Source organism: Carassius auratus, chromosome 34 (assembly GCF_003368295.1).
Source record: "Carassius auratus strain Wakin chromosome 34, ASM336829v1, whole genome shotgun sequence".
In the NCBI taxonomy this organism is placed as follows: Eukaryota; Metazoa; Chordata; class Actinopteri; order Cypriniformes; family Cyprinidae; genus Carassius; species Carassius auratus.
In genome coordinates this window covers 23,983,399-24,127,577 of record NC_039276.1, presented here as the reverse complement: position 1 = coordinate 24,127,577, position 144,179 = coordinate 23,983,399, and the positions used below count along the sequence as shown (strand labels likewise).

The 144,179-nt window shown below is 36.4% G+C and overlaps 5 protein-coding genes and 3 long non-coding RNA genes across 9 annotated transcripts; 7 read left to right on the top strand and 1 right to left on the bottom strand.

The window, feature by feature from the left end:
* The first annotated feature begins 40,068 nt into the window (after nucleotides 1-40,068).
* On the top strand, nucleotides 40,069-44,857 carry LOC113053590 (uncharacterized). The gene is made up of 3 exons (XR_003277251.1): nucleotides 40,069-40,560; nucleotides 41,576-41,750; nucleotides 44,609-44,857. It is a non-coding gene; the product is annotated as an uncharacterized LOC113053590 (long non-coding RNA).
* Nucleotides 44,858-63,219: 18,362 nt separating this feature from the next.
* Nucleotides 63,220-69,458, top strand: LOC113053589 (uncharacterized). The gene is made up of 3 exons (XR_003277250.1): nucleotides 63,220-63,397; nucleotides 68,282-68,329; nucleotides 69,322-69,458. It is a non-coding gene; the product is annotated as an uncharacterized LOC113053589 (long non-coding RNA).
* Nucleotides 69,459-72,952: 3,494 nt separating this feature from the next.
* Nucleotides 72,953-97,893, top strand: LOC113053588 (integrin alpha-V-like). Of its 2 annotated transcripts, none has more exons than XM_026218723.1 (30): nucleotides 72,953-73,417; nucleotides 74,255-74,391; nucleotides 76,463-76,554; nucleotides 76,983-77,097; nucleotides 77,367-77,428; nucleotides 78,380-78,422; nucleotides 79,974-80,096; nucleotides 81,896-81,940; nucleotides 83,234-83,277; nucleotides 83,388-83,444; nucleotides 83,968-84,020; nucleotides 87,285-87,490; nucleotides 87,762-87,953; nucleotides 88,095-88,140; nucleotides 88,781-88,888; nucleotides 89,360-89,415; nucleotides 91,034-91,188; nucleotides 91,718-91,855; nucleotides 92,210-92,277; nucleotides 92,375-92,522; nucleotides 93,064-93,156; nucleotides 93,310-93,389; nucleotides 93,839-93,919; nucleotides 94,165-94,270; nucleotides 94,361-94,519; nucleotides 94,751-94,876; nucleotides 95,699-95,812; nucleotides 95,904-96,011; nucleotides 96,197-96,316; nucleotides 96,608-97,893. In XM_026218723.1, the coding sequence occupies exons 1-30, from the start codon at nucleotides 73,251-73,253 to the stop codon at nucleotides 96,704-96,706; spliced, it is 3,141 nt and encodes a 1,046-aa protein (XP_026074508.1). In that variant the 5' UTR covers nucleotides 72,953-73,250; the 3' UTR covers nucleotides 96,707-97,893. The 2 variants fall into 2 exon arrangements, with proteins under 2 accessions (XP_026074508.1, XP_026074506.1); XM_026218721.1 differs by having other exon boundaries at nucleotides 78,377-78,422.
* A 3,305-nt stretch (nucleotides 97,894-101,198) lies between these two features.
* On the top strand, nucleotides 101,199-104,934 carry LOC113053587 (uridine 5'-monophosphate synthase-like). Its single transcript, XM_026218720.1, has 6 exons — nucleotides 101,199-101,430; nucleotides 101,596-101,749; nucleotides 102,167-102,838; nucleotides 103,405-103,580; nucleotides 103,944-104,058; nucleotides 104,292-104,934. Exons 1-6 carry the CDS (start codon nucleotides 101,281-101,283, stop codon nucleotides 104,465-104,467), a joined length of 1,443 nt encoding a protein of 480 aa, XP_026074505.1. The 5' UTR covers nucleotides 101,199-101,280; the 3' UTR covers nucleotides 104,468-104,934.
* A 1,752-nt stretch (nucleotides 104,935-106,686) lies between these two features.
* Nucleotides 106,687-107,806, top strand: LOC113053586 (uncharacterized). The gene is made up of 2 exons (XR_003277249.1): nucleotides 106,687-107,374; nucleotides 107,566-107,806. It is a non-coding gene; the product is annotated as an uncharacterized LOC113053586 (long non-coding RNA).
* A 2,391-nt stretch (nucleotides 107,807-110,197) lies between these two features.
* LOC113053585 (beta-crystallin A2-like) lies at nucleotides 110,198-113,191 on the top strand. Its single transcript, XM_026218719.1, has 5 exons — nucleotides 110,198-110,389; nucleotides 110,633-110,817; nucleotides 111,747-111,888; nucleotides 112,074-112,216; nucleotides 112,613-113,191. Exons 2-5 carry the CDS (start codon nucleotides 110,657-110,659, stop codon nucleotides 112,758-112,760), a joined length of 594 nt encoding a protein of 197 aa, XP_026074504.1. The 5' UTR covers nucleotides 110,198-110,389; nucleotides 110,633-110,656; the 3' UTR covers nucleotides 112,761-113,191.
* Nucleotides 113,192-117,115: 3,924 nt separating this feature from the next.
* Nucleotides 117,116-119,563, top strand: LOC113053784 (protein FEV-like). Its single transcript, XM_026219047.1, has 3 exons — nucleotides 117,116-117,693; nucleotides 118,150-118,221; nucleotides 118,724-119,563. Exons 1-3 carry the CDS (start codon nucleotides 117,612-117,614, stop codon nucleotides 119,275-119,277), a joined length of 708 nt encoding a protein of 235 aa, XP_026074832.1. The 5' UTR covers nucleotides 117,116-117,611; the 3' UTR covers nucleotides 119,278-119,563.
* A 4,723-nt stretch (nucleotides 119,564-124,286) lies between these two features.
* LOC113053584 (cyclin-dependent kinase 5 activator 1-like) lies at nucleotides 124,287-126,715 on the bottom strand. The gene has a single exon (XM_026218718.1). It carries the CDS (start codon nucleotides 126,253-126,255, stop codon nucleotides 125,350-125,352), a length of 906 nt encoding a protein of 301 aa, XP_026074503.1. The 5' UTR covers nucleotides 126,256-126,715; the 3' UTR covers nucleotides 124,287-125,349.
* Nucleotides 126,716-144,179: the final 17,464 nt, after the last annotated feature.

Here is a 144,179-nt window from a genome sequence, read left to right as displayed (position 1 = left end):
ACTCTTTCATGCTGTCTTTTGTTGTGTTAAATGACACTTCTCTCATGCTTTCATGTCCTCCAGGTCAGTGGAAGGGAAGTGTTTGAGTTCAGAGCTTTGCTTGTTGGCGATGACGATGAGGAGGCTGATGATACTAAATATTCTGATGATGATGACACAGACACACAGAGCCGTTTGTTAACTGAGAAGATGCGCCAATAAACGCTGAAAATTAACGTGATTTGTGCATCTTCTCTATTAACAATGACTCTGTGTAGTAACAGCTACTCTATGTGAAATCACACACCTGATGGAATTAACCGCTGATTAGAAAACCGGCTTTACTGACGAGATGCGCATAACGATCGGCCGATCGTGATCGGAGCACCCCTAATATCCTGTTAATCTTGAGTACCTATAGAGTAGTACTGCATCCTTCATAACTCCAAAAATGCTTTAGTTTTATTATATTCATAAGAGAAAGATAGTCTGTACTGATTTTTCCCGGAAAAACACGACCGGCTGGAAGCGTGACGTGTGGGCGGAGCTAAAGAATCACGAGCGCGAGTAGGCTTTTGCGTTGAGAGCGTTTGGAAGCTGTGACTTTATGTGAGGAAAAAAACCAACCAAAACAAACCATGGCTAACAGTCAGATTCGGCGTATATTTATGATCCAGAATCAGATCCAGAGGCTGAAATTTAACAAGAGCAGCATCAGCAATGACATATCTATGTGGGATGTACTGAAACTGTATATATTTGCTTAGCGGTTTTGGAAAATGACTAAGTTCCACTTTGTCGTCTTTTTTTTTTTTTTTTTAAGCTGTACATGTGGAAAGTGCAGTTTGATGACAACATCGCATGTTGTTTACTTGATGTGCTTACGCGCCAATAGCTAAGTTAACAACACAGAGATATTTGAAGATATTACTCACCGCATGCGGTTCCAACACACGATCGTGACCCTTTTTCGTTGGGACTGCATTATCCTTAAGAAATAAACGATGTGCAAATCCGACGTCAAACTGGTTGTGCTCTCAGTGCTCTGCTATATGGGAGCGCGCACTCTTCCGGCAGAAGTGCCCTTAGCAGCCATATAAAGAGATTCCGCTCCATCTAACGTCACACAGAGCCATACTCGAAAAAAACTTTCCGAAACTTGTGACAAACCGGAAGGAGTATTTTTGGAACAGAAATACTCCTTCAAACGTACAACTTAATTTTTGAAACTTTGTCCATGTTTAGCATGGGAATCCAACTCTTTAACAGTGTAAAAAACTCAGTATGCATGAAATAGCATTTCACCCCCCCCCTTTAATTTAACTATTAAAAAGGAATGGAGTAAAAATTTTATGGAAAAAAATGAATCCAGTAAATTTAAATAATAGAATTTGGCAATAAGTAAAATGGAATATTATTATATTCCATTATAAACCGATTTCATAGGGCCCTAATATAGTGTGGTAATTTCAACATTTACTATTATTATTACTATTACTACTACTAATAGTATGGTTCAGTACTGGTTGTTTTTTTTCTTTTTTTTTTGTAAATAAAGCACTTTTTTTTATCCATTTTAAAAACTATCGGTTAATTAATCATTATCGGCCAGTGTGGTCTAACCTTGCTATCGGTATCGCAAAATCCAATATTGGTTGACCTCTAGTTGAAAACAGGTAAGTTCATATATTTTGAGTAAAGTTGAATTGGACTTATACATCAGTCATGCAGCGATCCGGACCGTGCGTCCCATGACGAGACAGACGCGTCGACAAAGAAACAAGAATGAAATTAATTCTAACATAACTGTGGCATTAAACTCAGTGAGGGCTCTTTAAAATAGTGCACATATATAGGCCGTTCAGATTACTTGTTAAAGTGCAATGAAATACCTTATATTTGCAGACGATGTACGTCTGTTGGTGGATGGAGACTTCTTCACCGGCTACAGGCTCTAATCCTGCTGATCTGAAGTGAAATAGCTGGGCAGTCAGCGTAATTATAATAGGCCGCCTCATAACCTGCAGGGCGGGTAAAAAAAAAATGTTACTTTATTTGCGGGGCAGGCTGGGGCTGGCCAAATAATTTTAAAAAAGTGGGACTCGGGACTCGCATCGCTAATCAGTGTCGATATAGTTTTGCATTTCAATAGGCAAGCAGTGAGGTATAGAATGACAAAACATGACATATCGTCTAACTAGTTGTATTTAGGTTCAAAAGTTAAACATCTTTTTGTTGTTAATTCAATATTAGCATTTACCATTCAACTGTTACTATTTATTTACTTATAAATAAATTCATTTGCCTTAAATGAGTGTAATAACTCTCAATCAGGCAACAGTCATCCATAAATCTCGTTCTGATACTTCCTGGTTTCTTCTGACATCACTGACCTCGGTTTTGTCTCTGCAGACAATAAATTGAGCGAGGCGTCAGGCGGAGCTGTAGAGAATGGAGAGCTTGGGCAGGACCAGACGCTGGAGGATGGAGAAACTAATGAGGAGGAGTCAGAGGCGGTGCCAGTAGATGAGAACCTCTTCACCGGGGAGGATCTAGACGAACTTGAGGAGGAGCTCAACACACTGGACCTGGATGAGTGAAGACTGGGACTCTGCATTATTCATGAACTACACATGGCTTGATGTGAAAGACAATATTTTCACAAATAACTACCACCAGAATTGCCATGTCAGGAACCGCTCTGCCTGCAACATGCACCCTCATCACTTGATGCTACAGGAGAGAGTGGATGTGGCTCTTGATCTCTCTCTGATGTATTATTATAATTTGTTTGCCCTTTTTCCATTTTTTTTAAATTGCAGTCTACCCCAAAAGCACAGTCAGGTGAGGGTTTGGTTCTTCAGCAGGAACATACTCCAATATTTATGAGGTTGTTGATGATTTGATATTTCTGCATTCTCATTTGAAATATTTGATTAAATAATTTTTGTAAGGACGTGCGTATGAATTAATCCAACATAAAATTTTGCAACTTTACAGATCTTCTTCATGCACCAAAGAGCTTGTAACACTCCAAAGAGAAAGGAAAAAATGAAATCGCATATGACCCCTTTAAGCTTGAGTAGAAATCTGCCATCTGAAGAATGTTCAGATGAAAGTGCACACGCTTAGTCTTGTCTAGATGTGGACTTCAGTGTCCTATATCAGATTATGATTTCAGGGCTATAGCTGGGGTTTGCAGGGTGTATCTGTGGGCCCTGTTTGAAATGGTGTTAATTGTACAAGTAAATAGAGCAAAGATAAAAATTAAATGATGATTTAGGTGTTGATGATTAAATGATAAGTTTGTAGGTGTTCATGTACAGAGACTGAACCAGTGTTAATTTCGTTGACGAAGACTATGACGAAAAATATTCGTCAACTAACCTTTTTCACGGACGAAAACTAAATAAAAACTAAATAAAAAGTCAGATGTGGTGACGAAAAACGTGACGAAATATAACTGACACTTTAGTCAACGAATAAAAATGAGACGAAAATATATGGGAGGAACGAATGGAGAAGAGATCCAATCAGAGCGAATCTTTGAGGGTAGGTTGATCTATGCAGAAGCAGCCGAGCCATTTTAAAAAGCCGCGACAAATGCAAGCGCAACAGCTAAACAAACGCAGCAGCAGTTACACAGAAAAGAGAACAAAGATGAGTTTGCAGAAATTCGCACAGTTTCTAGGACGTTTTCATAACAGTTAAGTTGTTTACACAGGGAACTACACTGCGACCAAAATGGTCGCATACGCGACCTTTTGAAATGCCATTGCGACCCAAATTTTTATGGGGTCGTAAATGTATCACAGATTAACTTATGTGTAATGCTATGTTTTAATATGAGCATTTATTAAAACAGAAATGTGTACTTTAAGAATACGTTTTATAACGTGCTCCGAGCATTCAACACATCAAGTTGGCTTCAGCCCCGCGATGCGGGAAAGTTGAACTGAGCAGAGCAGCTGTTTACTCGTGCAACACTGAACCGAGCTCTCCTTCAGGACGTTTGCGTCCTCCTGCACCTGAACGAACAAATACAAATCGCATTTTAAATAAACATAAGAAAAAGAGCGAAAAGTGAAAGAGCTCAATTCAGCAGCGTGGTGTTCTGGTGTTCAGGGAGCAAGCAGAGACGCGTCTCAAAGTCTTCTTGCTTTTGTACCGACAACAAATACATACTAAATATGTCCAAATACCCGTCTTGTCTTAGAAGTGTGTTCGAAAAAGTCTGTGGTTATGTCTTCAGTGAAAGTAAAGAGTTGTAAAGAAATCGGATGTGTATCTTTATAATGGATGCATTTGTCTCTTAAAGTGACCGCGCCTAATTTACTAGCTCTGCTGTCAGTGTCTTTAATGTATGAAAATGAAAGTAAATCACTCACTGCTCTTGATTGAATTACTTCGTAGTTTTAACAAGAATTTATCCAAAGTCCATCTAAAAATCATATAGAATAGAATATATTGTTTTACTAGTGACTTAAAAAAAAAAAAAAATTATTAGGGACCTGACCATGTTTTGCTTAAAGGCGCAATATTTAATTTTTCTGCTTTAAAAATAGCAGAAATCACTATATGTATGTTATATATTTTTTTTAGTTGTGTACTTACATCATCCCGACAGTTTCCACGAACTTTCAAATTTTCAAAAAGAAAATTATAGTTTAATTAGAAGACACGGCACGTTTCTTCATTTCCGTTTTGTCGCCCGTCTATGGCGTCTTATAAACTTTGACCCCTCTTGTTTTTCTAACTTCCTGGGGAACCGCCAAATACAAAGGCGAACAGAAACAAAGACGAGACGAAGAAGAAAAAGTAGTAGCCTTTATCGAGACTATTATATTTTATATTTATATTGTTTATATTCATATTTAAACCTCAATCAATCACTTAGTTATGGAGCATGATTATGCTTTGCCTGCACGTTCTGTGAAGCGCAAACGCACGGGTGAAATAAATGACCCGAGATGGTTTTGGGACAAGAGAAGCAACAAGACACGGGTAAATATTGGAGTTGCATTTCCAAGATAGAGAGAGCTTCGTGACCAGAGATGTATAGTAACGAAGTAGAACTACTTCACTACTGTACTTAAGTACTAAAAGGCGGTATCTGTACTTTACTAGAGTGTTATTTTTTTTCTCCTACTTCCACTTTTACTTCGGTACATATTTTCGCTGAGTTTAATACATTTACTCCGATATTTTTTTTATGTGCTGCATCGTTACTCGTTTCAATTATAACTAGATAGTAAAGTTTGTTTTCAAACTTTAAGTTGGCTTGAAAAAGCCTGGCCAGAAAGTTAGAAAAATGTAGAAAGTTTGAAAAGCTTAAAAAGTTTTGAAAATGTAAAAGTTTGAAAAGTTAAGAAGTTTAAAAAAGAAAGTGATTAACATATTACTAGCATTATATGCAAGTGACTACCATGTTGTTAGCATGATTAGCAAAGTTGTTAACATGTTTCTAGCATGTTGAGAGCATGATTTTAGCATGATTAGCATTTTGCTAGCATGTTTCTAGCATGTGACTAGCATGTTTCTAGCATGATTAGCATGTGGCTAGCATGTTGTTAGCATGTTTCGAGCATGATTAGCATGTTGCTAGTATGTCGCTAACATTTTGCTAGCATGATTAGCATGTTGCTAGCATGTTTGTAGCATGATTAGCATGTTGCTAACATGTTTCTAGCATGATTAGCATGTGGCTAGCATGTTGTTAGCATGTTTCGAGCATGATTAGCATGTTGCTAGTATGTCGCTAACATTTTGCTAGCATGATTAGCATGTTGCTAACATGTTTGTAGCATGATTAGCATGTTGTTAACATTTTAGTAGCATGATTAGCATGTGGCTAACATGTCTCTAGCATGATTTTCATGTTGCTAGCATTTTATTAACATGATTAACAAGTGACTAGCATGTCGTTAGCATGTTTGTAACATGATTAGCATTTTGCTAGCATTCCACTAGCATGTTTGTAAAATGATTAGCATGTTGTTAACATTTCGCTAGCATTTTGTTAGCATGATTAGCATGTTGCTAATATGTTTGTAGCATGATTAGCATGTTGCTAGCATGTCGCTAGCATGTTTGTAGCATTATTAGCATTTTGCTAACATGTTTCTAGTATGATTAGCATGTTGCTAGCATGTTGCTAGCATTTTTGTAGCATGATTAGCATGTTGTTAGCATGTAACTAACATTTTGCTAGCATGATTAGCATTTTGCTAGCATGTTTCTAGCATGATTAGCACGTTGCTAGCATGTTTCTAGCATGATTAGCATGTGGCTAGCATGTTGTTAGCATGTTTCTAGCATTATTAGCATGTTGCTAGCATGTCGCTAACATTTTGCTAGCATGATTAGCATGTTGCTAGCATGTTTGTAGCATGATTAGCATTTTGCTAACATGTTTCTAGCATGATTAGCATGTTGCTAGCATGTCGCTAACATTTTGCTAGCATGATTAGCATGTTGCTAGCATGTTTCTAGCATGTGGCTAGCATGTTGTTAGCATGTTTCTAGCATGATTAGCATGTTGCTAGCATGTCGCTAACATTTTGCTAGCATGATTAGCATGTTGCTAGCATGTTTGTAGCATGATTAGCATTTTGCTAACATGTTTCTAGCATGATTAGCATGTTGTTAGCATGTAACTAACATTTTGCTAGCATGATTAGCATGTTGCTAGCATGTTTCTAGCATGATTAGCACGTTGCTAGCATGTTTCTAGCATGATTAGCATGTGGCTAGCATGTTGTTAGCATGTTTCTAGCATGATTAGCATGTTGCTAGCATGTCGCTAACATTTTGCTAGCATGATTAGCATGTTGCTAGCATGTTTGTAGCATGATTAGCATGTTGTTAACATTTTAGTAGCATGATTAGCATGTGGCTAGCATGTCTCTAGCATGTTGTTAGCATGTTTCTAGCATGATTAGCATGTTGCTAGCATGTCGCTAACATTTTGCTAGCATGATTAGCATGTTGCTAGCATGTTTGTAGCATGATTAGCATGTTGCTAACATGTTTGTAGCATGATTAGCATGTTGCTAACATGTTTCTGGCATGATTAGCATGTGGCTAGCATGTCTCTAGCATGTTGTTAGCATGTTTCTAGCATGATTAGCATGTTGCTAGCATGTCGCTAACATTTTGCTAGCATGATTAGCATGTTGCTAGCATGTTTGTAGCATGATTAGCATTTTGCTAACATGTTTGTAGCATGATTAGCATGTTGCTAACATGTTTCTAGCATGATTAGCATGTGGCTAGCATGTCTCTAGCATGTTGTTAGCATGTTTCTAGCATGATTAGCATGTTGCTAGCATGTCGCTAACATTTTGCTAGCATGATTAGCATGTTGCTAGCATGTTTGTAGCATGATTAGCATGTTGTTAACATTTTAGTAGCATGATTAGCATGTGGCTAGCATGTCTCTAGCATGATTTTCATGTTGCTAGCATTTTATTAACATGATTAGCAAGTGACTAGCATGTCGTTAGCATGTTTGTAGCATGATTAGCATGTTGCTAGTATGTCTCTAGCATGTTTTTAGAATGATTAGTATACAACTAGCATGTTGCTAGCATGATTAAAATGTGACTAGCATGTGGCTAGCATGGCTAGCAAGTGACTAACATGTTTCTATGCTAATCCAGGTAAAACCAGTTGATTCAGTTAGAAACCAGCTAAGACCAGCGTGACAGTGGCCGAAACTACTTTAAAACCATGTTAAAAGCATGTTTTTGACATGATTATCAAGTTACTAACATGTTGTTAACATGTTTCTATGATAATCGAGCTAAAACCAGTTGATTCAGTTAGAAACCAGCTAAGACCAGCTTGACAGTGGCCAAAACCACTTTAAACCATGTTAGAAGTATGTTTCTAGTCTGATTAGCAAGTTACTAGCATGTTATTAACATGTTTCTATGATAATCTAGTTAAAACCAGTTGATTCAGTAAAGAAAACCACCTAAAACCAGCTAAGACCAGCTAAAGCCAGCTTGACAGTGGCCAAAACCACTTTAAACCATGTTAGAAGTATGTTTCTAGTCTGATTATCAAGTTACTAACATGTTGTTAACATGTTTCTATGATAATCTAGCTAAAACCAGTTGATTCAGTAAAGAAAACCACCTAAAACCAGCTAAGACCAGCTAAAGCCAGCTTGACAGTGGCCAAAACCACTTTAAACCATGTTAGAAGTATGTTTCTAGACTGATTAGCAAATTACTAACATGTTGTTAATATGTTTTTATGATAATCTAGCTAAAACCAGTTGATTCATTAAAGAAAACCACCTTAAACCAGCTAAGACCAGCTAAAGCCAGCTTGACAGTGGCCAAAACCACTTTAAACCATGTTAGAAGTATGTTTCTAGTCTGATTAGCAAGTTACTAACATGGTATTAACATGTTTCTATGATAATCTAGCTAAAACCACTTGATTCAATAAAGAAAACCACCTAAAACCAGCTAAGACCAGCTAAGGCCAGCGTGACAGTGGCCAAAACCACTTTAAAACTTGTTAGAAGTATGTTTCTAGTCTGATTAGTGAGTAACTAGCATGTTGTTAGCATGTTTCTATGAGAATCTGGCAAAAACCAGCTAAAAACAGTGGATTCAGTAAAAACCAGCTAAAACCCAGCTAAGACCAGCGTGAGAGTGGTCAAAACCACTTAAAAACCAGTTTGGGAGACTAGCCAAAACAACTGATCAGCTTAGGCTGGTTTTAGCTGTATTCTCAGTAGAGAGTTTTTAAGGTTTGCCCTGGTAGTAGACAGCTTAAATATATTATAAGCCTTATTTTTCAAAAGTTTGTACCCCCGCAATGAAAGTCTATGGGATTTAAGGTGGTTTTGGTAGTCTGGTTTACGAAAACCATAAGCCGAATCAGTTAGAAAAGATATAGCAACCCGAGTCAGACCAGTCTGAAGGTCTGACCCGAGTTTGGTGGTTCTAGCTTGAAAGCTCTAGGAGGAGATAGTGTTTAAAATTTGGCTCAGAAGAATAATAATAATAACTAGATAAAAAAGTTCGTCAAGACAAACTTTAAGTTGGCTTGAGAAAGCCTGACCAGAAAGTCTGAAAAGTTTGAAAAGTTTGAAAAGTTTAAGAAGTTTAAAAAGTTTTAAGTTTGACGGTTTTCAGTCTGAGATAGATAGATAGATAGAGTTTGAATATAGATAGATAGATAGATAAAGTTTGAAGATAGATAGGTAGATAGATAGAGTTTGAAGATAGTGTTTGAAGATAGATAGATAGATAGATAGATAGATAGATAGATAGATAGATAGATAGATAGATAGATAGATAGATAGATAGATTAGTTTTAATATAGATGGATAGAGAGATAGATTAGTTTTAATATAGATGGATAGATAGATTAGTTTTAATATAGATAGATAGATGGATAGATAGATACAGTCAGAAGATAGATAGATACAACCATAAGATAGATAGAAAGATTAGTTTTAATATAGATAGATAGAAAGATAGATTTAGATAGATAGATTAGGTTTAATATAGCATGTTGCTAGCATGATTTTAGCATGATTAGCATGCGACTAGCATGTTGCTAACATGATTTTAGCATGATTAGCATGCGACTAGCATGATTCTAGCATGATTAGCATGTTGCTAGCATGATTTTAGCATGATTAGCATGCGACTAGCATGTTGCTAGCATGATTAGCATGTTGCTAGCATGATTTTAGCATGATTAGCATGTTGCTAGCATGATTTTAGCATGATTAGCATGCAACAAGCATGTTGCTAGCATGATTTTAGCATGATTAGCATGTTGCTAGCATGATTTTAGCATGATTAGCAGGCGACTAGCATTTTGCTAGCATGATTTTAGCATGATTAGCATGTTGCTAGCATGATTTTAGCATGATTAGCATGCGACTAGCATGTTGCTAGCATGATTTTAGCATGATTAGCATGTTGCTAGCATGATTTTAGCATGATTAGCATGTTGCTAGCATGATTTTAGCATGATTAGCATGCGACTAGCATGTTGCTAGCATGATTTTTAGCATGACTAGCATGTTGTTAGGATAGATAGATAGATAGATAGATAGATAGATAGATAGATAGATAGATAGATAGATAGATAGATAGATAAGTTTGAATAGATAGATAGATAGATAGATAGATAGATAGATAGATAGATAGATAGATAGATAGATAGATAGATAGATAGATGAGTTTGAATATAGATAGATAGATAGATGAGTTTGAATATAGATAGATAGATAGATAGATAGATAGATAGATAGATAGATAGATAGATAGATAGATAGATGAGTTTGATGATAGATAGATAGATAGATAGATAGATAGATAGATAGATAGATAGATAGATAGATTAGTTTTAATATAGATAGATAAGTTTGATAGATAGATAGATAGATAGATAGATAGATAGATAGATAGATAGATAGATAGATAGATAGATAGATGAGTTTGATTATAGATAGATAGATAGATAGATAGATGAGTTTGAAGATAGATAGATAGATAGATAGATGAGTTTGATTATAGATAGATAGATAGATAGATAGATAGATAGATAGATAGATAGAGTTTGAATATAGATAGATAGATGAGTTTGAATGAGTTTGAATGGGTTAGTAATAGTACATAGGTTAGTCTGATTGAGTCTAATGGGCTTCTTCAGTGTGTTTAGATTTGAATTTTTGACAGTTGGAGTTCACGGAATGTTCAGATGAGCAGAGGCTTTTCAATGCAAGTCTATGGGATTTTTATGATTTTTAATCTTCAGTTTTATGAAAAGTATAAGTCCGATCAGTTAGAAAAGATATAGCACACCCGGCGACATCAGTCTGAAGAGCTGGGCTGAGTTTGGAGTCTGTAGAGTTAAAGCTCTAGGAGGAGTTAGAGTTGATAATTTTGTCTCAGAAGAATAATAATAATAATAATAAGTTTAAATAGAATATCAGTAAGTTGGCTTTCTCAAGCCAACTTAACTAGATAAAAAAGTTCGTCAAGACAAACTTTAAGTTGGCTTGAGAAAGCCTGACCAGAAAGTTTGAAAAGTTTATAAAGTTTAGAAAGTTTGAAAAGTTTGAAAAGTTTGAAAATGTGAAAAGTTTAAAAGTTTAAAAAGATTTAAAAGTTTAAGAAGTATAAAAATGACAGTGATTAACATATTGCTAGCATTACAAGCAAGTGACTACCATGTGACAAGCATGTACTTAGCATTATTAGCATGTTGCTAGCATGATTTTAGCATGATTAGCATGCGACTAGCATGTTGCTAACATGATATTAGCATGATTAGCATGTTGCTAGCATGATTTTAGCATGATTAGTATGCGACTAGCATGATGCTAGCATGATTTTAGCATGATTAGCATGTTGCTAGCATGATTTTAGCATGATTAGCATGCGACTAGCATGTTGCTAGCATGATTTTAGCATGATTAGCATGTTGCTAGCATGATTTTAGCATGATTAGCATGCGACTAGCATGTTGCTAGCATGATTTTAGCATGATTAGCATGTTGCTAGCATGATTTTAGCATGATTAGCATGTTGCTAGCATGATTTTAGCATGATTAGCATGCGACTAGCATGTTGCTAGCATGATTTTAGCATGATTAGCATGTTGCTAGCATGATTTTAGCATGATTAGCAGGCGACTAGCATTTTGCTAGCATGATTTTAGCATGATTAGCATGTTGCTAGCATGATTTTAGCATGATTAGCATGCGACTAGCATGTTGCTAGCATGATTTTAGCATGATTAGCATGTTGCTAGCATGATTTTAGCATGATTAGCATGCGACTAGCATGTTGCTAGCATGATTTTAGCATTATTAGCATGTTGCTAGCATGATTTTAGCATGATTAGCATGTTGCTAGCATGATTTTAGCATGATTAGCATGCGACTAGCATGTTGCTAGCATGATTTTAGCATGATTAGCATGTTGCTAGCATGATTTTAGCATGATTAGGAGGCGACTAGCATGTTGTTAGCATGATTTTAGCATGATTAGCATGTTGCTAGCATGATTTTAGCATGATTTTAGCATGATTAGCATGCGACTAGCATGATTTTAGCATGATTAGCATGTTGCTAGCATGATTTTAGCATGATTAGCATGTTGCTAGCATGATTTTAGCATGATTAGCATGTTGCTAGCATGATTTTAGCATGATTAGCATGCGACTAGCATGTTGCTAGCATGATTTTAGCATTATTAGCATGTTGCTAGCATGATTTTAGCATGATTAGCATGTTGCTAGCATGATTTTAGCATGATTAGCATGCGACTAGCATGTTGCTAGCATGATTTTAGCATGATTAGCATGTTGCTAGCATGATTTTAGCATGATTAGGAGGCGACTAGCATGTTGTTAGCATGATTTTAGCATGATTAGCATGTTGCTAGCATGATTTTAGCATGATTTTAGCATGATTAGCATGCGACTAGCATGATTTTAGCATGATTAGCATGTTGCTAGCATGATTTTAGCATGATTAGCATGTTGCTAGCATGATTTTAGCATGATTAGCATGCGACTAGCATGTTGCTAGCATGATTTTTAGCATGACTAGCATGTTGTTAGGATAGATAGATAGATAAGTTTGAAAAGATAGATAGATAGATAGATAGATAGATAGATAGATAGATAGATAGATAGATAGATAGATAGATAGATAGATAGATAGATAGATGAGTTTGATGATAGATAGATAGATAGATTAGTTTTAATATAGATAGATAAGTTTGATAGATAGATAGATAGATAGATAGATAGATAGATAGATAGATAGATAGATAGATAGATTAGTTTTAATATAGATAGATAGATGAGTTTGAATATAGATAGATAGATAGATGAGTTTGATTATAGATAGATGAGTTTGATTATAGATAGATAGATAGATTAGTTTTAATATAGATAGATGAGTTTGATAGATAGATAGATAGATAGATAGATAGATAGATAGATAGATAGATAGATAGAGTTTGAATATAGATAGATAGATGAGTTTGAATGAGTTTGAATGGGTTAGTAATAGTACATAGGTTAGTCTGATTGAGTCTAATGGGCTTCAGTGTGTTTAGATTTGAATTTTTGACAGTTGGAGTTCACGGAATGTTCAGATGAGCAGAGGCTTTTCAATGCAAGTCTATGGGATTTTTATGATTTTTAATCTTCAGTTTTATGAAAAGTATAAGTCCGATCAGTTAGAAAAGATATAGCACACCCGGCGAGATTAGTCTGAAGAGCTGGTCCGAGTTTGGAGTCTGTAGAGTTAAAGCTCTAGGAGGAGTTAGAGTTGATAATTTAGTCTAAGAAGAATAATAATAATAATAATAATAATAATAATAATAAGTTTAAATAGAATATCAGTAAGTTGGCTCTCTCAAGCCAACTTAATAATAAGATTAAATAGTAGATCAGTAAGTTGGCTTTTTCAAGCCAACTTAATAATGTTACGAAGGCGGTGCGAAGATGGCGGGTTGAGCAGACGCGTTTGTCGAAGCTCGTGTCAGTTGTTCCCAAATGTTACTTTAAGGTGAGCAGTTCCTACTGTTTTACATTAAAATGTCCGCACAAAAGTTAGTTAAACCTGCCAAACTAAAACTTGACCCCAAAGGCAAAGATTCCTCATTTAATGTTGAAAAGAAAGATGAGGCGATAGACATGGAGCATGATTATGCAATGGAGATTGTTGTGAATAATAAACGAGAACGTGGAAATGGTTCCCTGCCTTCAACTCCGAGTAAGATATCTGCGGAAAAAAGACCTAAGCCAAATACTGAGGGTGAGAAGTCCGGAATCTCCAATGAAACTATTTTGGAGGCGATTCTAAATCTGGAAAGGAGGGTGGATGAGAAGTTGGCGGATTTAAGCGAACAATCCAAACAGAGCAGCGTTATGATTGCAAGCTTAACGAAGGCGATTCAGTTCAACACGGAAGAGGTGAATGAGTGCAAAAAAAGAGTGAAGGACTTGGAGTTACAAAATGATGATCTTCGTAAGGAGAACCGGGATCTTAAGGTGAGGGTTAGAGAAAATGAAAGATACAGAATGAGATGGTGCCTCCGTATCAAAGGCATAGAAGAGAAAAAAGACGAAGACATCAGATCAGTTGTTATCCAAACCCTTGGTAAGATTGCACCCGATTTGGAGCCAAAGCTGGAAGAAGCTGTTGATGTGGTTCATCGGCTGGGAAGAAAGATGGACAGTAGAAGCAGGAACGTCATCGTGCTATTTGTACAAAGACGGGTGAAGGACGAAATCTGGCGTCTAAGCAAAGATTCTCCAGTCTGCAAAAAGGAAGGGATTCGATTCGCGGAGATGCTTCCTCGTGAGGATTTAGAGGAAAGGCAAAAGCTCTGGCCTCAAATTGATCAAGCTAGACGGGCAGGAAAGAAGGCTTTCTTTCGCGGTCCGTATGGCTTTATTGAAGGGCGGCAGATTAATGTTGATGGATAAGGTGTTAATTTTAGGACAGTGGGTAATTTTGTTTCATTGGGCAACTGGAGCTCTAATTGTAAGTTTACAGGTTAAGCAGATTCTGAGTGTCAAGTAGGTGTTTTATAGTTTAATTTTTGCTTTTATTCTTTTCTTCTTTTTTTGTTGTTGTAGAGTTTTATGGTTAAGACCAAATTTGTTTTTGGTTCTCTCAATGTTAGGGGCTTGAAAGACATTGTAAAGAGAAAGGCAGTGTTTTTGTTTTGTAAAGGGCAAAAAGTTCATTGCCTGTTTTTACAAGAGACTCATTCAACAGACTCGGATACCTCTTTTTGGACTAATCAATGGGGTGATAAGATTTTTTTCAGTCATGGTTCTAACCGTTCTGGAGGTGTGGCAATATGTTTCAACAAATGTCCTGGGGAAGTCATTAGTTATAAAGTTGATGGTAATGGTCATTGGCTAATGGTGGTACTTAAAATTGATGATATTTTTTTCATTTTATTTAATATTTATGGCTTTAACAATGCAGCTCAAAATCAGAAATTAATAGAAGATGTCTCTGAGGTGATTACAGAAACTAAAGTAAAATACCCAACAGATAATATTATAGTAGGAGGGGATTGGAATATGGTTCCAGATGAGTGGAAGGACAGATGGCCTCCCAGACTGAACAAACAGCGGCTTAATGTTTCCATTGAATTTTTGAAATCCGAAAATAATTTGTATGACATTTGGAGAGATTTATATCCTGATGCTGAATGTTTTTCCTGGTTTAAACCCAATGGGGAGAACAAATCCAGAATTGATTATTGGTTGGTAAGTAACAATATTATAAAATTTGTTTCTCAATCTTCAATTTTTAAAGCTCCATTAACCGATCACTGCTTTATTGATCTTGTGCTAGAACCTGTAGGTAAGCAATTTAGAAACAAAGGTTATTGGAAGTTCAATGCCCATCTTTTACAAAATGAAGAATTTTGTAGTAAAATTAAGGAATTGATTAGAAATATAGAGATAAATGATTCTTTTGACTGTAATGTAAGCAAATGGGAATTTTTAAAATTTAAAATTAGAGAATTCTCCATACAATTTTCTAAGAAAATATATAAAGAAAAAAAGATTTTTGAAAATAACCTAATTCGTGAAATAAGTTTGTGCTGTATTAATCCTGTGTTAAATAATGAGGAAAAAAATAGGCTGATGGAGCTGCAAAATAAATTAGATCATCTTTATCTGGAGAGGGCACAAGGGGCCTTTGTAAGGTCACGTGCCAGGTGGATTGAGGATGGAGAAAAGAACTCTTCATATTTTAGTAATTTGGAAAAAAATAGACAACAAAGAAACTCCATTGATAGTTTAATGATCCGAAATGAAGAATGCAAAGATTTAACAAGAATTGAAAAAGAAGTGTTTCTGTTTTATTCTAATTTATATTCTTCTGATTTTTCTTCAGATGACTCGGATCTCTTTTTTGCTAAAATTAGAAACAATATTCCACACATTGATAACTCTTTTAAAAAGTTATGTGATTCGGATCTTAGAGTTGAAGAATTGGATTCAGTTGTTATGAAGTTGCCTTTAAATAAATCTCCAGGGACTGATGGGCTCACTAATAATTTTTTTAAATTTTTTTGGAAGGATTTAAGGATTTTATTATTTAATGCCCTAGCAGAAGCTATTGAAAAGAAAGAGTTGATAGAAAGTATGAAGCAAGGATTAATTACACTTATTCCTAAAGCTGGCAAAGATAAAAGAGTTTTAGATAATTTGAGGCCTATTTCTTTACTCAATACGGATTATAAGATTTTTTCTGGGGCTATTGCTGCTAGACTGAAAAAAGGTATTTCTACCATAATTAGTGAGACACAGTCAGGCTTTTTAGAAGGAAGGTCAATTCATAACAATGTTAGATTGGTTTTAGACTTACTTGACTATAGTGAGGTGGTTCAGGGAAGTGGATTTCTTATTTTTTTAGATTTCTTTAAAGCATTTGATGCGATAGAGCATCCATTTATTTTGAAAACTCTGAAGCACTTTGGTTTTGGAAGAAGATTTATAAATTTAATTGAAATGTTATATAATGATATTAATAGTTCGGTAGCTCTAAGACATAGAACTTGCACACGATTCCCTATTAAAAGGGGAATTCGTCAAGGTTGTAGTAGTTCCCCATTATTGTTTATTATAGTAGCAGAGTTGCTATCGATATTGATTAAAAATAATGGTATTGAAGGGTTATCAGTGTTGGATAGACAAATTATAATAAGCCAATTTGCAGACGACACAACGTTGTTTTTAAAAAATGAACAACAAATTCCTTTAGCTTTACATTTGGTTAATATGTTTTCTAAGGCTTCTGGGCTGTATTTGAATTTAAAGAAATGTGAAATGTTAACTTTACATGAGTTTCCTTTGCAATCATTATTTAATATTCAAATAAAGGAGGAAGTAAAATATTTAGGGATTGTTATCTCTAGAGAGAAAGTAACAATGGAGAATAAAAATGTATGGAATAACATAGAGAAGTGTAAATTGATATTGAATAGATGGCTGCAAAGGGATCTTACAATCTTTGGAAGAGTTCTTTTGTCCAAAATGGATAGTTTGTCTAGACTCATCTACCCTGCCTTTTCCATGCCCATTTCAACAAAAATGATTAAAGCAATAAATAAGATGAATTTTAAATTTATTTGGAGGAATAAATGTCAGTACATAAGAAAGGATGACATGATTAAAAAGTATGAAGATGGTGGAGTAAATGCGATTGATTTTGACGTTATGAATGGTGTATTGAAATTAAAATGGTTAAAATCCTTCATATGTAATCATCAATCCTTTTGGTATATTGTCCCAAGTGCAATTTTTAAAAAATTGGGTGGAATTAATTTCCTTTTACGTTGTGATTTTGAGTGTACCTCTTTACCACTAAAACTTTCCGACTTCCATCAGCAAGTCCTGCTTTATTGGAAATTATTGTTTAAGCATAATTTTACGCCTCATAACACTCCAGTTTGGAATAATAGATACATAAAATTTGGTAGAAAATCCGTTTTTTTTGAGGAATGGAAATCCAAAGGGATTTGGGCTGTTGCCCATTTTTTGGATGATAATGGGAATTTGTTATTACATAGAGAGTTTTGTGAGAAATTCCGACTGCAATGTACCATTAATATTTACAATCGAATTATTAGAGCCATTCCAGTTGCTTTAAGAGTAATTGTTAAAGAAGATATTGTGAACTCCAAAGTTTCCCCAGAATTGAGGCAGCTTTCCTTAGAAGGTCATGATTTCTGTAATAAAAAATGCTCTAATAGAGTTACTAGAAAGTTGATTTCACAGGTTTTATATCCAAACCCAATTAGACGAGAATATGTGCTTAAAGATTTTGATAGGAATGAAGTTAAAAAAATTAGAAAAAACTATTTGTCTTACCCCCTCCCTCCAAAAGTTAAAGAGGTGTGCTTCAAGATTATAAATGAGATTTACCCTACCAAAGAATTTTTAAGGTTAAAATTTAATTTTGATACAAATGATTGTGTTTTTTGTGAAAAAAGTATTGAAACTCTAGAGCATGTTTTTTTTTGGTGTGATTCAGTTCACTTCTTTTGGAGTGAGATGCAAAATTGGTTATGTTCCAAAGATGTTGAATTTTCACCATTCAATGTGAAGGTAGTTAGGTTTGGTATTTTTCATGAAAACAAAGAGTTAGAATTTTTTCTCAATTCTCTTATTTGTTTTGGGAGGTTTTTTATTCACAAATGCAGATGGTTTAAATCTAAACCCAACTTTATTCATTGGTGTAATGAGCTAAAACTTTTATATAAATCCTTAAAATTTGTTAAGAATAAAAAAGCCCTTAAACTGACCTCTATGTTGGAATTATATAATTTAATTTAAAAGCCCATTTTGTATTATTGTTTTTTTTTTTTTTTTTTTTTTTGGTATTTTTCTTTTATTTCTTATTTATTTATTTTTTTGATGTGTTTGTGGTTATAAGTTTGGTTATGCTCAACCAAGGCTGAATAATTGTGGTTATTTTTTTGAAAATATGTTCATGTACCTTGTTTGGTTGTAATGTTGTTGAAATAAAGGCAAAAAAAAAAAAAAAAAATGTTACGAATCATTCCATTACAAACCACTGCCAGAACTGTAGATGGCAGGTTTGATGAAGCTGGCACATCATTGAGCGAATCAAGCGAGACTGCGCGTGCTGACTGAACTGCTGAGAAGAGAGAGATGAACACCGAGCCGAGCCAGATAATGACTCGTTCACGAGTCAAGAACCAGTTGCATCGGTTTTCGGATGACCAGTAACGTTAGTTCTTTCTGACAGTTCGATTCAATAAACCAGTTGAAGAAAAAAGTTCACCGATTCTTTTGCGCTCGATGCAATGGCGTCATTGGCGTTGACTGCACATGGGCTCATAACATTAAGAATCAGTTCAGAATCAATCACCAAAAGAATCAGTTCGGTTCCAGACGCTCTGTTTGTCGGTTTGCTTCACGCTAAATCACACATGCTCAGTATCATCAGCTCCTCGGTTCACGAATCAGACGCGTCTGACAGAAACGGTTCTTGACTCGTGAACGAGTAATTATCTGGCTTGGCTCGGTGTTCATCTTCAGTTCTCTCTTCACATCAGTTCAGTGTACTGTTTGAGTCAATGAATTACTCCGGGATATTGGTTTGTTTTAACTCAGAGGGAGTGTCAGACACATTAAACAAGTTAACAGCCTAATTCATCTGTGGATTAATGCGTATTGGAGACGCGAACTGTTTAAAACGATTCAGTTCGATTTGGTGGACTGTTTCAAAACGATCCGATTAAATCGAATGATTCGTTCGCGAACCAGATATCACAAACTGCTTTGTTTTTAACTGTCTTACAACAGACACGGAAGAGAAGACAATGCTGAATAAAGTCGTAGTTTTTGCTATTTTTGGACCAAAATGTATTTTCGAGGCTTAAAAAAATTCTAAATGACCCTCTGATGTCTTATGGGTTTGAAACAACATGAGGGTAAGTTATTAATGACATAATTTTGCAAATTGGGCTAACTAACCCTAGTAACCGTTTTTTTGTTTGCAAGAAGTTACAGTCAAAGGAATTGTGATTTGTCCTTTAGGTTAATCATTTGAAATAGTAAAAACAATATGTTCAAACTTTTGACTACTTTCTTTATTAGCTACATAACACAATACTTTTACTTTTACTTTCAGTACTTGAGTAGTAAATTTTAAAATAGACTACTTGCAATACTTAAGTACAAAAAATGTCGAATACTTAAGTACTTCTACTTAAGTGTGGTGCTTAAAGAGCACTTCTACTTCTACTCAAGTCACTTTTTTGATAGAGCACTTGTACTTTTACTCAAGTATGGGTCTCTAGTACTTTATACATCTCTGTTCGTGACAAGCTGAAACTACAGAGAGATGCCGAACTCGCTTGCATTCTGATAAACGGGTATGCATCCATTCAGCTAACTTTATCTATCTGTATATTTTGTGAAACGATGATTTCTTGTGTAAAACGCAGACACACTAGCTCTCATGTAAATCTACATCTGTTCTACATCTAGCTGAATAAAGTAGCTTCAAATGCAGTTCTCTAACTTGTTCGATATCATAGTATAACGTAATTATAATTATTAACGAAAGGCGACCGTTTTTTAACATATATTACTACTAGCTAGATGGAATATTGACTTGATAGGGGTCTCATAATTCATATAGACGGTTTCAACGGGCGCACGCGCCTGGACCTAAGTTAACTTCCGGTCTGTGTTGTGTATATCGGTCTGGCTGTGGTGCCTTCTACAAACGCAGTTAAAGGCAAGGTGGTGAGTAGACTGAAGTTGGGCTCGGGTGGTTGTGCTGTGGTATGTGTTTCCCATACATTTATTTATTTTTGGAGACTCGCCACAATTTAAAAACTGATCTTTTTTCAAAAAGGCTTCATTGAGTAACGTTACGTACTGCACGTTAAATAATAATAATTCCTTACATTTATATGTTTAAATATCAAAGCAAGGCACAGGTGTTTTTATATCGCTGTATTTCTGAAGGAAGACTTGCATGTTATATGCCTGATAGCAGCGTATGAGCGTACCAGCTCTGCTTCGTTCACAGCTGTTACTGGGGAAACCTCTATTTCTCGCGCTTTATGTCTATGCTTTAAAACATCTCCTGCTGGCAAAGAATGAATTTGCATTTTCATTAAGTCCGCCTGATCCACGCAGCAAACATTTTGTTTGTTATCAAAAAATATCTACTCTAGAGGGACTTGGCTGTTGTTATTGATTCTATTTGGAAGTCTACTGGAAGTTAAAGTTAGGTCCATAAAAGCGCTCATGCGCAGTAACGTTTGTTTATGTTGTTGCCATTGAAACAGTCTATATATCTCCGTTCGAAAAGACGTGATTGTCAAAATACTAAGTTAGAATGAGTGAGGAATGACAGGGAGCGACAGAGCGCGTGTTCAAATGAACAACAACTCCCATGAGCCTTACGCTCTTTCCCGACGTCATCAAAGTACGTCTTATGTTATTATTTTGATTGAGTGACCCCTGGTGGCCAAAAATTCCATACTATACGTTTAAGTGTTTCTCTCTTTAATTGCTAATGCAACCTTTTCACACCACAGACTGAACCAAATTAAGCATTGCATCCGACATTATCAAGATAAATTTGTTGTTCTGACACAGTTTAACCCTGAGTTATTGTCATATTTTATTACCAATTTCTAAACTACAGCAAATAAACTGTGATATTGTAAGAAACGTTGAAGGTGTCTGAATACATTTTGGTTTGATTGTGTATTTTATTTTACAGTGAAGACTATGCAGTGCTATTTTAAATGAACAAAAACAAACTTAAAAAAAGGTAAACTTTGTGTAAATAGCACAAATAAAGAAATAGAATGAACATACAATACAAATTAAACCCTTTTAAACAGGGCCCACTGTACAACCTGCACCGGGGTCCCTCTATGCCCAGCTACAAGACGGAGCAATGCACTGTGTGTACTGTAAGAAATAGAACAAGGCATGTGGTTTAAAAGATGGCAAGTAAAATAAAAAGCACATTTGTATGCAATACAGTTTCATTATTGTTGATTGTAATCCAGTAATTACTATACTATTAATAATTTGTGTGACCAAATTATGTTTTGCGCCATTAACTGAAAAAGTTAGTAGCGCAAGTGCCACCAATGGAAAAAGTTAGTGTAGTTCCCTGTTACATTATATTTAGTTGTGGTTGCACAGTCTTAGTTACACAGCTTTGGGTGATTTCAGCTGACTTTTTTCGTTAGCAACACGCTAACGTTTTGCCGTGCACCTGGTCCAAGGGCAATGACAGAACAGAAATGTCAGAGCTAACGTTAGGTCTAGGACGAAAACTTTTTATTGTTTTTGAGAATTGCACTTTATTTTTCTTAATGTTTTTGATTTTGCACAGACAGTAGAAGACAGTAAGTTTAGAGTTAGGTGGTTGTCTATTTCAATAATACTGTACTTCATCTTGAAATAATGTCATATGCATTGCATATCATTCAGGACGAATGCATATCTTTTTCAGAGAGCATGTATATTTTTCATTGAGAGCAGGCCTTATGTTTATTAAGTTGGCTTGAAAAAGCCAACTTACTGATCTACTATTTAATCTTATTAAGTTGGCTTGAAAAAGCCAACTTACTGATCTACTATTTAATCTTATTATTATGTTGGCTTGGCAACAAGCCAACATACTGTAATGCTATTTAAACTTCTTCTTTTTCTTATTATTATTTTTCTGACAGAAATTCTGAACGCTACTCCTCCTAGGGCTTTAAAGCCACAAGCCCCAAACTCGGCAGACACCTGTGGGATAGAGCGGTGGTGTGTGCTATATCTTTTCAGACTGATCAGACTTAAAGTTTTTTTTTTATTAATTTTTAAATGTCAAAATTCATTACCCATAGACTTACATTGTCTGAGAAAAATTGCGCCCCTACAGTTGCAATGACATTTAGGGGAGGGGCGCATTCAGACGAGAGAAGAATCACTGCTGCTCAGCTCAGGCTGTCTACACGGAGCCGACAACAAGCGAATTCATTCCTATTTAAGACATTTTAAAAACACTATTGCACGCAATCCACACGTTAGAACACACCAAGAGCTAAATTGAGATGTTTCTGAACTGTTTAAAGTAATAACATGATATATTCGCGGCAGCCAACTGCTCGCGAGCTGGCAATGTATTTCTCTGAACACTTGAAGTCCACAGAGAATTTACAGCCTTTCACATTAAAACACTGCAGCGAAACGGCACAAAACAATTAGAATAATATATTAAATGGTTTTAAAGTAGTTTTGGCCACTGTCACGCTGGTCTTAGCTGGTTTCTAACTGAATCATCAGGCTGAACATCACAGCGAGCTCGCGACGTATTCCTCTGAACACTTGAAGTACACATTTACAGCCTTTCACATTAAAACACTGCAGCGAAACGGCACAAAACAATTAGAATAATATATTAAATGGTTTTAAAGTCGTTTTGGCCACTGTCACGCTGGTCTTAGCTGGTTTCTAACTGAATCATCAGGCTGAACATCACAGCGAGCTCGCGACGTATTCCTCTGAACACTTGAAGTACACATTTACAGCCTTTCACATTTAAAACACTGCAGCGAAACGGCACAAAACAATTTGAATAATATATTAAATGGTTTTAAAGTAGTTTTGTCCACTGTCACGCTGGTCTTAGCTGGTTTCTAACTGAATCATCAGGCGGAACGTCACAGTAAACTCGCGCTTCAGCCCCGCACTGCGGGAAACTGGACTGAGCAGCTGATGGCGCGTGTGCACGAGAGAGAGCCGCGCGTCAACACTGAACCGAGCTCTCGTTCAGGACGTTCACTTCCTCCTGGACCTGAACGAACAAATTCAAATCGCAGTTTAAATAAACAGAAAAAAGAGCGAAAAGCGAAAGAGCTCAATTCAGCAGCGCGGTGTTGTTCAGGGCAAGCAGAGACGCGTCTCAAAGTCTTCTTGCTTTTGTACCGACAACAAATACATACAAAATATGTCGAAATACCCGTGTTGGAAAGTGTGTTCGAATAAGTATGTGGTTATGTCTTAAGTGAAAGTAAAGAGTTGCAAAAAAAAATCGGATGTGTATGATCATAATGGATGCGTTTGTCTCTTAAAGGGACCGCGCCTAATTTACTAGCTCTGCTGTCAGAGTCTTTAATGTATGAAAATGAAAGTAAATCACTCACTGCTCTTGACTGATTTACCTTGTAGTACAAGAATTTATCCAAAGTCAATCCAAAAATCAGATAGAATTGTTTTACTAGTGGGTGCAGGCCACTAGTTCATTTATGTAAGTGAGTATGGCAAAATAGTGATCTGTGAAATATTATACCCACAAATTCTTAATACTGTAGGCTACCAGTGAAATTGATTAAAAAAATAATAATTAAGGACCTGCCCATGTTTTGCTTAAGTGTTTCTTTCTTTAATTGTTAATGCAACCTTTTCACACCACAGACTGAACCAAATTAAGCATTTCTTGCTTGGTAACTGTTCAACAAAGTATTGATAGTTGTGTAAATATTGTCATACTGACAGCTGTCTGAAGTTTTGGTTGATTCCATTACATATCTTTTTATCAAAGTTATCCGAAATTATCAATATGAATTTGTTCTGAGTTATTGTCATATATTATTACCAGTTTCTAAACTACAGCAAATAAACTGTGATTATGTGAGAAATGTTGAAGGTGTCTGAATACATTTTGGTTTGATTGTGTATTTTATCTTACAGTGAAGACTATGCAGTGCTATTTTAAATTAACATAAACAAACTTAAAAAAATGTAAACATTATGTAAATAGCACAAATAAATAAATAGAATGAACATACAGTACAAATTAAACAATTTTAAACAGTGTGTAACTGCATCATCTATACAAACCATTGTGCTTGGACCCCTTATGATCTCCTTGATTTAAAATGCATTGTTTCAGTTATCTTGTGTGTCGTTGCCCACAACGTGACGGTGGCAGGACTGTGAAATACATACACGAGAAAAATAGGCATGACTTATTTCACATCCAGCTAGACAACCCTGTCATAGCTGTTATCATAGCCCAGGCTTTTTATTAAAAAAAGAAAACAGCAAGGGAGCATGGAAAAAGACTGTTGCAGGTGTATTTTTTTTATGGCATTATTATTTGTATTAATTTTGCAGCGGGGCAACTCAATGTTGGGCACACAAGTACTTTGGCTCTTTTGCTCCATGGCCAAGATGGCCAAGCCAACATCAAAGTTAGTTCACTAACTTTTAATTCTAGTTATTATTATTATTCTTCTGAGCCAAATTTTAAACACTATCTCCTCCTAGAGCTTTCAAGCTAGAACCACCAAACTCGGGTCAGACCTTCAGACTGGTCTGACTCGGGTTGCTATATCTTTTCTAACTGATTCTGCTTATGGTTTTCGTAAACCAGACTACCAAAACCACCTTAAATCCCATAGACTTTCATTGCGGGGGTACAAACTTTTGAAAAATAAGGCTTATAATATATTTAAGCTGTCTACTACCAGGGCAAACCTTAAAAACTCTCTACTGAGAATACAGCTAAAACCAGCCTAAGATGATCAGTTGTTTTGGCTAGTCTCCCAAACTGGTTTTTAAGTGGTTTTGACCACTCTCACGCTGGTCTTAGCTGGGTTTTAGCTGGTTTTTACTGAATCCACTGTTTTTAGCTGGTTTTTGCCAGATTTGCATAGAAACATGCTAACAACATGCTAGTTACTCACTAATCAGACTAGAAACATACTTCTAACAAGTTTTAAAGTGGTTTTGGCCACTGTCACGCTGGCCTTAGCTGGTCTTAGCTGGTTTTAGGTGGTTTTCTTTACTGAATCAACTGGTTTTAGCTAGATTATCATAGAAACATGTTAATACCATGTTAGTAACTTGCTAATCAGACTAGAAACATACTTCTAACATGGTTTAAAGTGGTTTTGGCCACTGTCAAGCTGGCTTTAGCTGGTCTTAGCTGGTTTAAGGTGGTTTTCTTTAATGAATCAACTGGTTTTAGCTAGATTATCATAAAAACATATTAACAACATGTTAGTAATTTGCTAATCAGTCTAGAAACATACTTCTAACATGGTTTAAAGTGGTTTTGGCCACTGTCAAGCTGGCTTTAGCTGGTCTTAGCTGGTTTTAGGTGGTTTCCTTTACTGAATCAACTGGTTTTAGCTAGATTATCATAGAAACATGTTAACAACATGTTAGTAACTTGATAATCAGACTAGAAACATACTTCTAACATGGTTTAAAGTAGTTTTGGCCACTGTCAAGCTGGCTTTAGCTGGTCTTAGCTGGTTTTAGGTGGTTTTCTTTACTGAATCAACTGGTTTTAACTAGATTATCATAGAAACATGTTAATAACATGCTAGTAACTTGCTAATCAGACTAGAAACATACTTCTAACATGGTTTAAAGTGGTTTTGGCCACTGTCAAGCTGGTCTTAGCTGGTTTCTAACTGAATCAACTGGTTTTAGCTCGATTATCATAGAAACATGTTAACAACATGTTAGTAACTTGATAATCATGTCAAAAACATGCTTTTAACATGGTTTTAAAGTAGTTTTGGCCACTGTCACGCTGGTCTTAGCTGGTTTCTAACTGAATCAATTGGTTTTACCTGGATTAGCATAGAAACATGTTAGTCACTTGCTAGCCATGCTAGCCACATGCTAGTCACATTTTAATCATGCTAGCAACATGCTAGTTGTATACTAATCATTCTAAAAACATGCTAGAGACATACTAGCAACATGCTAATCATGCTACAAACATGCTAACGACATGCTAGTCACTTGCTAATCATGTTAATAAAATGCTAGCAACATGAAAATCATGCTAGAGACATGCTAGCCACATGCTAATCATGCTACTAAAATGTTAACAACATGCTAATCATGCTACAAACATGCTAGCAACATGCTAATCATGCTAGCAAAATGTTAGCGACATGCTAGCAAAATGCTAATCATGCTAGAAACATGCTAACAACATGCTAGAGACATGCTAGAGACATGCTAGAGACATGCTAGCCACATGCTAATCATGCTAGAAACATGTTAGCAACATGCTAATCATGCTACAAACATGCTAGCAACATGCTAATCATGCTACCAAAATGTTAGCGACATGCTAGCAACATGCTAATCATGCTAGAAACATGCTAACAACATGCTAGAGACATGCTAGCCACATGCTAATCATGCTACTAAAATGTTAACAACATGCTAATCATGCTACAAACATGCTAGCAACATGCTAATCATGCTAGCAAAATGTTAGCGACATGCTAGCAACATGCTATTCATGCTAGAAACATGCTAACAACATGCTAGCCACATGCTAATCATGCTAGAAACATGTTAGCAACATGCTAATCATGCTACAAACATGCTAGCAACATGCTAATCATGCTAGCAAAATGTTAGCGACATGCTAGCAAAATGCTAATCATGCTAGAAACATGCTAACAACATGCTAGCCACATGCTAATCATGCTAGAAACATGCTAGCAACATGCTAATCATGCTAGAAACATGCTAGCAACATGCTAATCATGCTAGCAAAATGTTAGTTACATGCTAACAACATGCTAATCATGCTACAAAAATGCTAGCAACATGCTAGCAACATGCTAATCATACTAGAAACATGATAGCAAAATGCTAATAATGCTACAAACATGCTAGCGACATGCTAGCAACATGCTAATCATGCTACAAACATATTAGCAACATGCTAATCATGCTAACAAAATGCTAGCGAAATGTTAACAACATGCTAATCATTCTACAAACATGCTAGTGGAATGCTAGCAACATGCTAATCATGCTAGCAAAATGCTAGCAAAATGCTAATCATGCTACAAACATGCTAACGACATGCTAGTCACTTTGCTAATCATGTTAATAAAATGCTAGCAACATGAAAATCATGCTAGAGACATGCTAGCCACATGCTAATCATGCTACTAAAATGTTAACAACATGCTAATCATGCTACAAACATGCTAGCAACATGCTAATCATGCTAGCAAAATGTTAGCGACATACTAGCAACATGCTAATCATGCTCGAAACATGCTAACAACATGCTAGCCACATGCTAATCATGCTAGAAACATGTTAGCAACATGCTAATCATGCTACAAACATGCTAGCAACATGCTAATCATGCTAGCAAAATGTTAGCGACATGGTAGCAACATGCTAATCATGCTAGAAACATGCTAACAACATGCTAGAGACATGCTAGCCACATGCTAATCATGCTACTAAAATGTTAACAACATGCTAATCATGCTACAAACATGCTAGCAACATGCTAATCATGCTAGCAAAATGTTAGCGACATGCTAGCAACATGCTATTCATGCTAGAAACATGCTAACAACATGCTAGCCACATGCTAATCATGCTAGAAACATGTTAGCAACATGCTAATCATGCTACAAACATGCTAGCAACATGCTAATCATGCTAGCAAAATGTTAGCGACATGCTAGCAAAATGCTAATCATGCTAGAAACATGCTAACAACATGCTAGCCACATGCTAATCATGCTAGAAACATGCTAGCAACATGCTAATCATGCTAGAAACATGCTAGCAACATGCTAATCATGCTAGCAAAATGTTAGTTACATGCTAACAACATGCTAATCATGCTACAAAAATGCTAGCAACATGCTAGCAACATGCTAATCATACTAGAAACATATTAGCAACATGCTAATCATGCTAACAAAATGCTAGCGAAATGTTAACAACATGCTAATCATTCTACAAACATGCTAGTGGAATGCTAGCAACATGCTAATCATGCTAGCAAAATGCTAGCAAAATGCTAATCATGCTACAAACATGCTAACGACATGCTAGTCACTTGCTAATCATGTTAATAAAATGCTAGCAACATGAAAATCATGTTAGAGACATGCTAGCCACATGCTAATCATGCTACTAAAATGTTGACAACATGCTAATCATGCTACAAACATGCTAGCAACATGCTAATCATGCTAGCAAAATGTTAGCGACATACTAGCAACATGCTAATCATGCTCGAAACATGCTAACAACATGCTAGCCACATGCTAATCATGCTAGAAACATGTTAGCAACATGCTAATCATGCTACAAACATGCTAGCAACATGCTAATCATGCTAGCAAAATGTTAGCGACATGCTAGCAACATGCTGATCATGCTAGAAACATGCTAGTCACATGCTAGAAACATGCTAGCAAAATGCTAATCATGCTAAAATCATGCTCTCAACATGCTAGAAACATGTTAACAACTTTGCTAATCATGCTAACGACATGGTAGTCACTTGCTTATAATGCTAGTAATATGTTAATCACTTTCTTTTTTTTAAACTTCTTAACTTTTCAAACTTTTACATTTTTAAAACTTTTTAAGCTTTTCAAACTTTCTAAATTTTTCTAACTTTCTGGCCAGGCTTTTTCAAGCCAACTTAAAGTTTGAAAACAAACTTTACTATCTAGTTATGTTGGCTTGGCAACAAGCCAACATACTGTTATGCTATTTAAACTTCTTCTTCTTCTTTTTCTTATTATTATTTTTCTGACAGAAATTCTGAACGCTACTCCTCCTAGGGCTTTAAAGCCACAAGCCCCAAACTCGGCAGACACCTGCGGGATAGAGCGGTGCTGGTTGCTATATCTTTTCAGACTGATCAGACTTAAAGTTTTTTTTAAATTAATTTTTAAATGTCAAAAACATTACCCATAGACTTCCATTGTCTGAGAAAAATCGCGCCCCTACTGGTTGCAATACCCGGAGTTTTGTTTACTTTCACTTTTACATTGGTTAAAAATACAAGTAAATAATACAATTTCCCTCAAACTGACAAGCTAAACCAACATATCTGATTACAGGGGTCAGGGCTCATTAATAATTTATTTCTGGGCAGAGACCAGTCAGGCGAGAGAAGAATCACGGCTGGTCAGCTGCTGGAGGCATTGTCTACACGAGCTCACAACGAGCGAATTCATTCTTATTTAAGACCTTTTAAAACGGCGATTGCACGCAATCCACACGTTAGAGCACACCAAGAGCTAAATTCAGATGTTTCTGAACTGTTTAAAGTGATAACATGATATATTCGCGGCAGCCAAATGTCCGCGAGCTCGCGATTTCTCTGAACACTTGAAGTCCACATGACAGCCGCGTTTCGGGGCGAGATCGGACAAATAAATAGGCTACACATTTCATTCACACTGACAAGCTAAACCAACATATGTTATTATTAACGGGTCAGATCTCATTTATAAATTATGTCTCTGACGAGAGAGAAACGAGCGCTTCAATATCACAGCGAATTGCACTAATCCACCCATTAGAACACAACAAGAGCAGAATTCAGGTGTTTTTGAACTGTTTATGTGTGCAAAATGAAATATAATTTGACAGCGTGATACAGCTTATGAATACTGGAAGGAAAAAAAGTCACGATAGCCTTTTAACTCTGGAGTCGTTTTGAGTCATTTTCTCCTGATAACCCCGAAATTTACTTAAATTACACTTTCAGTTTTAATCATACAGATAAGAGCAATACATCAATCGAATCTGTAAAGGGTCTACTTTTTTATTTTTGGATACAAACATAATAACAACAAAACTTTGTGCACTCATAAAATAAATATAACAAACAAGGTGCAGCCTTGGTCTGCGCTGATCTTCATTTACAAACACGTCATCAAAATGAACTGTAACTCCGTGAATACTCAACGAAGAGACATGAGAGATATATCTATAGAAAGCTTGACATGTCTACTTTTAAACCAAACAAGTGCTGACGAACAAATATTCTGTGATAAAGTAATCCATATCAAAACAACGCGATGTCCTTTTTTCACGTCTAATGTGTATGGAAGGCCAAGAGGGTCAAATACACGTGAATCTTAACGTGTCTCTGTAAAGGGTCTACTTTTTTTGGATACAAACATAACAACAACAAAACTTTGGGCACTTATAAAATAAAGATAACAAACAAGGTGTGCTGTCTGCAGCCTTGGTCTGCGCTGATCTTCATTTACAAACATGTCATTAAAATGAACTGTAACTCCATGAATACTCAAGGAAGAGACATGAGTATTATATCTATAGAAAGCTTGACATGTCTACTTTTAAACTAAACAAGTGCTCCTGAACAAATATTCTGTGATAAAGTAATCCATATCAAAACAACGCAATGTCCTTTTTTCACGTCTAATGTGTATGGAAGGCCAAGAGGGTCAAATACATGTGAATTTTAACGCGTCAACAACACGTTAAATACGTGTATTTCATGCGTAGGCAACACGTATTTAATATTATTTATTTATCGGCGCTGCACAACATGGTAAAGTCATTTATATATTTTTTTAATAGCTTCTTAAAATACTATATTACTCCGATATTATATCCAATATTGTTTAACGCGTTAAATACATGTTGTTTACACGTGAAAAATCAGCGGGTATTTAACGTGAATTTCACGTTGAAATACACGTGAAGTACACGTTAAAAATCAGTTTGAAGAGGTCAATTTCATTGGCTGCTGAGGACTTGGGTCAAACCACTTCTGTGAGCTTAGAGGGGTGTACCATTCATAGACAGGCAACCACCATTTAACATGCTATAGATCAGCTTATTCAGCCTTCATATTTAGTCTTTCTTTTCTGTTTTGTATAGCCTATAGAAATAATATATTTAAGTTTCAGTTTTATTAAATATTTATTTTTTAATAAATATTAATTAAAATTTTGTGGTGATAGTATAACGTTTATAAAAGTTACAGTATTTTGTAATGAAACAGGACTTTTTGTTTAGCTCTTGACTCACCGAAGTATACTATATATAGTGTCCCTTCTTTAATTTTTCAGTAATGTGTGATAACTTAAAATATGTTGTCAGTACTATTAAAATAACATCAAATTGAATGGTATTTAGGAGATTATGGTTTTTGCATGTCTTATTTCGCATGCAGCTAGACAACCCTGTCATAGCTGTTATCATAGCCTAGGCTTTTTATTAAAAAAGAAAACAGCAAGGGACCATGGAAAAAGACTGTTGCAGATGTATTTTTTATGGTATTATTGTTTTAAATTTTTTGCAGCGGGGCAACTCAAGAATGTTGGGCACACAAGTACTGTGGCTCTTTTGCCCCATGGCCAAGATGGCCAAGCCAACATCAAAGTTAGTTCACTAACTTTTAATTCTAGTTATGTTGGCTTGGCAACAAGCCAACATACTGTTATGCTATTTAAACTTCTTCTTTTTTTTCTTATTATTATTTTTCTGACAGAAATTCTGAACGCTACTCCTCCTAGGGCTTTAAAGCCACAAGCCCCAAACTCGGCAGACACCTGCGGGATAGAGCGGTGCTGGTTGCTATATCTTTTCAGACTGATCAGACTTAAAGTTTTTTTTTTATTAATTTTTAAATGTCAAAATTCATTACCCATAGACTTACATTGTCTGAGAAAAAATGCGCCCCTACTGGTTGCAATACCCGGAGTTTTGTTTACTTTCACTTTTACATTGGTTAAAAATACAAGTAAATAATACAATTTCCCTCAAACTGACAAGCTAAACCAACATATCTGATTACAGGGGTCAGGGCTCATTAATAATTTATTTCTGGGCAGAGACCAGTCAGGCGAGAGAAGAATCACGGCTGGTCAGCTGCTGGAGGCATTGTCTACACGAGCTCACAACGAGCGAATTCATTCTTATTTAAGACCTTTTAAAACGGCGATTGCACGCAATCCACACGTTAGAGCACACCAAGAGCTAAATTCAGATGTTTCTGAACTGTTTAAAGTAATAACATGATATATTCGCGGCAGCCAAATGTCCGCGAGCTCGCGATTTCTCTGAACACTTGAAGTCCACATGACAGCCGCGTTTCGGGGCGAGATCGGACAAATAAATAGGCTACACATTTCATTCACACTGACAAGCTAAACCAACATATGTTATTATTACCGGGTCAGATCTCATTTATAAAGTCTCTCTCTCTGACGAGAGAGAAACGAGCGCTTCAATATCACAGCGAATTGCACTAATCCACCCATTAGAACACAACAAGAGCAGAATTCAGGTGTTTTTGAACTGTTTATGTGTGCAAAATGAAATATAATTTGACAGCGTGATACAGCTTATGAATACTGGAAGGAAAAAAAGTCACGATAGCCTTTTAACTCTGGAGTCGTTTTGAGTCATTTTCTCCTGATAACCCCGAAATTTACTTAAATTACACTTTCAGTTTTAATCATACAGATAAGAGCAATACATCAATCGAATCTGTAAAGGGTCTACTTTTTTTTGGATACAAACATAATAACAACAAAACTTTGTGCACTCATAAAATAAATATAACAAACAAGGTGCAGCCTTGGTCTGCGCTGATCTTCATTTACAAACACATCATCAAAATGAACTGTAACTCCGTGAATACTCAACGAAGAGACATGAGAGATATATCTATAGAAAGCTTGACATGTCTACTTTTAAACCAAACAAGTGCTGACGAACAAATATTCTGTGATAAAGTAATCCATATCAAAACAACGCGATGTCCTTTTTTCACGTCTAATGTGTATGGAAGGCCAAGAGGGTCAAATACACGTGAATCTTAACGTGTCTCTGTAAAGGGTCTACTTTTTTTGGATACAAACATAACAACAACAAAACTTTGGGCACTTATAAAATAAAGATAACAAACAAGGTGTGCTGTCTGCAGCCTTGGTCTGCGCTGATCTTCATTTACAAACATGTCATTAAAATGAACTGTAACTCCATGAATACTCAAGGAAGAGACATGAGTGATATATCTATAGAAAGCTTGACATGTCTACTTTTAAACTAAACAAGTGCTCCTGAACAAATATTCTGTGATAAAGTAATCCATATCAAAACAACGCAATGTCCTTTTTTCACGTCTAATGTGTATGGAAGGCTAAGAGGGTCAAATACATGTGAATTTTAACGTGTCAACAACACGTTAAATACGTGTATTTCATGCGTAGGCAACACGTATTTAATATTATTTATTTATCGGCGCTGCAAAACATGGTAAAGTCATTTATATATTTTTTTAATAGCTTCTTAAAATACTATATTACTCCGATATTATATCCAATATTGTTTAACGCGTTAAATACATGTTGTTTACACGTGAAAAATCAGCGGGTATTTAACGTGTATTTCACGTTGAAATACACGTGAAGTACACGTTAAAAATCAGTTTGAAGAGGTCAATTTCATTGGCTGCTGAGGACTTGGGTCAAACCACTTCTGTGAGCTTAGAGGGGTGTACCATTCATAGACAGGCAACCACCATTTAAGATGCTATAGATCAGCTTATTCAGCCTTATTATTTAGTCTTTTTTCTTTTCTGTTTTGTATAGCCTATAGAAATAATATATTTAAGTTTCAGTTTTATGAAATATTTATTTTTTAATAAATATTAATTAAAATTTTGTGGTGATAGTATAACGTTTATAAAAGTTACAGTATTTTGTAATGAAACAGGACTTTTTGTTTAGCTCTTGACTCACCGAAGTATACTATATATAGTGTCCCTTCTTTAATTTTTCAGTAGTGTGATAACTTTAAATATGTTGTCAGTACTATTAAAATAACATTAAATTGAATGGTATTTAGGAGATTATGGTTTTTGCATGACTTAATTCACATTCAGCTAGACAACCCTGTCGTAGCTGTTATCATAGCCTAGGCTTTTTATTAAAAAAGAAAACAGCAAGGGACCATGGAAAAAGAATGTTGCAGGTGTATTTTTTATGGTATTATTATTTTTTATTTTTTGCAGCGGGGCAACTCAAGAATGTTTGGCACACAAATACTGTGGCTCTTTTGCCCCATGGCCAAGATGGCCAAGCCAACATCAAAGTTAGTTCACTAACTTTTAATTCTAGTTATTATTATTATTCTTCTGAGCCAAATTTTAAACACTATCTCCTCCTAGAGCTTTCAAGCTAGAACCACCAAACTCGGGTCAGACCTTCAGACTGGTCTGACTCGGGTTGCTATATCTTTTCTAACTGATTCGGCTTATGGTTTTCGTAAACCAGACTACCAAAACCACCTTAAATCCCATAGACTTTCATTGCGGGGGTACAAACTTTTGAAAAATAAGGCTTATAATATATTTAAGCTGTCTACTACCAGGGCAAACCTTAAAAACTCTCTACTGAGAATACAGCTAAAACCAGCCTAAGCTGATCAGTTGTTTTGGCTAGTCTCCCAAACTGGTTTTTAAGTGGTTTTGACCACTCTCACGCTGGTCTTAGCTGGTTTTTAGCTGGTTTTTAGCTGGTTTTTACTGAATCCACTGTTTTTAGCTGGTTTTTGCCAGATTCGCATAGAAACATGCTAACAACATGCTAGTTACTCACTAATCAGACTAGAAACATTCCTATAACATGGTTTTAATGTGGTTTTGGCCACTGTCACGCTGGCCTTAGCTGGTCTTAGCTGGTTTTAGGTGGTTTAGTATAGAAAAATGAAAACAACATCCTAGTTACTTGCTAATCAGACTAGAAACATACTTCTAACAAGTTTTAAAGTGGTTTTGGCCACTGTCACGCTGGCCTTAGCTGGTCTTAGCTGGTTTTAGGTGGTTTTCTTTACTGAATCAACTGGTTTTAGCTAGATTATCATAGAAACATGTTAATACCATGTTAGTAACTTGCTAATCAGACTAGAAACATACTTCTAACATGGTTTAAAGTGGTTTTGGCCACTGTCAAGCTGGCTTTAGCTGGTCTTAGCTGGTTTTAGGTGGTTTTCTTTAATGAATCAACTGGTTTTAGCTAGATTATCATAAAAACATATTAACAACATGTTAGTAATTTGCTAATCAGTCTAGAAACATACTTCTAACATGGTTTAAAGTGGTTTTGGCCACTGTCAAGCTGGCTTTAGCTGGTCTTAGCTGGTTTAAGGTGGTTTTCTTTACTGAATCAAATCAAATCAAATCAAATCAAAGTTTATTTATAGAGCACCTTTTTAAAACAGCAGGTGTTCACCAAAGTGCTGTACATACAATATAAAGTAAACAGTAGAACTAAAAAACATAAAAAGAAATAAAATATAATAAATAAAAACACAATAAAATATGCAATAAATCCAATAATGATTTATACCACACACTTAAAAGAACTCCTAACAGGTAACTCTCATACTGTGTTATATGCTGTACTATACAAATATGTTTTTAAATGTAATTTAAAAACAGCAAGTGAAGATGCCTGCCTAATGTACAAAGGTAAATTATTCCAGAGTTTCGGGGCCGCTACTGCAAAGGCACGGTCACCTCTGCTCTTTAATCTTGCATTGGGGGAAACTAAAAGCAGTTGCCCAGCAGACCTAAGTGCTCTGGATGGAGCATATGGCTGTAATAGATCTGAGAGGTATTTAGGAGCAGTATTATTTAATGATTTAAAGACTAAAAGTAAAATCTTGAAATCAATTCTAAAACGAACTGGCAACCAGTGAAGGGAAGCTAATACAGGTGTAATGTGGTCTCGTTTGCGTGTCCCTGTCAATAAACGTGCAGCCGCGTTTTGTACCCTCTGCAAACGTGTTAGAGATGCCTCACCAATGCCTACATAGAGACTATTACAATAGTCCAGGCGGGATGATATAAAAGCATGGATGACCCTCTCAAAATCAGTAAAAGATACAAATGACTTGACTTTAGATAATTGCCTTAACTGATAAAAACACGATTTAACTACCAAATTAATCTGTTTATCTAGTTTAAAGTCACCATCCATTAAAACACCTAGGTTTTTTACAACGGGCTTCACATATGACTTTAAGTCGCCAAGATCTACATCAGGGGTATTGATGGTACCACCAGGTCGAAACAAAATGATTTCAGTTTTATCTTCATTGAACTTTAAAAAATTAGAGGCCATCCAGGCTTTAATATCCTCAAGACATCTCAACAAAGGTGCTATAGAGTTTGCATTGTTTCGTTTTAAAGGCAGATAGAGTTGCGAGTCATCTGCATAACAGTGAAATGAGATGCCATGTTTCCTAAATATGGACCCTAAAGGTAATATATATAAGGAAAATAAAATGGGTCCAAGAATGGAACCTTGAGGGACTCCACATACAAGAGATGCAGTAGAAGACACAAATTCCCCAAGACGTATCGAGAAAGTTCTTTCACCCAGATAAGATCTAAACCATTGTAACGCGGCACCCTTTATACCAACACAATGCTCAAGACGAGAGATCAGTATATTGTGATCTATAGTGTCAAAAGCAGCAGTAAGATCTAACAGCATAAGAACAGCATAGTTACCTGTGTCAGTGGCCAATAATAAATCATTATAAACTTTTAACAGGGCCGTTTCTGTGCTGTGGAGTGATTTAAAACCAGATTGATACATTTCTTGCAAACCATGTAAGTCTAGAAAGGACATTAATTGTTTAAAAACAACTTTTTCCAATATTTTGGAAAGAAACGGAAGTTTCGAAATCTCTCATCTCTCCTTAGCCACACCAAGCTTTGCAGAAAGAGAAGATGGCGCCAGTGTGTGGGGCAGGCCGTCTGTTGTGTCTAGCCTTAATCGTGTTTGTGTTGTTTTTACTAACTACTTTTAACAATGTGGAATCAACTGGTTTTAGCTAGATTATCATAGAAACATGTTAACAACATGTTAGTAACTTGATAATCAGACTAGAAACATACTTCTAACATGGTTTAAAGTGGTTTTGGCCACTGTCAAGCTGGCTTTAGCTGGTTTTAGGTGGTTTTCTTTACTGAATCAACTGGTTTTAACTAGATTATCATAGAAACATGTTAATAACATGCTAGTAACTTGCTAATCAGACTAGAAACATACTTCTAACATGGTTTAAAGTGGTTTTGGCCACTGTCAAGCTGGTCTTAGCTGGTTTCTAACTGAATCAACTGGTTTTAGCTCGATTATCATAGAAACATGTTAACAACATGTTAGTAACTTGATAATCATGTCAAAAACATGCTTTTAACATGGTTTTAAAGTAGTTTTGGCCACTGTCACGCTGGTCTTAGCTGGTTTCTAACTGAATCAACTGGTTTTACCTGGATTAGCATAGAAACATGTTAGTCACTTGCTAGCCATGCTAGCCACATGCTAGTCACATTTTAATCATGCTAGCAACATGCTAGTTGTATACTAATCATTCTAAAAACATGCTAGCGACATACTAGCAACATGCTAATCATGCTACAAACATGCTAACGACATGCTAGTCACTTGCTAATCATGTTAATAAAATGCTAGCAACATGAAAATCATGCTAGAGACATGCTAGCCACATGCTAATCATGCTACTAAAATGTTAACAACATGCTAATCATGCTACAAACATGCTAGCAACATGCTAATCATGCTAGCAAAATGTTAGCGACATGCTAGCAACATGCTAATAGTGCTAGAAACATGCTAACAACATGCTAGAGACATGCTAGCCACATGCTAATCATGCTAGAAACATGTTAGCAACATGCTAATCATGCTAGCAAAATGTTAGCGACATGCTAGCAACATGCTAATCATGCTAGAAACATGCTAACAACATGCTAGAGACATGCTAGCCACATGCTAATCATGCTAGAAACATGTTAACAACATGCTAATCATGCTACAAACATGCTAGCAACATGCTAATCATGCTAACACAATGTTAGCAACATGCTAATCATGCTAGAAACATGCTAACAACATGCTAGAGACATGCTAGCTACATGCTAATCATGCTAGAAACATGCTAGCAACATGCTAATCATGCTAGAAACATGCTAGCAACATGCTAATCATGCTAGCAAAATGTTAGTTACATGCTAACAAAATGCTAATCATGCTACAAAAATGCTAGCAACATGCTAATCATACTAGAAACATGTTAGCAAAATGCTAATAATGCTACAAACATGCTAGCGACATGCTAGCAACATGCTAATCATGCTACAAACATATTAGCAACATGCTAATCATGCTAACAAAATGCTAGTGAAATGTTAACAACATGCTAATCATTCTACAAACATGCTAGTGGAATGCTAGCAACATGCTAATCATGCTAGCAAAATTCTAGCAAAATGCTAATCATGCTACAAACATGCTAACGACATGCTAGTCACTTGCTAATCATGTTAAAAAATGCTAGTAACATGAAAATCATGCTAGAGACATGCTAGCCACATGCTAATCATGCTACTAAAATGTTAACAACATGCTAATCATGCTACAAACATGCTAGCAACATGCTAATCATGCTAGCAAAATGTTAGCGACATACTAGCAACATGCTAATCATGCTCGAAACATGTTAACAACATGCTAGCCACATGCTAATCATGCTAGAAACATGTTAGCAACATGCTAATCATGCTACAAACATGGTAGCAACATGCTAATCATGCTAGCAAAATGTTAGCGACATGCTAGCAACATGCTAATCATGCTAGAAACATGCTAGTCACATGCTAGAAACATGCTAGCAAAATGCTAATCATGCTAAAATCATGCTCTCAACATGCTAGAAACATGTTAACAACTTTGCTTATCATGCTAACGACATGGTAGTCACTTGTTTATAATGGTAGTAATATGTTAATCACTTTCTTTTTTAAACTTCTTAACTTTTCAAACTTTTGCATTTTTAAAACTTTTTAAGCTTTTCAAACTTTCTACATTTTTCTAACTTTCTGGCCAGGCTTTTTCAAGCCAACTTAAAGTTTGAAAACAAACTTTACTATCTAGTTTTATAAATACCATTCCATAACAGACTGATGGAAACATTTAGTCAAGTCAACTAAGTTGACTTTGTTCTACTAAAAAAAAAAACTAGACTAATACTAAAACTCTTATGATATATAGTCGACTAAAACTAGACTAAGACTAAAACATTTCAGATGACTAAAATGTGACTAAAACTAAATGGTGTGTTATTCAAATGACTAAGACTAAATACGAATTTGCTGTCAAAATTAACACTGGACTGAACAAATGTAAAATATATGTACACATTTAAATATTAATTATTGTTATAACTACAGAAGTTGTTCAGTCAAGAGCAGTGTGAATTTTCCATTTTTGGTTTTTTTTTTTTTTTTTTTTTTGTTGTTGCTTGGATTAACAGCTAGGATACCGACAGCAGCTAGTAATTAGGCACGTTCACTTTAAGACAATGTGTGGATCCAATATAATTACACGCATTCAGGTTCAGGTAGTTTATGAAATAAAATTCATAAGTGTGTCTGTTGGTTTCTATGAGCTACTTTAAATTTGCCTATCCAGCAACTATGTAACCGATAATAACATCAACAATGAATAATGTTTCCAAAATCTTTTATAAATTAAGCAAATGCAAGTATGAACAGAGTAACATGCTGGAACAAAGCCACTGGAAGGCAAGCCTGCAACCGGATTAAGATTTATCTCATGATGACCGGCCTACAGGCTGTATAGTAAATTTCATTTTTTGTAAACGTGTGTGTGTGTGTACACTGGTATTCAAACGTTATGGGGACCAAATATACCTACCAGCATGCTAATACTAGTAAATTAAGTGTTTTGAAAATCTAAAAATGCATGGGCAAGGGGACAGTTTGTACAGTTAAAAAATAAATAAATAAATAAGCCTATGGAATGTTCCCATAATGATTGGAATATCAGCATGTGTGTTCATTAATTCAATCAATTAATGGTCAATTTTAATCTAAGTCCATAAATAGTACTATTTAAAAGTTTGAGGTCAGTAATAGATAGCAGCACAACAGTACTGGAGCAATGGCTGCTGAAAATTTTATTTTTGATCAAATAAATCTCTTCGTAAGCATAAGAGACCTCGGTCAGAAACATAAAAAAATCCTATTGACCTCAAACCTTTAAACGCTATATAAACAGTCTAGTCATGTCTAAAAGTGTCTTTCTCTGTCTCTCATAGATGGCTGCTCACGGGTGTTAGTCCGTAACATCAGTAAGGTTACATTAGGTGAGTTGACAACAGGTATGTAATTAAATTCTGATGATAAATATTTAATTTCAAGGTTTCATTCAAGAGCTGTTAAAGTGAATATATTTTAATGGATCTGAGCTATCATAAACTTTAATTATTAACTTACATCAACAAAAATAATACATACTGCAACAAATGTGTTGCTTATGGTTAGTCAATGCATTCACCAATGTTAACTAATAGGACCTTATTGTAAAATGTTTCATTTGACAGTGTATATTCATAATTGGTAAGTCTTTACCCTGAAAAGGGTGCAGGTTGATATTGTGTTTAAAACTGAGTGTGCCAGTTTTTGAGTTGAAAGCAGATCACTTGTAAAACTGGCCTTCAGAAAATCAAGCTCACAGAAGGGGATACTTCAAAATTACAACTCTAGCATCATTTACTCACCGCCATGTCATTCCAAACCTGTATGACACACTTTCTTCTGCACAACACAAAGAAGATATTTGAGTTATTTTTTCGTTACAGTGACAGTCAGTGGTCAAAAACAAATTAAACCACAAATTAGTCCACTATGGAGGAAACACCCACCCTCCCAACACACACATTTTTAAAGACATCTCCTTTTGTGTTGGGTGAACGATCCCTTTAAGGGCAAACACAATAATATCTTGCCTTTGGTCTTGATGCATACAAATTATTAATCAAAGATAAAAAATAATCAGACTTTAGAAATGAAACATAAAAAAGACAACTTGAGTGAAATTTATATTTTGATTATTTTTTCACTCCATGCTCTGGAAACCCACAACACAGGGTTAGTTTTGACCTTCTGATGTTGTTTAGATATTTTTCATGCTGTGATTTACATACATAAATATACATATATATATATATATATATATATATATATTTAATTCTATAACACATTTAGTTTAACTGCTCTAATCTATTATTTATGTTACCATGTGCCATGTAACAATTTTCTTTTGTGTTGCATGAAGATTCGTGCAGGTAATTCTGATGTTGTTCTGTGATCTTCTGCCAGGAACATCAGGTCAATCTGCTGCTGTCCAGAATCCGGTGGTTTGTCTTCGTCTGGCATCTCAGCTGAGACCTGTCCACTATGGGTGATCCTTCCAGTAGTTGTGAAGTACCAGTGGTGTAGCTCTCAGCATCACTGATGCACACAAGCCCTCACAGCACGTCAAGCTGCAAACCATGTGAGGGACCCTAACCTACCCTACTCAACCGTTTAAGACAACCGCATGTCAACCAGCAACTCAAAACATCCTAACAACCACATTAGTGACGCATGAAAAACCAAACCGAGGAGTCCAGCAACAACAACGCAACACAAACAACCGTTCAGAAAACCTTGGGAAACACAAATCACCAAAAACATCCCCGACAACCACATAGCAAAGCACTAAAAGCCTATTAGAACAACAGAGGACCACAAATCAACTCAATGACAGTCACCAAAACATCTGAACAAACACGCAGAGATGTGTTTAAAACTTACTCTATGACTATGTACAGTATTTACATACGCCGGTCCGGCTGTGTGACGCTCCATGTGACGCTGTGATGACTCAGTGTCTGGGCTTCTTTCTTCGGGGTTCCTCGGGCAGAGGCTCTTCACTGATGTCCACGTGGATTCGTGGAGCGAAGCGTCTGCTGGTGGTGAAGCTCTCAGTGACGAGGACACGTCCATCTGGCTGCTCTGTCTCCAGCAGTGAAGGGCAGTTGAGTGTCTCCCACAGACGCTGCTTGATCTTCAGCCCCAGGTCAAGGCTGTAGCGGCGCCGTCGACCACAGCGTGTCTCCATCATGGGCTCCACAGAGCGGTAAATGTCCTGGTAGCTCTGTACGCTGCAGCCGTGGATGGAGATGGGCTCTTCCTGCTGAGAAACGTCCACTGAAGAGACTGAGGCAGCTGGACGGATGTCAGGAAGGACAGCAGCGTTCTTCAGATAGCGCTCTTCTAACCTGTTGGGTCTGTGAGCTTTGGCAGAGATGCAGCTGTATGTGTGATCTAACCTGATAACAGCTGTCTGTTGTGAAAGCTCACAGGCCTCTTGAATGGAGGAGACGCCCTCCACCGAGAATCCCCTCAGGTGTGTGGGAAGAGCCCTGCTTCTTCTGGGGCGACGCTGCTCCATGAAGATGCCTAGAGAAACACTTTACAGACTTGAAGAATTGATGAAACTCACCAAACTGTAGAGTTGAAGGCTTGTAGCGTGTGATCAGGCTTCAAGGCTTCAGGGACAGTTGTGTTGATTTCAAAAATAAACTCAATTTTAAATATCAACTAAAGCTGCTGTGACTGACATAGAATGTTGAGGCTCATTTAAATGTAAACAACACTTACAAGCAGTAAGTCAATTAGAGCGGCTTGAGGTCTTTTACACTTACTATATGCTGCTCTATTACCATTATCATATTCAATTACAGTTCATTTATAAACACACACACACACACACACAAACATATATATATACAGTGGGGCTCGAAAGTTTGGGCACCCCTTACAGAATCTGTGAAAATATGAGTGATTTTCAAAAAATAAGAGAGATCATACTAAATGCATGTTATATTTTATTTATTACTGTCCTGAGTAAGATATTGTACATAAAAGATATTAACATTTAGTCCACAAGACAAAAAAATTGCTGAAATTATTAAAATAACCCTATTCAAAAGTTTGGGAACCCTTGGTTCTTAATACTGTGTTCTGTTACCTGATGATCCACGACTGTCTTTCTGTTTTGTGATGGTTGTGCATGAGTCCCTTGTTTGTTCTGAACAGTTAAACTGAGCAGCGTTCTTCAGAAAAATCTTTAAGGTCCTGCAGATTCTTCAGTTTTCCAGCATCTTTGCATATTTGAACCCATTCCAGCAGTGACTGTATGATTCTGAGATACACCTTATCACACTGAGGACATTTGAGGGACTCGAACACAACTATTTAAAAAGATTCAAACATTCACTGATGCTCTAGAAGGAAACAAGCTGCATTAAGAGCTGGGGGGTGAAAACTTTTGGAATTTGAAGATCAAGGTAAATTGTAATTAATTTGTATACCGGGAAACATACAAGTATTTTCTGTTGCTTACGAAGGGCAGAAATAAATGGAAAAAAAATATATTTCATCAAAATAAGACAAATTTGGCCATCTTCATCATGTTCAAAAGTTTTCACCCCCCAGCTTTTAATGCATCTTGTTTCCTTCTGGAGCATCAGTGAAATTTTGCTCAGTTTAACTGTTCAGAACAAACAAGGGACTCATGTACAACCATCACAAAACAGAAAGACAGTCGAGGATCATCAGGTAACAGAACACAGTACTAAGAACCAAGGGTTCCCAAACTTTTGAATGGGGTTATTTTAATAATTTCAGCAATTTTTTTGTCTTGTGGACTAAATGTTAATATCTTTTATGTACAATATCTTACTCAGGACAGTACTAAATATAATATAACATGCATTTAGTATGATCTCTCTTATTTTTTGAAAATTACTCATATTTTCACAGATTCTGCAAGGGGTGCCCAAACCTTCGAGCCCCACTGTATAATTCATGTAATTTGGCTATTTTTCATTCATCTTAAAATTAAATCAGCAAATAAGTATTTTCTTAATGCTACTGTAACCAGCAAATACTGACATATTTTATTCCTGTGGGCTTTGTCCTAAAGAAGGAGGAGAAGAATTACAATATCTCACTGAAGGATTTGATAGAAAATTACTCCAAGTACTCTGGAAAAATTCTTGGCCTTGAAGAAAAGGAAAAAAGGCGAGAGAAATTGTCTAGAGCAGGACATGGACAGAAAGAAAGCCGTCTTCAAAAATGACAGAGCAATTGGGGTGAGTGAAAATCATGACACTGATATTCATCCAGTTTCACCTCTGTATTCACTTCTGACGGTGATGCTGTGCTTTGACCAGAGGGTGGCAGTAAAGCTTGTGCTCTTTTATCCTCTGGTTGCTGTTGTTTTACTGTGTCCTGGTCAAGACTCTTTCATGCTGTCTTTTGTTGTGTTAAATGACACTTCTCTCATGCTTTCATGTCCTCCAGGTCAGTGGAAGGGAAGTGTTTGAGTTCAGACCTGAGCTTGTTGACGATGACGATGAGGAGGCTGATGATACTAAATATTCTGATGATGATGACACAGACACACAGAGCCGTTTGTTAACTGAGAAGATGCGCCAATAAACGCTGAAAATTAACGTGATTTGCGCATCTTCTCTATAAACAACGGCTTCTTTGTAGTAACAGCTACTCTATGTGAAATCACACACCTGATGGAATTAACCGCTGATTAGAAAACCGGCTTTAATGACGAGATGCGCATAACGATCGGCCGATCGTGATCGGAGCACCCCTAATATCCTGTTAATCTTGAGTACCTATAGAGTAGTACTGCATCCTTCATAACTCCAAAAATTCTTTAGTTTTATTATATTCATAAGAGAAAGATAGTCTGTACTGATTGTTCCCGGAAAAACACGACCGGCTGGAAGCGTGACGTGTGGGCGGCACCGGCGGCGCCAGGGGGGGTCTTGGGGGGTCTCAAGACCCTGCCAAAAAATGCCTTGACCCCCCATTTGACCCCCCAGCCTCTTCCTGATTAAAAAATATATATATTCGGGATAAAGATCCAAAAATGTTTCTCTTCAAACTACGCAGAACAATAATAAAAAATATTTCGACATTTATTCATACACTGAACCGAGAACCGTTTCTGTCGGACGCGTCCGATTCGAGAACCGATGAGCTGATAACTGCGCATGCGTGATTCAGCGTGAAGCAGACTGACACAGAGCGCATCTGAACCGAACTGATTCTTTTGGTGATTGATTCTGAACTGATTCTTTGCTAATGTTATAAGCGCGGGTAAACCAAAGGCTTGAATGAAGGGCAATCATCGCCAATGACGGCATTACATCGAGCGCAAAAGAACCGGTGAACCATTTTTTTTTTTTTCAGCTGGTTTATTTGATCGAATTGTCCGAAAGAACCGGTTCACTTGAGCACACTGCTCCTTTGCCCCTTAAGTGCCCTTTTGTCAAAGCAAAATTTCCTCAATTTTTTTTTGTAATAACATAAACTTTTGTGAATGCCTGCCCACGCCCAATCATAATATTAGTACAATTTATTAATAATAATTTAGCCGTAAATAAAATGACCAACATGATGACAGTTCACCTGACTACGACCTCATCCAACCGGGAAGATTCCTCATGCTGCACGCGCATTTTTTAATTGCTAGAGGATATTTTCAACATCGTGGCAGCTGGTAAGTGGTGTTTCATTCTCAGCGAAGTGATTTTGGTGTTTATTTACTTATTATTATTTTACAAGAACGATGTGATGTGAGAACATGCAGATACGTTGTTTATATTGCTGTGTGTAGCCTGTAGTGTAGAAGTAACACTAGCGTGCTGTTTGAGGGAGAAAAGTTTCACAGGCATCGAGGGGTCTGGTCTTTTTTATGTTATTTGAATAAACTTTTATTATATTACAGTACTTATTTATTTTTAACACGTAAAAATAATTATCACAACACTGGTAAGGTTTATTCAGATTTTCTCATTCTCTGAATTATCATTATAAAAATAAAAACAATTCAGAAATGAATTAAAATATAATTATATTTTAAATGTGATGCAAATATTTTTTCTACAAAAGCAACAGTGTTTACAACAGCAAGACCACTTTAGCCTGTAAACTCAATAATATCTATCTGGAAATAAATGTAAAAATATCAATGTCAATAAAAATGCATAATATACCTGACATGAAAGTGCAGTGTGAAGGATATGAATAACAAATGTAGCCTGTCATTTGATACATTGCAAAGGTGTTTTTGTTGTTTAGTAGCAGAAATATGCAGTTATTAGCCATGTCCACTGTATTTTTTGTTGGTTTTCATGAGACCCCCCTTGAAAAGACCAGGACCCCCCCATTGCCCCCCCAATCAAAATTGTCTGGAGCCGCCACTGGTGGGCGGAGCTAAAGAATCACGAGCGCGAGTAGGCTTTTGCGTTGAGAGCGTTTGGAAGCTGTGACTTTATGTGAGGAAAAAAACCAACCAAAACAAACTAAGGCTAACAGTCAGATTCGGCGTATATTTATGATCCAGAATCAGATCCAGAGGCTGATATTTAACAAGAGCAGCATCAGCAATGACATATCTATATGGTATGTACTGAAACTGTATATATTTGCTTAGCGGTTTTGGAAAATGACTAAGTTCCACTTTGTCGTCTTTTTTTTTTTTTTTTTTTTTTTAAGCTGTACATGTGGAAAGTGCAGTTTGATGACAACATCGCATGTTGTTTACTTGATGTGCTTACGCGCCAATAGCTAAGTTAACAATATTTGAAGCAGTTTTACCAACACACGATCGTGACCCTTTTTCGTTGGGACTGCATTATCCTTAAGAAATAAACGATGTGCAAATCCGGCGTCAAACTGGTTGTGCTCTCAGTGCTCTGCTATATGGGAGTGTGCGCTCTTCCGGCAGAAGTGCCCTTAGCAGCCATATAAGGAAATTCCGCTCCATCTAACGTCACACAGAGCCATACTCGAAAAAAACTTTCCGAAACTTGTGACAAACCGGAAGGAGTATTTTTGGAACAGAAATACTCCTTCAAACGTACAACTTAATTTTTGAAACTTTGTCCATGTTTAGCATGGGAATCCAACTCTTTAACAGTGTTAAAAACTCAGTATGCATGAAATAGCATTTCACCCCCCCCCCCCCCTTAATTTAACTATTAAAAAGGAATGGAGTAAAATTTTAATGGAAAAAAATGAATCCAGTAAATTTAAATAATAGAATTTGGCAATAAGTAAAATGGAATATTATTATATTCCATAATAAACCGATTTCATAGGGCCCTAATATAGTGTGGTAATTTCAACATTTACTATTATTATTACTATTACTACTACTAATAGTATGGTTCAGTACTGGTTGTTTTTTTTTTTTGTAAATAAAGCACTTTTAGTTATTAGTCAGCTTTTTTGTAAATAAAGCACTTTTTTTATCCATTTTAAAAACTATCGGTTAATTAATCGTTATCGGCCAGTGTGGTCTAACCTTGCTATCGGTATCGCAAAATCCAATATTGGTTGACCTCTAGTTGAAAACCGGTAAGTTCATATATTTTGAGTAAAGTTGAATTGGACTTATACATCAGTCATGCAGCGATCCGGACCGTGCGTCCCATGATGAGACAGACGCATCGACAAAGAAACAAGAATGAAATTAATTCTAACATAACTGTGGCATTAAACTCAGTGAGGGCTCTTTAAAATAGTGCACATATATAGGCCGTTCAGATTACTTGTTAAAGTGCAATGAAATACCTTATATTTGCAGACGATGTACGTCTGTTGGTGGATGGAGACCGGCCTTCACCGGCTACAGGCTCTAATCCTGCTGATCTGAAGTGAAATAGCTGGGCAGTCAGCGTAATTATAATAGGCCGCCTCATAACCTGCAGGGCGGGTAAAAAAAAAATGTTACTTTATTTGCGGGGCGGGCTGGGGCTGGCCAAATAATTTAAAAAAAGTGGGACTCGGGACTCGCATCGCTAATCAGTGTCGATATAGTTTTGCATTTGAATAGGCAAGCAGTGAGGTATAGAATGACAAAACTATACCTCAAAAGTTAAACATCTTTTTGTTGTTAATTCAATATTAGCATTTACCATTCAACTGTTACTATTTATTTACTTATAAATAAATTCATTTGCCTTAAATGAGTGTAATAACTCTCAATCAGGCAACAGTTATCCATAAATCTCGTTCTGATATTTCCTGGTTCCTTCTGACATCACTGACCTCGTTTTTGTCTCTGCAGACAATAAATTGAGCGAGGCGTCAGGCGGAGCTGTAGGGAATGGAGAGCTTGGGCAGGACCAGACGCTGGAGGATGGAGAAACTAATGAGGAGGAGTCAGAGGCGGTGCCAGTAGATGAGAACCTCTTCACCGGGGAGGATCTAGATGAACTTGAGGAGGAGCTCAACACACTGGACCTGGACGAGTGAAGACTGGGACTGTGCATTATTCATGAACTACACATGGCTTAATTTGAAAGACAATATTTTCACAAATAACTACCACCAGAATTGCCATGTCAGAAACCGCTCTGCCTGCAACATGCACCCTCATCACTTGATGTCCTGGGATGCTACAGGAGAGAGTGGATGTGGCTCTTGATCTCTCTCTGATGTATTATTATTATTTTTTTGCCCTTTTTCCATTTTTTTTAAATTGCAGTCTACCCCAAAAGCACAGTCAGGTGAGGGTTTGGTTCTTCAGCAGGAACATACTCGAAAATTTATGAGGTTGTTGATGATTTGATATTTCTGCATTCTCATTTGAAATATTTGATTAAATAATTTTTGTAAGGACGTGCGTATGAATTAATCCAACATAAATCCTCTTAAGACGTTCAAGCACTATTGGAATCTGGTTTCCTCTTCTCTGCTGTTGAAATGTTACTTTAATTAAAACAATGGTTCAGTTCGCACGTCCTGATTTTGCCAAGTCCGATGTGTTCCTAGGTCAACGTATTTTGTTGACCCTGGAACAACATTTTACTCCAAAAATATATTCTTAACCATATCCCTACACCTAAACCTAACCTTAACCATGAGTAATCCCTAAAATCAGAGGAAATTATAGATGAATGACACTGATGTACAAGCACCAAACACTGATTTTAAGCATAAACTTCACAAAATCTATAAACTGGTTCTTCAAATCTGATTGGTTAATCACAATGTTGTTCCAGGGTCAACAACGATGTTGTCCCAGGAACATGTCTCACTTGGTAAAATCAGGTTAGGCGGTTCAGTTCAGTATCATCTCAGTTTTTAACTTGTAACCACCTGCATGCCTGGTTCAGAATCAGAATGTAAAGGTGAGTAAGTGTGATGCTGACATTCAAGTGTTCAATAATCAGTTGATCAGATTGAGGTGTTGAATGTGAAGTCTCTCTGATGCAGATGTGGCATCTAACCCTTACAGAAAGAGATTTGGATGACATCATTACTATTCAGATTTGGTTTTTGAGGTGGTTTCAGGAAGTGTAAGACGGAAAGATGAGCTTGTGAGATGAACTAGTAATGTGTCTGTGCTTTTGTATTCAATTTAAACTGCCCTCCTACCAACACACACACACACACACACACACACACACACACACACACACACACAAGTAATTGTAAATAAAAGCATATCAGATAATGGCTTTGAAGTTTGAATGCTTAATTATAACTCTAAATTGAGTGTAGGTTTATTTATAGGGGTCATATGCTTTTTTGATTAAAAAAAGAAAAAAAAATATTATTTTGTGGATTTGGTGTAACAATATTCATATGCTTTAATGTTCAAAAAACACTATTTTTCAAATACTGTACATTATTGTAGGTCCTCTATGCCCCGCCTCTCTCAAACAGTCTTTTCTACAAAGTCCCTCCCTTCGACAAGCTCAGTATGCTCTGATTGGCCAACTGACCCAGTGCATTGTGATTGGCTGAACACCGCAAGCACTCATCAGAAATGTAATGCCCCTTTCCATAAACACAGCTTCTTCTTTCAAAATAATGTAAAGACAGTTATTAATTTCCTTAATTTTACCATCAGTTCAAGCCCGAAAGAACAGAGTGGTGTGACCGACACTGATGAAGCTCGTATGTGTTTGCAGTACACAAAGTTAGTAATCTTAAAGATTCCTAAATGCATCTACATTCGGAAAGGCCAAATAAAGTGCTTTCACCTAGATGCACACAGCATCTCCCAGACACAGCTGCTTCAACACTAATTGCGGTTACTGAAACCATGCCTTCCTTCTTTGTGTGAACATTTGGGCGGCATTACACAAATATTTTCACGTAATGATGTAGACATGTGGGGGCGTGTTTGAACGAAACGTTTTAGAGGGGTTTGGCAGAGTCTTAACTTTTATAAAGAATATCTCTTTGGATTTGACACTTAAGTTTTTGCAACTTTACAGATCTTCTTCATGCACCAAAGAGCTTGTAACACTCCAAAGAGAAAGGAAAAAATGAAATCGCATATGACCCCTTTAAGCTTGAGTAGAAATCTGCCTTCTGAAGAATGTTCAGATGAAAGTGCACACGCTTAGTCTGGTCTAAATGTGGACTTGATTTCAGGGCTATAGCTGGGGTTTGCAGGGTGTAATCTGTGGGCCCTGTTTGAAATGGTGTTAATTGTACAAGTAAATAGAGCAAAGATAAAAATTAAATGATGATTTAGGTGTTGATGATTAAATGATAAGTTTTTAGGTGTTCATGTACAGAGACTGAACCAGTGTTAATTTCGTTGACGAAGACTATGACGAAAAATATTCGTCAACTAACCTTTTTCACGGACGAAAACTAAATAAAAAGTCAGATGTGGTGACGAAAAACGTGACGAAATATAACTGACACTTTAGTCAACGAATAAAAATGAGACGAAAATATATGGGAGGAACGAATGGAGAAGAGATCCAATCAGAGCGAATCTTTGAGGGTAGGTTGATCTATGCAGAAGCAGCCGAGCCATTTTAAAAAGCCGCGGCAAATGCAAGCGCTAGAGGTGTGCGATACCGCTAGATTTGGTATCGATCCGATACCAAGTAAATACAGGGCCAGTATTGCCGATACCGATACCAATATCGATACTTTTTAATAATTAAGGTGGATGCGTCTTCAACCTAAATCTAAATGAATTTTCATGACTTTTAATTTGTTTTTGTGATTTGCATTTTGGGTTATTAATCAGTACTACGAAAGCTTTTGTTCAGAAACAACTTTTGGTTACTTCTGATTTATTTAAATAAACAAAGTTACAAAATGATTACTTCACAAATATAAAAAATGTAAAAACAAATTCTCTTTTCAAGTAGCATGTTAATAAAAAAATGTTTCTCCTCTTGTGCACTTCTTTTCAGGATTGTTTTCTTAAAGTCACAACGTTTTACTTCACAATTGTAAAACAAATTCTCCTTATACAAAATTCCTGAAGCCGACATCTTCCACTATGGAAAGAGGCTGCAGGTCCTTCACAATCATTTCTGATAGGCGCCTTGTAATATCCACTGCTCTTGGAGAATCAGTTATTGATAAAATAATAAAAAATAATTAATTCTGGTGCACATCTAGGTGAAGTTTAAATATAGAAACTAGTATCCCTTTCACAGCTAACACAAAAAGGGTAGATCGGCCTGAAAATACAGCCATACAACGCTCTTCTTTCTCTCCGCCTCTGACTGACTGCTGCTGTTAGAAATGCGCGGCTGAGCGGTGCGCGCGCCTGACTGCTGGTGGTAGCGCTAGTGGTGAGTCACGTGACGGTACAACACAGGAGAGGGGGCGGAGAGCAGTGTCGAGCACGAGCAGCACTCTTAGAGCTTGCTCTGCTCTGTGACAGCAGCAGCATTTTGACAAACACGGCCAGGTGGCAAAACGAGAGAAACTGAAACTTAAGTATCGATATTTTCCCGTTGGTATCGATCAATACCGATACCAACGTTGGTATCGATATTATCGATATTAGTATCGATCTGCCCACCTCTAGCAAGCGCAACAGCTAAACAAACGCAGCAGCAGTTACACAGAAAAGAGAACAAAGATGAGTTTGCAGAAATTCGCACAGTTTCTAGGACGTTTTCATAACAGTTAAGTTGTTTACACAGGGAACTACACTGCGACCAAAATGGTCGCATATGCGACCTTTTGAAATGCCATTGCGACCCAAATTTTTATGGGGTCTTAAATGTATCACAGATTATTTTTGTACCTACTTATGTGTAATGCTATGTTTTAATATGAGCATTTATTAAAACAGAAATGTGTATTTTAAGAATACGTTTTATAACGTGCTCCGAGCATTCAACACATCAAGTTGGCTTCAGCCCCGCGATGCGGGAAAGTTCTGAACTGAGCAGAGCAGCTGGTTACTCGTGCAACACTGAACCGAGCTCTCCTTCAGGACGTTTGCGTCCTCCTGCACCTGAACGAACAAATACAAATCGCATTTTAAATAAACATAAGAAAAAGAGCGAAAAGTGAAAGAGCTCAATTCAGCAGCGCGGTGTTCTGGTGTTCAGGGAGCAAGCAGAGACGCGTCTCAAAGTCTTCTTGCTTTTGTACCGACAACAAATACATACTAAATATGTCCAAATACCCGTCTTGGAAAGTGTGTTCAGTCTGTGGTTATGTCTTCAGTGAAAGTAAAGAGTTGGAAAGAAATCGGATGTGTATCTTTATAATGGATGCATTTGTCTCTTAAAGTGACCGCGCCTAATTTACTAGCTCTGCTGTCAGTGTCTTTAATGTATGAAAATGAAAGTAAATCACTCACTGCTCTTGATTGAATTACTTTGTAGTTTTAACAAGAATTTATCCAAAGTCAATCTAAAAATCATATAGAATAGAATATATTGTTTTACTAGTGACTTAAAAAAAAAAAAATTATTAGGGACCTGACCATGTTTTGCTTAAAGGCGCAATATGTAATTTTTCTGCTTTAAAAATAGCAGAAATCACTATATGTATGTTATATATATTTTTTAGTTGTGTACTTACATCATCCCGACAGTTTCCACAAACTTTCAAATCCGGAGAAAATTATAGTTTAATTAGAAGACACGGCACGTTTCTTTATTTCCGTTTTGTCGCCCGTCTATGGCGTCTTATAAACTTTGACCCCTCTTGTTTTTCTAACTTCCTGGGGAACCGACAAATACAAAGGCGAACAGAAACAAAGACGAGACGAAGAAGAAAAAGTAGTAGCCTTTATCGAGACTACTATATTTTATATTTATATTGTTTATATTCGTATTTAAACCTCAATCAATCACTTAGTTATGGAGCATGATTACTTTGCCTGGACGTTCTGTGAAGCGCAAATGCACGGGTGAAATAAATGACCCGAGATGGTTTTGGGACAAGAGAAGCAACAAGACACGGGTAAATATTGGAGTTGCATTTCCAAGATAGAGAGAGCTTCGTGACAAGCTGAAACTACAGAGAGATGCCGAACTCGCTTGCATTCTGATAAACAGGTATGCATCTTAGCATCATTTTAGCTAACTTTATCTATCTGTATATTTTGTGAAACGATGATTTCTTGTGTAAAACGCAGACGCACTAGCTCTCATGTAAATCTACATTTGTTCTACATCTAGCTGAATAAAGTAGCTTCAAATGCAGTTCTCTAACTTGTTCGATATCATAGTATAACGTAATTATAATTATTAACGAAAGGCGACCGTGTTTTTTAACATATATTACTACTAGCTAGATGGAATATTGACTTGATAGGGGTCTCATAATTCATATAGACGGTTTCAACGGGCGCACGCGCCTGGACCTAAGTTAACTTCCGGTCTGTGTTGTGTATATATGCCTGATAGCAGCGTATGAGCGTACCAGCTCTGCTTCGTTTACAGCTGTTACTGGGGAAACCTCTATTTCTCGCGCTTTATGTCTATGCTTTAAAACATCTCCTGCTGGCAAAGAATGAATTTGCATTTTCATTAAGTCCGCCTGATCCACGCAGCAAACATTTTGTTTGTTATCAAAAAATATCTACTCTAGAGGGACTTGGCTGTTGTTATTGATTCTATTTGGAAGTCTACTGGAAGTTAAAGTTAGGTCCATAAAAGCGCTCATGCGCAGTAACGTTTGTTTATGTTGTTGCCGTTGAAACAGTCTATATATCTCCGTTCGAAAAGACGTGATTGTCAAAATACTAAGTTAGAATGAGTGAGGAATGACAGGGAGCGACAGAGCACGTGTTCAAATGAACAACAACTCCCATGAGCCTTACGCTCTTTCCCGACGTCATCAAAGTACGTCTTATGTTATTATTTTGATTGATTGACCCCTGGTGGCCAGAAATTCCATACTATACGTTTAAGTGTTTCTTTCTTTAATTGCTAATGCAACCTTTTCACACCACAGACTGAACCAAATTAAGCATTGCATCCGACATTATCAAGATGAATTTGTTGTTCTGACACAGTTTAACCCTGAGTTATTGTCCTATTTTATTACCAATTTCTAAACTACAGCAAATAAACTGTGATATTGTAAGAAACGTTGAAGGTGTCTAAATACATTTTGGTTTGATTGTGTATTTTATTTTACAGTGAAGACTATGCAGTGCTATTTTAAATGAACAAAAACAAACTTAAAAAAATTTAAACTTTGTGTAAATAGCACAAATAAAGAAATAGAATGAACATACAATACAAATTAAACCCTTTTAAACAGGGCCCACTGTACAACCTGCACCGGGGTCCCTCTAACCCCAGCTACAAGACGGAGCAATGCACTGTGTGTACTTTAAGAAATAGAACAAGGCATGTGGTTTAAAAGATGGCAAGTAAAATAAAAAGCACATTTGTATGCAATACAGTTTCATTATTGTTGATTGTAATCCAGTAATTACTATACTATTAATAATTTGTGTGACCAAATTATGTTTTGCGCCATTTACTGAAAAAGTTAGTAGCGCAAGTGCCACCAATGGAAAAAGTTAGTGTAGTTCCCTGTTACATTATATTTAGTTGTGGTTGCACAGTCTTAGTTACACAGCTTTGGGTGATTTCAGCTGACTTTTTTCGTTAGCAACACGCTAACGTTTTGCCGTGCACCTGGTCCAAGGACAATGATAGAACAGAAATGTCAGAGCTAACGTTAGGTCTAGGACGAAAACTTTTTATTGTTTTTGAGAATTGCACTTTATTTTTCTTAATGTTTTTGATTTTGCACAGACAGTAGAAGACAGTAAGTTTAGAGTTAGGTGGTTGTCTATTTCAATAATACTGTACTTCATCTTGAAATAATGTCATATGCATTGCATATCATTCAGGACGAATGCATATCTTTTTCAGAGAGCGTGTATATTTTTCATTGAGAGCAGGCCTTATGTTTATTTTATAAATACCATTCCATAACAGACTGATGGAAACATTTAGTCAAGTCAACTAAGTTGAATTTGTTCTACTAAAAAAAAAAACTAGACTAATACTAAAAGACTTAAGACTAGACTAAGACTAAAACTCTTATGATATTTAGTCGACTAAAACTAGACTAAGACTAAAACATTTCAGATGACTAAAATGTGACTAAAACTAAATGGTGTGTTATTCAAAAGACTAAGACTAAATCCGAATTTGCTGTCAAAATTAACACTGGACTGAACAAATGTAAAATATATGTATACATTTAAATATTAATTATTGTTATAACTACAGAAGTTGTTCAGTCAAGAGCAGTGTGAATTTTCCTTTTTTGTTTTTTTTTGTTGTTGTTGTTGCTTGGATTAACAGCTAAGATACCGACAGCAGCTAGTAAATTAGGCACGTTCACTTTAAGACAATGTGTGGATCCAATATAATTACACACATTCAGGTTCAGGTAGTTTATGAAATAAAATTCATAAGTGTGTCTGTTGGTTTCTATGAGCTACTTTAAATTTGCCTATCCAGCAACTATGTAACCGATAATAACATCAACAATGAATAATGTTTCCAAAATCTTTTATAAATTAAGCAAATGCAAGTATGAACAGAGTTACATGCTGGAACAAAGCCACTGGAAGGCAAGCCTGCAACCGGATTAAGATTTATCTCATGATGACCGGCCTACAGGCTGTATTGTAAATTTCATTTTTTGTAAACGTGTGTGTGTGTGTACACTGGTATTCAAACGTTATGGGGACCAAATATCCCTACCAGCATGGTAATACTAGTAAATTAAGTGTTTTGAAAATCTAAAAATGCATGGGCAAGGGGACAGTTTGTACAGTTAAAAAATAAAAAAATAAACCTATGGAATGTTCCCATAATGATAGGAATATCAGCATGTGTGTTCATTAACTCAATCAATTAATGGTCAATTTTAATCTAAGTCCATAAATAGTACTATTTAAAAGTTTGAGGTCAGTAATAGATAGCAGCACAACAGTACTGGAGCAATGGCTGCTGAAAATTTTATTTTTGATCAAATAAATCTCTTCGTAAGCATAAGAGACCTCGGTCAGAAACATAAAAAAATCCTATTGACCTCAAACCTTTAAAGGCTATATAAACAGTCTAGTCATGTCTAAAAGTGTCTTTCTCTGTCTCTCATAGATGGCTGCTCACGGGTGTTAGTCCGTAACATCAGTAAGGTTACATTAGGTAAGTTGACAACAGGTATGTAATTAAATTCTGATGATAAATATTTAATTTCAAGGTTTCATTCAAGAGCTGTTAAAGTGAATATATTTTAATGGATCTGAGCTATCATAAACTTTAATTATTAACTTACATCAACATATATAATACATACTGCAACAAATGTGTTGCTTATGGTTAGTCAATGCATTCACCAATGTTAACTAATAGGACCTTATTGTAAAATGTTGCATTTGACAGTGTATTCATAACTGGTAAGTCTTTACCCTGAAAAGGGTGCAGGTTGATATTGTGTTTAAAACTGAGTGTGCCAGTTTTTGAGTTGAAAGCAGATCACTTGTAAAACTGGCCTTCAGAAAATCAAGCTCACAGAAGGGGATACTTCAAAATACAACTCTGGCATCATTTACTCACCGCCATGTCATTCCAAACCTGTATGACACACTTTCTTCTGCACAACACAAAGAAGATATTTGAGTTATTTTTTCATTACAGTGACAGTCAGTGGTCAAAAACAAATTAAACCACAAATTAGTCCACTATGGAGCAAACACCCACCCTCCCAACACACACATTTTTAAAGACATCTCCTTTTGTGTTGGGTGAACGATCCCTTTAAGGGCAAACACAATAATATCTTGCCTTTGGTCTTGATGCATAAAAATTATTAATCAAAGATAAAAATAATCAGACTTTAGAAATGAAACTCAGGAAAAAAGACAACTTGAGTGAAATTTATATTTTTTTATTATTTTTTCACTCCATTCTCTGGAAACCCACAACACAGGGTTAGTTTTGACCTTCTGATGTTGTTTAGATCTTTTCATGTTGTGATTTACATATATATATAGATTTAATTCTATAACACATTTAGTTTAACTGCTCTAATCTATTATTTATGTTACCATGTGCCATGCACCAATTTTCTTTTGTGTTGCATGAAGATTCGTGCAGGTAATTCTGATGTTGTTCTGTGATCTTCTGCCAGGAACATCAGGTCAATCTGCTGCTGTCCAGAATCCAGTGGTTTGTCTTCGTCTGGCATCTCAGCTGAGACCTGTCCACTATGGGTGATCCTTCCAGTAGTTGTGAAGTACCAGTGGTGTAGCTCTCAGCATCACTGATGCACACAAGCCCTCACAGCACGTCAAGCTGCAAACCATGTGAAGGACCCTAACCTACCCTACTCAACCGTTTAAGACAACCGCATGTCAACCAGCAACTCAAAATATCCTAACAACCACATTAGCGACGCATGAAAAACCAAACCAAGGAGTCCAGCAACAACAACGCAACACAAACAACCGTTCAGAAAACCTTGGGAAACACAAATCACCAAAAACATCCCCGACAACCACATAGCAAAGCACTAAAAGCCTATTAGAACAACAGAGGACCACAAATCAACTCAATGACAGTCACCAAAACATCTGAACAAACATGCAGAAAAGTGTTTAAAACTTACTCTATAACTATGTACAGTATTTACATACGCCGGTCCGGCTGTGTGACGCTCCATGTGACGCTGTGATGACTCAGTGTCTGGGCTTCTTTCTTCGGGGTTCCTCGGGCAGAGGCTCTTCACTGATGTCCACGTGGATTCGTGGAGCGAAGCGTCTGCTGGTGGTGAAGCTCTCAGTGACGAGGACACGTCCATCTGGCTGCTCTGTCTCCAGCAGTGAAGGGCAGTTGAGTGTCTCCCACAGACGCTGCTTGATCTTCAGCCCCAGCTCAAGGCTGTAGCGGCGCCGTCGACCACAGCGTGTCTCCATCATGGGCTCCACAGAGCGGTAAATGTCCTGGTAGCTCTGTACGCTGCAGCCGTGGATGGAGATGGGCTCTTCCTGCTGAGAAACGTCCACTGAAGAGACTGAGGCTGCTGGACGGATGTCAGGAAGGACAGCAGCGTTCTTCAGATAGCGCTCTTCTAACCTGTTGGGTCTGTGAGCTTTGGCAGAGATGCAGCTGTATGTGTGATCTAACCTGATAACAGCTGTCTGTTGTGAAAGCTCACAGGCCTCTTGAATGGAGGAGACGCCCTCCACCGAGAATCCCCTCAGGTGTGTGGGAAGAGCCCTGCTTCTTCTGGGGCGACGCTGCTCCATGAAGATGCCTAGAGAAACACTTTACAGACTTGACAAATTGATGAAACTCACCAAACTGTAGAGTTGAAGGCTTGTAGCGTGTGATCAGGCTTCAAGACTTCAGGGACAGTTGTGTTGATTTCAAAAATAAACTCAATTTTAAATATCAACTAAAGCTGCTGTGACTGACATAGAATGTTGAGGCTCATTTAAATGTAAACAACACTTACAAGCAGTAAGTCAATTAGAGTGGCTTGAGGTCTTTTACACTTACTATATGCTGCTTTATTACCATTATCATATTCAATTACAGTTCATTTATAAACACACACACACACACAAACATATATATACAGTGGGGCTCGAAAGTTTGGGCACCCCTTGCAGAATCTGTGAAAATATGAGTGATTTTCAAAAAATAAGAGAGATCATACTAAATGCATGTTATATTTTATTTATTACTGTCCTGAGTAAGATATTGTACATAAAAGATATTAACATTTAGTCCACAAGACAAAAAAATTGCTGAAATTATTAAAATAACCCCATTCAAAAGTTTGGGAACCCTTGGTTCTTAATACTGTGTTCTGTTACCTGATGATCCTCGACTGTCTTTCTGTTTTGTGATGGTTGTGCATGAGTCCCTTGTTTGTTCTGAACAGTTAAACTGAGCAGCGTTCTTCAGAAAAATCTTTAAGGTCCTGCAGATTCTTCAGTTTTCCAGCATCTTTGCATATTTGAACCCTTTCCAGCATTGACTGTATGATTCTGAGATACACCTTATCACACTGAGGACATTTGAGGGACTCGAACACAACTATTTAAAAAGATTCAAACATTCACTGATGCTCTAGAAGGAAACAAGCTGCATTAAGAGCTGGGGGGTGAAAACTTTTGGAATTTGAAGATCAAGGTAAATTGTACTTAATTTGTATACCGGGAAACATACAAGTATCTTCTGTTGCTTACGAAGGGCAGAACTAAATGGAAAAAAATTATATTTCAACAAAATAAGACAAATTTGACCATCTTCATCATATTCAAAAGTTTTCACCCCCCAGCTTTTAATGCATCTTGTTTCCTTCTGGAGCATCAGTGAAATTTTGCTCAGTTTAACTGTTCAGAACAAACAAGAGACTCATGCACAACCATCACAAAACAGAAAGACAGTCGTGGATCATCAGGTAACAGAACACAGTACTAAGAACCAAGGGTTCCCAAACTTTTGAATGGGGTTATTTTAATAATTTCAGCAATTTTTTTGTCTTGTGGACTAAATGTTAATATCTTTTATGTACAATATCTTACTCAGGACAGTACTAAATATAATATAACATGCATTTAGTATGATCTCTCTTATTTTTTGAAAATTACTCATATTTTCACAGATTCTGCAAGGGGTGCCCAAACTTTCGAGCCCCACTGTATAATTCATGTAATTTGGCTATTTTTCATTCATCTTAAAATTAAATCAGCAAATAAGTATTTTCTTAATGCTACTGTGACCAGCAAATACTGACATATTTTATTCCTGTGGGCTTTGTCCTAAAGAAGGAGGAGAAGAATTACAATATCTCACTGAAGGATTTGATAGAAAATTACTCCAAGTACTCTGGAAAAATTCTTGGCCTTGAAGAAAAGGAAAAAAGGCGAGAGAAATTGTCTAGAGCAGGACATGGACAGAAAGAAAGCAATCTTCAAAAATGACAGAGCAATTGGGGTGAGTGAAAATCATGACACTGATATTCATCCAGTTTCACCTCTGTATTCACTTCTGACGGTGATGCTGTGCTTTGACCAGAGGGTGGCAGTAAAGCTTGTGCTCTTTTATCCTCTGGTTGCTGTTTTACTGTGTCCTGGTCAAGACTCTTTCATGCTGTCTTCTGTTGTGTTACATGACACTTCTCTCATGCTTTCATGTCCTCCAGGTCAGTGGAAGGGAAGTCTTTGAGTTCAGACCTGAGCTTGTTGACGATGACGATGAGGAGGCTGATGATACTAAATATTCTGATGATGATGACACAGACACACAGAGCCGTTTGTTAACTGAGAAGATGCGCCAATAAACGCTGAAAATTAACGTGATTTGCGCATCTTCTCTATTAACAACGGCTTCTTTGTAGTAACAGCTACTCTATGTGAAATCACACACCTGATGGAATTAACCGCTGATTAGAAAACCGGCTGTACTGACGAGATGCGCATAACGATCGGCCGATCGTGATCGGAGCACCCCTAATATCCTGTTAATCTTGAGTACCTATAGAGTAGTACTGCATCCTTCATAACTCCAAAAATTCTTTAGTTTTATTATATTCATAAGAGAAAGATAGTCTGTACTGATTTTTCCCGGAAAAACACGACCGGCTGGAAGCGTGACGTGTGGGCGGAGCTAAAGAATCACAAGCGCGAGTAGGCTTTTGCGTTGAGAGCGTTTGGAAGCTTTTTGGAAGTTTTGGAAAATGACTAAGTTCCACTTTGTCCTCTTTTTTTTTTTTTTTTTTTAAGCTGTACATGTGGAAAGTGCATTTTGATGACAACATCGCATGTTGTTTACTTGATGTGCTTACGCGCCAATAGCTAAGTTAACAACACAGAGATATTTGAAGCAGTTTTACTCACCTCATGCGGTTCCAACACACGATCGTGACCCTTTTTCGTTGGGACTGCATTATCCTTAAGAAATAAACGATGTGCAAATCCGGCGTCAAACTGGTTGTGCTCTCAGTGCTCTGCTATATGGGAGCACGCACTCTTCCGGCAGAAGTGCCCTTAGCAGCCATATAAGGAAATTCCGCTCCATCTAACGTCACACTGAGCCATACTCGAAAAAAATTATCCGAAACTCGTGACAAACCGGAAGGTGTATTTTTGGAACAGAAATACTCCTTCAAACGTACAACTTAATTTTTGAAACTTTGTCCATGTTTAGCATGGGAATCCAACTCTTTAACAGTGTAAAAAAAAACTCAGTATGCATGAAATAGCATTTCACCCCCCCCCCCTTTAATTTAACTATTAAAAAGGAATGGAGTAAAATTTTAATGGAAAAAAAATGAATCCAGTAAATTTAAATAATAGAATTTGGCAATAAGTAAAATGGAATATTATTATATTCCATAATAAACCGATTTCATAGTGCCCTAATATAGTGTGGTAATTTCAACATTTACTATTATTATTACTATTACTACTACTAATAGTATGGTTCAGTACTGGTTGTTTTTTTTTTTTTTTTGTAAATAAAGCACTTTTAGTTATTAGTCAGCTTTTTTGTAAATAAAGCACTTTTTTTTTAATCCATTTTAAAAACTATCGGTTAATTAATCGTTATCGGCCAGTGTGGTCTAACCTTGCTATCGGTATCGCAAAATCCAATATTGGTTGACCTCTAGTTGAAAACAGGTAAGTTCATATATTTTGAGTAAAGTTGAATTGGACTTATACATCAGTCATGCAGCGATCCGGACCGTGCGTCCCATGACGAGACAGACGCGTCGACAAAGAAACAAGAATGAAATTAATTCTAACATAACTGTGGCATTAAACTCAGTGAGGGCTCTTTAAAATAGTGCACATATATAGGCCGTTCAGATTACTTGTTAAAGTGCAATGAAATACCTTATATTTGCAGACGATATACGTCTGTTGGTGGATGGAGACTTCTTCACCGGCTACAGGCTCTAATCCTGCTGATCTGAAGTGAAATAGCTGGGCAGTCAGCGTAATTATAATAGGCCGCCTCATAACCTGCAGGGCAGGTAAAAAAAAAATGTTACTTTATTTGCGGGGCGGGCTGGGGCTGGCCAAATAATTTTAAAAAAGTGGGACTCGGGACTCGCATCGCTAATCAGTGTCGATATAGTTTTGCATTTGAATAGGCAAGCAGTGAGGTAGAATGACAAAACATGACATATCGTCTAACTAGTTGTATTTAGGTTCAAAAGTTAAACATCTTTTTGTTGTTAATTCAATTTTAGCATTTACCATTCAACTGTTACTATTTATTTACTTATAAATAAATCCATTTGCCTTAAATGAGTGTAATAACTCTCAATCAGGCAACAGTTATCCATAAATCTCGTTCTGATACTTCCTGGTTCCTTCTGACATCACTGACCTCGGTTTTGTCTCTGCAGACAATAAATTGAGCGAGGCGTCAGGCGGAGCTGTAGGGAATGGAGAGCTTGGGCAGGACCAGACGCTGGAGGATGGAGAAACTAATGAGGAGGAGTCAGAGGCGGTGCCAGTAGATGAGAACCTCTTCACCGGGGAGGATCTAGACGAACTTGAGGAGGAGCTCAACACACTGGACCTGGACGAGTGAAGACTGGGACTGTGCATTATTCATGACCTACACATGGCTTGATGTGAAAGACAATATTTTTCACAAATAATTACTACCAGAATTGCCATGTCAGAAACCGCTCTGCCTGCAACATGCACCCTCATCACTTGATGTCCTGGGATGCTACAGGAGAGAGTGGATGTGGCTCTTGTTCTCTCTCTGATGTAGTATTATTTTTCCATTTTTTTTAAATTGCAGTCTACCCCAAAAGCACAGTCAGGTGAGGGTTTGGTTCTTCAGCAGGAACATACTCCAAAATTTATGAGGCTGTTGATGATTTGATATTTCTGCATTCTCATTTGAAATATTTGATTAAATCATTTTTGTAAGGACGTGCGTATGAATTAATTCAACATAAATCCTCTTAAGACGTTCAAGCACTATTGGAATCTGGTTTCCTCTTCTCTGCTGTTGAAATGTTACTTTAATGAAAACAATGGTTCAGTTCAGTATCATCTCAGTTTTTATCTTGTAACCACCTGCATGCCTGGTTCAGGATCAGAATGTAAAGGTGAGTAAGTGTGATGCTGACATTCAAGTGTTCAATAATCAGTTGATCAGATTGAGGTGTTGAATGTGAAGTCTCTCTGATGCAGATGTGGCATCTAACCCTTACAGAAAGAGATTTGGATGACATCATTACTATTCAGATTTGGTTTTTGAGGTGGTTTCAGGAAGTGTAAGACTGAAAGATGAGCTTGTGAGATGAACTAGTAATGTGTCTGTGCTTTTGTATTCAATTGTTTTAATTTAATTGTAACTCTAAATTGAGTGTAGGTTTATTTATAGGGGTCATATGCTTTTTTGATTTAAAAAAAAAAAAAGATTATTTTGTGGATTTGGTGTAACAATATTCATATGCTTTAATGTTCAAAAACACAATTTTTCAAATACTGTACATTATTGTAGGTCCTCTATGCCCCGCCTCTCTCAAACAGTCTTTTCTACAAAGTCCCTCCCTTCGACAAGCGCAGTATGCTCTGATTGGCCAACTGACCCGGTGCATTGTGATTGGCTGAACACCGCAAGCACTCATCAGAAATGTAACGCCCCTTTCCATAAACACAGCTTCTTCTTTCAAAATAATGTAAAGACAGTTATTAATTTCCTTAATTTTACCATCAGTTCAAGCCCGAAAGAACAGAGTGGTGTGACCGACACTGATGAAGCTCGTATGTGTTTGCAGTACACAAAGTTAGTAATCTTAAAGATTCCTAAATGCATCTACATTCGGAAAGGCCAAATAAAGTGCTTTCACCTAGATGCACACAGCATCTCCCAGACACATCTGCTTCAACACTAATTGCGGTTACTGAAACCATGCCTTTCTTCTTTGTGTGAACATTTGGGCGGCATTACACAAATATTTTCACGTAGTGATGTAGACATGTGGGGGCGTGTTTGAACGAAACGTTTTAGAGGGGCTTGGCAGAGTCTTAACTTTTATAAAGAATATCTCTTTGGATTTGACACTTAAGTTTTTGCAACTTTACAGATCTTCTTCATGCACCAAAGAGCTTGTAACACTCCAAAGAGAAAGGAAAAAATGAAATCGCATATGACCCCTTTAAGCTTGAGTAGAAATCTGCCTTCTGAAGAATGTTCAGATGAAAGTGCACACGCTTAGTCTGGTCTAAATGTGGACTTCAGTGTCCTATATCAGATTATGATTTCAGGGCTATAGCTGGGGTTTGCAGGGTGTAATCTGTGGGCCCTGTTTGAAATGGTGTTAATTGTACAAGTAAATAGAGCAAAGATAAAAATTAAATGATGATTTAGGTGTTGATGATTAAATGATAAGTTTGTAGGTGTTCATGTACAGAGACTGAACCAGTGTTAATTTCGTTGACGAAGACTATGACGAAAAATATTCGTCAACTAACCTTTTTCACAGAAGAAAACTAAATAAAAAGTCAGATGTGGTGACGAAAAACGTGACGAAATATAACTGACACTTTAGTCAACGAATAAAAATGAGACGAAAATATATGGGAGGAACGAATGGAGAAGAGATCCAATCAGAGCGAATCTTTGAGGGTAGGTTGATCTATGCAGAAGCAGCCGAGCCATTTTAAAAAGCCGCGGCAAATGCAAGCGCAACAGCTAAACAAACGTAGCAGCAGTTACACAGAAAAGAGAACAAAGATGAGTTTGCAGATATTCGCACAGTTTCTAGGACGTTTTCATAACAGTTAAGTTGTTTACACAGGGAACTACACTGCGACCAAAATGGTCGCATACGCGACCTTTTGAAATGCCATTGCGACCCAAATTTTTATGGGGTCGTAAATGTATCACAGATTAATTTATGTGTAATGCTATGTTTTAATATGAGCATTTATTAAAACAGAAATGTGTACTTTAAGAATACGTTTTATAACGTGCTCCGAGCATTCAACACACCTGAACACCTGAACGAACAAATACAAATCGCATTTTAAATAAAGATAAGAAAAAGAGCGAAAAGTGAAAGAGCTCAATTCAGCAGCGTGGTGTTCTGGTGTTCAGGGAGCAAGCAGAGACGCGTCTCAAAGTCTTCTTGCTTTTGTACCGACAACAAATACATACTAAATATGTCCAAATACCCGTCTTGGAAAGTGTGTTCGAAAAAGTCTGTGGTTATGTCTTCAGTGAAAGTAAAGAGTTGTAAAGAAATCGGATGTGTATCTTTATAATGGATGCATTTGTCTCTTAAAGTGACCGCGCCTAATTTACTAGCTCTGCTGTCAGTGTCTTTAATGTATGAAAATTAAAGTAAATCACTCACTGCTCTTGATTGAATTACTTTGTAGTTTTAACAAGAATTTATCCAAAGTCAATCTAAAAATCATATAGAATAGAATATATTGTTTTACTAGTGACTTAAAAAAAAAAAAAAAATATTAGGGACCTGACCGTTTCTTTCTTTAATTGCTAATGCAACCTTTTCACACCACAGACTGAACCAAATTAAGCATTGCATCCGACATTATCAAGATAAATTTGTTGTTCTGACACAGTTTAACCCTGAGTTATTGTCATATTTTATTACCAATTTCTAAAAAACTGTGATATTGTAAGAAACGTTGAAGGTGTCTGAATACATTTTGGTTTGATTGTGTATTTTATTTTACAGTGAAGACTATGCAGTGCTATTTTAAATGAACAAAAACAAACTTAAAAAAATGTAAACTTTGTGTAAATAGCACAAATAAAGAAATAGAATGAACATACAATACAAATTAAACCCTTTTAAACAGGGCCCACTGTACAACCTGCACCGGGGTCCCTCTAACCCCAGCTACAAGACGGAGCAATGCACTGTGTGTACTGTAAGAAATAGAACAAGGCATGTGGTTTAAAAGATGGCAAGTAAAATAAAAAGCACATTTATATGCAATACAGTTTCATTATTGTTGATTGTAATCCAGTAATTACTATACTATTAATAATTTGTGTGACCAAATTATGTTTTGCGCCATTAACTGAAAAAGTTAGTAGCGCAAGTGCCACCAATGGAAAAAGTTAGTGTAGTTCCCTGTTACATTATATTTAGTTGTGGTTGCACAGTCTTAGTTACACAGCTTTGGGTGATTTCAGCTGACTTTTTTCGTTAGCAACACGCTAACGTTTTGCCGTGCACCTGGTCCAAGGGCAATGACAGAACAGAAATGTCAGAGCTAACATTAGGTCTAGGACGAAAACGTTTTATTGTTTTTGAGAATTGCACTTTATTTTTCTTAATGTTTTTGATTTTGCACAGACAGTAGAAGACAGTAAGTTTAGAGTTAGGTGGTTGTCTATTTCAATAATACTGTACTTCATCTTGAAATAATGTCATATGCATTGCATATCATTCAGGACGAATGCATATCTTTTTCAGAGAGCATGTATATTTTTCATTGAGAGCAGGACTTATGTTTATTTTATAAATACCATTCCATAACAGACTGATGGAAACATTTAGTCAAGTCAACTAAGTTGAATTTGTTCTACTAAAAAAAAAAACTAGACTAATACTAAAAGACTTAAGACTAGACTAAGACTAAAACTCTTATGATATTTAGTCGACTAAAACTAGACTAAGACTAAAACATTTCAGATGACTAAAATGTGACTAAAACTAAATGGTGTGTTATTCAAAAGACTAAGACTAAATCCGAATTTGCTGTCAAAATTAACACTGGACTGAACAAATGTAAAATATATGTATACATTTAAATATTAATTATTGTTATAACTACAGAAGTTGTTCAGTCAAGAGCAGTGTGACTTTTCCTTTTTTCCTTTTTTTTTTTTTTTTGTTGCTTGGATTAACAGCTAGGATACCGACAGCAGCTAGTAAATTAGGCACGTTCACTTTAAGACAATGTGTGGATCCAATATAATTACACACATTCAGGTTCAAGTAGTTTATGAAATAAAATTCATAAGTGTGTCTGTTGGTTTCTATTAGCTACTTTAAATTTGCCTATCCAGCAACTATGTAACCGATAATAACATCAACAATGAATAATGTTTCCAAAATCTTTTATAAATTAAGCAAATGCAAGTATGAACAGAGTTACATGCTGGAACAAAGCCACTGGAAGGCAAGCCTGCAACCAGATTAAGATTTATCTCATGATAACCGGCCTACAGGCTGTATAGTATATTTTCATTTTTTGTAAACGTGTGTGTGTGTGTACACTGGTATTCAAACGTTATGGGGACCAAATATCCCTACCAGCATGGTAATACTAGTAAATGAAGTGTTTTGAAAATCTAAAAATGCATGGGCAAGGGGACAGTTTGTACAGTAAAAAAATAAATAAATAAACCTATGGAATGTTCCCATAATGATTGGAATATCAGCATGTGTGTTCATTAATTCAATCAATTAATGGTCAATTTTAATCGAAGTCCATAAATAGTACTATTTAAAAGTTTGAGGTCAGTAATAGATAGCAGCACAACAGTACTGGAGCAATGGCTGCTGAAAATTTTATTTTTGATCAAATAAATCTCTTAGTAAGCATAAGAGACCTCGGTCAGAAACATAAAAAAATCCTTTTGACCTCAAACCTTTAAACGCTATATAAACAGTCTAGTCATGTCTAAAAGTGTCTTTCTCTGTCTCTCATAGATGGCTGCTCACGGGTGTTAGTCCGTAACATCAGTAAGGTTACATTAGGTAAGTTGACAACAGGTATGTAATTCTCTAAATTCTGATGATAAATATTTAATTTCAAGGTTTCATTCAAGAGCTGTATAAGTGAATATATTTTAATGGATCTGAGCTATCATAAACTTTAATTATTAACTTACATCAACATAAATAATACATACTGCAACAAATGTGTTGCTTATGGTTAGTCAATGCATTCACCAATGTTAACTAATAGGACCTTATTGTAAAATGTTTCATTTGACAGTGTATATTCATAATTGGTAAGTCTTTACCCTGAAAAGGGTGCAGGTTGATATTGTGTTTAAAACTGAGTGTGCCAGTTTTTGAGTTGAAAGCAGATCACTTGTAAAACTGGCCTTCAGAAAATCAAGCTCACAGAAGGGGATACTTCAAAATTACAACTCTAGCATCATTTACTCACCGCCATGTCATTCCAAACCTGTATGAAACACTTTCTTCTGCACAACACAAAGAAGATATTTGAGTTACTTTTTCATTACAGTGACAGTCAGTGGTCAAAAACAAATTAAACCACAAATTAGTCCACTATGGAGGGAACACCCACCCTCCCAACACACACATTTTTAAAGACATCTCCTTTTGTGTTGGGTGAACGATCCCTTTAAGGGCAAACAGAATAATATCTTGCCTTTGGTCTTGATGCATACAAATTATTAATCAAAGATAAAAAATAATCAGACTTTAGAAATGAAACTCAGGAAAAAAGACAACTTAAGTGAAATTTATATTTTGATTATTTTTTCACTCCATGCTCTGGAAACCCACAACACAGGGTTAGTTTTGACCTTCTGATGTTGTTTAGATATTTTTCATGCTGTGATTTACATATATATATAGATTTAATTCTATAACACATTAAGTTTAACTGCTCTAATCTATTATTTATGTTACCATGTGCCATGTACCAATTTTCTTTTGTGTTGCATGCAGATTCGTGCAGGTAATTCTGATGTTGTTCTGTGATCTTCTGCCAGGAACATCAGGTCAATCTGCTGCTGTCCAGAATCCGGTGGTTTGTCTTCGTCTGGCATCTCAGCTGAGACCTGTCCACTATGGGTGACCCTTCCAGTAGTTGTGAAGTACCAGTGGTGTAGCTCTCAGCATCACTGATGCACACAAGCCCTCACAGCACGTCAAGCTGCAAACCATGTGAGGGACCCTAACCTACCCTACTCAACCGTTTAAGACAACCGCATGTCAACCAGCAACTCAAAACATCCTAACAACCACATTAGCGACGCATGAAAAACCAAACCGAGGAGTCCAGCAACAACAACGAAACACAAACAACCGTTCAGAAAACCTTGGGAAACACAAACACCTAAAACATCCCGACAACCACATAGCAAAGCACTAAAAGCCTATTAGAACAACAGAGGACCACAAATCAACTCAATGACAGTCACCAAAACATCTGAACAAACACGCAGAGATGTGTTTAAAACTTACTCTATAACTATGTACAGTATTTACATACGCCGGTCCGGCTGTGTGACGCTCCATGTGACGCTGTGATGACTCAGTGTCTGGGCTTCTTTCTTCGGGGTTCCTCGGGCAGAGGCTCTTCACTGATGTCCACGTGGATTCGTGGAGCGAAGCGTCTGCTGGGGGTGAAGCTCTCAGTGACGAGGACACGTCCATCTGGCTGCTCTGTCTCCAGCAGTGAAGGGCGGTTGAGTGTCTCCCACAGACGCTGCTTGATCTTCAGCCCCAGCTCAAGGCTGTAGCGGCGCCGTCGACCACAGCGTGTCTCCATCATGGGCTCCACAGAGCGGTAAATGTCCTGGTAGCTCTGTACGCTGCAGCCGTGGATGGAGATGGGCTCTTCCTGCTGACACACGTCCACTGAAGAGACTGAGACAGCTGGACGGATGTCAGGAAGGACAGCAGCGTTCTTCAGATAGCGCTCTTCTAACCTGTTGGGTCTGTGAGCTTTGGCAGAGATGCAGCTGTATGTGTGATCTAACCTGATAACAGCTGTCTGTTGTGAAAGCTCACAGGCCTCTTGAATGGAGGAGACACCCTCCACCGAGAATCCCCTCAGGTGTGTGGGAAGAGCCCTGCTTCTTCTGGGGCGACGCTGCTCCATGAAGATGCCTAGAGAAACACTTTACAGACTTGACAAATTGATGAAACTCACCAAACTGTAGAGTTGAAGGCTTGTAGAGTGTGATCAGGCTTCAAGGCTTCAGGGACAGTTGTGTTGATTTCAAAAATCAACTCAATTTTAAATATCAACTAAAGCTGCTGTGACTGACATAGAATGTTGAGGCTCATTTAAATGTAAACAACACTTACAAGCAGTAAGTCAATTAGAAATTAATGTGATTGTACACGAGACAACCTTTTTGAGCAATGTTGAACCTTCCCATTGAGAATGGGCAACACATTTCTATCTAGATACTTTAGATTGGTCATGGGCCATGCTTTCTCACCTGGTTGCCTGTTAACAGCAGCATTTCTCAAACAGTTGCATCGTGTATCATCACCTACAGAGCTGCTTGAGCTCTATGATACACAAACCATATGCATATGTGTGTGTAGTTGTTTCTTTAAAGGCCAGAATCACTATAAGGAACTGTTAGTGGCTCTTGAATGAAGAAGAGCTTATGAATGAATATTTTAAGTGAACAAACCATTCTTGTTCTCTTCCTAGCACTGACTCATACCATTTGCAACTGCTTTGGGGGCTTTTTTCCTGCCTCCAAAGTCTTTAATTGATTGGTCCAACTGTATGAATGTGACTGACTGAATAGGGGTCATGTGATTTATTCAATAAGGGAGTCAATTTTGATAGAAAATTACTCCAAGTACTCTGGAAAGTTATTGGCCTTGAAGAAAAGGAAAAAAGGCGAGAGAAACTGGCTAGAGCAGGATATTCATCCAGTTTCACCTCTGTATTCACTTCTGACGGTGATGCTGTGCTTTGACCAGAGGGTGGCAGTAAAGCTTGTGCTCTTTTATCCTCTGGTTGCTGTTTTACTGTGTCCTGGTTCTTCAAGACTCTTTTCATGCTGTCATCTGTTAAATGACACTCATCTCATGGTTTCCAGTGAGAGTTCCCAAAAGTTCCCTTTTGGACGTGGCTCATGCTTATAACGGTAATCTTGGGGGATAGACTCATTTAAAATAATATATGGGTTTTATACAGGTTTCTGTCAAACAGAGCACATCTAGGTTATGATCTGTGATCATATCATTTACAAAAAGCACTTTTGTAGAAAAGGATTTAATACTCATTAAGCCAAGCTTTATAATTTGTATATCTGTATTATATCTGTTTTTTTATTTGTTGAACATTAATTAAATTGTTACACTCAAAGGTTTGCCCAAACTTGTTCAGTTGTCTATAAAACCTATGCTATTCTGCGGGCAGCACTTCGATATCCAGCCATTGAGTGACGACAGTCTGCCATGTATCTCATCACCACAGTAAGCAGGGAGGGGAACATACAACCTGCTATTGAATAAAAACAGATAATAACACTCATGTGGCTTTCTGGTTTTCAAAATTTCTATTTACAAAACATTTCATTTTCCAATAAATGCTGTTATTTTGAACTTTCTGCTCTTCTGGAAAAAATAAATAATCGAAATCCTCAAAAATATTCATCATTGTAAATGTAAATGTTTATCAAACACCAAATCAGCATATTCAAATGATTTTTCAAGGATCATGTGACACTGAAGATTGGAGTAATGACTGCTAAAATTCAGCTTTCAGTCACCGAAATTAAAACATTAAAAAATATATAATGTATTCTATCAATAACGTTAATTTATACTATTTTAGTATTTCAATAAATTATTGTTTTTTTTACTGTGTGGTTTATTATGGAAGTGTGTTTGTGTTCATGGTCTCAAAACCCCATTTGACCACACACATGACTGGTCAACTCTAAAACAAAGTGACTTAGTTCCCTAGAGAGTGAGAATTTTGTTTATGTTCCAATTTTCAGTTTCCTCAGGCGTTTTACTAACACTGCATAAAACACCAGTTGTTCCATATACATTTGAATTGACAGCATGTTAAGGGTTGAAAGTAAGCCTCTTTACTTTAAGGCAAGCCAGACATAAAAATCACTAAATGTCTTTATGCAGAATCTCTGAGGGATCCCAGGGGGATTTACAGACTGCATTCTTGGAGAAATACTTGACCAGTGTGTTTAACGTCATGAATCAAAGACAAGCCCATACTTGAATAACATTTCCTCCAACTGCCTTCTACCTTGTAGATAACGTGGCTCGGTTATTTTTTAATTTTGTAATATGCAATGGCAGATATATTTTATTTATTTGACTTCAATTATATTCAGTACATTACGTGAAATTTAAGTCTAAATAAACAAATCCACTTTTTTGTTTATTATTGACTGAACTAAATGCAGATTAAATCTTATGTGCCTTTCTTAACACAAGGTGGCGCTGTTTCAATAGTTCTACATAACTCAAAAGGCTTTAATTAAACAACGAATTATTTTTGTCTGGGATCATTTAAAGTGTTCACCAGTTCACTAATGCCCATTTAAGTCATTCAGGGGATGCCCGCTGGTAAAAGCTGCGGAAGTTTCCCGTGACGTCACAGCAGGCTGGGTTATTTTCATTTCCTGTACAGTGGGACAAACCCCCGGCTCCATCCCAGCAGGACTACATCAGTCCTCTGTCCTACTTTTAGATTTTGGCTTCAATTTTACAGGTTGGGCTGGAAACGGATGCGTTTTATTGCAGCGGCCCGCCTGCGGTAATGTAACGGACATCTCGGCTGGATGTTCGTGTGAGTGTCGAGGGGTTTGTGTTGTTATGGAGTGCGGAGTCAGTGGAGATCATACGTGCTGCTGATCCAGACGTCCACCCACTAACACCGCGATCTCCATCTGCTCTCATACCTTCAGAGATACAAAACATGGGTAAACAAATCATCTGCTGCTGGATTTGGGCTCTAGTGGCTCTTTTCTACTTCCAACAAGCACTTTCTTTTAATCTAGATAGTAACAAACCAACAGTTTTTGCTGGACCTCCTGGAAGTTACTTTGGATTTTCTGTGGCTTTCTTCAATCCTGACAACAAACAGTGAGTATAGATGTAGTTGTATTTGTAAACTGTCGGTAAACTTGTTTGGATATCATACGTGCCTGCTGCATTTTTGCTTAAATATGCTTGGCTGTTCTGAAATATACGTTATTAACAAATGTAACACTGTTGAAAAATTTGTTGTGAAATTGTTTTAAACTTTGGGAAGTTGTAGTAAAAGTAGGACTGTTATGTGAAGCAAATAAAATATTTATATTTTTAGTTTCAGTCGTTTTATTTTGAATTGTTTTAAAATGAAATATTCATTTTAATTTTACATTTTTATGATTTAATTAAACACTAGTTTTTCATCAACTCACTAACCCACTGCATTTCTTTCATTACACTAGTTTGGCCTTGACATAATATGTTGTTGATAACACACACACACACACAAATAATAATAATAATTTTATATATATATATTACAATTAGTTATTATTTAATTATTATTAATTATTATTATATTAATTTAATCTAAAAATATAAAAATCTAAATTATGTGAAGTAAAATAGCAATATTTAACTTATTAACCATATGTATAATTACTATAATAATCAACATTATAATAAGTATTATTGTTTAGGTTTATATTTTTATGATAATAACAACTATTATTATCATCAAAATACTAACACAATGCACATGACAATCACATTTGATTAATCGTGCAGCCCTAATTGATAGTATTACATTATAAATGTTCGATTTATCAATTTAAGATGGTATATGCTATATTATTGTGTTTTAGTGTCTTTACAAAAGCATTTTTAAATATCATTGTGTTTTAGTGTGTGTACCAGAGCATTAAAACACATTCAACCCTGTGATTTCAGATTAAACATACTAGTTGGTGCACCCAGGGCAAACACATCTGATCAAACCCCATCAACAGTCACTGAGAGGGGTGCTGTCTTCAGCTGTCCCTGGCACAAAAGTGGCTCATGCACCCAGATTGAGTTTGATAGCACTGGTAAGACGCAGCTCTTTTCATGCATCAGTGTAGTCATTGCTTCACCATGCTATTATTTAAAGCTTTTTCTGTCTGTCTGTTGTTTCTTATTGCATGCCTAGTGGAAGAGGTTGGGTTTGTCAGACTTATTAAAGGACCTTCTGAGTAGCCTGTGACTTTTGAATGATTTACAATTAGTCAAGCGATCAAAATCAACAAGAGTGCAAAGATATGCAAGTGCTATAGATTTAGTGGGTCATATATATCAGCTTTGCTCTAAATATTTTCAGTAGGTGGGCAGTAATTAATAGGAGAGGGAGCTTTGCAATGATCAGCAATTTTTTTTTTTTTTTGGGTCATTCACAAAATTTATGTGCTGGCCTACTAACTAGTTTGCAGATACAAAGTCTTCACAATTATAGCACTTAGTTCAGCCTTACATTGGCACCAGCCAATTTTTTTTTTTTTTTTTTTTTTTGTGCCAGGACTCATTGGCATTCAGTGATGTTTATAGACTAGTCTGGCCTGGATTGCTAGAAGAGGAAGTACCAGACAAAGAAATCTGTTGGATTAACTCAGTAGCTTAGAGTTCTCACCAACAACTGAACTACTCCTCTCTGTGCACTTTTCCGTTTTCCCTTAACCCTTAAACAAATTATTGGAGGAACAATTATTTATTTATTAATTAATTAATTTATTTATTTATTTTTACAAACAAAGAAACGGTATGAAGTTTTGAAGAAGAAAAACTAAAAACTTTTTTTTTTCTTGTAAAACCTACTGCAATAATTTTTGAAAACTTTGAAAAATAACTTTTAAAGTGCAGTTATTTAATAAATACTTTGTCTTTCTTTCTTTCTTTCTTTCTTTCTTTCTTTCTTTCTTTCTTTCTTTCGTTATTTTGAATTGCTGTTAACTAATAATTAGTTGATTGCCAAGCTATAAATATCTATTCTCATTTTTGGGTGAACTGTTCTTTAAGTGTCTGAAAACTTTTTGGAGCCAGCATATTTTCCACGGACTTTCAAGATACTTATATATATATATATATATATATATATATATATATATATATATATATATATATATATATATATATATATATATATATATATATATATATGTATATGTGTTTTTTTTCCCCGTACAATTACTGCAGTGGAGTAGTGTTTATATTTGTTACTTAACAACCACTATTGCATGAAAGAAGCGTAAACCTTCTTCTGTTAAGTAACTGCCAAAACTGTTTCCCCCTGACATGTTTTTACTGTGAATGACGTGACACTCATTTTTCCTGTGCTGACTGTTTGAGGAGCTGGAACGTCTAGATTACAGAATGTCAGAAGGATGAGATGGGGAAACACTGTTTATACAACACTGATGCTGAGCTGTTACAGCATGGTTACACAACTGTATTTCCATGAACCTCTGTACCATCAACTCCACTTTTGTGTTGTTTGGCAATAATTAAGTGCTTAATTCTAGTGAAGCCTGAGTGTTGTTGACCAGCTGTTATGACTGTGTTGACCATGAGAGACACTGGGAAATTCCCAGCTCAGTAGCACAGACAGATAAGCAGCTGGGACGTCCTGAGGCTGAGACTTTGGCTGAGATGAACCAAGGCCGCAGGGAGGGAATATCTGGTTGGCTTGCGTGTGTGTGTGTGTGTGTTATGGATCACCGCAGTACTAGGAAAAACCTTCAACTGCAAAGTATTGTAGGTAATGTTTGCAGATGCATTAATTTTGATTCCTAGAGCAAATATTATAGAACTTAAAAATTATTTGATGATTAGAATGATGTCAGAACAACATTTGAATGAACAAATCACTGACTTTTGTTTTGCAGAAGCTCTGAAAAAAAAACTTTAATTCTCCATATTCTACAAATCATCCATTACTTGTGTGCTCATTTATATTATGTTAATTTGATTATGATTTTTACTATGAGATTTTAGTGATGGGAAGAGCAGTGCAGTCCACTACAAAGGAAACGGCGACTGTCTGATGAATCAAATTAACTGACCTAATGTTTCCTTCCCTTTATATCTCCTCCTTTCCCATTCTCCCTTGACCTGTCGTTCCTATCACAGATGACAGGAAGAATTCCAATGGACAGCAAATGGAGTTTAAGTCAAATCAATGGTTTGGGGCCACTGTGCGTTCCACTGGGGACCATATTCTGGTGAGTCTGTCTGTGGAGGCTGTGGAAGTTGCTCTGAAATGAGATTGTACACAGCTCAAAAACATTCTTCTGCAACAGATCACATTTGTGCTTTAGAGACAGTAAACATATTTTAGTAGCAAAGCAGTCTGAATTCCTAGATTAAAGTCAGCATGTCAAATTAGAATTATTTAGTCTTTATTGTAACATTGTAAGAAACTGTTGCCACTTTTATTTTATAATACTTTAATGTTGTCTTTCAGTGCTGATATGGCACAAAAAATAAATTAGTTTTTAAGTAAGTTGCAAAAATATATGTCAGCAGATATTTTCTGACATGCAGTTTAGAAGAACTGGGTTTGAGACGGTACTCGGCACAACTGATTTACAGAAAGAAGATGATTACTACTTATGTACTGATCTGCACATACTTTTGTTTTTTTCTTCAGGCATGTGCTCCTCTTTACCAGTGGAGCACGTATGGATTCTCAGAGAGAGAGCCTGTCGGGACATGTTTCCTGAAGAAAGGCAATAACATTGTGGAATATTCACCTTGCCGCTCTAGTATGTACACGATCACAGCTCTATACCTCTGGCTGCTCATGCCCTTATTGGGTCATAACTTGTAGACTCTTATAGAAATTCCTAACTAAGATTCATGGGACATCATACTTGTATATCATCTCCATGGTTTTCAAAACATGTCTTTAATAAGTTCTCACCTGACAATGTGCCAGTTATCTGTTTGCCTTCAATTTTCTAACATTTCCTTCAAGTTGAGACTTCTTTAAAATGACTTCTGCTTGTTGTGAATATTTTTTTTTTTCCATCAGGCTCAAACTCACCTGAGGGGCAAGGATTTTGTCAAGCAGGTTTCAGTGCTGACTTTGTGAAGGTATTATACGTTTCACAGAAATCTGATCAAAAACATTAGGACATGTTATGCCTCGTTTTCATTACATCAAAATGTAAAAAAAAAAAAAAATGTTTATGAAATTTTTTACTTATTGAGTGTGCTCTTTCTTTATTGGTTTAGTTATTTAGATACTTATAGATACAATGTCTTTCAGTTTATAACAATAGTTTATCCAAAAATAATCTTGTCAGGGATATTTAGAACAAGGGTCTCTAGATGACATTAAAACACTGGGTTTATGGATTATAATGAAGCCCCCAAAAACAAAATCATTGTAAATTTAAATCTTTACCAATCCTTGCCCCTGTCCTTCATACCAGGTTTTACCCATTTGTCAACACGTTTTTAATCACTTAAAATATAATAAACATTTAGTATGATCACCTTTACTTTTATATATTGTAATAAAAACGGGTTAGAATAAGTATGTCGATTCATTTTTACATAAGTATATCTGTGTGACGAGTGGGGCGGGGCCGAGAGATGTGGGAACGAGCGAGGCCGGTAGAGTGATTGGGAAATCCGCGACACCTGCGCCCCACCGCCGGTCTCGAGTCCCACAGAAGAGATGGAAGGATATAAAACTGGAGTGACGATAGTGGGACTCGAGACCGGCGGTGGGGCGCAGGTGTCGCGGATTTCCCAATCACTCTACCGGCCTCGCTTGTTCCCACATCTCTCGGCCCCGCCCCACTCATCACAATCTGTTATGCTGAAAGATGATGGAACATAATTTCACCCATATTTTGACAATACATTTTTTTACAAAAGTTATTTGATACATTTATGTAGATATTTGTGTTGATATGCTTTTTATGTATATAAATTTGGTGCCGTTTAGTCTTGGACTCATATATAGATGTTATTGCCTATTCTTGCCCAGACTTGTTCTAAATGTACCAAAACGTGGTTTTATGTCTCCTTCAGAAGAATCGGGTTGTTATTGGAGGACCAGGAAGCTTTTACTGGCAAGGTAAACCGATTTATTTTATTATCCCTCTGTGAATTTGACACTGAAAAGCATAATTGGAAAAAGGGACACAAAAATGTGCTCTTTCAGGATTTTTTGTGATTCAGAGAATGTGTGCTGTGTCTTCAGATACAGCCTTCACACAAAACAAGCCAGTGAATGTTTGCACAACATTGGCAGTGTGTTTAAATTTGTGAATGTGTCTTTGCCCCCGCCTGTCAGAGAAGTGTTGCTCGGAGGAGAGGGAGCTATGTTTTTGAGTCAATAAATAATGCAGAATTATATGTTGTCTCCTTCAGTGAAGATGCGCCTGATGTTTGGTTGAATTTCTTTGTGTTGCGTTGCGTGATGTTGAGATGGTTGTTTAATGAAATGCAGCTCTGTTATGACCTCATAGGGCTGGGTCATGGTAGGAACCGTGCCCAGAAAAGGCATTTAATGTCTTAACGCATTCTTCATGAAATTCATGACCTGCAGTGATCAGTTTAAAGTTTCAGTTTAAAAGCTTTCTAATAGCCCTTTTTTTAAACGGTGTTTAGTTTAGTTTTTCTGCGGAGTCTCTCTTTCCTGGTGGTATGATAATTATACACCCTGCTGAGAGAAAAATGCTTTCAGAAAAGTGAATGTGATTGATTGTAACTGAAGGAAACCTTGGTTGGTTTCGAGGTCCTTATTTTGACCCGTTCACAATTTTAAATCAATTTATTTCTCATTAAATTAATTATTTTGCTACAGAAAGGGGACAGATCTGAGGGACGATTGGGAATTGCACTGATTAGTCATTTTTAGCAGCACATTTAAATGAACAGACTGAAGGAATTGATTCATTGAAATGTCAAAGTGGCTTAACCTAACCTTGGATAGACTTGAAATCAGTCTTGATTTTGGGGTGTTTCCATTTGTTAATGAATTCCTACATCATTGTTAAGCCTCATTAACTAAATGATTTTTTTTTATTTACAAAAGTGACGGATGTCTGGGAACTTTACTGATTGCTCAAATTAATTAAATGAACTTATTTGTATTTATTTCTGAAATGTTAACAGCTTGTCTAGTGGTACATTTAAATGAACAGACTGAAGGAGCTGCTGAAATAAATTAGACTTAAGTAAGAGAACATTTGAAGGGAGTGTGTTTGATCACTGCATCAGCTCGCTCTGTTTTGTTAAATCTCTTCCTGTAAAAAAAAATAGCTTTCTGCTGAAAAAGCTACACTGTTTAAAAAAAAAAAAAACTAAGCTCCTGTTACACTATACTGAAAAAGGAAGATGGTAGCATCACAACATTTAATTTACTCCCTAACAGTGATGTCAAGACTAGTCTAGATTAGTCTAGTTAAGATTAAAGACCATAAGAGCAACTAAGGGCCTGACTGTTTAGAATACTTTTTGTTAAGCATGTTTTTACTTGTAACGTGTACATGTCTGCATACATTGACACTGCATCTTTCTGGTTTGTCACTTTACATGCAAGTTGAAGAAATCTCTGTTACCTGCACACTTCATTTCATATGCGTGTTTCATATTTGTTTATAACAGTTTTTTCTCTTTCTAGGTCAGCTGATCTCAGATGACATCACCGAGGTCATCAGCAAATACAATAAGGAGTTTTTTACTCCTTACAGTAACCAGTTATCAACCAAGTCAGCCAGGGCTGAGTATGATGACAGTTATTTGGGTAAGCCTGTTTGCGTATTTTGTTTTGTTGTCTCTTAAAGCTGTAATTTGGTTGTGTGGTGTTGCACTGTTACCTGGAAATGAGCAGGAGAGCTCAGTGTAATATTGGGTTACATACAGTGCCCTCCATAAGTGTTGGAACAGTAAAGACAAAATTGTTCTGTTTGCTGTGGAGTCAAGAAATCTGTAAATATGATCAAATATGAATATAAGACAAAACTACAGAATGCCACATTTTATTATTGGGTGATTCAACACAAAGATGTTTTACCAGCTAAGAAGAAGTAGTTTCATCTCCCTATCTGATGTGAGCATAAGTATTGGAGCAGTTGCCTCAGAGGTCTTTCTAAGTGTTCAGCTGTGTCCTGTTGCATTAATCCTTCAGATATTAAAAGCAGGGAATGTGTCTTATCAGTTTTGTCCATTGCTTCTGCATTCTAAGTCTTGCATTTGACGATGACACACATAACAGGAAGAGGACGGGGAAGCCGACTCTGAAAGATAAGCAAGCAATTTGGATGCTAAAAAAAAAGAGGATGTCAATTAGAACTATAGGAAAAAACAAAGGGCATGGAGAAATCAAGAGTTTGGAAACTACCGGCAACATCAGCAACCAATGATGACCTGATTGGTTGAGAAAAACAACAGTAGTTGATGACAGACAAATCATAAAAGCTGTGAAAATAAACCCTAAAATACATGCCTGTAAAATCACCAACAATCTCCAGAAAGTTTGGGAGATGCTCTGTCAATCTACAGCCTGCAGGAGAATTTGACACCGAATTACAGAATCTACACAGCAAGATGCAAACCTCTGATCAGCACCAAAAATAGATATGCAAGATTCTTCACAAATGTGAGTCAGTAGAGTTTTGGGGTTGATGGACCGATGAGACAAAGATGAACCTTTATTTAAGTGATTGGAAAGCAAAAGTGTGGAGAGAAAAAAGGGACCTGCTAATGATCCTAAACATACAGCCTCATCTGTAAAGCTTGGTGGAGGTGGAGTCATGGCATGGGCATGCATGTCTGTCTCTAGAGCAGGACCTCTTCATTTTAATGATGACTTGATGTATGATGGCAGTAGCATCATCTTGGCTACCAATATTCAAGAAAATGCCACCAAACACAATAGAAAGCACTTCATATTGGATCAGGACAATGACCCAAAACACCCTGCCAGTTCAGTCAAGGACTTTTATCAGGGCAAAGAAATGTAAAGTCTTAGATTGCCCAAATAAATCTCCAGATTTAAATCCGATTGAACATTAATTTCACCAGCTGAAAAGGAGACTAAATACTGAAACTCCCCAAAACAAGCAACAGTTGGAATTGGCTGCATTAAAGGCTGGAGAAAAGTATTTCAAAGCATAAGACCAAGAGTCCGCTGATGTCTATGGGTTTCAGACTCACTGCTCTGATTGCATGCAAGGGATCTGCAACTAATTATTAGCTTTAATCTTTTACATCTGCCTTAAATTCAACTGTTCCAACACTTATGCTCATATCAAATAGTGAACTCTAAAAGAGCTGTCCTTTTTATTTGGTAAAACATGTGTGTCAAAAGACCTAATAATAAAGTGCAACATTCTGTAGTTTTGTCACATATTCAGTTTTTAATCATATTTGCAAATGTCTTGACCACAGCAGAGAAAGCAAATTTGTCTTTACTGTTCCAAAACGTATGGAGGGCACTGCATGTATTCAATGTGTGGGTGTTTTGAGCTGATAAGAATGTACAAAATTATACAATCGCTAGTGCAATGCAGATGTTTATTTCATCCTTCGATTCGGTTTCAGGTTACTCTGTGGCCATTGGTGATTTTAACGATGATGGGGAAGATGGTAAGATATTTAATCATTTTGATATGTTTTTTTTTTTTTTTTTTTTGGAAATGATCAGTAGTTTAGGATTAATTAGTGTTCCTGTAGCTCAATTAGTAGAGCATTGCACTATCAAGTGAAAGGTTGGGGGTTCGATTCCCTGGGAACACATGATAGGTAAAAGTTACATGATAGGAAAAAAATGAATGCACTGAATGCACTGTAAGTCGCTTTGGATAAAAGCGCCTGCTAAATGCATACATTTAATTTAAATTTAATTTTAATAGTAATCGCTTTTTCTTGAGCACCAGATATATTATAATCGTTTCTGAAGGATCATGTGACAATGAAGACTAAAGAAAAAAAAATCAGCTATGAATCAGAGGAATAAAATACCTTTTATAATAGATTTGAATAGAAAAAGTTATTTTAATTGGTAATATTTCACAATATTATTGTATTTTAAATAAAATAAATGCAGATAAAAAAAAAACAAAACAAAAAAAACATAAAATCCTATAGACTCCAAATGTTTGAATGATTGACAAGTTATGGGTGGCTGACCTTTACTTATCTGCTCAAAAAAAAAAAAAACACTATAGAATTGCAAACTACAGTAGTGCATCGTGGGAATTCTTTAGATCTGTTTTTTTTTTTCTCAATTGAGATTAGAAAGCATCTCTGCTGAATGAAAGCATTAGCTGGGTTTCCATCACCCTGCTTTTAATGCTCATTTTAAAATATTGCATCATAATAGAGAGATGGAAATGCTGCATTTCAATTAAAAATTACTTAATTCGCAAAAAAGTTTTTACGCTTGATTGGGGTGATTTTTGACTTGTGCAAGAAAGGGTTAACTTGAATAATGGGAGATGGAAATGTATTTTGCAAATAAATTCCTCCAAGTGCATTAAAATGTCATGTGACTTTGCGCTATGGGACGGTAAATGCTGACTAACCAGCAGACTGATCTTATTCCACAGAATTGTTAAACAACTGGTTTCCAAATAGCAGCATCCAGCTCTGAAAGCAAAAAGCACATTCATTGTGTTTCGTCTGCTCATTCAGAGGTGCAAGTAATTTATTATATAAAAAAATTATTATATTCAGTAGCTTCTCCTTCTTTTCTTAGTGTTGTATAGTGCCAGTTTATAAGGAAGTGACCACTTTTTTACTCATTGGATGGAAACGCTGCTTGTTTGCAAATGTTTTGTGCGATATTCCAATTTTTTGCATAAGTTAAATTCGCAACTTTGGATGGAAACCAGGCTATTGTTGTGTCCAACTGATTTCTAATTCTTCCTGCCTCCCTAGATTACGTCACAGGAGTTCCTAGAGGGGAGAAGGCTCTTGGTTATGTGAGTTTCATACTATTTTGTGTCAGGAATCTGATGAGAACCCATTTAAAATGATGCAACCCGGCTTGAAACAGCTTGCATGAATCTCTGTCTTGGTTTTGTCTTATTAGGTCAACATTTTCAATGGGAGAAACATGGAGTCTATGTATAATTTCACAGGCACACAGGTGAGTGTTACAAAAATGTTTACACCTCTTATTATTCTGTTAAGACTTTGTGCTGTGTTTTATATGGCAGGATAAAAGCATATATGAGCAGTCTTGCCTGTGAGCAGCCTGCAGGTCACATGACATCCCCATGCTTGTGGTCATGGCCCAGTTATGTTTAACATTTGTTTACGAGCGGAGAGTTCATGTCCCAAATCCACTCCCACATCTGGAAGCTATTGACAGCAGTGTCGCCAACACACCAGAGCGAAAGAGGATGAGGTGTGGAGTCAGCAGGCGTGTGTTTTTGTCTGATTGCGATTGCTTCAGTTCTGAATCATCAACAGTTAATCAAGCTTAAGTTAACACAAGCTTAACAGAGATGTATGAGTCAAAAAGCTCAAACTGAATCTTGACTCTTGATGTACTTTTTACTGTTTTTGTTTGTCTTAAAAACGTATTGAGTCTAAAGCTCAAGTTTAGTCATCTAATCACCTTCAATTAAGTCTCTCTCTCTCTCTCCCTCTCTCTCTGTCCACCTTAGATGGCTGCTTACTTTGGTCATTCTGTAGCAGCTGTTGACATCAATAATGACAGGTAAGCGATGATTTACACTCACACTCTGTTGGATGTTTTTTCTCATTTTGGGAATTCAGTATTTGGGAATCAAAAGCAGATCACTCTTTAAACTGGCCTTCAGGAAATCAGGCTCACAGACTTAAAAGGATACTTTAGTCAAAAATGTAAATTGTGTATTTACTCACCCTAATGTTGTTTAAACCTGCATAACTTTCTTCTGTGGAACACCAGTTTCAACTGTTTGCCCATAAACTGAAAGTTTGTGAATCTGTGAAAAAAAATTCCCAAAACCCAGTTTTCAAAACACGTGTTGGGTGACGACCCCATTAAGGACAAACAGAAGAATGTCTTGCCTTCTGTCTTGATGCATAAAGACTATTAATCAAAGATAAATTAAGCTTAGAAAAGATAAATTAAGCTTAGAAAAATGATTACTAACTTGAATAAAATTAGTAGTTGTATTCAACAACACAATCTCTTCAGAAACCCACTAAAAATAGTTAGTATAGTTCTGAGCTTCTAATTATTTCTAATAAGTTCACTCTGTCTATTAATAGTGTAGTGAGGTACAGGGCACTGCTCGCACATGTCAATCCCAAACCAAGCAGCTTTCTCATGGTCAGCATGGCAAATTTACATGACCAGCTTCACCCTCACGCAAACCTCCCAATCCCACGGATTCCTATTAAAAATTAATGGAATTTGCCTGTGAAGTTTTGCAGAGCACCTTAATGTACATTTTGATTATTAATACACAAATAAGGGCCTTACAGAACATCTGTTTTAAGTTCAAGATTTAAAAAGTCATATTACTGTGATGTTATACATTGTTGTATTGTCTGTAATTTGTTAATATAATTAATATAATATAATATAATATAATCAGCTCTTTCCCAGTCCCTCTATTACTAGCACCAACTATCTGTTGAATTTTCTTGGGAAGATATGGAAGTAGACGGACTTTCTTACCTGGGGTTTGTTGTTCTGATGTTGTTGCTGTTACTGCAAGACTGATCTTCTGCCAGGGACATCAGGTCAATCTGCTGCTGTCCAGAATCCGGTGGTTTGTCTTCGTCTGGCATCTCAGCTGAGACCTGTCCACTATGGGTGACCCTTCCAGTAGTTGTGAAGTACCAGTGGTGTAGCTCTCAGCATCACTGATGCACACAAGCCCTCACAGCACGTCAAGCTGCAAACCATGTGAGGGACCCTAACCTACCCTACTCAACCGTTTAAGACAACCGCATGTCAACCAGCCACTCAAAACATCCTAACAACCTCATTAGCGACGCATGAAAAACCAAACCGAGGAGTCAACAACAACGCAACACAAACAACCGTTCAGAAAACCTTGGGAAACACAAATCACCTAAAACATCCCGACAACCACATAGCAAAGCACTAAAAGCCTATTAGAACAACAGAGGACCACAAATCAACTCAATGACAGTCACCAAAACATCTGAACAAACACGCAGAGATGTGTTTAAAACTTACTCTATGACTATGTACAGTATTTACATATGCCGGTCCGGCTGTGTGACGCTCCATGTGACGCTGTGATGACTCAGTGTCTGGGCTTCTTTCTTCGGGGTTCCTCGGCCAGAGGCTCTTCACTGATGTCCACGTGGATTCGTGGAGCGAAGCGTCTGCTGGGGGTGAAGCTCTCAGTGACGAGGACACGTCCATCTGGCTGCTCTGTCTCCAGCAGTGAAGGGCAGTTGAGTGTCTCCCACAGACGCTGCTTGATCTTCAGCCCCAGATCAAGGCTGTAGCGGCGCCGTCGACCACAGCGTGTCTCCATCATGGGCTCCACAGAGCGGTAAATGTCCTGGTAGCTCTGTACGCTGCAGCCGTGGATGGAGATGGGCTCTTCCTGCTGACACACGTCCACTGAAGAGACTGAGGCTGCTGGACGGATGTCAGGAAGGACAGCAGCATTCTTCAGATAGCGCTCTTCTAACCTGTTGGGTCTGTGAGCTTTGGCAGAGATGCAGCTGTATGTGTGATCTAACCTGATAACAGCTGTCTGTTGTGAAAGCTCACAGGCCTCTTGAATGGAGGAGACGCCCTCCACCGAGAATCCCCTCAGGTGTGTGGGAAGAGCCCTGCTTCTTCTGGGGCGACGCTGCTCCATGAAGATGCCTAGAGAAACACTTTACAGACTTGACAAATTGATGAAACTCACCAAACTGTAGCGTTGAAGGCTTGTAGCGTGTGATCAGGCTTCAAGACTTCAGGGACAGTTGTGTTGATTTCAAAAATAAACTCAATTTTAAATATCAACTAAAGCTGCTGTGACTGACATAGAATGTTGAGGCTCATTTAAATGTAAACAACACTTACAAGCAGTAAGTCAATTAGAAATTAATGTGATTATACATGAGACAACTTTTTTGAGCAATGTTGCACCTTCCCTTTGAGAATGGGCAACACATTTCTATCTAGATACTTTAGATTGGTCATGGGCCATGCTTTCTCACCTGGTTGCCTGTTAACAGCAGCATCGTGTATCATCACCTACAGAGCAGCTTGAGCTCTATAATACACTTACTATAACTTTGTGTAGTGGTGTCTCTAAGGCCAGAATCACTATTAGGAACTGTTAGTGGCTCTTGAATGAAGAAGTGCTTATGAATTAATATTTTAAGTGAACAAACCATTCTTGTTCTCTTCCTAGCACTGACTCATACCATTTGCAACTGCTTTGAGGGCTTTTTTCCTGCCTCCAAAGTCTTTAATTGATTGGTCCAACTGTATGAATGTGACTGACTGAATAGGGGTCATGTGATTTATTCAATAAGGGAGTCAATTTTGTTCAACAAAAATTGTTTTTTTATTAGAGTTTTGGGGCATTTTAATATAATTTAATTTAATGTTTTTTAGAAACCACTTGAGAACCACTGCTTTAAATTATATTCATCTTAGGAATCCTTTTTTATGACTCATGGGCCAAATAAACCTAGCCTAAATACTGTATATGCACAACATTTTGAGAGCATTCACTGGCATTATTTTAAAAAAATGAGCTGAGATGTGGACATTATGCAACAGTGAGGATAAAGTTCCCTACGTTTTCCCGACAAATATCTCGGTGCCTGAACATGTTGACCATTTTTGTTCAGGAAGGCCTGTTCTGTTCACTTTTTTATGATCGCTTTCAAAGTTGACATTTATTTAACAGAATCTTCCAGCTGGTTTATGCTGGATTGTAAGTGTGATATGCTAATATTGATATGCTGATCTTTTCACTTAGAATAAACCTTTTATTTCGCCCTTCAGGAAGATGGATTTGTTGGTGGGGGCTCCTCTGTTCATGGACCGTGGCTCAGATGGGAAGCTGAAAGAGGTGGGTCAAGTCTATGTCTACCTAGGCAAAGGTGGATTCACCTTCAACAATGTCATCAAACTCACCGGGTCTGAGATCTACGCTCGATATGGAAGCTCAATCTGCAGCCTGGGAGACCTCAACATGGATGGATATAATGGTACTATTTTGACTTTTATGTATTCTCTGAATTCCTGTGCTGTTCTTTTAAGAGCCCAAACTAGCTTCCGAGACAGTCCATAAATATCACTTGTGGTCATGGTCTGATGTTGTCAATATCTTCCTTGTCTCATTGTGCAACAGTAATCATGACTCATAAGGTTTTTTAGAGCAATGGCTATACTTGCAGATAAAAACACCGTACTGGCCATGGCATTTACTCAATAAACAAAATGGTTTTATATTTAATCCATTTGTTTGTTGTTTCTCAGATGTGGCAATTGCTGCCCCATATGGTGGGCAATTCCACCGCGGCCTAGTGTACATTCATAACGGGTGTCCCACAGGGCCCAATCCTGTGGCCTCTCAAGTTCTGGAAGGAACATGGGCTTCTGTTTCTATGCCTTCTAGTTTTGGTTACGCCATGAACGGAGGCACAGATGTTGATCAGAATGGATACCCCGGTTAGATTTCAGCCCTCAGTCCTTTACACATTCACACTTTTGCAATTAACTTATTACACTTCACTTCATTTCAATGCTACTTCCTCTCCCACACTTCGACCACCAATCATTATTTTTCTCTCAAACTCTCTGCTCTTATAGACCTGATTGTTGGGGTGTTTGGAGCTGACAAAGCTGTTCTTTACAGGTACAGTATGCCTATGCTTCACTTTGAAGTCACACATGCATTTGGGCCTCAAATGAGTTTTATGATCAGGGCCATTAAAGGTGGTTTCATTTAATTCAGCAGCATTGAATTTGTTTTATGTACAAGTAGTGAAAGCAGTTACAGTCTGCATTAAAAGAAAATCACAGTGGAACATTTGCCATCATCTTTTTTTTTACATGGAAGACCACCAGGCTTAGATTTACATTGTATTACTCGTACTGTAGAAGCCATAATGTACAGTTAGCTTGTCATAATTGTGCAATAAGCGCTGGGTATTGAAAAACAGCTTTCAAAAGTTTAGTTGTACAATGTGAAGCTATCTTCCCAGTCTATCAAGACCATTAATGGTTACTAAGCTGCAAAAATCACTCCTTTTTAGTATTCTACATCTTGGATAATGGATATAGCATTTTATTATTGAATTTGTGAATTAGGGAGGAGTTTTTATATGCAATGAGCTTAACTAATCATAAAAGAGGTCATTTACATATTCTAAAGGTCAGGAAGTCATTTAAAACTAAACTAAAATGGTCATGTAAAACTAAAATAAAATGATTGTACATTTTTTTCCATTGAATGCCTACAATCTATAAGATACCTGCTTGTTTTGTGTTTCTAGGGCTCGTCCGGTCATCAGTGTGAACACCACATTGGATATAAGCCCACAAATCCTAAACCCTGAAGACAAGAGCTGCACCCTGCCTGGAACAACGACCACTGTATCCTGGTGAGTCAAGGGTCTTTTTTTTTTTTTTATCAAAAATTTTAAACCAAACACCCATTGTTTGGTATATTTTGCATATAAGTTGCGACATGTAATGGTAGAATATAAAGTCCAAATAAAAAGTGCATTAAATCATTGCAGTAATCACTTTGTTGCATCTTATATGCCCAGTAAAATCCGAACAAATATACTGTGAATATCCCTAAAATATCACTAAACTTTTTTTGTTTGTTTTTTAAATCCACATTCAGATTATTTGAGGGTCACTATTATTATTTTGTAACATTCTGCTTCTGTTAAAACACAGTAACGTATCCCAGTCTGTTTAGAAATAGCTGTTTAAAGAAGTGATTTTCTTAAATAGAAATTAGCGTACATTTGGTTCATCATCAGTAATATCTTTAAAATACTTGACTATTGTGCACTGAGCATATCATGAAAATAATGGTAGTTCTACTCAATTCTTTCCCTAAGCTTCACTGTGAAATACTGTCTGAAGGCAAATGGTAAAGGAGCGCCATCTTCTCTCCGTAAGTACTTGTTTCTTTATATATGCAATTTATTGAAATGTGAAATATTCAGGAACCTATTATTGCATGTAGTAGAAGCACATGGTGGCTGTAAACGGAGTCCTGCTGTTGCAGTGTGTGTTATGAGCACTGCTGCGGGGGAAAACTAGAGCTCAACGAGGCATCAGTGTGTTTGGAGCCGGACATACGGGACAGAGCCGTTAAAAGCCCAGCGTCCGGTGCTCACAAAGCTTTCACATGGATCTCACAGTCTGGGGTGTAATGACTAGCAGACCCACAGCCCACTGTTCACAGACCACAGACCATGATTCCAATTCATTATTTCTCTGTGCGCTTTGAAGTTCTCCTACGCTGTAGTTGAACTAATGGCTGCTGTCATGCAAGCTTAAGATGCAGATGTGTGTATTGTGCAACTCCTGTCATAAATGAATCTGCCGTGATCTGAAATGCATTAACTGTGTGTCAGTTTAGTTGTTTTGTTTTGAGTAGAACATGCAATGGGTGTATAGTTAAATACTACTGTTCAAAAGGTTTTTTTTTTTTTTTTATTTTTTTTTTTTATTAAATTTATCAAAAGAGACACTGACAACATGTTGTTGTAAGAAAAGATTTCTGTTTGAAAATGGATTTTTTTTTGAACATCTGTACATCAAAGAATTAAAAAAATACACACACACACACACACACACACACACACACACACACACACACACACACACATATATATATATATATATATACAAATATATATATATATATATATACAAATATATATTTTTTAAAAGCAGTTTATGCAAAAGATGTTTTTAATATTATAATATTGCAATAGTAAGAAATGTTTCTTGAGCAGCAAATCTGCATATTAGATTGATTTCTGAAGGATTTTGTGACAAGACTGGAGTAATCATGCGAAAATTCAGCTTCCACATATCAGGAATAAATTATGTTTTAAAATATATTGAAATAGAAAATGGTTATTTTCAATAGTAATAATATTTTACAAGATAATTTATATATATATATATATGTATGTGTGTGTTTAATCAAATAGATGTAACCTTGGTGAGCATAATAGACTTTTCATTGTAAAACATTGCAAACTATTTAAAAATTTTATCATTTTTGTATTCCACGACAGCATTCCTTTAAACCTGTGATTTTTATGACTTTGCCTTTATGATGTCTATGTAAACCCCACAGTGTATGAGAAATGAGTTTCAGTGCTTTTCTGTGCTTATACACAGGATGTGGGATTGCTATAATAGATATAGTCACTAGTTCAGTCCTACTTTGTTTACCTCACTATGACTATGCAGACAAATTTCAGAATACTGAACAAATGTTGTTAATGTGTTAGTGTGGGTGATATTTTACCCATAAATGTACTCATCCTCATGTTGCTCCAAACCAAAATAGCTTGCTTACTTCAGTAGAACATAAAAGAAGAGGTTTTTGTCATGCAATGTAAGTCTGTAGTGTATTATGAAGAAGAAAGTAAGTCATACAGGTTTGGAATGGGTGCACTCTGCCTTTAAATATAATGTTTTAGTCTCTTGAAGTGTTTCACTCCATTATAATTGAAATGAAAAAGTGACCTGGAAAACCCTTTCATTCATAGATTTCCAAGTGGATTTGACCCTTGACCGCCTCAAACACAAGGGAGCCATCAAACGTGTCCTGTTCCTCCATAACAAGATGCCTCATTATTCAAAGAACATGACCGTCTCCAACAGCCAGGGACAAGCCTGCGAGGAGCTTCAGGCTTTTTTAATAGTGAGCAAATCCATGCACATTTATGCATCTAAAGATGTTTTTATCCAAAGCATTTTGCAGTGCTTGCAATGTATATATCTGATAGGAAATCAAACATTAGGTGTTTCTTATGTAATGCTGAGATACAGGAACACACAGAATCCCTGTGTGGCTCATTCACCTCTGCCGGTTATGCCAGTACTACTGGGCTGTGAAAAGTTCAGTGTAGTTTTGCTTTATTTGGCCAACTGAAGAAGTGCTGATGCTTTTATGTCATCAAATATGTGTTTGCTATATGCCTAAAGCTGTAGTGGCAGATAGCCCAGGTGTTTGGCACTGGAATATGCAGTTATCTTATTTTCAAAAAGGAACAGTGTGTTACAAAGCTAAAGAAGGATTTGACCTGGAAAGTCAAAGCTCTCTTTCTTGGACATAAAAGAGCATGTTGTAGAGCTTGTAAGCTGGACTGAAATTCCCCAGGCTTGAGCTCATTGAAGTAGAGGCCCAGTTTCTCTCTCCATCCACTCTCTGCCTCTCTCTCTCTTAACAGGATGACTCAGAATTCAGGGACAAGATCACACCCATTTCTGTTTTTATGGAGTACAGCTTGGATTTCAAAACAGCAGCAGATAAGACCGGCCTGTTGCCCATCCTTGACCAGTCTGCACCTACAAATGTCACTAAGCAGGTACAGCTGTTACCCACACTAGACGTCTGGTTACAGGGGCGCTACATTTACAGTACTTTTCAAAAGTTTGGGGTTGCTAAGGTGTTTTTTTTTTTTTTTTTTTTTTTGAAAGAATTCTCTTATGCTCACCCAGGCCGTATTTGTGAAATATAGTAAATAACAGTATTTTGTGAAATATTATTACAATTCAAAAGAACTGTTTATTAATTTATTCTGTCATTTATTCCTGTTTTGGCAAAGCTGAATTTTCAGCAGCCAGTTATTCAGTTTTCAGTGTCATATGATCACATTAAATAGCACTGGATGAAAATAGAAACTCACTTGAATTCCCTATAATCGCTTGTGACTTTCCAGGCCCACATACTCCTGGATTGTGGCGAAGACAATATTTGCAAGCCAGACTTGAAGCTGTCTGTTGTGAGGTGAGTCACTGGTTCATTTGAGCCTTAAATTCCACTACATTGTCTGCTGGTGTGGAGCTGGAGGTTAACTTTGTGCCTCTGATGTTTTGTGCTCTAGTGACCAGAAAGAGATCTACATAGGTGATGACAACCCCCTGACCCTAGAGGTCACAGCAGAGAATGAAGGAGAAGGGGCATATGAAGCTGACCTTACTGTCACCCTACCATCTCAGGCAGATTTCATTGGCGTCGTGCGTAACAGTGAGGTGAGCAGTGACCCATAAACCCCTCATAAAGTGCACTAATGTTGAATTAAAAGCTGATTTAACAGAAGTTCCAGGTTTAATCACAATTTGTTTGGTTTAGTTTGAACAGTAGTTAGATCACTTAAAGTAAGATTTATAAGCGCTTTAAAAATAATACAAGCTGCAAATTGGTTTGGAAAGCATTGCCTCATTAAGAAAATTTAGTGCAATTAAGTTGGAATTATTTCAGTTTATCAATAGCAATGCCACATGTAGTGTCTTTGAAGCACACATTTTGTTGAATTGGAGCACTAAGAATTAAAAGGTGTGAGGGTCGATGAAAAGAATTATTGTGTTCAGCAAGGGGCACTAAATTAATCAGAACTGACAGTAAAGACACTTTCTGTAGTATATATTTCAAATAAATGCTGTTCTGTGTGTGTGTGTGTGTGTGTGTGTGCGCGTGTGTGTGCGTGTGTGAGCGTGTGTGTGTGTGCGCGTGTGTGTGTGGTGAAGTCTTTTAAGATTTGTTGAGTGCTCTTTTGTTATTTCTGTATTTCAGACATTGTCTAGACTGTCCTGTGCCTTCAAGAGAGAGAATCAGACCCGAGTGGTGGTGTGTGATCTTGGGAACCCAATGAAAGGAGGAACTAAGGTGACCAACATACTTTCTGAAGTTACAATCTGAAGAGTCTGCATATTTATTTGTACCAAAAGTCATTTTATTTTTTAATGTCGCTCACAGTAACATAAATTAGCTGTTTTATTTCATTTAATATTTTTCTGTAACATTGCGGTGTTTGTGTAGATATTAGCAGGATTGCGCTTCAGCGTGCACCAGCTCTCTGAACAGGATACGGAAGTCAAGTTTGACTTGCAGATACAGAGGTATTTTAATTAATGCTGGCATTTACAATAATCTAGTTGATAGATTTGCTTGTGCAATGTTAATTAAATGGAGTTTGGTGGGCCATTAGAACAAATGGAAAGCAAAGACACTCTAAACATATATTTTCACTTCCTGTCTTTTTATTTAAATCAGTAAAACTTCAGACAGCATTTGCTTCTAATGTTGCAGTTTCATGCTGACTGCCAGTTATTTATTTATTTTTAGTGTTAATTACAGGGAGCTGCTCTTTTTGTGTGTCTGTGAAAACATCTTTCTTTGCTTCCTGTCTCTCAGTTTTTCTTCACACCCTCATGTCTTTGCCGATCTTTATCTCAATGATTTATACTGCATTTCTGAAACACAGAGTGGAGTTTAATCTGTAAATTAATGAAATGTATCAGTTTTTGAAACAACAACACAGATGTTAATGATTCCCTTCTGCTTTCAGCTCAAATCAGTTCAACAATACCAGCGATCTAGTGTCTGTTGTCACAAAGCTTGCTGTGCTGGCCAAAGTGAGATTAAGAGGGTATGGTCATTTAAATCATAGTTCTGTTCAACAAATTGCAACAAGTTATTACACTGAAATATGGGAAACTTTTTTTTATTTAGAATGACTTGCACAATATGACCAGGATTATGTATTAAGAAAATAAAAATGATTCACTATAGATATGTTAATAAAAACCTGAATGATGAAAAAACACTTGTACATTAATTGCCTTGTACTAGGCACAGTCTTGAGTGTGTATTTATCTGCTCTGTCCTGTGTAGGGTGTCTGCGCCAGATCAAGTGTTTTTACCCATCGCCAACTGGCAGCCAAAAGAGAGTCCTGTTCTACAGGATGATATTGGACCTCTTGTACAGCACATCTATGAGGTAGAAAATGCTTTAAAAGCATTATACATTTATTAAACTTTGGCAGTGCATCATTCTTTATTTTAATGCTGCAATCACTGATCTTCCTAGCTAAGGAACACAGGACCCAGTACTTTCAGTAAGGCCATTTTGGATGTGCAGTGGCCCTACAGATTCAACAACGGCTCTCTGCTCTACATCACCAAGTTTGACGTGGACGGAAACATGAATTGCAGCTCAAACAGAGAGATCAACCCTCTTAATGTCACTGTATGTATCCCGCAACTGAATCATGAAAGGATTTATTTATATGCAAGACCATTGTTAATAACCGGTGTAAAGCTGTATGTTAAACAACATGTTCTGATCGGTTGTGACATTTTGTGTTGGCAGTCAAATTAGTTCCAAGATTGGTTAAACCTTTACTTGTTCACAACTTGCTTGTATTTAGGAGCTCATCTAATACAGCAGGGATAAACTTGAGCTTTTTCTTTCACCTAGAATCCCAGATTTCTTGACATGAATGAGACCTCGGCCAGCGGAGGCAGTGCTGAGGGGAGAAACAGACACAGCATCCACCGCAGAGACCTGGAGGACAAACAAGAGGAGGAGAACCTGGAGCTTCTGGTATATTCACAGCTTTTTGAAAACCAGCAGATGGTGAAGGGCTTGGAACGGTTTTATATCGAATCTGAAATTATATAATATATGCTGTTTCTTATGCTCACGAAGACTGCATTTATTTAATGAAAAATACAAGAAACATAACATTATGAAATATTAATGCAATTGAATAATGTCACTCACATTTTTGAACATAGACTTTATGGTGCACGATCCAAACTTACATTTTTATAATTCATGAATGAAAACATTTTGTCACATGATATTGATGTACCGTTTACAGGGTAATGCAATTTCTGATTTTAAAATGGGTTTAAAAGGATGAATTTTGAGATTTTAAGTTTTCAGTTGATATATAATTTCTGATCATTTCTAAAATGTGATAGAGAAAAAGGCAACGAAGAAGTCTTTCTTTAACAAAGGACAGAACTCCTGTTATAATGTAGATTTTTGAGGGTGCACTCTTGTCTAAATTAATCTATTACTTTTCCTACATAATTTTTTAACCAAAAACATTGGTAAAATATATATTTGGGAGTCTTAGACCTTTCCAACGATATATAGTTTTTCAAGATTCGATTAGATTTAATTGTAATATAGTGAAGTAAATGTAGGCACGGGGTGACAGTTAAAGGGTTTAAAATAGCTGTTTCTATTTGAATATATGTGACTTCTGTAATGGTAAAGCTGAATTTTCTGCATCATTTCTCCAGTCTTCAGTGTCACGCTATCCTTCAAAAATCATTGTAATCAATCATTTATTGAACTGTCCTTTACATCAGTGTGCATGAATGAAAATGCAGTGGTTTGTGTGTATCCACTCAGGATTGTGGGAATGCTGAGTGTCAGGAGATTAAGTGTTGGGTCGGCCGGCTGGAGAAAGGCCAGAGTGCTATTCTGTTTATTTACTTCAGACTCGCCGTGAGCACGTTTCTCAAGGTAAAAACATATTCATTGGATCTTGAAGATCTTAAATAAAGCACAAATACCAATACATTTAAAACACAGCAGTGGTTTTCTTTCCTTTTAGGCTGAAAGTCAAAACAAATCGTACAATGTTCGATCCACAGCCTCCTTCAGCGTCGTAGAGATGCCATATAAAAATCTCTACTCTGAGCTCCCAACCAGCAAGACATCAGTAAGTTTCTATGATCATCAATGTAAATGGGACATAACACGATATACTTTCTTTCGAGTCAGAAAGTGAGTGGAATGCTCATGTGTAACTACTGTTTATGAAACTAACTAATTTGTGTGCTGTATATATGATGATTTTAACGGTCTTCACTGATCACAACATAATCTCACATCTCTGTCCTGCAGGCCTCTCTGAAGGTGATCTGGAATTCAGAGAACCCTCAGCCCGTCCCAGGATGGGTGGTGGCTTTGGCTGTCCTGGCTGGACTTCTTCTCTTGGCTTTGCTCATCTTTGTCATGTATAAGGTGAACAGCTGTAAACTTGAGTTAAATTATTGGACTGATTGGTACTTGGACTATGGATGTCAGAAGCAGCGTTGCTAAGTCCTGTCTGTAATCAAATAAGCATTAATTTAAGTTTTTTAAATATGTATTTTTAGCCACTAATGAAATACTTGCATTTCCATGACCTTTTCGAAATTTTTTATTTTATTAAATGTCTGTCTCTCTCTATGTTTATTAAATGTTCATTGCTTACACAGTTGATTTTCAATGGATATCGGTGACTGGTTTCATGTTGATTTCTCTCCTCCTCAGATGGGCTTCTTTAAACGTGTACGGCCGCCCCAGGATGACAGCATAGAGAAAGAGCAGCTTCAGCCTCAGGAGAACGGAGACAGAAACACAGACGCCTGAGCTCTTCATCTTCACTATCCTATAACAGTTCCAAGGCACAATGTCGCATGTGCCTGATTTACCCCAATGCTGATGAGAATACAACACACCCTTCACAACTCCACCATCTTTATTAGCAGGTCAGCATTTGATCATGAAGACAGCCCTGACGAGTGACTGGGCTGTCGTCATTTGAATGGTACATAGCTGAGGTGGTTTGAATAACCATGATGCTCTGTTAAAAAGACTAAATCCCTGTGCTCCTGTCCTTCTTTAACTGCACTGAGTCTTAAGATTTCATTTTCCGTTGGGCATGGTGAATGAACACATTTAAAATCCTAGTATATTTTAAACTGTTTACAAGTAATACAAATAAAGGTAATGAACCTTAAAAAAAAAAAAACACACAAAATGAGATCATGATTTTTACATTTTTATTTTGAGGAGTTATATTGTTTTTTTTCACAGCTTATGTTCTGCTGTTTGGGGCTTTCTGCAGGACTTTGGACTTTCAGTTCTTATCTGTTTTTATTGCAGTTGTTTCAGCTGTTGGGATTTGGAGTCTTGATTTCTTATTTGGGCCATAAATTGTATTATTTTGAGAAAATATAAATAAATAAAATAAATAAATAAGAATAAAACCCTTTATGGACAGAGCACCTTTATTATAATGTTTAATATTCCTCTTGGTCACAATCTAATCAAAGTATTTTTTTCAAATACATGTTGATTAGAACAGTGAAAAAAAATCAATTTAGTGTAATGTATCTCAATTAATATTAATTGATAAGAATAGAAACGTTTGATGCCATGGAAAAACTGAGGCTGGAATCCTTAACAATATTGGCCATTTTTCAATTGATTTGTTATATTGAAAAACTTTATTTAACTAAGGATTTATGGTTGCGGTTCATAGTTTTTGGTCTTAATTTTGATTTTAGAAATACTGTAATAACAACCCATAAAAACACTGAAAAATCTGTATCTCTTATGTTGCTGTGTTGTATTAACGCTGATGCCCATATGAATTTACCCATATTGGGTTTCCATCAGTATGTTGTCTAAATGAAAAAGTGTATACATTTATAATTCAATCAAACATATGAATTTTCCACAAATAAAATGATCCAGAATATATTATGTTTTGTTTGTAAAAAAAAAAAAAAAAATAGAACATAAGTACTTTTTAGATTCGTACGTGTTTAAAACACATCAAAGACTCTTGACTTTTTTTTTTTACTTTCCTTTTCTTTCCTGATTTTGTTTAGCAACATGCTGTTAATGCTTCTGTAATTCAATAAACCAATAAACTGATGTAGTAGGAATTTGTTTTTGTTTTTTTGGTAGTTGGTCTTATGAATATGGTCCTGTTATAACACAGTTTTCTAATCTACAGTGATGAACTTGACCGCACAGGACTTGTTTAGCTGTAAACAATTATCTGGTTGATGAATAATCAACTGTAGGTTTTGCATTTAAAAATAATCATCTTTAAATTCGACAGTGCTTCCACAGCTGTAAATAAGTTCTGCGCTTGTGATGAAGAAAATAACTGTAAAATTAATTGTGAATTTTATAATTTTTTGTAAAACTGTTTGCATTGTACATAATGTAGAAGTTCACTGTGCATCTATTAGTAAGAAGCTGAGATCACTGCCGGTTTCATACTCTGGAGTTTACTTCCACCTGAGAAAAAAAAAAGCCTAATAGGCACAGTAAGTGTTTTCTGTTATATTTTCCATGTGCATGAGCAAGAGTGTCTGCATTACCTTTGAAATAGTCATGCTTTGGTGTTCCCTAATAAGGTGGCATTGTTTCCCTCCACTAAGAGCACAGAGCCTTCACAAAGTCCCTGCCATCAACAACATACAGTGGTAGTGCTCAACCACTGCTGGACTAATAACAACACAACCATTTAAAAGTCCGATGTCAGTATGTTTTTTTGTTTTATTTTCTTTCTTTCTTTTTTTGAAGAATCAGTATTTTTATTTATCAAGGATTCATTAAAGTGCTCAAAAATAGAAGTACAGATTATGTCACAAAATTGTAATTCAAATAAATACTTTGACCTTTCTATTTATAAAAGAATCTTGAAAACAATTGTTTCACAGTTTACACAGAAATATTAAGCAGCACAACTGTTTTCAACATTTACAATAAGAAATGTTGTAGACTGGAGTAATGCTGCTGAAAATGCGGCTTTGTCATCACAGGACTAAAATACATTTTATTCAAATAGAAAACAGTTATTCTAAGTTAACAATATTCATACCAGCACATCAATAGACACCAATATACCTAAACTCACTAGTTCAAACTTATGCGTCCTAGAAGCTTGCATTCTGCAAGTGAACGGCACCTTGTGGTGCCATCACAAAGAGGATAAAAATCACTCCTTTTCCTGGATTCTTGAAGCTGATTCTTTAGTCTTTTTCAGAAAACATCAAAAGACACATCTTTTTCGCCAGCACTTGACCAACTAATACTAGCACTTACCTATTCTATTCTTTAAAATAAAAAATTGCTACTATTTACTGCACTAGACTAACTGAGATTTGTCATGGAACTTGTATGCTGTTGTTGTTCTCACGTTGGTCTGATTGCTTCTATTGTTCTCATTTGTAAGTCGCTTTGGAAAAAAGCATCTGCTAAATGATTAAATGTTAATTTATTAATATTACTGTGCTGTATATATTACTGATTTTACTGTATATTTGATCAAATAAATGCATCTTTATTAAGCATTAAATAGACTTACTGACCCCAGCAGTAGTGCACATTAACATACCAGCACACATGGTGTGTCCAGCTCCTTGTGGTATTGGATCATGATCTGTTCACGTGTTTCCTGTAAAATGCAAAATCAAATATGTGTGCATAACGATCTACTTTAAAAGTTTGGTTTATTACATTTTATGGGCGATGGGCATGTCATTGGTTGTGCTGATGCTGATGATTGAGACATGCACTAGATCCCATGTAAGGTATCCCAACCTATGAGAAAACAACCATAGCTGTCATGGGAAATTAAACTCTGTTTTAGTTTTTGATTAATCAAGACACTAACTCAACTCTAAAACTCTCTTTCTAATCTCAGTTACTAGCTTGTTGTCACAAAGAGCTTTCAGCAGGTGGAATGTGTTACCGCCACCTATTGGACACAAAAACAGTACAGCACAAAGTCTGAGACCACACTGAAAACATGGGTATTCAACCCTGGGATTTTTAAATAATACACATTATTTCAATTAGTTGCCCAGGCAACATTTCAAATGTTAAAGTTTTTCTTCAAATATATACCATATATTCAATTAACAATTGTATAATTAACAATTATTTTGAATAATTTTAGTGAACAATAACAATTTATAGTTTGTTTTTTAAACAAGAACATAATGATAACCCAAATAATTTAATCTATGAGTTACACCTCTGTAATGGTCACTATGCATGATTAGAGGGTTAAATGTCAAGATTTTGACAAATGTACACAAATAAACGCTGTGACACAAATACAGTATAACACCAAAAGTGGGGACAAACCAAATAATAAGAAATCCCTATAAATATTTTCTAGATTTTTTTTTTGCATTATACTAAACTTTTCACTAAAATTGTTACGCTGATATTTGTAAATTATATTTGTATATTTAAATGTATATTTAAGTATATCAGTACATTTACTAAAAATCCTACATAACAATGAATATGATACATAACCTTTGATCAAACCGTGTACAACTCCGATTCACATGAACAAGACTTGATAAGAAACCATAACGTTCATGCGATTAGCAAAACATCACAAAATGAACATTTCCTGAGACATCAGCAGATCTTGAAGTACTGATCACAATTTCACAATTTCAAACCATCCTTTAAAACGCACGTTATCGTTATTTATTGCTTTTTATTTGTATTTTATTATTTATGTACTATGGTCACCACAGTTTTTTTTTTTTTCAAAATAGTAGTTGGGCTCCATTCACTTCGATTGTTTAAAATAAATAATACATATACCATTTCCATTTAAGCTATTATTGTGTGAAAGTGAAATAAATAATACATATACCATTTCCATTTCACCTATTATTGTGTGAATGTGATTTTGTCTTAAAATAAAAGAAACAGTTTATAAACAGTAACCTATAGTAAGTTGTTATTTCCATCATGACAAACAATGTTTTATCAAACTTAGTGTACTTTTTAACCAAAACGACAATAATATCATGGTGAAGAGCTTGCGATGAAATGTGAAAGGTCAATACATTGTGAACAATTCAGTTTAGAATAATTTTTCCAGTCAGGCAGGAACTGTGTCACATTGTGCAACCCGTGTGTAGATATTATTGTATTCGGGATATTTAAAATGTAAGCATTAGCAATGAGTCTTATTTAATAAACTATTGAAAAAAAGTGTTTTAATTTTATTTGTATTTTGTAAAAAAATTTTTACACATGGCCAAAATTATCAAAATGCTTTTACTTTGTCAAGTGATTCATAACGTCATGTGTGTGCGCGCGTCGTTCACTGGTTAGCGGAATCACTACACGCACTTTCTTTTAGTTAGTGGAGCATAGCTGATCAAATAGAAATGGATGATACTAGTCTTGATAGTTTAATCTTGAAACTGGTCGACATCCAAGCCGTCAAATTTGGTACTTTCCAACTAAAGAGTGGACTCACTTCGCCGATATATTTTGATCTTAGAGTAATAGTTTCCCATCCAGCGTTGATGAACCAGGTAAACACGTGCTCACTTTGAGTGATGAATCTGTGCCAGAATTGTTGTAATCATACATCATATCCTGAACCTTTTGCTTCCAAAAATGTCACAAGAAGTCCTCCTTTACATTAATCTTATTTGTTGATCATATGTCAATGTCGGATAATATTTGCTGTTGATCAGGTGGCAGATCTTCTTCATAAGCGCGCTGAGGATGCAGGAGTTGAGTTTGATAGTGTGTGTGGAGTCCCTTACACAGCTCTTCCTCTGGCCACCATCATCTGCTCTACCAAACATTATCCTATGCTTATTCGACGAAAGGAGGCAAAGGGTTACGGTATAATTGTGTTTATCTGAGCTCAATCATCAGTAATTGATTTGGTGTGTTATAGATCCCTTCCTCATAAGTATTTGGACACTTGTGTGTATAATGTGACAATTGTGTTAGGTAGCAACATTTCAAACCAAAAAAGCATTTTAGTAAAAAAAATCATTAAAAAGAGTACAATTGTAAAAAGTTGGTTTTAATGATATATCATTAGATTTGGTGTGCAAAATGAATACAAATGCCAATGTCTGTATTAATCATTTGTATTTCCAAATAGTTTATTTATTTAGTTTATTCATGCTGAGATTTGCAGTTGCTTGAAATAAAGTAAATGTGTATATATATACATTTAAAAAAAAGAGAGAGTATCTCAGTTATACTAAAATAACACCGACCTGTATTGACTTGTCTTTTGATATCCCCCAGGAACAAAACGTCTCATTGAGGGAACCATGCACCCCGGTGACAGATGTCTAATAGTAGAGGATGTTGTGACCAGTGGCAGCAGTGTTCTAGAAACTGCTGAGGTTCTTGAGAAGGAAGGCCTGAAGATCACGGATGCTGTCGTGTTAGTGGACAGAGAGCAGGGAGGCAGTGCCAGGCTAGCTGACCGTGGCATCACTCTACATTCAGTCATTTCTGTCTCCAGACTTCTGGATGTGTTACTTAAAGCTGGTCGAATAGACACGGCCACTTCTCAAAACACTAAGAGGTTCTTTCAAGAAAATAACACCTACATATCAATAAAGGAGAATGGCTCCTCAGCTCATAAAAAGAGCTGTAAGGAGCTCAGCTATGGGGCTCGTGCTGCATTTCCAGACACTCACCCTCTCGCCGCCCGCCTGCTGAAGATCATGGAGGACAAGAAGACCAATCTGTGTGTGTCTGCAGATGTGACTCGTTCTGAGGAGCTGCTGGAGATGGCTGATATGCTGGGGCCACTGATTTGCGTGTTGAAGACTCATGTGGACATCCTCCAGGACTTCACTGCAGATGTCGCCAGCAGTCTGAAAGAGTTGGCTTTAAAGCACAACTTCCTGATTTTTGAGGATCGCAAGTTTGCAGACATTGGGAACACGGTCAAGCATCAGTATGAAGGTTTGTTTCACAGGATAGCGGAGCACCTCGCTAGTGTTGCTTCCACTTACAGTTTTTACATAGTGTTGGATTAGAGTTTTTGTTTTGTTTCCATTTATTAAATTGAACGTAAGGCACAGTCCCCTCATTGTCCACAGCGATATTTGAAGGTGCCATGAGTTTTCTAGTTGTTCATGATTCACTGGATGAGGATTTAAAAAAATAATAATTTCCACTCACAATTTCTAAGTTTGCATAACTAAAATAAAATGCATAGTCATGATAAAATATATCCCAAAAATATCTCAATGAATGATTTTGGAGTATATTATAGTGTCCAAAAAGAACAGGACAAAAAAATAAATAAAAGAAAACTCCATAAAAGTAGACAAATGTATTTCAAAGTTTCTGTAGGCATATTTTCAGGTTCCTTCCTCTTGTGTTCCACAGGAAAAATAAAGTCATACAGTTCCGAGTAAAGGAGGACAAAAGTTTAATTTTTGAGTTAATTAGTTGTCTAAATTATGTTTTAATTTTGCACAAGCATTCCCAGTATAAATAATCTCAACATTTTCTTTGTTTTAAAGGCGGTCTCTATCGGATCTCCTCATGGACACACATCATTAATGCTCACGCTTTGCCGGGTCCGGGTGTGCTGCAGGGTCTCGGGGCTGTTGGCAAGCCTCTGGGTCACGGCTGTTTGCTCATTGCTCAGATGAGCTCCCAGGGTTCCTTGGCGACAGGAGATTACACTCAAGCAGTGGTACGTCTTCTGCTCTCTGTGAAGAACTCATACGGACACTTTCCTCACTTCCAATAACTTTTTTTTACAGTAATGTTCACATTTGTAGTAATTTTCAAACCGATGGGGCCAGACTGTTTATACCCTTTGTAGAATAGGTCATTCCAAGATGACACAAGATTTAGATAGTAGAAGATCCTCTAACATGGTCTCTATTCCAAAACCCTTAATCCCTGAAGCATGTTTTATTAGATTGTGCTGGTTTTAACCCCTGTGAGAAAACGTTTTTATTCAGATAACTCTTCTGAAGAGATTTTGAACGAGTACAGTTTTAGAGTTTCTAGTGAATATATATATTGTAAAAACCTGGTATATGTCTTCTAGGTCAAGATGGCTGAAGACCACACTGATTTTGTGTTTGGATTTATAAGTGGATCAAAGATCAGTGAAAAGCCCGGATTGGTTCACATGACTCCAGGAGTGCAAATGCAGACGGGAGGTATGTTTTACTGTACACATTGGGCTGGTATTCCCTTTTCTGTGTTATATGTTAGAATAAAGAGTCCTGTTAGAAGAAAGGTGATGCTACAATAGAACAAAAATGTCTTATAATATTGTATTTTGCCTTTTTGTAATAAAAGTATTTGTCATTTTATTAATATTTTTAATTCATTCATTTATTTATTTCAAATCAGATACATGTTCTTAATTCATTTCTCTTTTATTCTTCAGAGGATGGACTTGGACAGCAGTATTCAAGTCCATTAGATGTGATCTGCACTAAAGGCTCTGATATCATCATTGTGGGACGAGGTATTCTTGCCAGCACAGATCGGCTCAGAGCTGCAGAAGAATACAGAACTGCAGGCTGGGAGGCATATCTGAAAAGACTCTCACAGGACGGCTAATGAATCACGCAGGAAAGAAAACAAAAAAAATTGGGGCAAGCTGAACCATGTCTAGTCTAGCTTGGTCATTCCATCCACTTGAATACAAACCTGATTCTGATTACTCCCTGCATTTTTTGTACACTTAGTAATAAAATTGTCGTTTAAAAAATGTCAGTCAAAATCTCATTTTTTTAAATATTTGTAGTATTTTAAACAAAAGACTGGGGTTTATGTTTCTCTGTCATGTACATCGAGCTGGATCTGACCTGTTGGTGGAAATAAGCCAAGATATGGAGGTGTAAGGTTTAGGTCTGGGGCACAGGAAAAACACCAATACTGCAAAATATTATTATAAATATACAATAAAATATAATTTATTTCTGTGATGGCAAAGCTGAATTTTCAGCAGCCATTACTACAGTTTTCAATTTCTTTAAGAGAAAAACAAATTCTGATCAATAAACTTTCCTTATCAATGTTGCAAACATTTGTGCTTTTTTCTTTTCAGGATTTTTTGATTAATAGAAAGATCAGAAGAACAGCATTTATGATCAAGCATGTTTTATCAAACTAAACTTGTTCTCAATAAAAGTATTTGTTTCTGTTAAGAGTCTTTGAAAATTTGACTTCCAAATAAACACAGAGAAATGCCATACGAAAATACTTTTCGAAAGCCTCTCTACTGTTATCTTGTCACATCCAGTAGGGGGCAGTAGCACACTAGCTGTTTTATGCTGGTGCTGCCAGTCAAATGTTTAAATGATAAATAAAAAAGATTGCACAGTAACGTTATGATTAAATAGTAAGCCCTTCGTATAATTAATACGAAAATATTATGGCTTTAAGTTTTTATTTATGTTAGGCCATTCCCCATCTTCTTTTCATCGACAATTGTGTTGTGGTTTAATGTCAGCAATGAGACATTTAGGCTACCTCGTTTAAAACGATAATAATAAAAAATTATATATATATACATAATTCTTGTATATTTAGTTAGGAAATACAAATGTATTTTCCGTGTCCTCGTTTGAACTTTTTTCCCTTTTCCATATAGACTATAAAAAGAGCACAAATGTACACAAAAAAGGTTCGATAGCAAAACTTTTAAAGGCCCTTTAATGCTCCGATTATATTTATGAAAGCTAAGTAGGTTTTCACCTGCAGGAGTGTGCTCCAGACGTCTCCCCCGCTTTTGTATTTCAACGAAACGCCAGCTCGGTTCGCTCAGAGCGACATAATTGACTTCATAGCAGTCATCTGCTCTGGCCCTCCCATTTGACTCCTTGTGTCAATATTGGATGAGAGGAAAGTACCGTGTGACAGGTGTCCAGGACAGAGTTCCGCGCACTGAAGACAGAGAGCAGATCAATGCATTAACCCCCCTGCTCACTGCTCTATAAAGCTAAAGGTCTCAGATCTGTGTGCATTAGCTAGTAGTTCTATTATAATACCACTGATGAGCCAAACTACACGGTAAGGTTTTTATTTATTTATTTTTTTAGCCTACTCAGGTTTTGTTAACACTTCGATGTATATTTAAATGATTTAAATGTCATGAACTGTGTATTCATATTTTCATTTGCACGGACTAGCCTATGATGTGATGCTTTGTTTTGTTGAAGAAAGTTATTACTTGGGAAAATCTGTTGTTCTTCAGGGAAAGAAGACAAGTCAAGTCATCATCAGAAACCCAGTGAATGAATGGACGTCCAGGATAAATGTTTTGTGTGTTTTCTGTACTTGTCTTACGTTGAGCCACACGCACAATACCTGCAGATGAAAAGGTTTTGTTCGTTCGGCTCGCGTTACGCAGATGCAGACACGCGTCAGGAAAACACCAGCACCAGAGCACTGCCCTGCTGTCACACTCCTCACCGAAGCTTAACCACTTTAAGAAAACTAGTCTAATAAAAGGCGAATAATGCGCTGAACTAGCGAATGCATATATGAAATATTCGTCTCATATGTCTTATTTTCATGTTATTTATTTATTTATTTGGGAAGGGTAATTTTTTGTTTGTTTTTTTATTACCGGGACCACCTGTAATACTATAAGATCAACAGTATTAAGAATTAAACCGTCATGTGTGTAAATAGATAGATGTGTGTGTGTGTGTGTGTGTGTGTGTGTGTATATATATATATATATATATATCTATCTATATATATATATCTATCTATATATATATATATATATATATATATATATATATATATATATATATATATATATTCTAGTCAGATAATTGAGGAATGCCTCATATTGTGTACATATCCTTACTATATGTTTCTATCCATGTCAGAATGTTTCTTTTCATAACTGAGTCAGCGTGTAATGGCATATTTAATCTCTATAATAAAACAGAAAAACAAACTTTACCAACTGGCCAGTTTGCTTTTAAGTGTAAACAAATACTTTATAATTTGACGTTGTTTTTGTTTATTTAACATTTGATGCATTTACAGTTCTGCTTATGTTGTGACAGTTATATTGTGTCTATAATACAATGTATTTGTCTCTGTATGAAGCATAGCTATTGTTCCATAAAGTGCTAAGCAAACAGCTATACCTGTTAAACAGACATTGCCTGTTGTCTATGTGGCAGTTAAAAGAGTTACTGTTGAAAATGCAAATTATCTTTTTTCTTGCCTTTGGCAGTAGACTGGGTAGAAATGTCTTTGTCTGTCATGGCCATGTTCTGCAGAAGCACTAGGCCTGTGCTCAGACATATAAAGGACATTATCTGAGCAGATGTCACCTGCACTAGCTGTCTGGAGCTGTTCACATTTGCCCTTCGAAGGATTAGTTTCCATGGCACCCTAAAGAAAACGTCACCCAGCACTAGAGAGTAGCGGCCAGTTTCACCTCACCATCACCTCTGCAAAATAAATGAATGACATCAGGAACGACAATATTCACACAAGGTTTGATGATAACTGACAACACACAACAATAATAAACTAAAACAAATATAATAATATTACATAAAAAAAATACTAAATATGTTTATCTTCACATCTGAAATATGCATGGATATTTTTCATTTCAAATAGTATTTAAAATTTGATTCACTTTTTAGATGTTGATGAACTTTAACTTTATATTTTGTTAACAGATATCCAAATCCTGCCAGTATGAGGAAACAATAACACCGTTTCCTTTTGGAGTGAGGCGGAAGAAAACTTTCTGATTTGCAAAGGACTGATTTGCAAGTCAAATCACTCTGACAGTTACACCTTGTTTTTGCATTTGGAACTGTATATTGAAACACCCTTACAGACCATCTTCTGATGTAGCCTCTTATTTTTTTCATGTTTTGAATGAAATCTCAATTGCTAATAAAGGCTGCATTTATTTGACAGAATCAAAACAGTAATATTGTAAAATAGTACAACTTAAAATACTGTACATACTCATTACTCCAGTCTTCAGTGTTACATGATCCTTCAGAAATCATTCCAATATGCTGATTTCTTATTGTTATCAATTTATTATTGTTATCTATGAAAATAGTTGTTTTTATATTATATTTTATATTATATCACTTTTGGATTTAATGCATCTTTGCTGAATTTTTTAGATTTTTGATTTTTGAGAAGAGCTAGTATGTTGCGATTACTCTGTGCTCTTATAAAATTACATTATGGATGCAACTTAATTATAAATATATTGCTTCTCTCAGATCAGTAACATCAGTATAACAGGACACCAGCTGTGCGCCCTGCATCTCTACAGCGCCTGTTCTTAAGCAAACAACACCTAACAAGTGAGAATAATCACACTGGATGCACACACACATATGTATGCCTTGGCTTATTAGAATATTTCATAGGGTTTTGTTTCCAGCATCATTGCAATAAATGTGGTTGTTTGAATAATACAAATGAATGCTGTGGTGATAAAGGTCATAAAGATGTTAAAATGTAGCTTACTAAATTCCAGTTGCTGTCATGCAGTAAAGTTATCACACCACCAGATGTCCTCAACACAGCTGACAACTGGACTGATTGTAATGTTTAAAATGTATTTAACATGGTCATGCTCTAAAAGTTGTTTTTTTACTCATTTTACATGTTCATTATGAAGTATTCTAAATCATTACATTTAAAATATGAACCAAAGACTTAAACTACTCCAGTCTGTGTGCATTGAATTTGTTTAATACGCAAGTTTCACAATTTGAGTTGAATTACTGAAATAAATGAACTTTCCCACAACATTCTAATTTCCTGAGATTCACCTGTACATGCATCATGGAAAATGTATCGTTAAAGCTGCTGTAGGGAACTTTTTAAACTTTTTTTTACATATTTATTAAACCTGTCATTATGTCCTGACAGTAGAATATGAGACAGATAATCTGTGAAAAAATCAAGCTCCTCTGGCTCCTCCCAGTGGTCCTATTGCCATTTGCAGAAACTCCATCGCTCCCGGTAAAAAATAACAAATCAGAGCTGCGGTCCGTAACTTTGTAGAAAAATTTATATAATAAGCAAGTACACCATGAATCCATTTTTCCAAACCGTGTTTTTGGCTTGTCCTGAATCACTAGGGTGCACCTACAATAAGTGTTTATATTCGGACTATTTTAGATTGCTTCGGGGATACCGCGGCGGAGTAACCCAGTACCTTTGTGATTCTTCATAGACATAAACAGAGAGAAGTAGTTCCGGCTACGATGTTCTTCCGCAAGACGCAAGCAGTTCTGTTTATTAACCGCTAGAGCGTCAAAAGTTCCCTACCGCAGCTTTAAATGAATGAAATGGACTTAAAAGCCTTAATTGGTGTTGTCATGTGCATTCCTGTCGTCAAAAAAGCAGCTGCGACCGAGCAAGTGTGTGTTTCGTTCGCCCTCGCTGATGAAATGCTTGGGTTGTGTGACGTTTCCTTCAGAGAGGCGTGTTAAGGGCGGGTTTTAGAGCAGACCTGGTCCTGGTCCGACAGCAAGTGGAAATGCGATTTGACTTGAGGTGTGGCTCGCTTGCACTGGCACCCGTGTGTCACTACACAGTCTACTCAAGACAATTTGTAACATTAACATATAATTAATTGATCTTTTAGGTGTTGTTTGTAAAGAGAGAGAGAGAGAGAGAGAGAGAGAGAGAGAGAGAAAGAAAAGAAAAACCGTCTGTGCTTTTCCTCAGATGAAATCCTTCACGCGCCCCTGGGCAATTTAGTCATGTGAATAGGATGCCTATTCCACATTATTTTTAATGTAGGCTAAGTGCGAGCGTAGCTATTTTGTAGCTTGAATGTGCGAGGCCTCCGGCATCATTTGCTTCCAGACGAATAAAACAGCTCATTATGTTGCTTGATATTGCAAACTAATGTTATCATTCTCATATTATATCGTTTTAATTCACCATCGTAAATATAAACACACTGCTTTGTAATGCAATACGTTTTATCCTTTACTGCACTTATTCTACAGCGGCAATAAAAAAAAGTAAAACGTATTTCACATACAAATAAATTTGTTTCTTCCACGTTGTCTAAATAAGGTGGAAACTGTGATCAAATTCTTTGTGAAATGTATTCTAATATCATTATTTTTCAGAAAAATTCGAGGGCGAGAGAAGTCCTCCCTTAGGCCAACAGCAGCCAGTTCGGCCCAGAGAGAGCATTCACAAGCAGGCACCGGAGACTGACCAGGGCTCAGTCTATTATCTGCTCTGTCTGTTCAAAGTCTCACCATTGTAAATAGCCAAGGGTCTGGCGTGGGGGCAGATAGTGGAGTTTTGATGAGTCAGTTGGTCTAAGATCTCCACAATAGGTCGCGCAGGGCTCCACAATAGCGATGCATTTTATTCTGCTGGCTGCTGCTGAGTGTGCAGGCCTGATGCACATTCTGCACTGAATGAGGGGCCCTGTCCTATAAAAACACTGGACAAGGGCTTGGCCACCAGATTGACTATACTGGATCTGTCCCACCTCAGCATGTGAGTATGCCACTGTCTTAGCTCTCAAAGAGTAAAATCAGATTCCTGTGCAATGATAAAGAGCACAGACAGAGCGAATGTGATCATATTGACCAAAAAAGATAATGTCAGCAGGAAACACATACTATCAACACTTGACCCAGGAATCGATTTTCACTTGATCTACCGAGGAATTTATCACATGGGTGCATGAATTCACGCTGTGGTCTTGGTTATGCCCCTCTTCCTTCATTTTCCTGATAGAGAGTGCGGTCATCGACAGCAGCCATGAATCCACAGGAGCAGTTGGAGCAGAGGGGGAAGTTTAGGATGACCGTGTTCGAGGAGGAATACTTCCAGGGCAAGAGCTGTGAATTCACATTTGAGTGCCAGAACATTCTGGACAGAGACTTCAGAAAGATTCGCTCCATTAAGGTGGAGAACTGCCCGTAAGTGTAACCTCTGGATGTTTTAATGTGCAAAATATGAAGCAGAGAAGGATATATGACCATATATAATATTAGAGATACATTTTGATTGATTGATTCAGTGAGTTATTTATAAAAAGTAATATGTGCACAAATATAAAATAAATATACACTAAAGATAAAAATATACATATATTTAAATAATATAGAATGTAGCAGTAAAGGCATTACGTTAAAAAAGATTTCTATGTCAAAGTGCTGTTCTTTTGAAAAAAGAAAAAGAAAAAATCATTAAAAAAATCCTGAAACAATGTAAACATTGCAGAAAAAAACCCAAATTTAACATTGATAGTAATACGAAATGTTTAATTAGCACCAAATCAGAATATTAGAATTATATCTGATGAATCATGTGACACTAAAGACTCCAATGCTGAAAATTCAGCTTTGACATCAGAGGAATAAATTATATTTGAAAATATATTAAAATAGAAAACTTTTTTTAATTATAAAAATATATTATTAAAGTTTTTACTATATTATTGTTCAAAAGATGACACATTGAACCTAAGAGACATATATATATATATATATATATATATATATATATATATATATATATATATATATATATATATACCACAAAACCACTTATTTCATATTTCATAGTCATAAACAGTATTTCCAACTGTAACGATAAACTAAATTCTGTTATATTTATACAAACTGGAACAATGACAGAGAGATAGCAGTGATAGTTCATGTGGCCGGCAGCTGCCAGCTGTGTTGTGTTTGTCTGTGATGACAGATGAGCTGATAAAGGAACACAGAGCCGCTCCATTCAGTCCACACTATTATGTTTGCTTTTGTGTCCTGATCAGAGATCACTGCCATGTAAAACGTTTGTTGTTTCCTGGTTTGCATTAGCTATGACATTCTGACTCTTTCAGCTGGGTGGGGTATGAGTATCCTGAGTTCCAGGGCCAGCAATTCATCCTGGAGAAAGGAGACTATCCCTGTTACCAGGCCTGGAGTGGCAACAGCAGTTACAGAACAGAGCACATGCTCTCTTTCAGGCCTATTAAATGTGCTGTAAGTTTATCCCGGAGGGCACACGCAACATTATTGTCAAATCTGTGAAGCCTTACTCCAGCACCTCTTTCATAATTTCTGCAATTTCTTTGTTGAAACAGCACATTAGGTTCACTTCATAACAGATATCCTCAAACTCATCACCTCTATGATTTAATTTCTCACACTCATGCTCTCCCCGACAGAACCACAGTGACAGTAAGATTACCCTCTATGAATGTGAAGACTTCATGGGACGTAAATTTGAGATGTGTGAGGATTATCCTTCCCTTCAAGCCATGGGTTGGTGTAGCAAGGACGTTCCCTCAATCAAAGTCAACTCTGGAGCGTAAGTCACCTCATTCACCTTTTTAACACTGGTCATCTGTCCTTTATTAATAAACTAGGATCAATAACTAAATATTGAATAACTGTAATTAATTATTCAGTTTCCTTGAATGTCTATTACAAAATTCAGACAAAATATTTTGATTTCATATATATATATGATTTTCAGTAAATGCCTTTAAAACACATATCTACAATACATGCAATCAAAACATTTTGTGTAACAAACATTACATCAATTGTCTTTATTACTATATAACTATATTATACAGAGTGTTGTCCTTTGTGGATATCCATTTCTTTGTGACTAATAATGTATCACTGATGTAGCAGCTCCCTGCACACAGTCTTATTGGTGTGCAGTGCAATAAAGGAGATTTGTCTTTTTCTCTGGCAGCTGGGTAGGCTATCAGTTTCCCGGTTACCGTGGATATCAGTACATCTTTGAGAGGGACAGACACCAAGGAGAGTACAGATGCTACAAAGAGTACGGCACCCAGGCACACACCAATCAGATCCAGTCTATGCGCAGAATTCAGCAATAAGACCCAACACCATTTTGTACCCACCTTGTCAGGCTATGTTAATACTATATGCAATAAAGACATTATTTAAATTGTAGTAAAAGAGTGTTTGTGGCAATTCCTTACTTCTCTGCTCAGTTCATGGATCTGCTAAGAGGTAATTATTAATGTAAAACAAGCAGATCCGAGTGTTTTTTTTTAAAGCTAGGCCCATATGTAATTAGAACAGGCCTACCAGATTTCCTGGTAAATGTAATCATGCTCTTATTTTAGAAAGTTTTTTTCTAGAATAGTCAGACTAGACAGAAGGAGGAACAAGCCACTTTATTATATTTAACTATTAGGATGTTTTATGCTAGCTGATCAAAGTGAAGTCTTGCTTAATGATGTCCTAAACCACCTATTTGATGGATATGAGACTGTAATATTTCTAATAAACATGAATAACTTTATGTTAATGCCTCATTATTTGTTCTTTGTGGACCTGCTTTCGAGGATTTCAGATACATTCACATATACATTCATATAAAATTAATAAGGGCTATTTGACCAAGAAGCAGAGTTATGGGGTGCTGCGCCAGATGACCTGGCCTCCACAGTCACCGGACCTGAACCCAATCGAGATGGTTTAGGGGTGAGCTGGACCGCAGACAGAAGGCAAAAGGGCCAACAAGTGCTAAGCATCTCTCGGGGAACTCCTTCAAGACTGTTGGAAGACCATTTCAGGTGACTAGCTCTTGAAGCTCATCAAGAGAATGCCAAGAGTGTGCAAAGCAGTAATCAAAGCAAAAGGTGGCTACTTTGAAGAACCTAGAATATGACATATTTCAGTTGTTTCACACTTTTTTGTTATGTATATAATTTCATATATAATTCCACATGTGTTAATTCATAGTTTTGATGCCTTCAGCGTGAATCTACAATTTTCATAGTCATGAAAATAAAGAAAACTCTTTGAATGAGAAGGTGTGTCCAAACTTTTGGTCTGTACTATATAAAGAAAGTTAATAACAAATCTAAATACGTATAAAATGAAATAAAATATTTTAACAATTATTTTACTTTACATATTTATGTAAATTATTTGTATATGTGTACTCTAAATTTGTTGCCGTTTGTTGGGGCAGTGTGAACAGGACAGTTATTTTTCATAAAATTCTAAATCCAACACCCAACTTGTTAATGTTTGTTGGCATTTGTATGTGCGGTGTGAATATATACACACACACACACAGCTGACCACTGTATTTTATACTACTACCACTGTAAACAACATGTACAGTAATGTTATCACAAAAGACAACTTCCCGCTGTAGTATCATGTATTTTTACTGTTTTGTCAATTCATTGTATTTACAGAGGCGGAATACTCTATTACGGTATTGTAGGCCTACTTACAGTAGATTGACTTTGTCACTAAATACTTCAAAATGAAATTATTCTACATAGCAGTCATGGAAAAGGAAATTGAAAATAATTAAAGTAACATTTGTTTTGAAACATTTATTTAATTTTAATTATTTGCATTATTTTAATAAAAACATTCAAATGCGGTTAACAATTACCAATGCAGTAATAATATTTTACGTTCTTACAAATGTGGACTGAAAACAGTTTACAGCAATATATCGGTACTGCCAGTCTTTCCCATTCTTGGTTCTTGAGCCATGTACAGGGTTTATGAGGATAAAGAAAGAAAAGTAAAGAAAATTTTGAATATATATCTCTTCAACATATGTTATAGCCCATAAGTATGGAAAATGCAGGGGGGGGGGGGGGGGTTAATGTACAACAAATGAATGATGTGGGAGAGGGAGTCTCACTCATTTGGGTTTGTTTGGAGCTGTCCGAGGTCCTGACCTTTGCTGATTAAATACAGGTGCATCTCCATAAATTAGAATGTCATGGAAAAGTTAATTTCAGTAATTTAACTCAAATTGTGAAACTTGTGTAGGCTATTAAATGAATTCAGTGCACACAGACTGAAGTAGTTTAAGTCTTTGGTTCTTTTAACTGTGAGTATTTTGGCTCACATTTAACAAAAACCCACCAATGCACTTAAACTACTTCAGTCTGTGTGCATTGAATTTATTTATACATGAGTTTCACAATTTGAGTTGAATTACTGAAATTAACAAACTTTTCCACGACTTTCTAATTTATTGAGATGCACCTCTAATTTATTGAGATGCACCTGTATATTTTTTTTTCATTGTTAAAAACAGCCTAGAGCAATGGACGAATCTTTTTAACTATATGCTAGAAAGTGCGGGTTCTTCGTCCCATCAAATTGTCCGTAAACCTGGGATCCGGGTGAGATTCCGCCTCTTGTTTGTGTTGTAACCGTTCAGGACGCTGTATTTGGCTGCACACACCCCCTCACAGGATCAGACGTGGACCGAGCAGTTGCTGTTTGAAAACCCGCTCCCACACCCAGTCCAGGATCTCCTAAAAGTTCAACCGTACACACCTTTATCAAATACACATTTCACTACGAGCTGATTAAAAGTGTAGCACTCGTTCTAAGGTCAATGATTTTAAGACAGACAAGAGTGCTGAAAGCAGCTGGATCTGAGACAGGCTGCAGTCTGACATAACAGGACGGGGTAAGTCAACTTATTAAGGGAGCAAATCAGGAAATAGACCGGCGCTGTGCTCAGTGTTTAGCAGGAAATGGCAGACAGGTTATAAAGCTATGAATCACAGATCAAACCTTTTAAACTGCACACAGTAAAACTTTTAAATAAATGACCTAAATACGCTAGGGTACTTTTAAACGTATAACATAAATTGATTAGTTATATTCTAGTAAAATATTTAAATAAAAATCGTATTCATTAGAGTTAAATCAACCTGACAAGGTTTGGTTACATCAACAATAGAAGGGGAGACAGGGGAGTACTGTAACACAATTTGTTAAATATCTATATTACAATGTTGTTTGTGCTATGTATACTTTGATAGGCTATGACTAGCTAATTTTCCAGTGTTTTTCCTGCTTCACATTAACGGTGTTTAGAAAATTTTTTTACCTATCCCTGAACTGAAATAAATAACAAATAGCCTAAAAGGCGCTGAAGTTACAATTTACCCACTACTGAACAAATTTGTACGGTTATTAAAACATGGACATTTTACATATTGGTAATTTATCAATTGGTTATCAACAAATTATTAATTTGTAGTTTAATTGACTATTATATTAGCCTATTTATCAATCCCCAGCAAGGCCTCATCTTAAAATTTAATTTGATCATTTTAGCACAAACATTTGAATTCAAAACAAATAAAAATCTAAAAAAAAACAAAAAACAAAAAAACAAAATCAGTTTATTGAAAAAAATAAAAATAAACAGAGCAAATAAACTGTGGATTCAGGTAAAATCTACTTAAATTAACCGTTCTGTTTTTACAGTGTGTAATCTTTAATAGCTATCCCTTGATATTAAAAACATAATGAAATTATCTTCTATAGCAGATTTCTCAACTATTCTCTACATTTTTATTGTCTAGTTTCTTTTCCCGTGATTTCCTAATTACTGTATTTAGGAGTATTCATCGTGCACCAGGATGAAGGAGCTGTCTACAGTATGTCGCGTGGACAAACTGAATCCTTGACTTGCATCCGGGGCTTGTTTTAAGTTGCCTGCGATCTATTTAATGACTCAGGCAGCTAAAGCAAGTCTGGGACGCCAGAGACAACACGACAGAGCGCGTCAGAACGATGCAAGAACTTCAAGAAGAGTAAAATGATTAGGCTACATGTGATATTAATGTTTGTTCATGTTGGTAATTATGCTGTTCTGACAGTTAAAGCTGATGCAGTCAAATATTGTACAATGTATACAGGTTATACACACAATAAACAAAATGCAATCACAGGACCTGACATGAGAATTATTTAGCCCTTATTACAAGGTATTTAACCACCCTTATTGTCAGTTTTAAACAATAAATACACACCCCTGTAAATATAATAAAAAAAATGATCTTCCTTCTCGTTTTTATTTCTTTTCTTTTTCTGTTACTCAATTAATTCAGGAGTGCATGGTTATGTGGGATTATTATCATGAACCCAATCAATTTTTTGGTGTTGTTATTTTAAATAAATAAACACTCACAATCTCTACATCAGAACCTAAATCTATATCTGTTATGCTACTATTTGTTAAGATTTGGTTTTGTAAAAAACGCACATGAAAAATACATGAAATTCATAATAAACTTTCGTAATAAAAATGTGTCACATGATAAAAAATCATCAATTTAGAAAGGCAGAATATTACACTAGTTTAGAAAAGCCATATTAAAATGAAAAAAATAAAAATAAATAAATAACCAGTATACGAATATGCCTGCATTATGTAACAGTCCAAAAGAAGTGATAAACAGGGCAGGGGGTTTACAATACCATCTATAGCGTATTAAAGCAGCATAAATTTGGGATAAAATGTTCTTGTTTACCATTACGCACTTAGGCATAGTTAAAAGGTAAATATTCTCAACCAACATAGAACAGGCCTTTCTGTTTACAAAGAGGCAAAAAGGCGGAAATAAAAAGCATCTGAACCGGTTTCCATGTCAAACACTTCAATTCTCCATAGAAACTCTGATCTTAACGCAGAAACTTTATTAAACCTTGATGGTGGATTGATAAGGCCGAATTTCTATCGCTTCCTTTTTATTGTGGAGACGGGGAGGGATGACAGAGGTAAATTGCTCTTTTAATTAAACCATTGCACCGAAGGAAATTGCTGTCTGAATATTGTCTCAGAGATGGGGCTTGTGACAGTTGCCTGGAAACTTCAATCTGTCTCACATTTATTCCAGATCACAGTTTTGAGATAAAGTTTAATAAAAATCTTTGCGCCAATGAAAGCCTACCCTTTCACGTCCACCACCACAATGCGACAGAACAGTGGAGGAAGCCTTGTGTTTAACATGTATCTCTCAGGTACACAGTCTTTTTGTGCGTAAAATGAGAAATATTGATGAAATGACTAAAAAGAAATGGGCGATGTTAGGGGTATGCGGGTGCAATGCTGCGCGCCATCGCCAGTGTCTCTGACTTCTCCATCTGGAACGCGTGTCCTCTTTTGTCGGAAATCGGATATCCTTTTTCCTGGACGCGTTTCCTGACCTCAGCGCTGAAGTCTGGGCAAATACATCGAGCAGCAACACGACCATACTCATAATATTTAACCTCTTTTGCCGCGATTTGTTATTTATAGAAGGGTGACATTGCGTGTTTTCTCTAAAAGTACAAATTATAAAAATACAGACGGGGGAAATATGTTTAATGCATCTGTTGCGTTTTAGTAATGTTACCCCAATATCTTCAGATGGCATTTAGAATGTGAATCAAAGCTATATGCAAAATGTCAGACGTATTTTAAACGCTTTCTTTCAGACCCCACAGAAAATCTTCTGAAGGAAAACAAAAGCCCTTCTTGGACTCCCATCAACACAGGCGTGCAAAAAGGTGAGTGTTGCGATGGATTCTTGCTTTTTTAAAACAGGCCGATGCTATTGTGTGCATGGTTAGACTTTTGATATATTTATATATTTATAGTGCTTTAGAAAACCATCTCTTAAACGTTCCAAAAGAGGGGTTTCGCCTGTGATGACATTGAGCATTTTTTGTTCCCAGAATAATCTTACAGTGTAAAAATCTTACTATTCTGTGTGTGTAAAAAGCATTTTAAGAACATTTTTAACGCTATAAAAATAATAATAATAATAATAATAATAATAATAATAATAATAATAATAATATATATGATAAAATAATAGTAATAATAATAATGGATCCATAAAGAACCCTTAGATTTTAAGATTGGTGCAGAACCAAGAAGCCATTATAAAGAACCATATAAACCATTCCAAGAACTCAGTAAAACTGTTTTTGTAGTTTAATAACATAAAAGAGTGTCCGTTATTTACTTTCACTCTTCAATACTGATTCTGTTTGCTTTGCGTTTTAGGAAGTGGACAAATCCAGCTTTGGCAATTTCTTCTGGAGCTGCTGTCTGACAGCGCCAATATGACCTGCATCAGCTGGGAGGGCACCAATGGAGAGTTTAAACTGATAGACCCGGACGAGGTGGCCAGACGGTGGGGGGAGCGCAAGAGTAAACCGAACATGAACTATGACAAACTGAGCCGAGCTCTGCGCTATTACTACGACAAAAACATCATGACCAAGGTGCACGGAAAGCGTTACGCGTACAAATTTGACTTTAACGGCTTGGCGCAAGTGTGCCAGCCCTCCTCAACCGAACAAGCTATTTACAAATTCCAGAGTAACTTCGCTCCTATCCAGTTTTCAGGCATTTCCAAGCTCAGTCTGGTTGCCCCAGGTGCTGGTCCGTCGGGGTTCTCATACTGGCCCGGATCTCCTCCAACCCTCTATCACAGCCACAACCTGCAACCGCCAGGACCCTTCGGTGCCGTGTCTGCGTCGCATTTAAGTTGCGTTAACAACATCAACAGTTTAAATAACCTAAATAGGCCTAATATCAATAATCACTATAACTGATTTTTTTTTTCTTTTTTTTTTTTTCTTTTTTTTGCTGGATAATTTCTTTTTTTTCTTTTTTTTTTGCTGGATAATTTCTTTTTCTTTTTTTTTTTTTGCTGGATAATTTGGGAATGACATTTGGTGGATTGGTAATGTTCATCACTTTAAGAAAGCAGTTTAGCACTATGGAAAACAAATATCACTTTGTCACTGATTGATTCATCATTAAATGGCATGAACTGCATTTTTTTTATTTTATTATGTTCTCTGAGGTTCACGTATAAGTGTGATTTAATATTTTTTTTTTAAACATAATTTAGAAGTAATACTATTTTCTATCCTGTTTTTTAGTCTCTCTCTGCAGAAAAGTCTGGAGCAGACAATGCATTAGTGGTAAAACAAGTTTACTCGCATTATGTATTAGACAAGCGCTGCATCAATGGTTCACTTGTCTCTCTGAAAAGCCTGCATCCTAGACTACTGTGTCTTGTTTAAAAATGAATCCGTAGCAAGTAGAGCAAACAAACACTGTTTCACTGGAGCGCTTCGCTAATTTTTATCATTATACACAGATTGACCACACCCCCGTTGATGTCCCGTTTTCTGACAGGCTAAGCATTTGCGCCGCTTCTAACCTGAAAGAGAAGAGAAGAGATCACGGCATGACGCAACTGCACTCGCGATCGATGGTTCACAGGAATTAAAAGATTATTATTGTTTTGTCTTGTAATCTTGTAATGTCATCTGTATGGTTCTGTTATAAAGTGCCACATTCCAAAACGAGTCATTTTATGAGCTTATGGTTTTAATAAAAGCTCTTTTTTAACTAACAATAATATTTTGAGTTTTTAAACTTACAGGGCTTCGTTTCCCAAAAGCTTCGTACTGTAAGTCTAAGAAGTTTGTAAAAACGATCTTACGACTGATCTTTATCACTGATCTGCTCTGAAGTAATCGTGAAACCCTAAGTGCATAGACAAAGAAAACAGTTTTATGTAAATATAATATAATATAATATAATATAATATAATATAATATAATATAATATAATATAATATAATATAATATAATATAATATAATACTTATAAATGAATATTATAGCCTACTATATAGGCCTAATATCTGTTATTTCCGGGTCCAATACATGACTGGTTTAAGTAAATTTCCTACATTTCTTCTTTTTTTTTTTTTCAGTCATTAAATTTAGATGCCCTTTTTAATTAATTAATTTGTAGTAATAAAGTGTACAATAAAGTACAATCAAAAGCCTTAATTATATTCACATTGCACTTGAATAAAGTTAAAGGTGAAATGTTAACCTAATGCTGCGTTCCAGACAACTCGTATATAATAACTATAATACAATATTAGTATATTATACCGGTAGTTTACATAATAAAAATACACTTGGTCTTATATATATATATATATATATATATATATATATATATATATAATTAAGTAAACGTGAGTGGGTTTTGCCGCAGGCCTATACATCGCCTAAAAAGCGTGCGCGCGCTCTTCGTTTTACAATTACACAATGTGGACACAAGAGGACGCCATGTATCTATATTCAACCATTTCTACATCTTTTTAGAGAGACAGCGCCAAAGGATATTCTTTCAGCTTCATATATTAAAATACTGAAAGAGACAAGCAAGTAAGAAAGGAATCCCGGCATTTTCCTTAACGTATGAATACTAAGATATACAAATGGCAATGCATTTCCTACTTTGTGGAAATGGCTTCTTGTTTAATTGGCTGGTAGTTTATTTGACGTCATAGATGAGGTATTTCTCCAGGATTTCTGTGCATTGTGAGGAGACTCATAAGTCCCATCAGTGTGATCGGCATGTCAATAGCAGCTCTTCTGGGCTCCGTCATTTAAGGATTTGTTTGCACTGACACACTGGACCTGTTTTAAATCCAGCTCACAGACTCCAGCTTAGAGAAAGTGTCTGCGCAGACTCTTTGCTTTCGCTCAGTCAAAAGCAATATTTGTATGTGAGCTTAAGATGTAAAAAAAGTGTAAAGAAAAAAAAAAAAAACGGATCCTCCAGGGGTTTGCTTAATCTTGACACTTTTTGGAAGTCAGTTTTTGTGTAGACACATCTAAAACAGCTTTTGAAATTTTGTACAGCCCCTTTAACACATACTATAATAATTTGTTGTGACAATTAGCCCTCTCCTCCCCTATATTCGAACTATAATAATTGTATTAATTTAATATATCTTCAAAATAATCAACAATTTATGAATGTTCTTAATGTTTATAACTTTCTGTGGCTAATGCTGTTTAAAACATTTGATCTGTTTATATGTAACCCTACAAAAAGTTACATCAGATTATAGTAGTAAATACATGCTAAATTCTTAGATATTATTACATCAAAAATAGTAACCCATTTTTATTTGAGAGAAGTAGGGGATGGGAGATAAATGTAAATCATAACAACAAGGAGTGTATAATCTATACTCTTATAATAAACTCTCCTGTGCTTTAGGGTGTAATTGAGTATACAAGAGTTAATCTGGATATTATCTGTCCTAAACCCAATGCCCCAATTTTTGCATAACACACAGGTTGGAGGAAAGCATTTCAAATCTCCTCTGCCCTAATCAAGTGTACACAATCTAACATATTCAAATACTTTTAACTCACACACTGGTACTGCTTTAAGGCATTTACAAAGGCCCAATGTTTTAGTTAAATTGGTGCCACTTGCTGGTCATGTTGAGTCAATGATAAATGCTATCATTGAAGGAACTTGAAGAGCAATCAATCTAATTCAGGATTGTTAATGGTTATTAGCCCCCTAAAAAGCTGCTGAAATAATGGTCTTTCTGGTAAACAACCCTCTGTGACAGGAGAGAGGGATGTTGGCTGGTAGCCCCTAGTGAAACCTTGATGAGCAGTACTGCTTTGAATCTGTCTGTGTGATCCAGTGACTAACTCCCAGTCAGTGGGTGGCATTGAATGTATCATCCATTCAAGTCAGTCACTGAACGCCCACTCTGACTCTACATCCTCCATCTCGCTCTCCCCCAGAGAGACTGAAAAAAAAAGTGTAATCACGATTGTGGCTCATTATTCCATACTGAATGCTTAAATATTCAGACAAAGAATATCCCATTTGCAATGTTTTATATTATTCATGTTTTATTTTATTTTTTTAAACCTGTTATCTGTTTCATGTGACATTTACACTAAGAGCGATACATTAAAAGGTAACTGTATAATATAACAATAAGCGTTCACACCAACGTGATGATAAGGTTCTGATTATTAGTTTTCTGTTGTCTGTCAGTTTAAATGCTTGAGTACTTTAAAGCAGGACTGATTCTGATTGGATGTCTATGTCTTTATCTTCATCAGCTGAAAAAAGCAGCATGAACATTCTTCAAAATGTCTCCTTTTTCGTAAAACAAACAAAAAAAAAAACATGAGGGTGAGTAAATGATTACACTTAAATGTTTGGCCTAATTATTCCTTAGAAAAAAATAAGTATATTCTTCTTCTTTTTAATGGTGTAATGTAGATAACTAAGTTGTCTATTTGAAGAGGAGAGCTTTCACTGGCTTGTTTTGATGTGCTCATGGTAAAGGTGTTTATTCACTGACCTGCCAAAAGAGTATTACAACTGACACTTTGATTTCCAGTGTGATATTTCTACTAATCTGGGATCAGTTAGTGGAAAACCTTAGGTAAGACCGCTTATATACAGTATATATAGCAGGGCACAGTGTCGTTAAGGTCAAGATGACCGTGACTACTGGAAAAAAGCCTTATGACAGATTAAGGAAACAAGGACAAAAAAAGAACTAATCATCGTACATAACGTACTTGGCACTTTATTTAGGGTCCGTGGGTAATCACTTATTTACTAAGGATCCTGGAAGCTTCTAAGGTGCAACTAATAATGAACAATCATACATCATATTAGTGTCGCTGATATTGTTTTTGAATATTATGAATCAATTGTCTACAATTCAGAACTGAATAAAGATTTCCTTTTTTAATTAAAATAGAATTCTGAAAATTGTAATTTAAAAAAGAAGAACTAACAATGATCTGAAATTGCTTTTCAACATTGTAAATAAAACATTCGGAGTATGTTTCACAAGAAAATACAATTTCAGTCTTTTCTGATTTGTCAAAGCAATTTTGAGTAAAAATGGTTTCATTAAGAATTGGCAAGTATAACACATTTAATTTAAACCTTACATTGTGAAGTTGAAAGACAGAAATAGTATTTTATTGTAAAAAGTACTCCAGTAATCTTATTTACAACTTTAATATATATATATATATATATATATATATATATATATATATATATATATATATATATATATATATATATATATATATATATATATATATATATATGTAGACAGACAGATTAACAGACAGACAGAGAGATGCTTACAACAGGAGATTTCAAAATAGTTACAAAACTGTAACAGGTGTTGATTGCGAGCTACTTGAAAATTGCTTGACACAAAATAGTCTCCTTGAGTATATTTCTAGCGTGCATGTGGCTTGAAGACAAAGCGTGCGCGGTTCCGCGGTGCCGTGAACGAGCGATCCTGCGGTTACTATAGCGACAGACTGGAGAGAAGAAGGCCCAATTCACTGTCTTCCGCTGACCCAGAGAAACCCCTCTCACAGACTGCAGCAAATTCCAGCCAATGAACTCGAAGATCATTCAGGTCGAGTATTTTATTCACAACTCTGCGAGACTCGCTCATTTTTGCTTTCAGTTGAACGGGATTGGTTAACGATCGATGAAAAAAGACCACAGGAAAAAAAATAAATAAATAAAAAAGAAGAAGAAAAAAAATTACGTAGGCTAGCATTGGAGTGAAGTCCTAAACAGGATTGATCCATCTGTAAAGTAACTAGATTGATAATAAGATAAATTAATTAAATTTTCAAAAATATGATTAGGAATCAAAGGGAAACGATTGAAAGAGCAAATAAATAAATAAAAATAAATAAAAAAACACGTAAAATAAACAGAGAAGGAATATAAACTGTAAGTTATACGAAAAAGTATAAGCAAAGTGACTGCGTGTATAAGAGATTGTGAGTTTTATTGAACACAGTAGAGATGATGGAGGGGTGCTATGTCCCAAAGATCAACTGAAGTTAAGAGTGAAAAAGTTAAATGGATGCTATATAATCATACCATAATATTTAGTCAAATGGCACGTGGTCAGTGCATTAATGAGCTCGATGCGTTCATTATCGATCAAGAAATCCAGACAGACTGAGTTTAATTCGTTCAAGCAAGAGCACTGAAGAATCACGTCGCAGTATAAAATGAACTCCAAGCATGATTTGCCATTTTTTCAAACCAGTGTGAATGAATCAAAACAGTAAGATCACACATGAATTGGCACATCCCAGTGAAGAGAAAACACTTTCAAGTTTCAGATCCAGAATGGCTGGAGACAGGCGTCTGTCAGTAGAGTAAGTTGAGCACACACAGGTCAGCACCTTGGATAGTTCCATTCATCTTTTCAACTGGAGCTTTACCCTCCTGAGACCCAGTCATCTGTCCACAGTATCTTTCAAGACTTGATAAAGCAACGTCCAGACGTTTTAATAATAATGTGGTCAATATAATATTCCATAAATGGTATATATATATATTTAGAACTAAATGAATACATTTTGTTGGGCAACACCAATCACTTAAATTATGTAAAACAAATCTAATGCATACAACATATCTTTAGATCTCAGGAGGATAGAGACCCAGATAACTTAGAAATGACAGATGAGACTGACAGTTAATAAACGTTGTGTCTTCCCTTTTTATGAATGATTGTGAATCACAGCAACTGATGTATCTATACGACATGCGTAAAACTGCAGCTACACCGGTGAAGCGATGTTGGCAATTATGAATCGCTTCACCGGGCTACTTAATACTACTGTTAAAACAAAGCCAACACAACAGTGTCATAAATACTTAATTGATTAATCGGCTCATGGTGCAATGCAACAGTCAGGCAGAGCTGATTACAATTACATCCAATTAATCGGTAGTAATTGATCTCTGCTCAGATTCTGATCACACTCAGCGGTCCAGTTCGCTTCCATCCTTCTTAAGATCTCCTTTGTTTTTTAAATCTTGGAAAACCTCTGTGAAAAAGTGCGGATCCACGTTAATCTGCAGCATTTTGCCGCTCAGTTTATCGATGACATCTAACGAACGTTCCCAGAACACGTCCTTATTGGTGTCGACCATGAAAGGCTTGAGAGGGTACGAAATCTCGTTTCCTATGTAGGAATATGCCAGATAGAGGCAGGTCAGAAAAGTCCCTTGGAGTTCACGTGGATTGTCAACATCATCGGTTACAGTTTCCCTAATGAGGAGATAGACGAACACGAGGTTGGCAGGCGTAATGAACCCGTGGTCCTGCCAGCCCTGCAACAGCAGAGTCCTGTCCACATTTCGGAACCAGAGGATAACCGCATTTGGGGTGAGTTCCTTGACTTTGCAGCATCGTTTGCACAGGAATTCGCCCAGACAATGGAGCAGCTCCCCGGTGGAGGCCTGGACGATCACGCGCCTCGGCGAGACGAGCGACCGGCTGCTGGGCTGCTTCTGAACCGACACCAGTTGCTTCGCCGCTGGAGTGGACTGGTCCTGGTCTTGGTCCAGATGGTGAGGAACCGTGGGAATGGACACCGCAAGAGCTCTATTTTTTGTTTTCTTCTCGGACTGTTGCGATTTCCTGAAGTTCTCCTGATTCAGATGCTCGACCTGACTGCTCGCTGGCAGTGGAAGAGGATTCGGACTTACTTTCTTGGCACTTTTTTTCTTACTTGATGCAGTCACTAGTCGCTTAAATGTGAGCGTGGACACGATCACTGACTGTTTTTTTAGGCTTTTCTCTATTTTCCCGTTGGCTTCGTCTTCTCCATCTTGCAGAACGGTCCCTTTAGTTGCTATAGGTGATACAGAGAGCACAGTCCCCATATCGCAGAGCGCGCGACAACGTGTTATGAAACGGCCCTGCGCGCGCGGAGACGTCGCAATAGAGATTGAACGTATCAGGTCACAAGTGCAGCTCCATTTGGTTAGTTATACAGGCATGTTAGCAGGTGGACTGACGGCCCATCAGAAAGGAAATTCCAGAGCAGTCAGACACTCCCTCCACTTCTTCTGCAATGGTGACTGAAGTCTTGCATTGCCTACCTTAACTAGGATCTGTGGTGAGCCAAACCAATCTGACATCATCTTCCGTTAACCGGGATTATCCCATCATGTCTGTGTAATTAGCCAACCTCAGGGCTACAGAAGACGAATGACAGACTAAAGCACCAATAGAAACAAACGCCTGCGTCCACATAATCACTTCAGAAGGTGGAATTTTTAGACCGCATGAGCCAACTATAGTTCTGCTATTCCCAGACAGGCTACAATTCTCTCCTCAGCTTTTACATTTAACCTACTTAGCACTGAAATAGTTAAAAAAAGAAAACAATCAAATATAATCAAGATAAATGCAATGAAAAATTGTAAATAATAATTTAATAATCTTTGGCCCAGATGGTTTTCTACACTTTTCAAAATATATATTTTTAAACCACATAAAAGGAATGAAAATTTCCCATGTTTTTGATTTTTTGGAACCACTTACTGCAAGCAAATTACTCTGTCTTGGCAGAAACGGAGGTTACATGAGTAGTGCTTTTAAATTTCAATTAGATTATTGAAAGGAAACACAAATTCATTCCTGGATCAAGATGCTCTATTCCGCTTGAATCTGGATTAAAGCAGTCAACATTAACATTTGCTCTATAATTAGCCTAATTGAATCATTCTTTATATACTAATATTTTGTCAGGATACACAAAATTCTCATTAAATGTCATTCTGCCTGATGATTGCAATTCAAATATGAAATGTCTCAAATCCTGTTTACATTAAGAGTTACGCTTTTATCCAAAACGACTTAGAAAAGAGGATGAACAAAAGCAGTGAGCAGTTTGTCACAGAGCCAGCAGCTTTCTTAATACACAATGCCAGGTTTATTAGACTGCTAGATTAATTTGCACAGAAACACACTGTTTTTCTGTGTAAGTTAAAAGGTAGTGGTCTTTGTCTTCTTGGTACTGACCCCATGCTGGTCTCCCATCTGTGGCTCTGCCAAATGACAGAAGGCCTGTCTGATCATAACAGCTGGGAGGACAGATCAACTTTAATACGCCCCAAAGTACCTTTGACTACTACATTTGAATTATAATACTTTGAGTTAATTATATTATAAAGTCTTAAAGATGTTTGCAGAGCGTTTATTTGTATTTGAGGGTTACAATTAACTGACCCGTGGCATAGTGCACATTATGGCACAAAAAAAAAAAAAAACCAATACATTACATTCACTCACTACTCATATTGAGAGTATTATCTTTGAAAATATAGTATGTCACAAATCGTAAATTACAATGCACATAGTGTGATAACAAAACACACTCCAAAGACTACAAGACACAAGGAACCTGTGAGACTCAGAGGAATTGCCCACGATGCAGCATTACACTGCTAGAACTGACAGTAGAGTACTGCAGTCAGAACAGCACCTGTCTAATGAATATGCAGAGGGTTATGAATATTCACCTACTGCAGCAACCTTACACAGTTACTGTGAAAAGAAATGTCTATGAACATTAAATAATCCTTTCCTTTCAGTCCAGTACATTTCTTCTGAAGGGCTTCTGATGCGGCATTTGAAAAGTTTACCTAATTACAGATATGAATCAGCAACACAGCATGCATTGAGAGACAACTGTTATTGGGGAGTACATTACTGAGTCAAGGCAAGAACATGTGAGTTACGTCCCAGATATACAGTAAACTCGTTATCAGAACATTTTTCAATGAAGCCAGATGACTAGATATAGCAGTTTAATCAAGTGTGTTTAGTATCATTGTCCTAATGGATTCTACATCTGCCTTGTGTATGTCACTCTTTGCATTCTCCCACCACCTTGTGGTTAGTTATAAAAAATGCACTCTATAAAACTAATAAAGCAAAGTTTGTCTAACACTGGGTGACAGTCCAGCTGCATGCTTAACATCACATATGTTCTCTGATCTCATATATAGGGATACATGTACACGGGGGTATTCATATTAAAAATTGATAATCAATATGATATAAAATTATTTAATATATTGAAAAAGTGTTAAAATTATATCTAAAAAAATCATGTCAAAAAATACAGCACAGTATTAATAAATCTATACTTCAGATGTGTTTTGAATCACATTATTATTACATTATCAGTTGTTTTTAAAAGTTAATTTTAGTAAGTGTTAGATGAAAGCAAAGGTAAATTAAATGTTTAAATGGAGGAAATGAACAGCCACAAGTGAATATCCGACACAGTACTAATATCAATCACCTTTATTTATATAGTGCTTTAAACAAAATACATTGCGTCAAAGCACTGAACAACATTCATTTGGAAAACAGTGTCTCAATAAAACACACTATTAATTAGTATTAATATACTAATATACAGGGGCGATTCTAAGATTTTGATTTTAGGGGGGCTCAGCCCCCAATAAGGGTATGATTAAAAAATATTATTTTACTATTAGGGTAGGGTTGTATACTACTAACCTTATTGCAATCCACTATTCCATTGTATTCCCTGTATTTCATATATGGGAGTAGGAGTACTGACTGAGCCATATTTAACACTGTAAAAAAAACTAATACAGTTTTTTACATGTGACCAGTCACTGGAAAATTTTGAATTGGGAATGTAGATTTTTATTTATTTATTTTTTTTACAATAAAGACTTCCTGATTCAGTATTAGGACATTCATGTTTATCCTTTGATGATACCACTGCTTTTTCTTATGAAATGTACGTGGAAATTGGCAGAAAATTAAAACAACATATGGGTTCAATGACTGCAATGAATCTTGGGAACACGGTGGTATTGTGTGTGTGTGTGTGTGAGGCTGAACATTTATTTCATTTCAAATCATTTAACTAACCAGCTAATATTCATTAAGAATATAGACAAAACATGTATTAATGTAATTGTCTATTGGCAATATGTTTAATCTGTTCTATATTTATTTATATTTATTAAAAATAACATCATTATCAATTTGCCACTTCTATAAATCAATTACTTAAAAAAAAAAAAAAAAAACACAGATCCCTTTACTCTTACTCTAATATATGTATCATGATACACTAATGATTAATTATTACTTAATACAAAATTATGTTAAATAATAGAAAACAAAATAACTCCACATGATGTTTCTCTCTCTGTGCCATTTAGTACTTAATTTATAATTTATTTTGCATGGCTGCATAATGTAATGCCGAAATACACAATAATATGTTTTCAATTTCAAAAAGTAAATTAAAATAAATCATGATCGTTTTCTAAAGTATGTTTTCATGGGTGTTAATCGCTTCATTTTTGTTGGAAGAAAAAACATCTGTCACACTGTGATAAAGGCTGAAAGTGAACGCAGCGAAGACGTCCTGGTATTGGATGCGATAACACACACACCACACGCACACACGCACGCACGCGCACACGCACACACGCACACACACACACCTTGTACTCTCTGATGTTCGCTCTGCTCGGCGCCCCTGTGGATTGAAAAACGCGCTGAATCCATGCAGACTCAGATAAGGGGAGGAGCCGGAACTTGATGCAGCTTGCCACCGTCTCAAATGAGTTTTTAAAGGGGACTGAAGCGATCACTAATTAATTAATCAAATAATTTTTAGGGGGGCTGGGCCTAAAAAGGGCCTAGCGACGCCCCTGCTAATATATAGCTTGGCTTTCTCAACGTTTCTGAAATTCACTTCTTAGTTAATCTGTTCACTACATTAAGGACAGAAGAGGGCGCCATATACTAAGTCTCAGGAGTGCAAGAGTTTAAAGAAGAGAAAAATCCTGGTGATAGGGAGAGCTGTTGATTGCCCCTGTCAGCAACGTACTTCAGCACCTCTAATATTTAATAACCTCAAGCAAGAGCTAGTGAAATTATACACACCTGGGGTCCATATCTGTCTTATATTCTCATTCATGACAGAATCCTGCTTTCAGTCAAGACACTGCAGCCAACAGAGAAATCTCTGAACAAATACCTCCCCAGTTGTTAGTGGAGGAAAAAGCTCTTCATATGAAGGACAACCATGTAGGGGAAGTCGTGGCCTAGTGGTTAGAGAACATGACTTCTAACCCTAAGGTTGTGGGTTCATGTTTTGGGCGGGCAATACCACAACTTGGTTACCTTTGAGCAAGGCACTGAACCCCAACTGCTCCCTGGGTGCTGAAGCATCAATGACTGCCCACTGCTCTGGGTGTGTGTTTGTGTGTACACTTTGGATGGGTTAAATGCAGAGCTTGAATTCTGAATATGGGTCACCATATACTTGGCTGTGTGTCACTTTCATTTACTCAATTTGTCCACATTTAGGTGGAAATACTTGGAACTAGCACCATTAAATTTTAAGGCATTAAATACAGTTAATGGAACTATGTAATAACAATTTTTGAAATGTTCTCAATGCTCACTGCAACTGCATGTGTAGAGAACAAATACACCACCTACCACACTTAATTACAAAACATGTTCATGGATTTATGGAAAAGAACTAGTGTAGGATCCATGGCAATGTCAATAAAGAAAAAAAAAAACTAAATGAAATCAACTATGTCGTCATGAACATTAAACTGTGGTTGTTTAATTTCTCTTGCCCTTTAAAGCACAAGAATCTGTCCACCTCTGTTGTGGGTCACATCAAAAGCAAACACAGAGATCATGTTGCTGCTCTTATCACAGGGTTGTCCATCAGGACTCCAGAAAGGGCTTAGCGGCACAGCCAGAGGCAGGTGGGCGGCACAACACATGACTGATAGCAGCTGGACAACAGAAATGATAAGACAGATCGTCCCAAACAGAAACACACACACACACACACAAAGTACAAAGCATGAAAAAGTGTTCAAACAGATCACTGTAAAAAAAGAAGAAAAGAAACGTATTTATGGTTCCATGAAGAACTTTTAACGTCCATTGAAAAATTCTATTGACTTTCAATTTCCACTTTAGTGATTTATGAGATAAGTATTCATTAGATTATTAAACTTTTCTTCACATTAAGAAAAACTGTTCACTGTAAGATTCTTTGAGGTCTTTTTGGGACCAAAGTGAAACACGCAAGACCACAAAGTAAACAGTAAGCACTATACTCACACACAATAAAAATTCGTAAAAGTTATACAAGTGTACATATTGGTCCTGTCCAAATGGCACTCCAGATGTAAACTTAAAGTCATCATTTATTTTGGGACAGGGCCACCGACACATTTTAGGTGAGGAAATGCTGAACCGTTGAGTTAAGACGAAAACAAGAACATAGAAACTGTAGAGAGAAAAAAAAATGTAAAAGCTGCCAGCTTTGTTTAACCTTGACAGGTCTAAATGAAGATCATACACTGATTAAAACTAAGAAGGGCTCAATATGACTGGCCGAGCTCTCTTGAACACAGACACACCTCCCTTTGATCAAAGCCTGCTGCTTGACAGCCATGCACAGTGTGACGTGGTATAGTCCTGTCATACATATAAACCTGACGCTAAATTGAACTGGGCAGCTATCACTTGAAAGGCCTGTGTGTATCTGAAGCTGAAAGACACCAGATGGCATCTGCTGTCTCAAGAAAATGAGGGGAAGAAATCTGTAAACACTCCAACTACACTGAGGCAGTGGCGGCTCCAGACAATTTTGATTGGGGGGGCAATGGGGGGGTCCTGGTCTTTTCAAGGGGGGGTCTCATGAAAACCAACAAAAAATACAGTGGACATGGCTAATAACTGCATATTTCTGCTACTAAACAACAAAAACACCTTTGCAATGTAAACAAATGACAGGCTACATTTGTTATTCATATCCTTCACACTGCACTTTCATGTCAGGTATATTAAGCATTTTTATTGACATTGATATTTTTACATTTATTTCCAGATAGATATTATTGAGTTTACAGGCTAAAGTGGTCTTGCTGTTGTAAACACTGTTGCTTTTGTAGAAAAAATATTTGCATCACATTTAAAATATAATTATATTTTAATTCATTTCTGAATAGTTTTTATTTTTATAATGATAATTCAGAGAATGAGAAAATCTGAATAAGCCTTACCAGTGTTGTGATAATTATTTTTACGTGTTAAAAATAAATAAGTACTGTAATATAATAAAAGTTTATTCAAATAACATAAAAAAGACCAGACCCCTCGATGTCTGTGAAACTTTTCTCCCTCAAACAGCACGCTAGTGTTACTTCTACACTACAGGCTACACACAGCAATATAAACAACGTATCTGCATGTTCTCACATCACATCGTTCTTGTAAAATAATAATAAGTAAATAAACACCAAAATCACTTCGCTGAGAATGAAACACCACTTACCAGCTGCCACGATGTTGAAAATATCCTCTAGCAATTAAAAAATGCGCGTGCAGCATGAGGAATCTTCCCGGTTGGATGAGGTCGTAGTCAGGTGAACTGTCATCATGTTGGTCATTTTATTTACGGCTAAATTATTATTAATAAATTGTACTAATATCATGATTGGGCGTGGGCAGGCATTCACAAAAGTTTATGTTATTACAAAAAAAAATTGAGGAAATTTTGCTTTGACAAAAGGGCACTTAAGGGGCAAAGGAGCAGGTGCTCAAGTGAACCGGTTCTTTCGGACAATTCGATCAAATAAACCAGCTGAAAAAAAAATGGTTCACCGGTTCTTTTGCGCTCGATGTAATGCCGTCATTGGCGATGATTGCCCTTCATTCAAGCCTTTGGTTTACCCGCGCTTATAACATTAGCAAAGAATCAGTTCAGAATCAATCACCAAAAGAATCAGTTCGGTTCAGATGCGCTCTGTGTCAGTCTGCTTCGCGCTGAATCACGCATGCGCAGTTATCATCAGCTCATCGGTTCTCGAATCGGACGCGTCCGACAGAAACGGTTCTCGGTTCAGTGTATGAATAAATGTCGAAATAATTATTATTTATTATTGTTCTGCGTAGTTTGAAGAGAAACATTTTTGGATCTTTATCCCGAATATATATATATTTTAATCAGGAAGAGGCTGGGGGGTCAAATGGGGGGTCAAGGCATTTTTTGGCAGGGTCTTGAGACCCCCCAAGACCCCCCCTGGCGCCGCCGGTGCACTGAGGGGACCTGCAACGTGATAAAAAAATCTGTTGATTTATATAGGTTGTTACGGTCCTCGAACTTTGATTTCGTGTCACTCCTTTATCTTTGTAGGGGCGAGGACTTTCTGTCTAGCCTTTCTGTAGGTCACATCAGTATGCCAGTAGGTGGCGACAAGTGACCATATAAGAGATTCATTCATTCATTCATCAACCGATACGTTGAAACACAGATAAGAAAAAAAGTTATTTATTATTTATTTAGTTAGTTATATATTTATTCAAATTATTATTATTGTTGTTATTTTATTATTGCATTAAATAGGAAACACTCCTCAATAAACACAAAACATATTGCAATTCTAAACTGCAAAACATAAATAAACAAATCAATAGGTAGTAATTAATATAGAGAAAACGAAAAAGAAAGAAGAATGTTATACGAGGATGTAAAATTTACATTTATGTATAAAATATTTGGCCAAAACCACAAAGAAGCGAAACATGCCACTCTCTTTAGCAGGAAGTCGTGGCCTAATGGTTAGAGTGTTGGACTCCCAATCGAAGGGTTGTGAGTTCTAGTCTCGGGCCGGACGGAATTGTGTGTGGGGGGTCTCTCTCCACCTTCAATACCATGACTTAGGTGCCCTTGAGCAAGGCACCGAACCCCCAACTGCTCCCCGGGTGCCGCAGCATATATGGCTGCCCACTGCTCCGGGTGTGTGCTCACAGTGTGTGTGTGTTCATTTCGGATGGGTTAAATGCAGAGCACAAATTCTGAGTATGGGTCACCATACTTGGCTGAATGTCACTTCACTTGAAAAAAAAGCAGCTACTTGCAGTGGTTAAATCTACCGCTTCTGTTATTTTCTTTGGCAAAAGTAGACAAACGCTGACTAACAATGTTGGCCCTAAAATGTAAGTTACTCAGTATTTATGGTTGCTTGTGTTCTATTGCTTAATTTTCAAATCGAAAGGAGCTTTTCTTTTCGTTTTCTTTTTTAAAAAAAAGAATAAGACCATCAGCCATTTGTTTATCACTTCGAGGAAATCATTTTGTTGTTTACAGTCATGTGATCCTTGGTGGGGAGCTCAATAATTATACCACTGCAAATTAAATTATTTAGTTTATTAACAACACAAGGTGGAGGAAGGACACACAATCTCTACTCTATAGCTTATGATTGGTCAAATTATGTTATGTTATAGCAGGTCATATGGGTTTTCAAACAATTATTTTTTGGAGGTTTGCAACATAGCTATCCTTCAATGTAAACAGTCTGCAAAGTTGTTAATCAGAAAAATGCATGATGAATTAAGATACTGTCTCTCAAAAGAAAGAGTCGACTCTGAACCGCCTTAACAAATTTTATTTTCGAAACTTCTGCCTGTAACCTATATATGTCACAAGGTAACACATTTGCATATTCCCCGCCTGCTTTTGAAATAAAACACTCTGACCTGCCCACAAACTGTTCCTCTAGTTAGTGTGTTACATTATGTCAGGAAGACACTGTGTTTTCAGCCTCGCTGGGCATTCTAACACAGTCCCCACACATGCACCTCAAAGTAAATAGTAGTAAAAATTAATGCAATAAAACTGCTGTCTCATCTCGTAAAGTACCACCTACAAAGTTTAAACTTACCACTGAGAAACTTCATGCTGAAGCCCTGCTTGTGATGGAGTTTACAATTGAGTGACTGGGATAAGTTAATATTGATGCCATTTTTTTTACTTTATAGCATATTTGTTTACGGAGAAAAAATTTGTTTGTATATTTGTTTCTTTTCCGACAAGCATTGCATAGGGAAATAGTTTACAGACTTTATAAGCTCAGAACTGCTTTGAACGAATCTTTTCGAAAATCATTGAAGAAATATTATAAAATTAAATGTATATTCTGAATGAATTACAATGTTTTCTGACCTTAGATTAATTTAAACCTGTTGTAGGGGACTCTAACACAATATTAGCACACTTTAAAATTCCCTATGACCTTCTCTTTAAGGCTCCTCCTGAAATCTGACTAGATGGTTCACTTAAACTTACTCTGGATGGCAGTAATTTACTGTCAAATGTTTTAATGTTACTGTATTACAGTATTTTGTAAAGCACTGTTCTTTCATGTACAGTTATGTACAGTACTGTAATATATATATATATATATATATATATATATATATATATATATATATATATATATATATACATAATTAATCTTTTTTATCTATACATTTATCTAAAGAAGCGATCTTTAACAGACATGGTTCTGGGACATGAATGCCTCTAACCAGCCATTACAAATGCATAAATAATGTTTTATTTTAAATGTAAAACGTTGAAAATTGATATTTGAAAAGATTTAAAACATATAAGGATACTTGAAATGTGAAATTAAAGCCGCCATATTGGTGGCAGGCCTATGTGGCAGCAATCACTTGTTAATAAGCAAGTCATTTAGATTAAATCGATTAATTCAAAAAAAGGTTGAAATGAGTGAGTCACAAAATCATTAATTAAAAAAAACAACAACAAAAAAAACAGATTCATTCAATAAGAAAACACCATCCTGAGTTGCTCTGCGGAACTATTTTCATTGGCGAAATACAGCAAAAACAGGCATCTAAATTTAAGTAGCCTACTATATTTCTACTGTATTTAACTATATTAAGCTTGTATAAAATCAATATAACATTTGTTATCATGCTGATATCTGGAGGAAAAAATCATAGTGTGACATAGACAAACTTTATTTAATGAAGGGATCACCGTTTTTACTGTTGCACTGCATACATAAATTGTGAATTATGAAAAAAGAAAAAAAAAATGTTTTAATCTATCTTGTAGAAAGCTTGTTGAATATAAAGTTCTGTGAGAATCATCCTCAAACCTAATCTTAAACTTGGTAAAACGTATCTTTATCTAAAATGTGCCTTAATATTTTTTTTTCCTTTTGTTACTGGGATAAATCATACTCTGATATATGCTCAAATATTTGGAAGTGGTGCCCTACCTAGAAAATTCCCCACCAGCCGCCACTGGTGTAACATCCTATTAAAAACAGTTCCAGAAATTAAGGCAAACCATTAAATATTTCTGGGGATATAATGTGAGATTTTGTGTATTTAAACTCACAGTAAATAATATATCTTTCACAGGCTCGGTGCAGATGCATTGAAGTACACATTAACAAACTGCCTAAATGTCCCACTGATGAGTTGCAGAGTGAGACCCCCAGCTGGTGCTGAATCTAAGGTCATATATATCATAGTCTAACAATGGAAACTTGAACCATAGCATAGTCAAATGTTCCCATGATTTCAACCTAAAGGTCTTTATTAGGAATTTGTCTTTTGCCAAAACTCGTTCTTCCCCTTTTCCCATCACATATCAGATCGGAAAGGTATTTATTTTAAACAGAAAAACAGGAAATTTTAGGACATTGGAAATAAAGTGGTTCATTAATAATACAGTGTTATATATGGTTAGGTGGGAAGTGCTTTATTGTCCCAATAAGGTGGCATCCATTTAATAATATTAATAAATATGAATTTACACTCAGCATGTTATTAAACTGTGTTTTATAATGTACCACAGTACTGAAGTATATATCTGCCACCTTATTTGCACTTAAAGTAACTAGAATATAGCCTATCACTTTTTCGTTATTCAGTTAAAGACAGCTCAGTGTTGATTCAGTTCTTTTCAATAGGCCTATAAAGTTAATTAACTATGAAATGAGTTAAATTGGGCAATATAGCATTGTTTACTAGTATGAACCCTTATTAACAAGCCTTTGTTAAAAGAATGGTTAGCACATTTATTTGTAAAGTAACAGGTAACTGGTTCGGTGTTTGTCATGTGACAACACTGTAGCATACTACTCTGAAACATTTAGTTGCTTATTGTATATACTGTTTCACACACTATTCTTAATTAAACAAATAGTAGGCAGTATACACTGTATACTGGGCAGTAGGCAGTATGTTAGTATGTCATTTCGAACACAGCCCTAGATTAGCTGGTTCAGATGTGTTTAATTAGGGTTGAAGCTAAAGACTGCAGGACAGAGCTAGGAGAACCCTGAAGTAGACAGTCACCAGCAGATGGCATTGTTGTCTGTTTATGACAAGCATGAGGGTTGACTTCTATAAATCACTGGACAGCACGGGCCATGAGTTTGGGGACAGGGTCATACTGAATGCTGTGTCACTGCCAGAATCAACAGATGGATCCCTGAAGTAATGCGGCTCATGAAAGGTCAAAGTCCTGTGATAAATCCATTACCCATGACTCCTGTAGTCATTGTCCCACCTCTTACTGACCTTCCAAAATAAACCCTAAAACCTTCCTCTCCCAGGGCTGGGAAACTCACTCGGACGTCCGATCAGCCGGAGAAATGTTCAACGCTCCATTTCAGGGCAAATGTATAAATACATTTATAAGATCATCACTTGGTGTCCTGTGGTCTTTTATGATACCAATGAATGACAAAGTGTGGGTGAGAGACACAGTGAGCAGATTCCTGCGCCCCAGGCCCATTCATCAGCATGTTTGAAGTACCGAATTGACATGGAAAACACACAAAGCACAACCACGTGTGTCCAGAAGTTGGTTTTCAGTAAGGAATCGTGAAAGCATTCTGGTGCAACTGTAGTTTTAGGTGAAGGTAATGTAATGATGTTATTGAATGCATAATTTAAATAGTACAATAGTGGGTAGTGCAGCCTAGTGGTTGAAGACCTGGGCTGCTTTGCAGGTTCAAACCCCCACAGTGGGTCATCCATAAACTAATAACCCCTTAGAGTAAAACACTTGACCCCAAATTACTTCATAAGGACTGTATCCGTATTCTGTAAACTGCTTTAAATAAAAGCATCAATGAATTGACAAATCAGTAATCTGTTCAGACTTTCTCTGTTTCCCTTGTGAAAAAAGTGTATTTTTTAATAACTGTACTTGCAGATAATATAATATTAATAAATGAAATAAAAGTATTTTAAAAAAATGTAGAGTGTAGTTTGTTTCTTACAAAATATTTTAATAATCTTTTGTCATGCTTTAATTTTAATCGAACAGTGATAGTCCCCATTGTTTTTGTTTTTCTCCCTTTACTGTGGAAGTCAGTGAGGAGCATCGACTGTTCAGTTACTCACGTTTTTTCAAAAAATCTTCTTTTGTGTCTTTGTTATCTGTTTTCTATGAGCTAAGCACAGTAACATTTAGGTTAATGTTAATTTATGCATTTACTAATACATTTTAACATTTCACATTGTATAAAAGAACATTATTTAATGGGGTAATTCACTATATTCTTTCTGTTTTCTGTGAAACAGTAATTAATTAATTTTAATTATTTTTTATATGGAACATTAATTTAGTCTATACAATCAAAGTCATTAGGGTTCAGTGTTGTTTTGGACCCCACAGTAACTTTTAATATGGGCAGTTCTTCTAAATATATTTTCCACAGAAAGAAGTAAAAATAAAGTCATACAGGTCTGGAATCATATGAATGTGAGTACTTGATGACAGAATAAAATTTTTGGGTGAACTATCCTATGTAATAGATTAAACCTTATTATAACATATCACCCATTAAGACACCAGTGCACCAGTCTTAAAATACAGTGAACACACCACATATCATGTCATACTGCACAGGAGAGATCAACAAGATTTCTGCATTCCTGTTTTCAGGTGGTGGAAGCATCCTCTTAATCAGTTTTGGCCACACACTGGGTTCTTTCACCACCACACAGGGAAGGCTGGTTCCCTGTTCTGCAAAGTACTTCAAACACCTGGTCCAAAATCAACAACACATGCTGAAAGCACTAACAGCGGCCCGTTCCAAGCTGGGTGATGATGTCACTTGAGCCTGCCATACTGCAACACTATGACTTGTCAAATTAAAGAGAGAAAACCACAGAGATGTGTACCCCTTGGAAGCAACGAGGCCTTTTTCTCCTCTCCTTCTGGGAAATGGAGATTGTGTGTCGGGGGGCCAGTTTCCAGAATCCACCTGCTGCCAAGCTTTAATGGTGTGATAAACAAAGAGAAATCGTTAGAGAGCATTAAAAACACAGCCCATAACTCGCATGTGACTTTGGTTTATGAGAAAGAGGCAAAAGCTCTACTCTCTAAAGCTAAGAATAGGGCTGTTTATACCATTTATATATCGTTTTACAATTTATACAGCGCACTAAAGTGGAGACATTGCAACCTTGTAAACATTTTTCATTAAGTGTCCTTAAAGCAGTTAGAATTAGAATAAACTTTCACAATGGAGCAGCTACAAAATACAGTCATAAAACAGCCAGCATAGAGTATGAAATAAGGATGTGAACTTTCCATCAACTTTTCATCAAAATAAATAAAATCCTTACCACAGCAGCAGCTATTTGTTATTTATATTTATTTAATCTTTACAGTAGTGGCTATTAGCATGGTTAGCATCCTTAATTGTTCTCCAACAGAGGGCAACACAGTCTCCCATATCAGATGAAAGTACACAATATGAGCAAAAAACAGCTTCATAGCCCCATAATTTAGTCCCTATACTCACATAAAATGACATTTCTTATTTTAACCATCACCCTTCTGCCAGGAATTATGATTCATCAGTGCATGAAAAGCTGCTAAGTATAGGCCAAACCATAATCCGTGTCAAGTAAACGATATTAAATAAAGCCAATAATTTCTGCATCTGTTCTCATTAAGACTAAACGGAGAGTAATTGATTTCAAATTTGAAAAATGTGGCGATGGAGCTCTCAGCTACTGTTAATGTTGCTGTTGTTATTTCAGAGGGACCCAAAGGAGTATTTAGGCAGCTGCCGAGGCCTCCGTCCCAGCCCTGGTATCATCCCCGGATCAGGCACTCCTTGAAGTGGTTTTATAAGACATGACGAGGGAGCCCAGGCCGAAAGTGATCAGCGGGCGACGCACATCTGAAACCCATTTCCCACAATTAAAGGGGAGAGACTATCAGCTCTAAACATCGCCTGTTTCCACGGTATCAGTTCAAACATTCGCCTCGCGCACACATTCCCATAAACAGTGACAGAACATTTCCAAATATATTTGTTTAGAGAAAAAACACAGTGACCGTTCCAGCTGGGCCTGGACGGGGGGCTTCTATGGATCAATAAAGGTCGTGTTTTTGATAGTGGTTTGAAAGTTTGAGAGGGGTCCCAGCATCCACACCTGGGGTGGGACGGGTCTCGATGTGCAGCGGTGTGAGTGTGTGTCCAGCTCGAGAAATGCTTCCCCCGTCGATCCCTTCACTGGTCGTTTTCTCTCTGTTTATGAGCTCATCAGACTTCAAATGCAATAAAACAAATACCAGACATGCAGCTAGTGGTATGGCAGACCTGATTGCTATCAGAAACTGCAATCAAGCCATTTTAACTTGAAAGTGCATTGTTATAATTCCAACATGCAAAGAGATAGTAAACAGCTTTGACTTGGCATGGTTTGGTTCATTTCTGCTCATGAAAAATGCTTCGGCTGAGAGCATAATAACTTCTGAAACCAATTCTGTAATGATGGTTTTGTGAGATAAAGAATCTGTTGGTTTGTTGAAGAAGCGTTGCATAACTTTTTTTTTTTTTGAGTGTGCTTTGGTCCATACTAAGGGGTTTATGTGTGAGTGTGATAATGTGTGTCATTAGGAATGGAGTGACAGTTTAGACCCTGCATTGCATAAAGGCTCATAATTACATCAGAAACTAAGGGCAGCAACAAAGTGATTTGTAAAAAAGTCTCCTCATGCATAGTAAAGCAAAATGGCATTAATGGAGATGCATTCTAGGACCTTTAACATTTTGGTGTCTTTACACAGAATGTGAAATGCTTCTCAGAGGAACTAATAACAATTGCCAAAAGCGTATTAAAAAAAAAAAAAAAAAAAAAAAAAACTGAAACCTAAAATACATTTCAAATAAATATATAAATAAATATCATAATAGTAAATAAACAAATTAATATAATAATAGCAATAATAATAGCAATATTGGTAACACTTTAGAATAAGGTTCCATTAGTTTATGTTAGTTAACTATGTTCGTTAACATGAACTAAGCAAGAACAATCCTTCTACAGCATTTATAAGTCTTAGTTCATGTTAATTTCAACATTTACTAATGCATTATTTAAATCAAAAGTTGTGCTTGTTAACATTAGTTAATGCACTGTGAATTACCATGAACTAACAATGAATAACTGTGTTTTCATTAACTAACATGAACCAAGATGAATAAAACAGTAATAAATGTATTATTCATTGTTTGTTCATGTTAATTAATACATTAACTAACATTAACTAATGGAACCTTATTCTAAAGTGTTACCGCAATATTAATACATTGAAAACATTAATGAATACCATACTAGTGAATACAATTTTTATATACTAATATAACACTGGATCTGCAAAATAGGCAAGGCAAGGCAAGTTTATTTATAAAGCACATTTCGTACACAATGGTAATTCAAAGTGCTTTACATAAAATAATCATGAAGAAAAAATAATAACAAAAATAAAAACAAGCAATTTTAAAACTTTGGAAATTATAAAAAAAAATTACTTATTTAAAATTAATTTAAAACAGTTAAAGATAGAAAATGATTTTACATAGAAATAAAGTGAATACATAAAATACAGTGCAATCGGTTCAGTTCGGTATTGTATTAAATACAATACATTTTACATTTTTCTCATTATCATTTAGAATTTAGGTTGAGCATACTGTAAACATTAAAGCATTTGGGACTGTAAAATTGAGCACTGCCAGAATGTTAATTGAAATGAAGTGATCAAGGATGGCTTGAGTCTGATGAACACTCTATGAGACTTCAGCTCAGTCATATGAAACAGTTTCCCTGTGGTCAGACATGCTCTCCTCGGTGGAGGGCAGATGTCTCTGTGGAAACAACCACTTGATAGTGAAAGACAGAAAAAAGCTAAACTGTCATGGGATATGGGGGGGGGGGGGTGATCCATGTTCATCTTTGGGGCAAACTGTGCCTAAGCTCATTGCAAATATCAAAATCATACAACACAAAAATCATAAACATATACAAATTTAGCATTCAACTTAATAATTTAATAATAATTAAATGAACTTAATTGCTTAAACATAAATATGTGAACATGATTTGACACATCCCTAAAAATATATCTCAGAAAAGTGAAAATTTGCTTCCAGATGCCACAGGGTTTGATATTTTGTATTTACTGAATATTGTATCCAAATATCTGATCTTTAGACCTATACGCTTTAAGAAATTTGTTGAAAAATGGACAGAAACAGAAGAGTGAAGACATTTGAGTTCCGTCAACTTTTTTAACTCTACAATCCTGTGATTACATTTGCACTGAAAAGACTCTATATGACATTGTTGAAGTTTTTGGAGGGCAGCAGCATGTGCCAGCGTTATCCCATAAAATGGCCAGCAGTGAGGCCTCTGTTCACTGTAAGGCAATATGAGCATCTCAGCGAGAGCCTGCTAGACTGATCCATCTCTGTCCAGCAGCATTGTCTGCCTGCTGGCTGGAGCTGCATCTGGTGTCACCGTCTCTGGGAGAGTCTGCCTGCAGACCCATAAACATACTAATCATTAACACAAGCTGCTTTAGCCAAAAGTGCTACACTCCCACAGCTGCTGAGAGCACTAAAGGCTCACATAAATCTGTCCTGGGAGAAGCGATCAGAGGACACGCTCTCTGGTGGGCACTGGGAAAATGGACATTTGTTACCATTGGGATAGTTGCCGTTGCTTACGGGAACAAAGGTAACCTTTTGGACTACACAGGGGGATAGGTACCTCATTGGACCATATGGTTTCATGTGTTTATGCTTACATTGAACTTTCCATTGAGTTACCAAGCCTATCTGTTCCAGACCAAAAATTTGGAATGATACATGTCGTTAGAATACACGCAGATGCTCCAGATGTCGATTATTTTTGTGCTGGACTGAACTTTGAAAAATGGGTCAAGGGTAATGCAGCATTTTGCACAAATGAGAATTACTTGACTCTAGATCATTATTTGATTGTTTTCTGTATTTTCATAACTCCGTGCCATCTTCTGCCATGCTTGCTTGGCAGCCAATATCATTACTATTATGAAGCAGCAATAATTGCAGATGCCCAGAAGGAAAATACAGCTGCACAAAATAGCACAGAGACACGTATATCATCAGCTCATCAACTGCTGCAGAAAACTGAACCAATCAGAGGTGATGAGCTTAAATAGTTTGTTTGTGCGGTTTCTGAAGGCACTAGAAGGCAAAAACGTTTCCAGTCTTTGGCACAATATCAGTAGGATGTTTTGTGGCTCTAGGGTTTCTATGAAGCTTTTGTTATTGAGTAAAATATAAACTACATATAGTTTATGCATTAGTTTATTTGTTATATAAGTCTTATATGACATTGAGAGTGCTTAATAAGGTTTTACTTATTTTTTATTGTTTTTTTTTTTTTTTTTTTTTTTTTTAAGGACAAACTCATCTAATTTGTGCTCTGGAACAAGACTATTTGCAGTAGAGTCAGATAGTCATGCAGTTTCTTCTACTAGACCAGACTGTCACCAACGCAAAGGTAAGGATTAGAGATGCAATGCTCGTTGTGTCCTGTAGATGGGGCACATCCTAAAGCTAGTCACTAAAGCCCTCCAGTGATT

Excerpts from the sequence above, each read along its gene's own strand:
- LOC113053588 (XM_026218721.1), top strand. The coding sequence starts at position 73,251 with ATGGGTAAACAAATCATCTGCTGCTGGATTTGGGCTCTAGTGGCTCTT. Across the intron at positions 88,889-89,359 it reads ACAACGACCACTGTATCCTG|CTTCACTGTGAAATACTGTC; the intron begins GTGAGTCAAGGG and ends TCTTTCCCTAAG. Across the intron at positions 91,189-91,717 it reads AGCTTCAGGCTTTTTTAATA|GATGACTCAGAATTCAGGGA; the intron begins GTGAGCAAATCC and ends CTCTCTTAACAG.
- LOC113053784 (XM_026219047.1), top strand. The coding sequence starts at position 117,612 with ATGAAAGCCTACCCTTTCACGTCCACCACCACAATGCGACAGAACAGT. Across the intron at positions 117,694-118,149 it reads GTTTAACATGTATCTCTCAG|ACCCCACAGAAAATCTTCTG; the intron begins GTACACAGTCTT and ends GCTTTCTTTCAG. Across the intron at positions 118,222-118,723 it reads CAACACAGGCGTGCAAAAAG|GAAGTGGACAAATCCAGCTT; the intron begins GTGAGTGTTGCG and ends TTTGCGTTTTAG.
- LOC113053585 (XM_026218719.1), top strand. The coding sequence starts at position 110,657 with ATGAATCCACAGGAGCAGTTGGAGCAGAGGGGGAAGTTTAGGATGACC. Across the intron at positions 111,889-112,073 it reads TCAGGCCTATTAAATGTGCT|AACCACAGTGACAGTAAGAT; the intron begins GTAAGTTTATCC and ends TCTCCCCGACAG. Across the intron at positions 112,217-112,612 it reads ATCAAAGTCAACTCTGGAGC|CTGGGTAGGCTATCAGTTTC; the intron begins GTAAGTCACCTC and ends TTTCTCTGGCAG.
- LOC113053587 (XM_026218720.1), top strand. The coding sequence starts at position 101,281 with ATGGATGATACTAGTCTTGATAGTTTAATCTTGAAACTGGTCGACATC. Across the intron at positions 101,750-102,166 it reads AAAGGAGGCAAAGGGTTACG|GAACAAAACGTCTCATTGAG; the intron begins GTATAATTGTGT and ends GATATCCCCCAG. Across the intron at positions 102,839-103,404 it reads GGTCAAGCATCAGTATGAAG|GCGGTCTCTATCGGATCTCC; the intron begins GTTTGTTTCACA and ends TTTGTTTTAAAG.
- LOC113053584 (XM_026218718.1), bottom strand. The coding sequence starts at position 126,255 with ATGGGGACTGTGCTCTCTGTATCACCTATAGCAACTAAAGGGACCGTT.